At 38.7% G+C, this 144,179-nt stretch overlaps 2 protein-coding genes across 3 annotated transcripts; both read left to right on the forward strand.

The window, feature by feature from the left end:
* The first annotated feature begins 5,322 nt into the window (after positions 1-5,322).
* CYP2C111 (cytochrome P450 family 2 subfamily C member 111) lies at positions 5,323-75,568 on the forward strand. 2 transcript variants are annotated; one of them, XM_001502179.6, is made up of 11 exons: positions 5,323-5,457; positions 38,385-38,630; positions 45,799-45,987; positions 47,185-47,347; positions 47,529-47,678; positions 53,918-54,078; positions 55,255-55,431; positions 61,620-61,761; positions 64,316-64,503; positions 70,947-71,088; positions 72,797-75,568. In XM_001502179.6, the coding sequence occupies exons 2-11, from the start codon at positions 38,526-38,528 to the stop codon at positions 72,976-72,978; spliced, it is 1,599 nt and encodes a 532-aa protein (XP_001502229.4). In that variant the 5' UTR covers positions 5,323-5,457; positions 38,385-38,525; the 3' UTR covers positions 72,979-75,568. The 2 variants fall into 2 exon arrangements, with proteins under 2 accessions (XP_001502229.4, XP_070080344.1); XM_070224243.1 differs by lacking the exons at positions 5,323-5,457; positions 38,385-38,630 and having other exon boundaries at positions 45,799-46,013.
* A 13,708-nt stretch (positions 75,569-89,276) lies between these two features.
* On the forward strand, positions 89,277-117,313 carry LOC100071061 (cytochrome P450 2C19). The gene is made up of 9 exons (XM_001500745.3): positions 89,277-89,684; positions 91,142-91,304; positions 91,466-91,615; positions 95,881-96,041; positions 97,215-97,391; positions 105,686-105,827; positions 108,669-108,856; positions 115,006-115,147; positions 116,844-117,313. The coding sequence occupies exons 1-9, from the start codon at positions 89,517-89,519 to the stop codon at positions 117,023-117,025; spliced, it is 1,473 nt and encodes a 490-aa protein (XP_001500795.1). The 5' UTR covers positions 89,277-89,516; the 3' UTR covers positions 117,026-117,313.
* The last annotated feature ends 26,866 nt before the right edge of the window (positions 117,314-144,179 follow it).

Consider the following 144,179-nt stretch of genomic DNA (forward strand, 5'->3'; position numbering starts at 1 on the left):
ATCTAAACCTGTTTCTTTATCTCCAAAATTGAGGTGGACATACCAACCTTCTGTGGCCACTGTAAGCATTAGAGGTCATGCATGTGAGATATCTGGCACAGGGTCAGTTGCAATAAATGTCAGCTGTTTTTGGCTATTTCTCTAAGGGCATAGGCTCACTCACCCAGCCATTGGCAATCTTCTCTGTGGCTGTAGCAGGCAAGGACTTAAGAGCTGGGATAGAAAGGCAGGTCGAGTTGTTTGTCATCCTAGTAGTGAGCCCGTAGCCCTTTCAACTTCAGTGGGTCTACGTAATTCAGCTGTGAGCTTTTTTAAACCCTTAGCACAAAATCGGGATATAAGAACAAAATTAGGGGTATGGGTGCTAGGAGAGGATTCAGGATTTGATCTTAATTACTTTCAGAGTTGTATCCTGACCATGGAAATCTTGAGTTTTATACAGGGTTTTCTATGACAAGAGAGGCCCTGCCTCGTTCAGGTCTATCACTGTGTTTTGTGACATGTTTGGGGCCTGTGAGTTGGTGACAGGCTATTGGGGCCAGGGTTCCCATGGGAGAGGCTGGGTCCGAATGAGAATCAAGTGGCCCTGCATTCAGGAAACAATCAGAATGTCTCACATTCTGTGCCCTCTCAGGAAGACAAATCCAAATGGTTCATTTCCTCTTTCTCCAGTCGGAGAGTGACAGGGATCTAATACTAAAGGATTCAGTCTCAGGCTTCTGGCCAGCCATTTCATTTCCTCTGACTCCATTTCACTCACTTCATTCTTTCTAGACATAGAACATAACTCTCTTAGGTCAACTGCCCTAAGCCTCTACTCCCTGAGGTCTTAAATATCTGATTTGGTTTGCTACCTCGAATCCAGAAGAATTCCCCTTTGCCGTTAATTGTAAATGCAAATGGTGGAAATAACAATTTAACATGAGTCAGAGATGGCCTGATAAAATCATATGCATTAGGCAGACAAGATGGTGCTCAGGGAAGAGGCTGGGCTGTGTAGGTAGTGGGAGAGGGTATCTGCGCATAACAAATGAGGCGGGCAGGGCAGTGTGCCTAAGTGCAGAGAGCTGTCTCAACAGCAGGTGTGGCCTGACTCTGGCGGCAGAGCCTATAATGCACACCACACACCTTGTTGCCTTAAGAGCAAGAGTTAAGAAAAACAGCTCTTGCTGGCTTGCAAGTGAGCAGTGAGAACAAAAAGCAGAGGGACCCATTGACCAACTCTAAGACTGTCCCGTGAACAAGTGCTCATGTGTAAGAGATGGTCTCCTTCTCAGAACAAAGCTCTGTGTTTTCACAGCAGAAATCCAGAAGGAAGTCTCTAGGTAAACAGGAGTTGGGGCAGACTGGTACAATCAACTCCTCCCATCTAGAATTCTCCTGCAGAAAGTGCTCTCTGAGGGGTTGTAACATCTAAAGTGTGTGCACCCCAGATTCCTCTCACCCAAAGCAAGTAGGTTTCTGTCCTCTGAGGAAGGGCGTGCCAGATAATCCCTGTGGAAAGGGAACTGCAGAGGAGCACAGAGATGGAGCTTCATTCCCAAGGCAGAGCAGGTGGGGGCTGAGAACAAACACACCGGGCATCCTGTGTTTAGAGCTGAGCTGAGGTCCCTCCACGTCCAGCTCTTGACATCTGAGGCTCAGGCTCCAGAGAAAGGTTAGAGATCCATAGCTGAACTCTCCTTCCTCTGCTCCACAAGGGTTAAGCATTTAGTTCCAGGTCACAACTGGGAAAGTGCTCCCGAGATACATACCACCTTGCCATGACTGACTCAGGGCAAAGAGTCTGTGAAAGCCATCAAAACCAGGAGAGGGTTTCTCTTTCCCCTAAGGTCGTTAACAAAGGGAGCACTGTTGCCAGAGGATATAATAGCAAATGTCAATTAGTCCTGGAAGCACATCTCACTTTACTAAACCTGATGCCTTCTGGAAGCCACCATAACCCTCCCCCCAACAATGGCGTGTAGACAACACTCAGCATAACTGTCAGTCCAGCCTGTTTCCCCAAAACACTAACTGGCCTTCCTTGGCTCCTCCGACTCACTCCTATGTATTGCACAGGTATTGTTGGCCTCTCCCTACTTGATTTCCCATGGCATCTGTTTGTTGTTTTTTTTTTTTTTTTGAGAAAGATTAGCCCTGAACTAACATCTGCTGCCAATCCTCTTTTTTTTTGCTGAGGAAGACTGGCTCTGAGCTGACATCTGTGCCCATCTTAAAAATATGTTGGACACCTACCACAGCATGGCTTGACAAGTGGTGGTAGGTCCACATCCAGGATCCAAACCGGTGAATTCCGGGCCACTGAAGTAGAATGTGTGAACTTAACTTCTGCACCACTGGGCCAGCCCCTGTTTGTTGGTATTAAATCTTGTTTTTCATGGAAACGTGGCACGTAGGTAGGCAGAGATTACTTCCTGCTTCCTGGACTTCCACGCGTCTACCCTAACCGTGCTAGTTCAGCTCTGAGCCTTCTTTTTCTTGCTCACACGAAGCTGTCAGTTTGGTTAACAGCATGTCTAGGCAGATAATTCTTATCCATTAACACAGCATTTGCAGACACACCCTGTGTTGTCCTCAGATTGGGGGACTGGTAACTTTTTGGAGGGGTGTATGGCTGCCAAACAACAGACGTTTGTAAAAAGAGGTCCCATTGTTTACTTTATGCCCAGGTCCACAGTGAGCGAGGAGCAGGCACAGGACAGTTCTGTGAAATCAGTGTCTTCGTTAGTTGCCATGAGATGGAGGCAGCCATGAGAGGACTTTCTCCAAAGGACTGTGGCATCCTTTGGATAATACTCAAGCTCTCTCCAACACTCACGAGAATGGGGACCTCAGGGCAGGAAATGGACTTCTGTGCTTCAGCCTCAACTCTGTAAGCACCCATTCTAATGCTGTTGGTGGAAGGCCAATGTTATTTTATAGATTACTTGGGATGCTGGTTAGGGAAATCCTTTGGAGGTGAGCCGGTCTGTATTCTGAAGTGTCAGTGTGAGCTCAGTTCGGGGAAAATACAGTCTCAAAACTACTTGGCCTCCCTCTCTAAGTCTCTCCACAGCAGGCTCTCCTGGTGACGCCAGGTCTTGACATCTATATTGGACTGACTGCTGTGTGGCATTTTCCCAACTCTGTTCTGCTGGCTGCTGACCATCACTGTGGGATGGGTTTGAGGAGTTGTCCAGGGGCCTCCATGGCCCTTCCTGGGCCACTTTGTGACGGTCTCATGCTGGGTTTACAGAAACCACACAGTAGTAGATGAAGGAACCTGCTACGTGAGGCCCCGGTGGTCCTCCCAGGTCAGGACTATATAGCTACAGCTGCTGCTTCCTGGGAACTCACAGCTCTGTGGGATTTCAGTCTGGCAGTGGTGTTGACAAGAGCAGGGTGGTGCTCAGGGACCCCTACAGGGTCTTATCAAACCCATACTTTTTATAGTGTAACTGTAACTTACAATAACTTATCATGTAACTTTACTAAGTGGAAAATGGGTGTGAAACAGGCATCATGTCCTTCACACCTTAACTGACTCCTAGAAATGACCTCATAAAACATCCTGTCACCAACTGATCGAATAGAAATTCATATCACATAAGAACAACTGTATATTTGAGAGGTATGTCCCTGAATTGACACGGATAGGATGCATCGCCAGTGAGCTGTGTGTCTCGCAGCCCCCTCTGAAATCAATATGCGCTCATCCCTAGCACCATTTACCTACTTTACTCCACTGCTCCTGACCCAGCAACTGGCCTGGCTCGCTTTTCTTTGTCTTATAGCTTCTGTTTATTCATGACTCATGACTTTGGTCTGCCTGGGTATCTCTTTTAGATGATTCTTCCTGTCTCAGAACTTCTGCTTATTGCTTTCTCTGTGTGTCTTTACATATTTAACTTCTGCTATCAACTCCCAAATGCCCTCCCTCTCTCTCTCTCTCTCTCCTCTGTCTATCTCTTAAGTTCAAATGATCCCAGAGAGAGAATCTCACTGGATCAGTTAGCCATCATCATTCCTCTTGGCCATCTCTAGCTTACAGACTGTCAGCCAATTTAAGATTTGCTGTTAACTATTCTCACATCAGGTACTTATTTTTTATTTAATTGCTATTGGTCAAAATAGTGGGGCTTATTTGGAGTGATATTTGCTGAAGTAGCCCCTTAGAAGGGTGTTACGGTTATGCCAGGCTTTCTCAGTTTTGGTGTGACCAATATACTAATTCCTTCCTTCAACAGGCTGACTTAAAACCTTATTAACATGCTTTTAGCACAGTACACACTTCACTGGAAATTGATGCAATCAAAGTGCCCTTAGCAAGGATTGTTATATGAGACAATGGCCAAGACAGTCATAGTCTACTGGGACTTAAATAAATTAATAGAGCAGAGAATGTGAACCATGGGAAACCAGTGGAGGGCAGGTGGTTAAATCATATTTGTAACACAACTGTTCTGGTTATCATCGTTACCTAACAAATCATTCCAAAAGTCAGTGGCATCAAGCAACAACCATTTTATAACACTCACAGATTCAGTGGGGCATGAATCTGGATACGACACAGTGGACATGGCTTGTGTCTGCTCTACAAGATCTGGGGCCTCATCTGGGACTGACTAGAACAGCCAGGGACAGGAATCATCTGGAGAATTCTTCATGCAAGTGACTAGTGCCTGGGCTGGGATGACTGAAAGTTTGGGCTCAGCTGGAACCGTCAACCAGAGCACCTACACTTGGCCTCTCTACATGGCTCAGAATTCCAAGAGTAACCTTGTGAGCAAGGAGAAAGTCCCATGACCTAGCATGACTTAACCTTGGAAGTCACATAACATCACTCCACCATACTCCATTGGTCAAAGCAGGTGCAAGTCCACCCAGATTCATGGGGAGGGGACATAACCCCCATTTCTCAATGGGAAAAATGTTAAGGGATTGGTGGCCCTGTCTTAAAAAGGCCACACCAAGGATCAATTTTCTGTTTCTCTTAAGGATCACCTCACTCTGGTATGCTTGGGATAGAGAGGTTTTCTCAATTCAGCTCCTACAATGTCCACAGCCAGCTGCTTCTGCATAAAGTGTGTCTTTTCCAGCTCAACTGAAGGCCATTATTCCCCTTGCTGAGGATCTTGGTGTTACATAATGGATTGTGGTTTCAATGTTGCAATTCTGCTACCTCCACAAGGATCTCCATGGAGAGGGCAGGAAACAGAGAGAGGCCTCCATTTCTCACTTCCCTTGACAAAAGCAGAACCACATTTGTGAGGATTCATCATATTTTGTGAAAAATTGAGAACCAAAAGGAATAAAAATATGTCAAGAAATGCAGACCTCAGGCTCCAAACAGACCAAGGCCTCTGGAAAGTACTGCCTGCATTCTCTCTGTGGTGGGAAACATGCCTGTTTGTGTGGCTGTCACCCCAGAGGGTAGGAGATGTTCCAGCTAAAAAAATGGCCTTCTCTGTCTGAGTAAGTCTACTGTTTTCAGGCACTAACAGCTTGTTTTCTGTAAAAAAAAATCTTGCTTTTGACCTTTCAAGATATGTAAGATTGTGCAGGATATCTCTATTTGCTTGTGGCACGTCTGCTTTGCCTCTGCAGAGGCAAGATGTTGTGGGGGAATAGAATTGGCAACCCCACAGTGTGTCTCTTTGGCTTGATTATTTTTAAGAACAAAAGACTCTGAAAGAAACTTTAACCTTCTCCCTAAGTGCTTAAAAAATTTTAAGATAAAAGTTCTCTCCCCAGAACATGCCATTACCATAGATAACCCTGGGGATCAGTAGACTGTGAGGGTCCCTGCTAAGCCCATTCTTATCAAAATTCCGATTATCAAACATTTGCTTTTCCATTTCCATGTCAATTGCTCTCCTCCCCTTTGAAGTCCCAAACCACTACCCTCAACACCCTCCTTTATCTTTAGATGAAGATGATATCTAAGCTGGCCGCTCGGCCATTTTGGTGAGTTGCTCAGTTTTCCTGTCTCCTGTGTATACATATTATAGAGGTTTGTTTGATTTTCTCCTGTTATTCTGTCTCATGTCAATTTAATTCGTAGACCATCCAAAAGAACCCAGAGGGTAAAGGATTCGTCTTCCTCCCCTACAATGCTGTGTTTGTTCTGGCTTTTATAGTCTCTGATTGATTACTCTTCACAAACACCACAAGGGAGCAGGAGTTTGTAAGCATGACCTGGCAAGTTCATGTTTATTGAGCTCACCTGAGTGTGTGGCACTTTTTCTCGCCTGATATTCTTTCCTTCACATGGTGTGGGGGTGGCTGTTTTTACCAAATGTGTTTTGGTGGCCCACTCATATTTAGTAGTATCATGGAAATCACTAATTTTGGCCATTGATGAGGGGTCAGCAAGCCGAAGAGTTGAAAGAAAGATGTCTTGGACTTTCAAGGTCTGGCAGTAGCACTGTTTTATTTAGAGAATAGTGTGGAATAGCATGGGGACAGGACCCATGGGCAGTCAGAGCTGCTGCTGCTGCTGCTGACATGAGGACAGGACCCACGGGCAGTCAGAGCTGCTGCTGCTGCTGGCATGGGGACAGGACCCATGGGCAGTCAGAGCTGCTGCGTGGGGACAGGACCCATGGGCAGGAGGAGCTGCAGCTGCAAACATGGGTTGAGAGTAGGGCTAAATTTAAGGCATAGGTATGTGAGTTATCTCTCTACAAGACAAAGGAAAGAATATGTAAAAAAAAAGTCGTTAAAATGGTATCAGTGCAGGTGGGGTCTGGTTATTGGGTGGTCCTATAACTCTAGATAAGAATCAGACCAGATTAAGTCAGGATGTCCTATGCTTCCCAGAGGATGTTGGTGGTGGGGGGATTCAGCTACCTGTTACCAGACAAGCACAATAAACAAGACTTAAGTCCTTGCCTTCCCCATTAAGAGTTTCTAGAGGGGCCAGCTCTGTGGCCGAGGGTTAAGTTCATTCGCTCCGCTGCGGCAGCCCAGGGTTTGGATCCTGGGCGCGGACATGGCACCGCTCATCAGGCCATGTTGAGGCAGCATCCCACATCCCACAACTAGAAGGACCTGCAACTAAGATACACAACTATGTACAGGGGGAGTTGGGGGAGATAAAGGAGAAAAAAAAAGAAAAAAAAAAAAAGATTGGCAACAGTCGTTAGCCCAGGTGCCAATCAAAAAAAAAGTTTCTAGAGATAAGGTCATCCCCACTTCCTCCTGGTGCAGAGAGGGAGACACCCCCTACAGGTGGAGACTTCCTTCACAAATGCAAATGTCTCTCATCAAAGAGCAAGCAAATTCCACTCCTCAGAGCCTCCTTCTCATCTGCAGTTTTTAAAAGTAACCAGCCTAAAATAATTCTCATCAGCCACGACCCTTAAAAAAGAAATAAAATTGACATCACAAACTACTACATCTTCTAAACCATTTTCTGTGCCATATACTCTGACAGTGTCTACTTTATTCTGTTGTATTTTTTAAAAAATTCTGGTGGTGACCACTAAATTTATTTCATGACTCACTAAGGAGTTGAAACTTGTAGTTTAAAAAACACTAGGATATCACAACTAATTTCAAAGGACTAATGGTATTTTGGATTAGGAAATGCTTCTAACCTACTGAAAGTAATGGTGTAAGTCTAAATTCATTGGTGTTAAGAATTACCCATGCTACCTGTGGTAGACAGACTTCTAAGATAGCCCCTGATGTAGATCAAGGCTGCCCCAGGGAGAAAAGCCCAAGGTGTCCTGGCCTACATACAGATCTATATCACCCTCCAGGAAGCATGGGATGTCTTGTCCTGATCTGATCTGATTCTTATCCAAAGTTGTAGGACCACCCAATAACCAGACCCCACCTGCACTGATACCATTGTAATGACTTTTTTTACATAATCTTTCCTTTGTCTTGTAAAGAAATAACTCACATCCCTATGCCTTATAAATTTAGCCCTACCTTCAAGCCATGTTTGCAGCTCTTCACTGCCGGTGGGTCCTGTCCCCAGGCCTGTAGCTCTTCACTGCCCATGGGTCCTGTCCCCATGCTATCCCATGCTGATAAAGGAACACTGCTACCAGAGCTTGAGAGTTCAAGAAATCTTTCTTTCAACTCCTCAGCTTACCGAGCCCACATCAGCCCCCAATGACTACTGCTTCCTGGTAGCCACATCCTTGTCTAGGCCCTTCCTCTTGAATATAGTCTGGGCCACTGACTTGCTACTAATTACTAGAATTAGTAATATAGTAAAAGTGATGGGATGCCATTTTTGTTATTGGTTTACAAAAGACTGTGACTATCATCTTGCTCACACTCACCCTCTTGCCACCACTCTCCTTCTGGCTCTTCACGTGCTTTCTCTAACCAATTAAGCTGGAGAGACCCATGCAGCAAGGCGCCAAGGTGTCTTGCAGGTCATCCCCCAGTTGAGCCTTTAGATAAGATCACAGTCCCAATCAACACCTTGATTGTAACCTTGTGTGAGACCCAGCTAAACCATGCCTGGATTACAGGAACTGTGAGATAATGAATAGTCTTTTTTAAGCAGCTAAGTTTCAGGGCAATTTGTTATGCAACAATAGATAACTAATACGTTATCTCTTAATAAAACACAAGAATGGAGTTTGCACTCTTGGCTTTGAGACAGTGTCCCTTTGCCTTCACGTACGCAACAACAACAACAAAAACATCTTTACTTGGGTATCTGTCTTTACTTGGAAATATAGCAGTAGCCTAGTCATTGACAAAGAAGCTTTTCCGGCCTATTTCTGAAAGTCAGTGACTAAAGATTCCTGCAGCACAAAGAAGATGAAGATTTTAGAGTCATGGTAATTTTAGTGTTAAGCATGATTTTTTTTAATCACAAAAGCACTCTGGATGGGACTATTTGGAGAAAGACAATGTTAAATTGCTTGATTTGACAAAATAGGGTTTTCTGAACCATGTGGGTTAAGACATTTATAAATAACACAATTGTTCAGAGTTGCATCACATATATACTCCTAAATGCAGGAATGTTGCAGGGTTCAGTTCTTGGACATCTCTTTCCCACCTACATTCACTACCTGAATGAATCAGCCAGTATCATGGGTCTAAATATCATCCAACTGCTGATTAAACCTAAAAATATGTCTCAAGTCTAGACTATTTCCTTGAATTCCAGATTTGTCTCTCCAACTGCCTACTCAACATCTCCATTTGGAGGTCTAGTAAGCATCTCACACTTAACACATCAATCTTCAAATCCTCACACACACACACACACACACACACCCTTTCCTATCTTAAAAAGTGACAATTTCATCTTTTGATCCTCATGCCAAAAAATCTTGGAGTTATTCTTGACTCCTCTCTTTCTTTCACCACTTGCATCTAATCTATTAGTAAGTCCCATTAGTTCTTCCTTTAAAATAATCCAGGGTCTGGCTGCTTCTCAGACCTCTGGTCCAAGTCTTTACTATCCTTCTGAATTGGTCTTCCTGCTTCTGCCTTTGCTCCCATACAGCCCATTCCTAACACAGCATCTGGGGGAAACTTATTAAAGCAAAAGTCAAATCCTGTCACCCCTGCTCACAACATAGCAATGGCTCTATCTCACTTAAAAAAGGCCCATGATGCCAGATTTAAACTGTGCCCTTCTCTTCCTCTCTGATTTTGTTGCCAGTCTGCCTTCTCCCTCGCTCCACTCATACTGGCCTCTTCTTTGCATGTTTCCATGACTGCTGCAAATGCTTTTTTCTTCAGATATCCACATGGATAACTCATTCAGTTCTTTCAGGTCTTTGCTCAAATACTAGTAGTGATTCCTTGACCACATTTTTGTAAATTGTAGTCACCTGTCCCATGCACCCAGAAAACTCTATCCCTCTTACCCATTGTATTTTTCTCCATTTCATTTCCACCTGCCGTAGCATACACTTTACCCTGAAACACCATACACATATATTTATTGTCTGTTTCCCAACATACCATATGAGCTACCTGAGGGCAGGCATTTTTGTCTGTATCCTCAGTGCCTAGAACAGTACTTGGTTCAGACCAGACATCACTAGCTATTTGCTGAATGAATGGATGAAGCTCTTTTTCTCACCAGGCATTCTTTGCTTTTCCATCCACATTAGAGGTATTCATTTGGTCATCCCTGAGCACCCAAAGCTCAAGGGAACCCAGTACAGAGACTGGTCATAGAGAAGAGGGACACATTTTGTCTTTAGCTGCGAATCACAATTGTGTGAGGTCTGATTTCCTTTAGGTATAGCCTTATTTCTTTCAGCTTAGACCTTACACACTGATGATAATTTAAGCAACTACGGGAAAGAAAAACATCTGGGGCCTTGATGGTCTGAAAGAATCAGAATAATATTGAAGTCAATGGAGCTCTAGTCTATGATTAATAAGAGCAATATTTCTGCATGCAAGAGGCATGAATATGCATGTTAGAGGAGAATTAGTCAAAATAAGGAATAATAAACCCTTGAGAAATGGATTTTAGAACATTTTTCAGATCTGACTCACCTTTAGACTTTGAAAAATCTCATGATACCCATCATTAGCATGTAGTGACTGTCTTAAAATATGTATGTGCCTTTTTCCCTAGACAAGACTTTGTAAATAATACTAGATTGATTTATATCCAAAGACCCACCCAAATAATGGAAAGAAATGCTGTAGAGAGAGGCCAGAAGCCTGAGACACTGCAGCCTGCATTCTTTTCTGAAGGCTTCACACTTTAGGGGAGGAATAAAAATCCACTTACTGAATCAAGATGGGGCAGCAATCAGAACTTTGAATTTCTTGGCATTTCCTAGTTTGAGGCTTAACCTTCTGAATACTTGAACATTATTACATGTGGTTTCTTAAAAGAGCCTCAAACAAAGAAAATCACTTAAGGAATGTCCTAAAAGACATATCATTTAGAGGAACTATGCTTCAGTCCTTCCAGACCTGAGTATACCTTTAAAGAGAGTTTCTCATGAATTGCTGGAATTTTCAATTGCACGAAAGACAATAATCCTGTGAACTCAAATTTCTCCTAACTCATGGTATCCAAACTACCCCAAAAGTTTCTTACCAATAATTCTCTTAAATGCATAATTTCAAAGCAAAAATAAGCTTTGAAAATATGCAAGCAGACCTCATTTACCATGGAGCCTGAGAGAAAGTAAGCAGGGACCAGTGGGTGTTGAGAAAGATGTTTTAATGAAAGAGGCCCGTGAGAGTGCAGTATCTCATTTATTTAACCAGTTGGAAAGGGGCTAATTTGGGTGTTTAGAAATGTATGGGTTCTCTTTTCAGTGATCATTCTTAGTAACATTGACATCTAATATTTATTGAGTACTTTTTATGTGTTAGGCAAAGAGCTTTAAATGGATTACTTCACTAATTCTTACAGCAGCTCTACGAGACAGAGACTGTTATCATTCCTAATTTACATGAGGAAAACTAGGGGGTAGTAAGGTTAAGTACTTTGACCAAGTTAGTCTACTTTGTAATTGTAGAGCCAGTCCCTACTCTGGTCTATATGACTGGAGTCCCTGCTCTTAAACAGGCAGCTGCTTGAGTCCAAACACGCCCCATTCAGCCCACCACCTTCCCTAGTCAGCCAAGGTAATTGCATTGAGGTACTAATGGCACTTCTGCAGCCGCGTCCCTCCCAGGAGGGTCTGGATGGAACCAATCAAGGTTCTACTGTCTGGAAATCTTCTGTGGCCCATCTCCAAATGCATCCATTTGCCTGTGCCTTTAGCCTAATGCCACCAAACGAACAGAATGGTGTTGTTCTTCCTTAAGTGGCCAGCAGACGGCTTTAATAAGTGGGGGTGGATCCAACCCTGTCAGATGCCTATATCATTTTGGAATCATGTTTCCAAGGATGAGATTAGATTCTTAAAGATTTATTCTAATACTTTGCATTTCCAAAGCATAGTCTTGTTGTTTCATATGTCTTTCTACTTACCAAGAAGTCATTCCTTTTCCATCTTCTTTATGTCCCAAAAGGATTATTGGCTGACTCAAGGGTTTAGAATAGTCATGGAAGGCCAGGTGGGTAGGGGCTGGCTGGTTTCCTGGCACAATGTCTCAAGGCATTGGCTATGGCTCTATTTATGACCCATAAATAGTTCTCTCTTGGAGGAGAGAGACCAGTGGTTGCAAACCTATCTGTGTGGGTATCTGTGTGTTGGGGTAGGAGGGGATAGTATTGATATATACTCTAGTTGTTAAACCTACAGTTATTTTTAAGGGAGAAAGAATTCATAAAGCATAGGCTTGCACACAAACATTACTGTGAACAGTAAGTCAGTTAAACATTGAATACCTGCTGTGTGCCAGACACTGTGCAAGATGATAGGGACAAAATTGTAAGCAGACTCAGGTTCTGGCTTCCTGGGGTTTCCAGTCTACTGGGGGGAAATAAACAATGAAGGAAGACTGTAATTGTGCTTGTGCTCTGAAGGAGAGCTACCTAGTGTGATGTGAGCATCAATAGGGGAATTGAACATGGTCATGGAGGTCAGGGAGTGTCCTGATATTAATCAATTCTAGTATTATTTATAAACAGTCTGAGCTGAGATATGAAGGAAGAGGAGACATGAACTAGGCTAAGGAATAGGACATCCCTGGACCAGACTCCAAAGTGGGTCAGGGTCACGTGATGGTGTGGCATGAATCCCTGACTGCAAGGAGACAGGAGGAAAGGAAAGAGTGGCTTCTGCCTCTGGGGTGCTCTCTGGGCCACAGCCTCTCCAGAGCTGTCATTCACGTGGATTTCCTCTCCCCTCTGAGGTCATGGCCACTCTGAGTGGTAGTTAAGAGCAGCCACCAGGAGCCCAACAATTTAACAAAACCAATTCCTACTTCAGAAAATCAGCTACTTGAAGTTTCAAACCTGTACCCCTACTCTTCTATAGTTTTCATTTATTCCTGAGTGTCTCTTCCGCCCAGCTATGGGAAATACATCCGCTAAAAAGTCCAGGTCCCCAGGTGAAGATCTGCAGCAGGAGAAGCAGCAGCCAGGCCCCAGTTTGCTCTTGCCGTCTCATTCCAGACTGCATCCCCACTGCAGGTAGGACCGAGGCCATTGACACCGCCAGGAGGCACTCACATAATTCTCTATGGTGGTGGACTGCCTTGACATGGCAGTTGGCAAAAGTACTTCTCCCTTCAAGAAATTTTCCATCCAGATGAGGTAGAAGGAACAACCCCTAGAAGCAAAATGTTGGTAAGTGAGAAAATGCAGTTCTTCCTCCTCGTCTACCCTGGTGGGTCACTGCCACTGTCTGGGGGCCAACGTTTCCACCCCTCAGTCAGTGACGGCAGCACACCCTCTCCTCATTCACAAGGCCAGAGAGGCACAAGGATTAAAGGCCTGGCTGACAAATGCAATGGGATTAGGAGCTTCCTTCTTTGAGCACTTAACATCCCATCTGGTTTTATCTCCCAACGATGAGCCTTAATTGCAACTCAGAAGTAAAGGCTGCCATCCACAGGCTTCTACTTATGGTTCCTTGCATCTCAGAGACACTGACTGACTGATTGTGTATGCACTTGGATCCCATATCAGATGAGGAAGGGCATATACACCATGTGACTGAGCCAGCCCCATGCTGACCATCTTTCTCCTCATCCTCTTTTAGGCAGAGGGACCAACTTTCAAGCAGAGCCAGCCCTTACAGACATGAAAGTGTGGGGCACATAGGCCCAGCAGGCCAGTGCAGTCCCTAGGAGGGGCATGGGAAATGACAAAGACATGACACAACCCCTCAACTTCCAGAAGAGAAAAAAAGAAACAACTTGCAAATGATGTCATAAAGGAACAATACACAAAAACATCAAGGTCAAATAGGAAAGAAGACCATTACTGTAGCCTTGTGATTTGTGACCCACTCCCTCAGCCAGTGGGGTGCTGTGGTGCTGGGACATAGGGAAGGTCCATAGTGCTGCCAGCTATGGGTAGTATCTCCCCTCTGGGGCTTCCAGAGAGGACTACATGCCCTCTTCCTCTGCACAGATTCCTGCCTTCAGACTCAAGCTCTCTAATGTCCACTTCTATCTCCCTTGTTTTTGGCAGAAGCCCCCGGGCCTCTTTCTTCTTGCATAACAAGTTCCAAATCCCCCTGACAAAACCAATCTCTGCCTGTGAAGGCCATCTCTGAAGACTTCCTGATTCCAGTGGTCTGGAAATCACACAGTGTGACTAGACTTAGGCACTCTCCCCTGGCAGCCTCAGGCCCCCGGGGTCTCCCTCAGCTGGGCTGAGTCCCTTCATTGCTTGAAGCTTCTCCATCAGTGAGGGCAACTGGGCTGCGGCTGCGCTCAGGATGGAGGAACAAGCTTTCTGGGCTGCTACATTGCCTGAGATGAGGATCTACTTCACTGGTTTTCAACTCAGGCTGCACTTTAGAATCACCAGGGGAGCTTTTAAAAGCTACCATTGCCTGCGCCCAGCCCAGCCCTTTGAAACCAGAATATGTGGAGCCACAACAGGGAAAGATAGTTTTAAACGCTCTCCGGGTGATTCTAATGTGCATCCAGTGTTGGGGACCAGTGATTTACCCCCTCCTAGTCCACACCCTCTTCCCTAAATCTGTTAGGACACAGGAGTTGACCTTCTTACTCATCCAGTCTCTGGCTTCAGATAATAAAATACGTAATAAATTTACCAGTGTGAATCCCAGCCAGGAGAGATAGAAAGGTGGGAAAGGAGAAAGACTTATGCTCCCACAAGCTTCACTCTCTCTTGACCAGACTTGCTTAACTGAGAGATTCACTCCTGTAGGAGTTTTTTTTTTTTTTTTTTTTTTAATTCTGGAAATATCCAACGTTTACAGCATGCCCTCCAAACTCAAACATTCAGTTCTTCCTGCAAACCCTTTGAAAATCATTCTTCTTAAAAAATCAAGGTCACTTCACTTGGACTAGCTTCTTATCCCATGACCCATCTAGAATGGCAGGTGCTTAACAATTCAGGAGACTGGGCACCAGCTGTGATTTGTAAGATGACATCAGGCTTCTCCAACCTCGTGCACACCTGGCCCTTTGCTTGGATCCAACAGGCTTCCCAAGGAGACATCCAGTCCAGCCAAATGGAGGGGCAGCTCCAGGACCTGCAGGTGGTTCTTACTCTGACCTCTGTTATGATGTCTCTGGGAGCATCTCCAATCTAGCCCGCTCGGGGTGGTAATGGATCCTTGTTTTAAATAGTATACGAAGCACAGTAAGAAACGAATTCCATTTAGGTAATGGAAAGAATCAAATTGGCTGAAACTCAGATCAAAGCTCATTAAACTTGCTCTGACTCTTAGACAACCACAGATAACATCAGAGAAATGTTGACTTTTTTTTTCTCCTTTTTGACCCCACCCCCACACCCAGACCTCTTTGTTGAGACAAATGCTCACATGAAATAAGATCATGTTGTATTTTAAATGGAGAAATTAGATTCTGGTTGGGTTTTACAAGTCCCCCCAAATCTCTTGAATGAACCCAATTTATTTGGTCACACATTTTCAGGGTGAGCTCATGTGAAATCACAACAAACTTCATCTTGAATTCTGTAATCTGCTCATTCTCCAGAGCATCTGCTTCAAATATCGTTTGGCATTTTCATTCTCGAGCAATGCTGGTGCCAGGTCATAGCAATTATGGGCAAATGTCAGTCTCCAAGTCTGCTGTTGTGGGTTAAATGTACATGGTTTAAAGCATACAGCAAGGTGCCTGCTCTGTCCCTAGGGGTGGGGACCCACAAGCAGGGGCATGTTCAGCCGCAGAGAAGGAGACACTACCTGACAGGGTGTGACACTGGAGACATCTGCCAGCTAAAATGCTGGAAGAGCTACAGTCCCTTTGGGCCAGTGGCCAATGCACCCACTACTGGCAAGTGTCCTCACTCAAACCTTTGTCAGAAAGGACCGGTTTCAGAATGTAAGAGTGGAGCTTGCATTAGATTGCTTTGGGCTGCCTTAATAAAGTGCCACAGACTGGCTGGCTTAGATGACAGAAATGTCCTGCCTGACAGTGCTAGAGGCCAGAAGTCTCAGATCTAGGTATTGGCAGGGTTGTTTCCTTCTGAGGGTAATGAGGAAGGGTCTGTGCAGGCCTCCCTCCTTGGTTTGTGGATGGCCATCTTCTCCCTGTCTCTTCACATCAGCTTTCCTCTGTGGGTATCTGTCTCTGTGTCCAAATTTCCCTTTTTTATAAGGACACCAGTCATTGGATTTAGGGCCTACCCTCGTAACCTCATTTTAACTTGATTACCTCTATAAAGACTGTCTCCAAATAGGGTCACATTCTAACATACCGGGATTAAGGCTACAGTGTATATTTTTTGGGAAGGGACACAATTCAACCCATAACAGAACACAAAAACGGAATCCAGTAATAACAGGTAACATTCATTGAGAATTTATGCTATCAATTCGACATTGCTTCAAGTGCTTTACATTGATAAACTAATTGATTTAATTCTCACAACCCTATAAAGTCAGTACCTTCATTATTCAAATCTTAGAATTGAAGAAATTGAGTCACGGCCAAGTTAAGTAACTTGCCCAAGGTCACACTGCTAGTAAGAGCTGGGCCAGGACTCAGAAACAGGTAGCCTGATTCCAGAGTGGATTCTGTCAATAACCTTGATATTTGATATTGGTGGCAACAAGGAGCAGTGCCTCACAGACTTCCAGCGATGGGGAACTTAACTGACCAAAGGCTCAGCTGCTGCCCTCTGAAATCCATCGCCATATTTGCACCGAGGCCACACTTCACACAGGCAGCTCCTGGCTAGTGCCCGAACAATGACACCATACCAAGGCAGCCCATTCTGGGAGTTGTGGGACTCCTGTGGCAGCCACTGATGGGCTTATGGATTCCCTCACAGCCAGCTCCAAAGTTTCTCACACTGCAGGGCAATCTGGGATGCTTCTGCTCTGCCCTCTCTCCCTGCATCACAGTCCAAGGGTGGTGGGAGCTCCCAGCTCTCTCCAGCTCCCTCATTTTCTTGTAGAGGTGTTTTGCCTCATAAATCCTGGCATGTTTAATCACGTGTTGGTCCTGAACTAACACAGTATTTAATTCAAAAGTTTCAGAAAATATATAGGTTTAATTCTGTCTGGTTCAAATTGATTTAGTTCACTAGTTTTTTAGAAACTAACACTAAAATAAATGTATTTTTCACTAGATATAGTTAGTGATTCTGTAAGATGCATTTTTGTTTTGCATTTAGGAAATTTGTGTAGCTTAGGCCAGTTCTAATGCTGTTTCTGTCCTTGTCCTTGCTCAGACACACAGATCTCCCAGAGCCCAGTACACCTAGGCCCTCAGCAATGGGGGGACGGACAATGGACAGATGGCCTGCCTGCAGGGATGAAAGTCTGCTTCTCCCCTGGTATTCTCTACACTGAGTTTGGCTGGAGAAGGGAGGTGAAGGCAGACCAGGTTGACGATGGGATCCTGTTGTAAGAGCATTACCTGGACACTTGCCCCTTCATGAGAACCAAGCACTCTCCCAATGTGTCTGGTTCAGCACCTGGGGGGATGGGAGAGGCTCTCATGGGATTCAGGAGATCAGATACCTTGTGAAGGCAGGAATGCTGGTCTCTGGTAATGGCTTACCCTGGGTGGTTATGTTAGTAAAATAAACCCCTTTCCTCTTTTCCTTTACCAGTTGAATCACTCACCTTGGTACTAACTCCCTCAGGCTAGGTCAGGGCCTTTCGTCCCAGCCTTAGCTCTACTGCTAGTTAGCTATCTAGTGGGCTTTTAACTTCTTTCGGCCTCAGCCTCCCCTTTGATAGTTAAACTGAACTGAATTCCACAATGAGGGGTTGGGATGAATGATCTCTAAGGTCCTTCTCTATGCTAATATTCTCTGAAATGCCCATCTTGGAACGAACACTGATCAGCCCAGACAAATTTAACATGACTGCTGATAGTCCTAGTGATTATTCTGCAGAAATTTTGCAAGTAAGTATATTTCTTGATTTATGGAGTAGGTGCTGCCTAGCAGGCTTAGAAATAGAGCAAATGTTGGTAAAGCAGATGATATTTTCCAGTTGACTTTTATGATAACCAGAGCTCTGTTTTCACGGAAAAAATCCATCAGTATGCTGAGTCGCAAACATTTGGGAAGAAGGCTGATGGTTATTTCCAATTGCATAGAAAGCAGCATTCATCCATCCCACAGATGCTCATGGAAAGACTGCCATGTGCCCACAGCATCCTAGGAGCAAGGGACCCAGCAGTGAGCAATGCAGACACACATATCTGCTCTCACAGAGCACACATCTTGGGATGGGGAGCCAGGCAGTAATAAAAAATAGAGAAAGTGTAGAGTATGTCAAATGATGATATGCTATGGAGAAACTGAAGCAGGGAAGAGAGAGGAAGAGCTGAGGTGGAGGTGGGGATGGACAGGGACAGCTTCTCTGAGTAGGTGACATTCAAACAGGCCCTGATGAAGGGAGGAGACATCCACATGGACACTGGGGATGCATTCCAAGGAAGAGATAGCAGCCAGTGCAAAGGCCCTGAGACAAAAGTCTGGGATGGTCAAGAAACAGTATAAAGCCAGTGGGCAGAACTGGGGTTAGCAGAGGGAAGAGCAGTGGGACAGAGGTCAAAGGCAGCTGGACACCAGGCTCTGCAGACCTCACAGGGCCAGCCACCATCTGCCTTCCCTTCCTTCCTCAAGTTATCTCTGCTGCTGGCCCTTCCCATGAACAAACATCCATAGCCCAGATTCCTAGAGGCCCAGCTCTAGGACCTTCTCTGATGTCTCTGGCCACAGCCATTGCTGAAGTCCCTTGCTGATATCGACAGCACTCCTTACTTCCTAGGTCTTCTGGTGCCACCGTGTTGAGTCCCATCATTTCCTGTGTGTGTCTTTACTTCTGTCTAGATTCTTCCTGTGTCAGGGTAAACCATAGTGGGCCTTTCCCTGTATTTCCTACAACAGTTGGTGCAGTGTTAAGCATCAGCTAATGCAGAGAGGATACTTGTAACATGGAAACTCTGACTTGACATTTCGAGCTTCAAGAATGTTATTAGCTCTTTTTCCTTTTGTCTGACTCTGAGAGAAAATGCTTTACAGGGATTGCTTAATCTTGTCTATTAATCAATATTCTTACTTTAAATATAATGATCTAATTTAAGAAATAGCTCAGCCACAAATTCCAATATTACAGAGGTTCGAAGTTTGCTACATTTGCTCTGCTTTATCGAGTTATCATTGGAAAATAGAGCAAATTTTTTCAAATAATCCTCAATTTTCTGTATGCTAGAATACAAAATAGATTTTTTTTTACCCTGAAAGTAACTCTCAAACCATAAGAATATAATATTCTACAATTCTTAGATACTGACTCTTAGCTCAGTGCAAGAGTGGGCAGCTTTCCTGAGACGGAGGCCACGCTCTGTCCTTAGACCTCTCTGTGATCCTCCTGAAGATGGGCCTCTCGCCTTGTTCATCCATGGTCCCCAGTGTCCAGAGACCTGGTAAGGGCCCAATAAATGCCACTCTTTAAGTTACTATTATCATCCCTGTTATACAGATAAGAAAGTTATAATTCAAGGTTGTAATTTTATGAAGGTCACACTGAGAATTAATGGCAGATTCAAGGCTGGGACCAATTTTTTTTCTGACAAAGCTGTTATGAACCCATGTTCACGGATTAATTGTTAGCACTCAGCACTTTGGAATACAGAATAGGACACAAAACGTTGTATCTAAGCAACATGACTCTCTATTTTGCACTTAGTAAATTCGTACATAACTCTGACGGAACAAATGGGGCAGCTTCTTAGATCCCTGGCAGGTGGAGAAAGATGTGGGGATCCTGAGTAGAGACGCAGAAGGAGGATCCCAGATCCAAGCCGGTCCTTGGAGAGCACAGTGATGTCAGTTAAAGAAGGTGCCTGGGAGGAGAACAGCGACAGGGGCACTTGCTATTTTTTTCTGTGGTCAAAAAAGTTGCCACTTTTTTCCTGAGTCCCATAATTTATAAGTATTTGGATGAATCCTGTTAGATGGTGGGATAAAATCTGGATACAAATCAGGCCTTGAGGTAGAGACATAAGTGATTTCTACTGACTGGCCACTAGGTGAGTATGATACTGTCTGGTCAGGAGCCAGGAGAAGAGATAAGTGGGAAGAAATGTTCCAGAAACTATCATCCATGGGATAGCCTAGGCCTGGGAAAGAGGCTCTGCAGCCTGGTCTCTGCAGATGGGTGGGTGAGTGATCTAAGCAGGGCTTCGTTCTCTCCAGGAATGGTGAGCAGGAAGAGTAGGGGGTTTAAGGTCAGGGTGGTGGTTTCAGCCTGCCCCATCCAGCTCCCACCCTCACAAGCCAATGCCTTATCTTTGGCTATGTCCCCTTGGGGAGACATAAGAGAAGCCACAGAGTCTGGAGAGCTTGGTTCTAGCCCAACTCAGATGCTCCTTTTACAGCCTTGGGCAAGATTTCTTTTTCTCTTGTCTTCCATTTTGTAGAAGGAGGTTGCTTAACAAATGATCACTAAGATTTTTCAGTTGAACACTCTACGATTCCATGATGTTCTTCCCTTGGATCACAAGAATTTGCTGAAGATGAAGTCCGATGGAGAGGAATAAGAAAGGATGGGTAATTTTGGAAAAGCTGGGGTGGGAGGCAAGGAGTGGGGCTTTACATAATTTTGGCATCTCCCTGTTGCAGCAGGTGTCTCATCAGGTAATTTCTTTGGCATCTCTTCCTTTAGATCTAGTTCCAGTGGGGAAAAAAAGACAGGGAAGTGGTCCATGCCATGTTGGGAAAAATGAAGCCCTCTTCCGTTTTTTGCCGTGACAAATTGAAATGGCAAGCAATAGGCTATATTGGAGTATATGAGGAAGCCATTTGGTATAAACCTAATTCAGCCTGACTTTGTTTTTCCAAAAGGGCCTGACTGTGACTGTTGAGCATGCATTGTATATCTGCTTTAAAACATTTCCTATGGCAGGAACAAAGGTCCTTGAGATAAAGGTGCAACTTCCCCCTACATTGGCATTTCCTTAGGGATAAGCATCTTTCCTTAGCCTAGGAACTGATTGCTACGCTCACCTTTGACCACCCAGCTCACCTGTGACCACCCAGCTCCAGAGAGCAGACCTGCCACCCTGCTGTGTTCACCGAGACAGCAGACCTACCTACTGTTTCCATCAATCGCTGTGCCAACAGAGCAGTCTCCCTGCTATTGTAAAAGGGACATTTCAATCCTATGTGAAACATCCTCTCTGGGGGTATATAACCACTCTGTACACCCCACTTCTTTGGTGCCCTTTCTTCCTTTGGGAAGAAAGGCCCTGGGCCATGGTCCTCAGATTTCAGCTCAGAATAAATTCTCCCAAATTTTCATTTATAGATTGGTTATGGATTATTTTTGTCGACAGCCACTAATTAAAACCTACATCTGGGTAACGTTTAGCTGTTCTTCCCAGCTGACTCAAGCCTCCAGCCCACATTTCCTGGCTCAGCCTAAAGTTTCCCAGTCTGTCACCCCCATTTTATGGATGAATGATCCCAATACTCAGACAGCTGACATTATCTTGCCCAAGCTTACAAATAGTGCCAATTATTTTACCCAGAAACCACAAGCAAACGTGAGCAATCCAGAATGATCAAAAAGCAAACATAGTGGGATGTCATGGCACCCTCCTTAAATAGCCTTTTTGAAACCTCTTCAGCTTATAAATAGTGACTAATTTAACTCCATGAAAGTAAATTGGCTCTGGGTCAGATCATTTGTGTCTGCTTGCGGGAAGACGAATTGCTTAACAGATCCAGCCAAATATCATAGCCTAAATATTGGCCCTAGTAGAACTGTTGAGCTGAAGTTTTCAGAGCACAATTCATAACATTCCTCCCCTCTGCTTCTCTCACTGTGTGTAACGTGCTCTTTTCCTCTTTCTTAAACTCCAGACGGGAGCTCCCAGAGCGACTTCACCCTCTTTGACACATGCAGTTTTCTGATTTATGGGAATCATGAAAGATTATCCTACTGTATCTGAATGAAGGTCCTCACTGTGAAAACTCCACAGAGACCACAGACATGGACACTGCAGCAGCCAGGCCTCCTGCCTTTGAAAAGAGCCACTCAGCACGCCTCCAGCAGCTTGGGTGTGCCTTGGACTCAGGGGGCCTGTTTTTGCTAGGAAGTTTTTACAGATTAGGGAGCTTTCCTGGGCTCTGTGTAAAGGCTGCCTGTAGACATTTGTTTAGTCTGTGTATGGTAAAGATTTACAGACTCTTAGAGTTGAGCCCTGGGAACGGAGCAGAGAGAGCCCAGGGGACAAAGAAGCAGACACTGTTGGCAGCCCAGTCACTGCCAAGACTATGACTTTACTAGCTTACCTGGAGCTGTCTGGACTCTAAGTAGTTCACACAAGAGATGCCCGAGCCAGACCTAGTCTGCATCCCCAATTTGATCGTGGCTAAGTTGTGGTGAATAAGGGTCTGGGCAGAGATCTAACAAGTGTGGATGGGCATGGGATGTGTTTCTCTGTTTCCTTGGATGAAATGTCTGGTACTTACCGCTGACTTCTGCCTTACGGAGGGAGCTAGGGGAAAAGAACTTCCTTCCCGGGCTTCCGTTGTTGTCTGGGCCTGGAGAACAGCAGGAAAGTAAGAAAGCAGTATGCGATAGTGGTTCAGAGCTCACACTGAGTCTGGCAAGATACGTGCTCCATCCCATGTCCACCATGGCTTAATGAGCTTTTGTGGTCACAGGCAATGAACAATCTTGGCTTTCTAAGGGCTGGAGCCTAGATCCAAGTTGAACAAGAGAACTTAATTGTTCTTTTTACTAAACTAACAGAACTTTGGCTCTTCCAGGTGGTCCAGGAGAGCCCACAAAGTAGAATGGAGAAGAAGGTTCTCAGGAGAGTGAAGCTTTAGGATAGGGTGGGTAAGCTTAAAATTAGGATGACTCACTTGAAGTTTCTTGTTAAGTGTTTGACTTTTTTCTCCACCTTGAACATTTGCCTGCATTGTAAGTCTCTTGTTCACCCCCAGAATTTTAGTACATATCTGCTTTCCAGGATGTCTTATTGAATGATGTCTTGAGGGATGAAGGAAGAGTAGCGATGTCCAGAGTTGGCAGAAGTGGTACTGAGTAAGGACAGCAACTGCAGGAGCTAAGGATGACGCCTGGGAGCTAGGAGACAGTGGGGAACCAGGTCATGGTTTGAACTATCTCAGGACTGAATGCAATGTTGTCTGCCTTCTAGAAAGAATACTAGAGAAAAGAAAGAAGGGGTGTGAGGTGGGTCTGGGCTGCCCAGAGTATGTTAGATGGGGGAATAGCCATTTCATTTGAATGCTGGGGATGTGACTTCAGAAGACTTGGGAGTTATCTAGAAGACAGACACTTGGGTTACATTATTAGTGTATGACCTAGTGAGTTGGTATCCTTAGAGCTTTCTTCCTCAGATGCTGGGCAAAGGGTTACGGAACTTCCTTGAATCTCCTTAATGCCTGCTTGGGTAAGGACAAGGGCCCCTGACATACATGTATAGCCTGGTCAAGGTCTTCAGGGGCAGTCATGCTGTCAGAGTCCATTGTGAGCTACCACCAGCCACCCCCTCCTCAGCCTCCTCCAGCTACTCAACCACCATCGTCTCTTCCTCCAGCCACTGTGGCTAAACATGGTTCCAGAACATGTTAAGTGGAACCAACCCTGAATGGATATAAGCAGGCTGTGTTGCATCCTAGAAAACCACTGTTCCACATCCTAATCCAGCTCCCAAGCTTGTCCCAGGGCATTTTGAAGCTCCAACCATTTCCTACTCGATGTCTGTGCTTTCTGAGCCAAAGCACAAAATGGACCGAGGGAAAGGTATATGAGGCCAAAATCATAAGATCCCATGGGGAAAGCTTGCCTCTTCCCCCCGTCTATGTAATTCTGAACTCTTCACTTGAGAAGAGAAGAAAAGTCCAGCACCTGGGACCTCAGAATGCTCCTCAGGTTCTATTCAGAGTCCTCCTTGGGAGGTTGGGATGGTCAGAGACTTCTAGGGTAATGGACCTTCTGTACACTTGTCCTCTGGTCCTCACAAAAGAGGTCAGCAGTGGTGAATAAAGGCCAGGTGGTCCCAGGAGCTAGTTACATCGTTCTACATTCCTGTGGCCTAGAGCTGCTCCTGGAACATAGGATAATCACCCAGAGGAAGGGTGTGTGCAGTCACCAGGAGATAGAATCAAGGGCAGCGGGGACAATTGAGTTGGGTCCAGTCTGAATGATTATTATACAGGACCCACCTCTCAGGAGCACCAGGCCACTTGCTTGAGTTGAAATGGATAACAAGCCTATAAGCTGCAGACTCGTTTAAGGTGTAGGCCAGCAATCGCAAAGGCTTCCCCTCTCCTTCTTTCTGCTGTCTTTTAACACGTCAAAAACTACCACCGTTCCCTGGAGAAACAAAGCAGCTTATCCACAGAGCTCAGCTCACCTGGTTGACACCCAAATTGGCAACTGTGTAAATTTACTTGAAATCGTTTGTTTTCTCTTTCCTGATTTTTCTATAGGGGTAGTGTTACAACAGGACTGTTCAACATAGAGTCACCCCTTTAAAATGGCTCCAGAGAAGAGCCAGCTTTTTCATTTTAATAATTACTTGATGGCAGCTTAAAAGGGATGTGTCTCCTAGCAAAAAATCTGTGATGAGAGATCAGCACCAGCAGAGCCCTGTTGCATGACACTCTGGGCTCCAATCACCCTGCTAATGTATTGAAATGTGCACAAAATATGACACAAAATAGGTTGTCAGCTGGGGTATAACCATCTTTTTGTGGTAGGCAATAAATTTTATTTGCAAAGTTTGTAGATGTAGCCAAAGTTCCCCCCAAATTATCTTCACTTCTCTCACATTGAACACTTATCTATCAGCACAATCTGTAGTCTTCGCCTTCAAAGCAGTCCCAGTCCCTGTCACCCTCAGGCTGACTTTTTTGAAAGCCTTCCTGCCTCCAGCCTTGCTCAGCTTTCAGTAGATTCTCCAACAGGAGCCACAATAAACTTCAGACCATGTCATTCTTCTGTTCAAAACCCACTAACAACTTCTCATCTCACTCAGAATAAAATCCGAAGTCCTTAGCTGGGCCCACATGCCCAGCTAACTCTCCAACCTTCTCTCTTACTGCTCTTCCATTTTTGATTCTGCTCTGGCCTCATTAGCTTCATTACTAGTCCTTGAATATAAACAAGTTTGGACCCTAGAGTGCCTGTGCTTGCAGTTAGAATGCTTTCCTCTCACAACTGGCTCCCTTATTTCCTTATGGTCTCTGATAAAATGTCATTTTGTCATCGAGGCCTTTGACACGTTTAATCACTCCTTCTACATCCTGCCCTGCTTTACTTTTCTTTATATTATTGATTATCATTTGACATATTGACTATGAATTTGTTCATTTGTTTATTCTCAGCTTTTCCATGTGGGCAGGGACTTTCTTCTATTCACTACAGTACCCCAGTGCAGTAAACAATTCCTGGCACAGAGCTGGAGCTCACTACATATGTATCGGATGGATGAATGAATTCCTGAGTTTGAATGCTCTGTATCATCAACTGGCAACAACGCCCAGTGAGGCTGTAAGTGATGAATGGGATGCCAATAAGAAGAAATTATCTAGACGGTCAAGGGTTTCTAGAGAATAAGCAAAAGTAAGTGAAGCATCATTAAAAAATTAAGGAAAAAGAAAATAAGCAAAAAGAGACCCAGGATCTTGTTTACCCACCACTGCACCAAAGCCAGGCCCGATTTTTTCTTTCAGTTGCCGAAATCTGGTTCTTGTCGCAAACCAATGTAGACATCTATTTTGATACACATATTATATGTCTCTTGGTGTGCAGAGTACTCACATCACTTACCAGAGTTACTGAAATTACGGAAGGCTTGTGAAATGCTTCCTGCCACACAGGAAAAGAGGTGAAAATGCTGACATTTGGCTCTTAGCCAATTTTATAAAAGTTTAGAGTTTTCAACTTTTTTCTCCTCCTGGGTGTGGTGGCTCTCTCTTATCAAACTTCTATTCTCTTAGCAGCCATGAAGATATGTCTGTGTATCTAGCAATATTTTAATACTCACCTATATTCTGATGTGTATAAAACTCTACATTTTGGCTCAGCTATTACAAGAATTAAAAAGGCTTTCCTTGCCCTGTTAATTGTCTGTCTTCCGTATTTCACTTTACTGAGCGCTGGTGAACTAGGGATAGGCTAGGGGGGAAACTGACTCATTTGATATACACACCATGGGACCTCACCATGTGCCAAGCACAGGTTCAGCCCTGGGGCATCTGGTCATGCTCTTTCTGCCTCCACCATCCACCTGCCCTGTGACTTTGGGCAAGTCTCAGCCTCTCTAAGCCTCACTGCCCACTCTGCAACCACCTTCTCCCCTGAACTGTTGCAAGAGCCTTCTGACTGCTCTCCCAGTTTCCCCAGCCATCAATGGAGACCGACTAGTCCCTTCCTCTTGGAGTTGTGAAGGTTAGAGGAGATGGTCCATGAAGGTATTCTAACATGGTGCTGGCACAGAAGTCCTGTGAGGTCTGATTGGCGGTTATTGTCACCTGTATTGTGATTATCACTCACGCTCTGATGAGCCTCTTCTATCGGGAGTTGACAGAGCTTTCCCCCAAGTCTAGTTCTTTTCCAGATTCTATCTTTGATTTAAGTGACTCACTTTGGCTAGGGAAGTCGTCAGTCTGAACTGCATATTAGGCACATCTTTAGATGGTGCTGGTACCGATTACAGGCATGGCAGGAATGTTGTGGAAATACGTCCCAGTGTCCTGCAGTTGCCCTGTAATACACAAACCCAGCTTTTGTTGTTACTGGGTTTAAAACATCTTTATTTCCAAATTGTCTTACAAATACTGTCATGAAGTCAGATAAACAGAAATAAACACCTGCTTCTTAAATCCGTATCTCGGCTTCAGCCCCCCAAAGCAGCCTCAAGGTCCTGCAGCAGACTTTGTCTCAGCCCTCAGGAGTAAGTGTGTGTGTGATTAATGCTAGGGAGGAAAAGACTTAGTAAACAAATTTTATCTTTCAGGAGGAGCTTCATTTCAGTTGTGCTAGTTTGGCCTTAGACCATCATCCCAATCTCACCACCAGCATTTCCAGGATGCCAGACAAAGTTTTAGGTAGTTCCTTCAGCAAGGGCCATCTTAAAATACCCACCCTGATCCCTTAGATGTGAAAAAGTTTACAAGACTGGAGCTGCCTGAGGATGTGACTCTAATCCTCACCTTCCCGGTAAAGTGGGAAGGAAGTATGTCTGCATCTGTTCTTTCCTCTGTTGAGCACCCATGACATACAAAGTACAGACGGGTTTGCTCCGCCATTGGGTGCCCTACATGAACAAGGCTTTTGCTCCTGGGATCTGAGCCTCAGGGCTTCCAAGTGGTCACTGTACTCATGGCTTACATTCCTTTGCTATCTGCACTCCAGTGCTGTTGTGCACACGTTTGCTCTCTGGCAGACACTTCCAGTATTCTTCTGTTTGCAGTAGGAACTGTGTTCAGAAGGAAAATGCCCTTGTTAGCACAGAAGAAGAGGCTGTAATTTTTCCAGAAAAAACTTTTGTTCATCTTCAGATGAAGTTGTAGGTAATTAGGACCATACACTCATCGCTAAACTAAGTTGACTATAGTTTGCAGAAGTAAGCTGTTTATGAAGAATAACGCAGGTTTGCCTCATGTGTACAGAGAGTATCAATGGGGGATAAAGTTGTGCCATTTCTGTGTGCTGTTGGGCTATCCTAAGACTTCAGGTCCACAGTATTCATCTTAACCACTTTTGATAAAATAATTTTAAAGATTTATCTCATATTTCTTGCCATTTTAAATCTAGCAAGTGAACATATTTCAACCTCTTCTTGATGATTCAGAGGCATCACCATGAGTGTGGATAATTTTGCTGTGCTTTGGGTAAACGATGACATCAGGGCCTATTGAGTTATGAGCTGCACTGGGAAAATTCCCAGGTAAATGTCTGGGGGTCTTAGATTTATTGAGCTCTAACAGTTTTTCTAATTCTTCCCTTTACTTGTTACTGTCCTACTGTATTTGTCTCTAGAAACCATCCCTCACTCTCATCCATTTACGCAAGGACTATTTTTGAGCATTCACTATGCCCTAGGCTAGCTTCCACATGCAGAGGGGACAGTTCAGTTGAGGCCACAGTGGGCAAGGGCCTGCCTGCACGGAGCAGACCTGCTGGAAGGATAGATGGACGATAAACAAGGTTACAATTACACAAGTTAATTCTAATTTGCATTGATCTGGGAGAGTGAATAATCACACTTGGGAGAGTTATGCATAAATAAAGGATAAATAGGATTCCAGAACATGGCATGTTCATAGTCCATTTCTGTTTACTTCTGAGTAATTCCCAAGCAAGGAAATTGTTGGCTTCATGGTTCTCTGATAAAGTGGAGCATCTGTATTGCCACAGAATAGTAAGCATAATACTGAAAATGCTCAGTGTCACTCAAACTAGGTTTCAAATATTCTGCCAAACAACATTTTGCCTGCAACTAAAAATTAAGGACAACATGGCAACTGAGAGTTTAGATTCCAAATTCTCATCTCCAGGCCTAATTTGCCTTCATCCCCAGATCTGTGTGTCTAACTGCCCAGTACCCCTCTCCATGTCCTGCCCCTCACCATCACCTCTACCCCATACTCTCTTCCTCTAGTCTTCCCCATCTTGGCAAATAGTGCTATAATCTTCCAAAAATCAAGAAATTATTCTCAAGTCTCTCCTTTCTTCATACCCTGCTGCCTACCCTACATCGAATTCATCAACTTAGCCTGGGGATTTTTATCTCAAATTTAAATCAGATCATGACTCTCCTCTCCCATGCCTGAAATCTATCAGTGCCTTGTTTTGCTCTTAGAGAAAAATCAAAGCTCCCAACAGGGCTTCTAAGCATCATTGGATCCATGTCCATTTTACAGTTTCTATTTCTTCTCTTACCACACTGCCCATCTCTGGCCATGCTTTGACCACATTGGCCTTCTTTCTATTCATCGTCACTCATGTCTTGGGCTAACACACTGTATCTCCTAAGCTCCACTGCTCTGCCCCGACCAGCGAAATGGCTGGTTCCTTGTTATCACTGAGGTCTTAACTTTAATGACCTTATAGGGGCCTTCTATGCCAGGCCTTCCCACACTTTAATGTGCATAGTCACTAGGATGCAGATTCTGATTCTGGAGGTCTGGGCGAGGGCCTGAAATTCTACATCTACAACAAGCTCTCAAGTGATGCCAACGCTGCCAATCTGTGGATCACACTGAATCCTAATAGGCAACCAATAAATATTTGTTGTTGAACATGCTTTCCCAGTTCTCAGGGGTATGAAAGAGCCAAGACTCTAGCTTTGGGTGAGAGCAAGCTAGCTAGCATTGGAAGGTATTTCTGATTCAAGCATTAAAGTTTGATGAGACCTTTATGAGGCCTTTATCCTTTATCAAAATTCCCAAAGAAGAATAATATGGTCTATTTGGGATGACTGATGACAAAATCAGTTACTGTTTTCAAGTAGAGTTCTGTTTGTTTTTAAAATTCTCCTGATTTAAAGTTTAGATCATTCCTTGTCAAATATAGCATTGGATGGAACCGAGAGGAACAAAGGCTTCCCACTCAATGCTTTGTTCACTGTAGATACCTTCCCCATAAACACAACAAGCACCCTACTCTCAGAATAGGGCCATTATTCCAGTGAGAGTTCAGACACTGCACACGTGAGATTGTTCTTGAGCTTTCTGTTTTATAAGTTTACCTGACAAACTAAACACAGATCACAGCTGGTGATACAGCCTTCTTTACAAGTGAAACAGAGACCATGCCTTCATCTTATGGGGTATCTTTGCAACATTGTCACAATCAACCAGTTGACCAGCAAAGGCTTGCTATGTGCCTACTATAAGCAAGACATGGCCACTCTCTTTTGAGGTTATTACAATTTAGTTGAAAGACACAGATATACATAGAAAGTTGATAATACAAAGCAATATAGAATTAATAAGTTACTGTTTTGAAGGCAAGGACCTGGATCTTCTGAAATCCTAAGGATCTTTCTAAGTCCATAACATGCCACTGTGTTCAGCACTAAATGAATGATACAAACCAGTGCATGTCAAACTTTCAGGTGCAAAAGAATGCCCTTGTTAAAATATAAATTCATATTCAGTGGGCCTGAGTGGAGCCCTAGAACTTGCATTTCTAACAGGCTCCCAGGTGATGGCAATGCTGGTGGTATGAGGACAACACTTTTTGTTGCAAAAAGATAGAAAAGTGTTACTCCAATGGGGTCACCAAATTCCCAGGCACCTCCCCAAACCTACTGAATCTGAATTCATGGGGATAGAGCTCAAGAACAGTGTTTTAACACTCTCCAGGTAATTCTTATGCATTCTAAAGGTTGAGAAGTACTGGTTCAGACATTAAGTGCTAGGGGTTAGATATGTGGAATTTAAGACATATGCCCTCTCCCCAGCAATTTGCTCCCAGGGTAATATCAGGCCTCAGACTTTTTAGAGACTGTCGGTTCAGTACCAGTGGCCTGGTTTGGCTTTTCTAACATAAGCAGGCCAAAGGCTGGCCAGGAGCTCCAGCTAGATACTGACCACCGTAACATGTTAGGCACAGACAGGATCAGACCCGGGAATAGTGGCCAGAAAGGAGCTGTGATTTAGCTAGATTGATGACTATTCTTATTGTAATATTTCTGAGGAACAGAGATTATAACGGGTTTAGCAGATGTGGACATCCTGTTGTCAGAGTCTCTCTGCCTAAAATGGAACTGTAATCATTCAACATATTTCCCCATCCTCTGGCCTGAGACTGAGTTGTCACAGCCTCCCAGACATTGCTCCAGGTGCCCCAGATGGTACTAGCTGACATACCCCAAGCTTGCCATTATGAACACATGCAAACCACATAAGGGCAACTAGCTTCTGGAGACCAAATGCAAGGCGCTGCCCCCTCCCTCAAGGTCCCTAGGACACTGCTGGGAGGAAGAGACGTAAGTGGGACCTCAGGTGCTGGAAGGTTTTGGGAAAATGAAGATTCATGGGAAACTCTTAGGGAGAGGGAGTTAGGCAAACGTTGGGAAATTCCTCTAACGATGAGTTAATGTGAGAGCAAAATATATTCAAGTTCTGGTACTTTCTTTTCCGCTTTTAATTTCAACATTTTTTGTTTCGTCTAAAAGGCATTGTTTTGGAATTAGGGTAGAACCATGAACTTTTCATTCTAGCAGGGAATTAAAACAATGATTTAATTTATTTATTTATTTTGCAATGGTAAAATGATTTTGTCCAGCCAGTAAAAATAAAACAAAGGCAGATGCTAACTTGGAATCGACAGACTCTTTGGGTAACTTTCTTTGATCTAATTGATTTCACAAATCTAACAAACTCATTAATCAAGATTCATAACTGGCCCTGACTGTGGATGTTGAGCACACCTGAAACCAGTTCTGTGAGATTAACAAGGAGCATGTCTGCACCGGGTCAAAATGATCCTGACTCTTTGAATTAAAGAGAGGCCCTTTCCATTGTCCCCAGATTCCAAACTCAAATAAACAAGCAAAAACAAGAGTCAGGAGAGTCAGAGAGCCCCAGGCTCCCCTTCCAGTCACTGGCTTGCTATGAATTCTACTGTAGAGCTTCAGTTTAAAGTTCTGAGTTCCATTAAGTTACAAATAGCCCTAGAACGGCTAACACCTTTAAATGTTAGGAAGATGGGAGAAATCACAAGCACCCAGGAGGCCAATAGGGTACCATGACAGAACAATAGGGCTTGAGACAAACCTAGTTTTTCTATTCCAGACTGTGGCTAGGAAGGTGTATGACCTTAAGAAAGTTACTTAATGCCTTTTAGGAATGAAACTTCTTCTCTGACAGATCATGATAATACCTACCCTTCATCTTATCCTGCTCTTGAGGCTACAGAGAGAATTGAATGAAATAATAGGTTTGAAAGTATTTTGAAAAGCTGGAACTCTTTTACAAATATGAGTTATTATTTTCTAAGGTAATTTCCTTGTCCTGTGCAAAGTAGAGCTGACCTTTTGAGAAAGATCAAGTACCAACAGTAAATTGGAAGTGAACTGATGCTTTCAAGAGGAAGAGTGTTGTCTGTAAACAGTGCATGCATTCTTGGGAAATCTTATCTCCCTTAAGATACAATAAGACACAGTGGATAAACTGCCAGACGGTAATCCAGGAACCAGAGTGACTCTGTCTTTGCAGTAACAGGTGCTTAAGCTAGAAAACGCTTTATGGCAAGTCACAGTAGCCCACACCAGCCCACTGATAGCCTTGAGTTATTTTGGTTTGTCTGGATCTTGGCTTTTATGGGATCTTAACTGTCTTCTTTTCCAGAACTTCACTGTGTGCAAAAAGCTTTTGTTTTAAATGGTTTATTGAATTATTTCAGGTATCAGAATCAGAGGGAAACAGCCCTGGGAATGATAATGATTAGAAAGAAAAGTCTTTGAACGTGCTATCCATTGATCCCCAGGACTTGTGAAGATGGATTTATTAGACTCCAAATTTCCCCAGTTAGGTCATGGATTATCTGGACAATCAGAGGACAAGAAACACATCTAACAGAAAGATGTTTCCACCTGGAAGAATGGCTCAGTTCCAGCCAGACACCTTGTAGATTTGTTAATTGGGTTTGTTCTTGCAATTAAGGCAAATCAGCATATATGCTAGTGTCAGGGAAGTGGGAGAATTCCACCCCGGCTTTTCCTTAAGGTTCTTATGGCTGGTTAATTAATCAAAGAGGCAGGTTAGCAAGAGAAAATCAAACAAAATTTAATAGCATGTATACATGGGAGAAACCCAGAGGAAACTGAGTAACTCAGCCATCTGGCTGAGGCCAGCTGTTTAAGTATCTTCAGCTATAGACAAGGAGGACAATGGGGATAGTGATTTGGGGCTTCAAAGGGGAGGAAGGCAATTTACATAGAGATGGAATGCAAATGTTTGTTAAACAGGTTTTGCTAGGCCCATAACATGGGTTTGTTGGTGTCCTTTTATCACACCTATTTTACATCATATTACCGCTATCATATGGTATGAGCTCCTTCCTGGAACAGGCCATCTATGTTAAAGTCTTTTAGGCAGTTTGGCGGAAGGAAGGTCGGATGCTTTTCCCGAGTCTTTTGAGCCTTTATTATCTTCAGCTGGAAATAGTCCGCATACCAGAGTGGCACATCTTGGGGTGGCCTGCCCTGAAGCCCATCACTAGTTTAGTGGTTTCAGGCACTGCAAAACTGGAATTCTGCTCAAGGAAAGGTTAGCCAAGAAATAAAAGCACTTTCTCAAGAGGTTTAGTCCCTCTGGACTGGAAGACAATTTACATGTTAAGCAGAGTCAGAAAGGAAAGTGAAAGTTCTGTATGTCTAAATTACACTGCCTAGGATGGGAGATTCAGATGCAATGTATTTAAGTATTTCCACAAACCAAAGAGGTGTGGCGTTAGGTAGCTCTTTGGGAAAAGTACATGCATACAGAGTTGTGTGGCCACAGATCCAGCACAAGTCCCACCTGAACACTGTAGTCACATAAAGATCTTCAAAGATAAATCATAAAAGTGTCCTACTTTTTAGAAGATGGTGCTACTGGCACTGCCATTAGCGAGTGCAGATGTACCTAAAAGACCCCTGAAGTGAAGAGTTCTTCCCACACTGGACGTGTGAAGACTGTTCTTCACTTTGCAGCTGCTGCTGTTACTGTATGGCCAGTTCAGCTGGAGGAATTAAAGTGTGCCTGGGGTTGCGGGCCACTCAGGAGGAGTCACCTGCCCTGGAAAGCCTGACAGGACCTGGGTAAGGTCCAGAAGACAGGAGGCATGCAGTGAACAGCTAGGGTCTGCTGCATAGACTGGGGACGGGAAACTCAGAAGGTTATGGGGCTAAATGCAATGCACAATTCCTGATTGGACCCTGGAACAGAAAAAGGGCATCAGTGGAAGAAATGGTGAAATCTGTATAAAGTCAGCAGTCTCATTAATAGTCTTACACCAATGTTAGCTTCTTAGTTGTGATGAAGGCATCATGGTTATGGGAGACGTTAACACTATGAGAGCTGAGTGAAGAGTCTATGGGAAATCTCTGAACCATCCTTATAATTTTTCTATAAATCTAAAATTACTGTAAAATATATAGATAGATAGATAGATAGATAGATATAGATATAGATATAGATATATATAAAAAGTCTGTGGAGGCTGGATGTAACATAGAGGAATGAAATGGGCCAGGTTGGGACAGTCACAAACTGGTCAGCCTTTGTCTTGTCTAGAGAATACCCACTGTTAACCTCTAGCCAATTATTGCCACCTGGAAACGCAGGCCCCAGGTTATAGATTTTCTGAGTTTTCAAGAGAATCCAGAAATCTGTGAGTGTGTGTGTGACTGCAATTTTAAAACAATGGCTCAAAAGTTTTAAAAACATGTTAAGGACAAAGAAAACAGAACTGCTCCTGAGGATAAGTGGCCCATGTGTATGACATCTCTTCTGGGCACCACAGGAGTGAGTGTACAAGACGATGATCCCAGAAGCTTTAAAAATGCATGTTCCAAGGTCCCAACTTAGAGGTTCTGATTAGGTAGATTTAGGGTCAAAGCCAGAATCCTGCATTTTCATTAAAAATAAAACGTATCCCAGGATTTTGACACAGGAAGTTCATAGATTCCACTCTGAGAAACATTCCCTTTGAGGAATGAAATTCCTTTTCCCTTAGCTTCTTCACTCCCTTTAATTCAACTTCTTCTTTCTCTCATCATCAGTGATACAACTCCAAGGCCAGGGTTAAAATATAGGTCCAGAACATCACTGTCTGGTTTGGTCACTACCAGCTGCACCTGGTCAGTGAGCAGCTGGAGTGTAGGGCCTGGGTGGAAAATACACACAGGTTTTCAAAGACTTACGACATGTTTAAAACATAAAATATCTTACTAATAAACATTTAATATTGATTAAATGGTGAAATGGTAATATTTTAGTTATATTGGGTTAAGCAAAATATTTTAAAATTAATTTCATCTGCTACTAGGAAACAATTACATATGGGGCTCATGATTGTGATTCCCACTACATCTCTATTGGACGGCACTGGTGTGGGGAACCGGGTGAAGAGAGTTGTTCTCCCCTCAGGCTTTAGTGTATAGGGGCAGAAGGAGTGCTTAGTGTTTTATATGTGCCCGGTTCTGCCCAAATCGCCAGGACCAGGGATTTCACATTTGGGGACAGGGCTCTGGGCAAACACACACTGTTTATGTCTCAGCATCCTCCCTAGAGAGAGAACAGTAGGTAGCTGGCTGAGATTTAGGGCCCTTGGGTCCTGGCCATCTCTGCCTCTGCCACCAGAGGCATGACTAACAGCCATTTACATAATTAATATATCACAGAAGGGTGGGACAAATGTAGTTCATTGTAGGTACCATTTCCAAGAGACACAAGGAAAGCTACCAATTCTGCTAGGTATTAAAGTGGGCACAGATTAAGGCAATGCCCCTACTCTAATTTCATATTAAGAAATAGTGTTTTCAGAAGACATCTATAAAGAGGTTTTTAGAAACTTTTTTGGCTGATGTTAGAGTAAGAGTCATTCAATGAAGAAAAGTTAACAAACATGGACTCTGAGAGAGGATAGAAATTCCACCACAAAAATGACAAAGTAGGATTACAAGATCTCTTTGGTGCATCTCAAACTCTATTTTCCATCTCATTCATTCATCAGATGTCCAAATGTATTATGTCAACATTTCCTATTCTTAATTCTTTAAAAAACACCTATGTGCTTCAAGAGAAATTTTATCTATGTGTTTCTGATTCATTTATATTTAACTAATCAAAATGCCATTTTGTAAGAGGAAGTTGATGTCCAAAAAGACTCTTGATCCCCTTAATAATCCTGTTTCCTTTCAACTTGAAGCTACTGTCATGTCTATACAGGAACCTGGATTCAAGTCTAAAGTCAGAATCCACGCAGTTCAAGTTGTTTTACAACTTGGCAAGGTGAATTTTACTGATTCAGTTTTAAAGAGCTGTCCCAGGATCTACACCTACGTGCTCATCCCTTTGAGGATCCTTTTCTTGGTCTCACCTGCCTGGGTCGTGTGTATGGATCTTTGCTGGTGTGTTTTTATTGTGTCATCAGCAAACAGAGACAGTTTTACTTCTTTCTTTCCTATTTGCATACCATTTATTTATTTTTCTTGCCAAACTGCTCTGACTAGACTTGTAGTACTGTGTTGAATAAAAGTGCCTATTGTGAGCATTCTTGTCTTATTCCTGATCTTAGGGGAAAAGCTTTCAGCTTTTCACCATTGAGTATCATGTTAGCTGAGGGCTTGTCATATATGGCCTTTATTATGTTGAGATATGCTTCCTGTACACCAACTTTGTTGAGAGTTTTTATCATGAATGAATGTTGTATTTTGTTAAATGCTTCTTCTACATCTATCAAGATGATCATTTGGTTTTTTCCTCCAATTTCTTAATGTGGTATATCACATCAATTGATTGGCGGGTGTTGAAACTTTCTTAGATCTCTGAAGCAAATCTGGCTTGATCATCATATATGATTCTTTCAATATATTGTTGAATTCAGTTTGATAATATTTTGTTGAGGATTTGTGAATCTATGTTCTTCAAGGATGTTGGCCTGTAATTTTCTTTTCTTGCAATGTCCTTGTCTGTTTTTGGTATCAGGGTAATGCTGGCCTCATAAAATGAGTTTGGAAGTGTTCGCTCCTCTTGTCTTTTATGGAAGAGTTTGAGAAGGATTGATATTAGTTCTTCATTAAATGTTTGGTAGAATTTACCAATGAAGGCTTCTGGTCCAGGACTTTTGTTTGTTGGGAGGTTTTTGGGTTTTTTTATTCCTCTGTCTTAGAGACAATCATCCCAGTAAACTACCTAATTTTAAAAATAGCAAGAATTACAACCACTTTGGATAACTTTTTAACAATGGCTATGAAAAATATTTTCTTATTTTATGACTCATTAGTTCCACTCCTACTTATATACTTAAGGATTTTATGTATATGCCTACTAATAGATATGTACAAGAATGTTTACAAAAGCTTTATTCCTCATTGTCCAGATTGAAAACAACTCAATTGCCCATCTACAGTAGAATGGATGCATAAATTGTAGTACACTCATACAATTGATTATGCATCAACAAAAAGAGCAATTGTTACTTCATGCAAATGTGGATGAAACTCACAGTCGTAATGATGAACAAAATAAACCAACACAAAGAGTGGATCTCATCTGTATGATTCCACTTATAAGAAATTAAAGAAGAGACAAAACTAATATATAGTGATAGAATTCAGAAACAGTGGTTTTCTATAGGAACTATGATAACAAAGGGGCACAGTGGATCCTTCTAGTATGTCTGGAATGATCTAGGAAGAGATTATACATCACACTGAGTTATACACTTGTATCTTTCATGTTTTTTATATCTCAATTTAAAAAGACAGCAATAGTAGAACGGGCTAGTATGTGGAAGTGAGAATTCTTTGTCATCAAAGAATCAAAAAAAATCTCTGTTCACGTTAAAGAAAAATCAATAAACAATTTACATATTTTAAGTTGTTAGGAAAAGCACATATAAAAATATTTCAATATTGATTCTTTATGTCTGTTATTGTTTTACAGATACACATATCTGTTGAGGTTAGCTTTGATCTTTTGGTAAAATATGAGAAAATATGTTATAAAAAATGAATTTAAGTTTTGGTTAGCTGAAACAACATGCAGAAAGCAATGATCCCAGAGCAGGAGATGAAAGAAAGAAAAAAATTAAAAACTGATGATTAATTGGATGAATTATTTGAACTTATGTTTTCTGAAACTGGTATAATCTCGACGGTGAGCATAGGATGTGACCACAAAGATATATTTAGGATGTTGCATAGAAAAAGGGTTTTACTAATTAACTCACCGAATGATGTTTGCTTCAATTTAGTGGGGTCCTTAGTCTCAGGTGAAATTCATTGTCTGTTAGTGAATACTCACAGTCTTCAAGAGCCTAGGGAAGGGCAAAGCCACCTTTGCTAGAAAAACAACTTTCTGTGGCAAAGCTTTCCAGGTCCAAATGCTGTCCTTTTGTCTCAAGGGATCAGTGGAGCAGCAGTTCTGGTGCTCACATGATTCTGGACATTTTATTGGACAGCACTACAGCAGATTTTGATCCTTGATGTTTTCCCATGGAGATAGTAGGAGCTTGCTTGTGGTTAGTTTTCTGAAGCCCCTTTAAACTCTGACCTGCATTAACACAATGAGTCTTCTCAATGCTTATGTTATGTTGTACCTATTTTTATAAGATTCTTATAAAAAGCCAGTACCAACTTTTTTTTTTTTTCAGGAAGATCAGCCCTGAGCTCACATCGGCTACCAATCCTCCTCCTTTTGCTGAGGAAGACTGGCCCTGAGCTCACATCCGTGCCCATCTTCCTCTACTCTACATGCAGGACGCCTACCACAGCATGGACAGCCAAGCGGTACCATGTCCACACCCGGGATCCGAACGGGCAAACCCCAGGCTGCCGAAGCTGAACGTGTGCACTTAACCGCTGCACCACAGGGCCTGTCCCCCGTACCAACGTTTTATGTGAGCTCCTTTATTTTCTTTTTTTAATTTTTATTTTTTTAATTGAGGTAGAATTGACATACAACATTATATTGGTTTCAGGTATACAACATAATAATTCCATGCTTGTCTATATTGCAAAATTATCACCACAGTAAGTGTAGTTAACAACTGTCATCACACATTGTGACAATTTTTTTCTTGTGATGAGAACTTAGCAACTTGCAAATATGAAATATAGCATAATTAACTATACTCACCATGCCATATATTGGGAGATTTTTGATTATTGATTCAGTCTTCTTACTACTAGTAATCAGTCTGTTCAGATTTTGTACTTCTTCATGATTCAGTCTGGTAGGTTGCATGTTTCTAGGAATGTATTAATTACTTCTGGATTCTCCAATTTGTTGGTATATAACTGTTCATAGTAGTCTCTTATGATCCTTTGTATTTCTGTCGTATCAGTTGTAACATTTCCTCTTTCGTTTCTGGTTTTGTTTGAGTCCTCTTCTTTTTCCTGGACATTTAGCTAAAAATGTGTCCATTTATTTAGCTTTTCAAAACACAGCTCTTAATTTCATTAATCTTTTCGGTTGTCGTTTACTCTCTATTTTATTCATTTTCACTCTGGTCTTTGTTATTTCTTTCCTTCTACTAACTTTGGGTTTAGTTACTTCTTTTTCTAGTTCCTCAATGTGTAAATTTATATTGTTTATTTGAGATACTCTTGTTTAATTAGTTGTTCATCACTATGAACTTCTGTCAGAACTACTTTTTCTGCATCTCATAAGTTTTGTGCCACACACCCAGTGATACATTCAAAAGAATGACTGCAGCCTAAATTCCACATACCAGAGAAGATTCCAGTCTCTGCGTGTGATATGAATATATAATTACCTATACACCAGACAGAAAGCAAAGAACTATATTAGAATGACATTATTAATAAACTAACACAACTATGAGTATTATTATAAAGATGAGAAAATAGATCTCATCAAACTTCATTTTCTCCAAGGTGACATAGCCGTCTTATGTAAAACTGCACTTGGGTTGTTGTAAGTGGCTTCTTTCTCGTATTATACTCATTCTCTTTATTTCAGGTGTCTGACTTAAGCCTGACTACCTTAGAAATAGACTTTTGTTCCTTGTCTTTTTAATTATATCTTTCTAATTTTATCCATGATTATGAATATACGTTGGGACCTACAATATTGATAATAGTCTAAGATAAACAAGTGATGAGAATGAACTTGATCTGCATTCAAGATATTTTTTTATTTCTCTCAACTTCTTCTCTGACCCATTGGTTGTTCAGTAACATGTTATTTAATCTCCACATAGTTTTGAATTTTCCAATTTTGTTCTTGTAATTTATTTCTAGTTTTAAGCCATTTGGCTTGATATAATTTCATCCCTGTTAAATATACAAGATTAATTTTGTGGCATAAAATATGATCTATCCTGTAGAATGTTCCATGTGTGCATGGAAGAATATGTATTCTGCCGCTTTTGGTGGAATGCTCTGTAAATATCTAAGTCTGTCTGGTCTAACGTGACAAGTCCAAAATTTCTTTAATGATTTTCTGTCTGGATGACCTATCCATTGAGGAAAGTGGGGTATTGAAGTCCCTCCCAATATTATATTGCTGTCTAATTCTCCCTTTAGATCTGTTAATATTTTCTTTCTATATTTAAGTGTTCCTATATTGGGCGCATCATCTTTTTCCTTTCTGTTCCTCTAACTGGCTAATTTCAAGTATCTCACCTTTAAGTTTGCTGATTCTTTTTTCTGCATGATTGAGTCTGCCTTGAAGCTCTCTATTGCAATTTTCAGTTCAGTCATTGTATTCTTCAATTCCAAGATTTCTGTTTGGTTCTTTTTGATGATATCTATTTCTTCATTAAACTTCTTATTTTGTTCATGTATCATTTTCCTGATTTTGTTTAGTGGTCTTTGCGTGTTCTCGTGCATTTCACTGAGATTATTTTAAATGATTATTTTGAATTTTTTTTCAGACAATTCATCAATCTCGGTTTTGATTGGTTATTGGAGTTTTATTAGCTTCCTTTGATAGTGTTATGTTTGCCTAATTCTTCATGATCTGTGTAGCCTTGTGTTTCTGTCTGAGCATTTGAGTAACAAACATGTATTCTAATCTTTCCTGGTTTCACCAGGAAAAGATCTTCTTCTATTTGGTCCCTAGGCTGATGGGGTTTCCTCTGTGATCTCAGGTGAATGGGGTTGGAGCTACTTATTGTGGTTACAGCTGAGTCTGCACTGGGGTCTGTGATTTATTACCAGGTGCTTACGGGGGTGTGTATCCTGCTTGATCTCTGGGCATATGGGACTGCCTCCAAGAGCTTTTTCAGTGGTACTGCTGTTGGGGAAAAGGTCTGCTTCAGGGTGCACTGTTGATGGTTTGTTCCTAAAGCATGGGAGGGCGAGGTTCCTCCAGGATCACTTAGTGGATGGTGCTGGAGGTAGGACCATTGCTAATGGGGCTGTAGGTGAGTCCACAGAGGAATGGAGGTGTTTTAAGATCTGTTGTCAGGACCATGGTTGGCAAGTCTGCCACCTGGTTGAAGGTCTACCTTCTCAAAATGGCTCTCTTCTGTCTTGGGCTCCACTGGGGGTTTGCAACCTCCTTCCTAGATCCTAAACTCCTACAAAGGCAGTTTCATCCATGAATTGCTGCCAAATTATTGTTTCTGTGTGGGTATGTGAGTGGTAAATTTTCTATTCTACCATCTTGCTGATGTCTGGTGATAACTTTTTATTTTTTTTTAATTTTTATTTTTTTCAGATGTACATCATATTTCAAATTCTGTATACATTACATCATGTTCACCACCCGAACACTAATTATAGTGCATCCCCTCACATGTGCCCCTAATCACCCCTTTTGCCCTTCCCCCTCCCTCCTTCCCCAACAGTAACCACCAGTCCAATCTCCAATGCTACGTGTTTTTTGTTGTTGTTGTTGTTTCTATCTTCTGCTTATGAGTGAGATCATATGGTATTTGACTTTCTCCCTCTGACTTATTTCACTCAGCATAATACCCTCAAGGTCCATCCATGTTGTCACAAATGTCCGGATTTCGTCATTTCTTATGGCTGAGTAGTAGGTGATAACTTTTTAAATACAACACGAAAGTCACCATGCATAAAAAAAAAAGAATTGATAAATTACACTTCATTAAAACTAAAAATTTCTGCTCTGTGAAAGACACTGTCAAGAGATTGAAAAGACAAGCCACAGATTGAGACAAATATTTGCAAAAGACATATCAGATAAGAACTGTTATCCAACATACACAAAGAGCTCTTAAAACTCAATGATATGAAAATGAACAACTCAATTGAAAAATGGGCAAAAAGTCTGAGAGACACCTTACCAATGAAGATATACAGATGGCAAATACGCACGTGAAAGGATGTTCAACATGATACATCATTAGGAATTGTAAATTAATTAAAAATAAGATGACTGAAATTTAAAATGCTGACAACACCAAATATTGGCAAGATGTGGAACAGAAAGAATTCTCATTCATTGCTGGTGAGACTGCAAAATGGTGCAACTGGTTTGAAAGACAGTTTGGCAGTTTCTTTAAAAAACTAAACACAGTTTTACTGTACAATTCAGCAGTTACACTCCTTGGTATTAAATAAGTGAGTTGAAAACTTGTGTCACACAAAAACCTGCACATGAATGTTTTTGCAGCTTCATCCATAATGAACAAAGCTTGGAAGTGACCAAGATATCCCTCAATAGGTGAATGGATGAATAAACCATGGTACAATTATACAATGGAATCTTATACAGTACTAAAAAGAAATGAGCTCTTTAGTCCTGAAAAGACATGGAGGAACCTTTAATGAATATGACTAAGTGAAAGAAGCCAAACTGAAAAGACCATATATTTTAGGATTGCAAGTATACGACATTCAGGAAAAGGCAAACTATAGAGATAGTAAGTGTTTCAGTGATTGCCAAGCATTTGAGCGAGGAAGGAATGAATAGGTGGAGCATAGAGGATGCGATTTTTAAGACAGTGAAATTATTCTGTATAATACTATAAGGATGGATACATGTCAGTACACCTTTTTCAGAACCCATGGAAAGTATAACACAAAAAGTGAACTCTAACTTAGACTGTCATCTTTCATTGAAAATGATGTGTTGATGATGGATGGTTGATCAATTGTAACAAATGTGCCACTCCAGTATGGGATGTTGATGGTGGGAAAGCCTATGTGTGAGTGTGGGAAGGAGTATGTGTGAACTCTTTGCACTTTCTGCTTAATTTTGCCATGAACCTAAGAGTTCTCTAAAAAGTAAAGTCTATTAATTAAAAAAGATAACAGTCTAGTTCACAACTCAAGCCAAGACAAAGTTTGCTTTACTCTGTGACTTTGGAGAGCTTCACACTGATGCTCTCCTGTCCATCCATTTGGTCAGCAATGGGAAATCTCTTCAATGAGAGAATCACTGAACTGTGAATGTGGAAACCTGAATTCTAAGATAAGGTCTAGAACGGATGTATTGGTGACACGTCACTGAATTAAAATTGCTCATTCCTAAAAATAAAGATTAGATTAGTTGACCTCAGAGATATTGTCTATCTCCAAATTATCTATGACTCTTTCATGCTGTTAAAAAAAGGGCCAGGGAGGACCCTCAGTAGAGTGAAGGAGAAGCAGGGCAGAGATACTTTCCCTCTAGGAATAAAAAGATTACTCTAAAGAAAGCAAATGAGCTTATTTTATCTAAAATAAGCTAGTGAATGTCTCTCAGAGTTTAAACCTGAGTCAAGCAGCAAATTACTGCTTCTCTTTGTCCTAGATAAACGGTTCATTGAGACCCGGACTGATTTACATTCTCAAGGTTACCAAACCAAACTTTTCTGAAACCCATTTTTTTTGTTGTTGTTGTTGAGAAAGATTTGCCCTGAGCTATCATCTGTGCTAATCTTCTTCTATTTTTGTATGTGTGTCGCCACCACAGCATGGCTGACAAATGGTATAGGTCCACGCCTGGGATCTGAACCCATGAACCCAGGCTGCCAAGGCAAAGTGTGCCTAACTCAACCACTAGACCATAGGGCCAGCCCCCTGACTCCCATTGTAATCAACAGTTGCTGTAATCATTAACTAAATTAATATTTATGTTTAACATCACTTTTTAGAGTGAATCACAAAATACTGAATCATAGTACACACTCAGTAAATGTTGGTCAACTTACTTGAACTCAGCGTTTTGCTTGGAGATAGCATGCAGGGCTTGAGGGATGTGGGGCCTGAGCTCTACCGCCTGCCGTCTGTGTGTCCTTGGCCAAAGTGCTGAAACTCCAAGACCAGCTTCCTCATCATTAAAATGGGAATAATTCTATCTTAGGCAAATATAATTTAGAGAACCAAAAGGGTTATTATGGGTGTCAAAATTCTCTAATTGTTAGTCTCCTTGTAAACATAAGAACTAAAACATTTTGTAACTGAGGTCTTGACGCATCTTACTTTTTCCCTTCCTAAAAGAGTTTAGAAATAACTGCACTAATCAATTTAGAACAAATACAATGACATCTTTAAAGAACATGCCTTTGTTCAAGCTTTCCCATTAGTTGTCTACTAACATGTATCATTCCAGTGATATTTAGATCCTCACAACCACTAAATGTTATCTCCTGTCAGGTCTGCATGTTGTGCTGGTTCTGTACTATGGGTCTGTTTAATGAAGTCCCTGCCTTTCATCCTTCACTGAAGCCACACCTGTTTTTCTGTCTGCAATCTCCATCTGCATACTATACTTCATTTCATTATTTCTGACAAGGACAGTCCAGAAAGAGCACAGAATAAGCTGTGTCTAGAGGCGACAGAGACGGGGGAAGCCATAGTTTCTGAAGCCCTCCCCCACTAAATTCTCTGAGATTGACTCTTCCCTCAGTTACACTGAGCAAGTTTCACCTCTGCAGTGATAGAGAGAGGAATAGAGTGGAGAACCTATGGCCCTTTTATCCTTGGAGTCAAATAAGGAACATCTAATTTAATGTGAAGCCTGTTATCTTGTGAACAGGGTCAATGGGGTGTAAAATCAGAATAATAATTTGGAGGGTTTTTTTTTGTTTTTCTGAAATTGTTCTTGAGGCAGAGTAGTGTAAGCTACAGTGCACCACAATGGGCATCAGAAGATCTCAGTTCTAATCTCGGTCCTGCCACCTATGAGCTGTATGATGCCAGAGTCTCCATTTATCCATTTTAAAAGTAAAAGATAACAAACTCTATTCTCCTGTGAGTTTTAGCAGGTTTAATGGTAAAGATGTGTATGTTTACTTAGCACTTTACTTGATGTATATATGGTTATGCAAGATGTGATTTATGGTAGCTGTTTTATGTTTAGGTGGCTATGTTATTACAGTACACTAAAATATTTAAAAGGCTTCCATTTTCAAGGAGAAAGTACGTTGGTGTTTGATAAAACATTGCAAGATAAACTTTGTTTTATAATTAAAAAATAGAATCTACTGATTTCCCATAAAGTCACAAATTCCCAACTGATCATTCTGAGACTCCAGAATGTTGAACAATATCTTGGACAAAAATGTTTACTTCAATGGTTCTTTATCTTGGCTTCAGTTGAAACCTCCTGAGGATTTTTGTTTGTTTGTTTGTTTTTATTTATCAATTTTAAAGATTGTCACCTGAGCTAACATCTGTTGTGAATCTTTGTTTTTTTCCTTCTTCTTCTTCCCAAAGCCCCCTAGTACGTAGTTGTATATTCTAGTTGTAGATCCTTCTGGGTGTGCTATATGGGATGCCGCCTCAGCATGGCTTGATGAGCAGTGCCATGTCCATGCCCAAGATCCAAACCTGCCAAACCCTGGGCTGCTCAAGCACAGCACTTCAATTTAACTACTTAGCCACAGGGCCAGCCTGTTTGTTTTTTAATTACCACTTCCTGGCCCTATCCCAGACGAACTAAACCAGAATCCCGAGGTTAAGGGATTAGAAAGAAGAGGAAGGCTAAAGATCACTTTATTTTTGTCTTTGTCAGTTTGCCAAAATTCCATTCAGAAGGGATTAGAGTTGATTCAGCTGATTAATTGGTCACTTTACACATCAGTCAAAGAGTCACATGTTAAATTAGCAGGAAGTGTTTTAAAGCTTTCGATTTCACCCTCACAGTTTTCTGAGCAAGAAGAGACAATGGATCTGATTGTGGTGCTGGTGCTCTCTCTCTCCTGTTTGCTCCTCCTTTCACTCTGGAAACAGAGCTCCAGGAAAGGGAAGCTCCCACCTGGTCCCTCTCCTCTCCCTGTTATTGGAAATATCCTGCAGATAGACGTTAAGGACATCAGCAAAACCTTAATCAATGTAAGTATCTTTTGTGTCTTGCAAAGGTAAGTAAATTAATCTTTACTTTTCAATAAAATATATTTCTGATGGCAAATGATTAAAATAGATCATTATACAGAAAATACTCACTGTGCATTTCAATGTTTTCCTTGCTTTTTTTAGTTTGTCAATGTCACATAGTTGTATGAAGTAATGCATTTTGGAAGAAGAGACACATTTAAGTCATATAAGATAGGAACAAAATAATAAAGTGGCAAAAGTCTGGAGTGCTGCTGCTCTTATTTGTTTCATAATCATTTGCTGTGATTTTCTGCCTGAAGGCAAAAAAGATTAGAGATTTTATTCACGAAGTTATCTTCTTTATGAGCTATGAATTTTGTTCAGATTAGTTGTGAAAATTAGACTTCTCTAAAGAAGGAAATTATGTCTAATTTCAAGAAATAGCTAAGGGCTCAGAACCAGCAAAATTGAGTGAAAGAAATAATCATTCAGAATCCATTGGGTAGCAATAGAATCGTTTTGGATTCTGCACACAGCTGCTGTCTATACCCTATGAATGCTTCAGGAGAAAAGAAATTGTTCTTCCATGAGATGATGTATGTTCTGGCACTGCCTCTGTGACGGCTTGCTCTCCTTCTGTGTTAGTAATCCCACTTGTTTCAAACTGAATTAGGTGTTAGAATCATCTGGGCTCATTTTTTAAAATATAGATTTGTAATATTCATTACAGGGCTACTAAATCAGAATTCTTCCCATGGGAAGAGTTCCACAGGTGATCCTGAAGTAATCAACTGCATGTTGTTCCAAAGGTGGGAGGGAGGCATTGGGGACTGATAAATTGCTTGAGCATCAGATGTTGACAAAACATAAGTTCAAATTTGGTTCTTCTATTTATTAGCAATGTACACTGCAAAAGAATTTGTATTTCTCTTACTTCAGTTTCTTTCTTTGTGAAACAGGGCAAATAAACTTGCCGAATGTGTTGATGTGAGGATTATGTAGTCTGTATACCAATTGCCCAGATCATGGCACAGCATAGGTCTTCCATATGTGGCAGCTGTAATAATCAACATGCTTAGGAATAAAATTCACAAATATTTAAAGCTGTGATGATAGAATAAACATATAGAATATATGATGATAATATCATGTATAAAATATAGACCAATTTGTGACATCTTTTGCTAATATTTACATTATCTTTCCATTTCCCAGCTCTCGAAAGTTTATGGCCCTGTGTTCACCCTATATTTTGGCATGAAGCCCACTGTGGTGCTGCATGGATATGAAGCAGTGAAGGAAGCCCTGATTGATCTGGGAGAGGAGTTTTCTGGAAGAGGCACTTTCCCAGTGGCTGAAAGAGCTAATAGAAAATATGGTAGGTGTGTGTATGGTTGTGTGCAAGTTCAGCACTGGTAAAAGGGATGAGAAGATAGAAAAGACTTTACAGACTTAAACATCTCCTCATCTGAGCTTGTCCCATCCAGGAGGCTGCCAAGTGTCAGCACCCTCTTCCTTGGCAAGAACCTCCCTTCCCATTTCTGTTTCTCCTCTGATAGGAATAGTACTCAGCAACGGGAAGAGATGGAAGGAGATGCGGCGCTTTTCCCTCATGACCCTGAGGAATTTTGGGTTGGGAAAGAGGAGCATTGAAGACTGTGTTCAAGAGGAAGCCCGCTGCCTTGTGGAGGAATTGAGAAAAACCAATGGTGAGTGATTCTATACTCTGTGACTCTGACCATAAACTACTCTCTTTAATCATGTCTTTGAAAGTATTTCAGGGGCGGCAAAATAGTTCATTATGGGTTGTGGCTACCAGCCCTCAGGCGGAAGAGGGACCTTTTGTGTATGTCTGCTTGTTGAGTGCGTACACCAATGATTGTGCATACAGTGTGGGTATAAAAGGTCATTTAATCCTATTCTGTCCCAATTTGTTCTTTTATTTCCAAAGCATTATATCGTAAAAGTAGAAGGTTTTGAGTCTCATCGTTTAAAAGTTAAAGAGCATTTTCTTTCCCGTAGCATAATTGTGGGTTACCTATTCCAGAACATCTCACCAGAGAACACTTGTGAAAAGTGAATAACCATTCACACCCTTATGTTGCTGAACCAACTGACACATGTTCTCATTTAATTGGATTGTATTTGCAGGGTCATCCTCCCTGTCAAGTCTGAGGGTTTTCCAATGTCCCTGCCTACAGTTTCCACCAGTAATTATGCTATATATGGTCTATAATTTAATACATAGTTTTAATTGTTTTGGCATATCTTTATGCAATTCTCATCAATTATAATTTTCCTGTAAACAAAGCATGATTTAAAAACTATCAACTTGAATTATTTTGTATTACCCAATACTTACCATATTGAGTTACATATTTTATGAATATGTATGCTACAGCAAAATTCTGCAAAATGCAAGAATACCAACAAGCATAAGGATTTATTTAACTAGACTTCAACTATTTTTAATCCCTCTCTCTAACTATAATTGGCTCTGTTCCCAGTTTTGCTTATTTTTCCCCATCTTATTGGGTTTTGGATTAAAATTAATTGGTAATTATTTACCTTTCAGTGCCAGCTCTACTAACCTATGAAGTGCTTTTCACAATTGACTCTGATTTTCTGCTTGGATTCCAAATTTCCCTGTTTTAAAATTTATCTGTGAAATGAAGTGAAAGGAAAGGCTGCAAATCAGATTTTACCTGTGAATCTCTCTCCCTCACACACACATCTTCTAGGTGTTTTAAATAACCCTCCACCTCCTTAGCTAAAATAAAACCTTTTTTGAAAGTTCAGAACCCTGGAATGTTTGAAAGAGCCTGTCATAGAAACAGAAAACTCAGTAGGTTTCCTGTTATTCAATGCCCTATTGTTTCTTCACATCATTTGTGATTCAAGTCCTCTTTAATTCAATCTGTAGAAGTGAATTCGGGAGCTTTTTACATATGAAGTTTTTTGACCATATGATTACAATTTCATTTTATTAATCTCCACCAAAAAGAAGACCTTTCCTCTACTTTAATTTCTTTACCTATAAAATGATAGAATTGACGAAATGACGGTCAAATTTTAAAATGTATTAAAATATACTATTCTGTTGATGAATATGCAGAATAATATCCCAGAGGTCCAACAGGGCAGTTTTGCCAAAATAAATTAAATTTGGGGACTGATTGGAGATGATGGACTCTACTTCCTAATATAGAAATTATTTTTGTGTTCTGCACATGAATTAAAGAAATAAAAGGGCTCCATTTATCGATTCAAGCTCTTTTGTTTGCCTTACCTGAGATTCAGTTTGAAATAAAAATATCTCATATTACTTTTATTTTAGACAAATAGATCTACTTTGTTATTATTTTTTAACTATTTTATTTGGCCTTATTGGTTTATAACATTGTATAAATTTCAGGTATATGTTATTATATTTCAATTTCTGTGTAGGCTGCAAAGTGTTCACCACCAATAGTCTAGCTGCTATCTATCACCACATATACCTGCCCCTTTACCCCTTTCACCCTCCCTTCACCCCTTTTCCCTCTGTTAACCACTAATCTGTCCTCCTTATCTATGTGTTTGCTTGTTTATCTTTCACATACGAGTGAAATCATATGGTGTTTGTCTTTCTCTGTCTGATTTATTCTGCTTAGCATAATGTCCTCCAGGTCCATCCATGTTGTCGTAAATGGCACAATTTGGTCTTTTTTCATTCCTGAGTAGTATTCCATTGTTTATATACACCACATCTTCTTTATCCATTCATCCATCGATGGTCACTTGAGTTGCTTCCACACCTTGGCTATTGTGAATGATGCTACAATGAACAGAGGGATGCATAAATCTCTTTGAGTTGTCGATTTCATATTCTTTGGATAAATACCCAGTAGTGGGATAGCTGGATCATATGGCATTTCTATTTTTAATTTTTTGAGAAATCTCCATACTGTTTTCCATAGTGGCTGCACAAGTTTGCATTCCCATGAGCAGTATGAGGCTTCCCTTTTCTCCACATCCTCTCCACCACTTGTTATTTCTTGTCTTTTTAATAATAGCTATTCTGACAGGTGTGATGTGATAGCTTATTGTGGTTTTGATTTGCTTTTCCCTAATAATTAGTGATGTTGAACACCTTTTCATGTGCCTGTTGGCCATCTGTATATATATATAGATACATATTTTTTTAAGAATTTTATGTACTTTATTCAGCGTGCTTTGACCATACAAAACATATCTGCATTTTATAAAGTTCTTTTAAGGAAAGCAAATATAATGATGCAAGAAACTATATGTTTTTAATATACTCAATAAAAGTATTGAAAATTTCCCATTTGTTTCACATCATATCCATTCTGGTAATTACTAATGATCAAATAATGCTATGATGTAAAATATTTACTCAAATTATTCCTTAATAGTGAAATTGTGTTGTTTTCCATGACCATTCTTTTTTTTTTTTGATTAAGGAATTTTATTTTATTTTTAATTTGGCTGACTTCTTTTTATTGAGGTAACATTGGTTTATAACATTATATAAATTTCTAGTGTGCATGATTATATTTCAATTTCTGTGTAGACTACATCATTTTCGACACCCAAAACTAATTATCATCCATGACTATACACATGTGCCTTGTCAGCCATTTTGCCCTCTGCCCTTCCCCCTTTCTCTCTGGTAACAACCAATCTAATTTCTGTATCTATGTGTTTGTTTGTTGTTGTTGTTATATTCTACTTATGATCGAGATCATACAGTATTTGATTTTCTCCATCTGATTTATTTCACTTCACCTAATACCCTCAGGGTCCATTCATGTTGTTGCAAATGGCTTCTTTTTTTATAGCTCAGTAATATATCATTGTTTGTGTGTATATATATATGTATATATATGTACCCTACATCTGCTTATCCTCCATTCATCCTTTGATGGGCACTAGGGTTGTTTCTAGTTCTTGGCTGTTGTGAAAAATGAGGCAATGGACATAGGGATGCATATACGTTTACACATTCATGTTTTGTATATCTTCTTTGGAAAAATGTCTGTTCATATCCTTTGCCATTTTTTGATTGGGTTGTTCATTTTTGTTGTTGTTGGGTTGTATGAGTTCTTTATAGATTTTGGAAATTAAGCCCTTGTCACATATATGATTTGCACATATTTTCTCCCAGTTACTGTGGTGTCTTTTTAATTTTGTTGATGGTTTCCTTTGCTGTGCAGGAGATTTTTAATCTGATGCTGTCCCATCTGTTTATTTTTTCTTTTGTTTCCCTTGACTAAGTAGATGTGGCATTCAAACAGATATCCTAAGCCTGATGTCAAAGAGTGTACTGTCTATATTTTCTTCTAGGAGTTTTATGGTTTCACGTCTGACATTCAAGTCTTTAATTCATTTTGAGTTAATTTTTGTATATGGTGTAAGATAATGGTCTACTTTCATTCTTTTGCACATGCCCATCCAGTTTTCCCAACACCATTGCCTTTCTCCATTGGATGTTCATGGCTCTTATGTTGAAGATTAGCTGTCCATAGATGTGTGGTTTTATTTCTGGACTTTCAGTTCTGTTCCACTGATCTCTCTGTCTGTTTTTGTACCAGTACCATATTGTTTTGATCCCTATAGCTGTAGTATAATTTGAATTTAGGGAGTGTGATACCTCCAACTTTGTTCTTTATTCTCAGGATTGCTTTGGATATTCAGGGTCTTTTTTGTTCCATATAAATTTTAAGATTCTTTGTTTTATTTCCGTGAAGAATGTCATTGGGATTCTGATTGTGATTGCAATGAATCTGTAGATTGCTTTACGTAATATGGATATTTTAATTATGTTTATTCTTCCAATCCATGAGCATGGAATATCTTTCCATTTCTTTATGTCTTCTTGGATTTCATTTAATAATGTCTTATAGTCTTCAGTGTGTAGGACTTTCACCTCCGTGGTTAAATTTATTCCTAGGTATTTTATTCTTTTTGTTGCAATTATAAATGGGATTGTATTCTTGATTTCTCTTTCTATTAGTTTGTTATTAGTGTATATAAATGCAGCTGATATATATGTTGATTTTGTACCCTGAAATTTTACTCTATTTGTTCATTATTTCTAATACTTTTTTGGTGGATTCTTCAGGATTTTCTATATATAAAATCATGTCATCTGCAAATTGTGACAGTTTTACTTCTTCCTTTCCCACCTGGATCCTTTTTTTTTTCTTGCCTAATCTCTCTGGTTGCAACTTCCAGTACTATGTTGAATGAGAGTGGATAGAGTGGGTATCCTTATCTTGTTCCTGTTCTCAGGGAACTAGCTTTCAGTTTTTCATCTTTGAGCATGATGTTGGCTGTGGGTTTGACATCTATAGCCATTATTATGTTGAGATTCCTTCCTTCTATACCCATTTTATTAAGAGTTTTTATCATAAATGGATGTTGGATCTTGTGAAATGCTTTCTCTGCATCTGTCGAGACGATGATGTGATTTTAACTCTTCATTTGGTTAATGTGGCTTATCACATTGATTAATGTGCAGATGTTGAACCATCCCAGCTGGTTCAACATCTGGAATAAATCCCACATGATCATGCTGTATGATCCTTTTAATGTATTGTTGTTTTTGATTTGCTAATATTTTGTTGAGGATTTTTATATCTATGTTCATCAGTGATTTTTGCCTGTAATTTTATTTGAGTGTATTGTCCTTGTCAGGTTTTGGTATCAGGGTAATGTGGGCCTCTTAGAATGAGTTAGGAAGCTTCTCCTCCTCTTCAGTCTTTTGGAAGAGTTTGAGAGGTATAGTATTAAGTCTTCTTTGAACGTTTGGTAGATTTCACCTGCAAAGATGTCTGGCCCAGGGATTTTGTTCTCTGGGAAGTTTTTGCTTACTGTTTCGATCTCTTTGCTTGTGATTGGTCTATTCAGATTCTCTATTTCTTCTTGATTCAGTTTTGGGAGGTTGTGTGACTTTAAGAATTTATCCATTTCATCTAGATTATCCACTTTGTTGGTGTATAGCTTTTCATAGTATTTTCTTATAATCCTTAGTATTTCTTGGGTGTCCATTGTAATTTCTCCTCTCTCATTTCTGATTTTCTTTATTTCATTCTTCTCTCTTTTTTTCTTAGTGAGTCTGACTAAGGGTTTGTCAGGGTTTTTTTTATCTTCTCAAGAAGATATCACTACCTCTTTTAGTTTCCTTGAGCCTTTTTGTTGTTTTTTTTTTTATCTCTATTTCATTTATTTCAGCTCTGATTTTTAATCTTCCCCTCCTTCTTCTGACTTTGGGCTTTGTTTGTTCTTTTTCTAGGTTTTTTAGGTATAGTGTAAGATTGTTTATTTGCGATTTTTCTTGTTTCTTGAGATTATTATTGTTTATATATGTTAGGTTTTTTTCCTAGAAAGCATTTATACACTCTCCTTTTTTACACTTGTTCCTTCAAATACACGAATTCACCCATAATCTCTATCTCTTTAATCTTCCCTTATACTATTTTACAAATAGTTCTTTCAATTATTCATTGAATATAAAAAGTTAGAAATCTCTAATGATTTTTCCCTATATCAGTCCTTAATTGTTTACAGACTTTGAAGATAGAAGTGATTCTGCACTGATAAATTGTTCAGTGTTTTAAAAAGTGGCCTCTTTAAATGTGGTCTATATATATCCCTCCAAAATAGGAGGTATCTTGGGTTAGAATGGTATAAAAACAAGATGATGGATGTGAATAAAGTATGGGAAAAACTATTGTTAAACTAGCCAGGATATAATGGTCAACTCTAGTTTATTGTAAAAGTGATATCTTAATTTTATGTGTGGTGAATTTTTACTATTGAGGTAATATCTAGGTAGATATTGCTTTAAAGTTCCTAAAATTACTTTTCTCTGTTATCTCAAAGACAAATACTTTTATATGTATATTTTAATGTTATTTTTTAAATGTTTCCAATTCTTCAGCCTCACCTTGCAATCCCACTTTTATCTTGGGCTGCGCTCCCTGCAATGTGATCTGCTCCATTATTTTCCAGAATCGTTTTGATTATACAGATCAGAATTTCCTTAACTTGTTGGAACTATTGAATGAAAATGTCAAGATTCTGAGCTCTCCATGGGTGCAGGTAAGACCAAGATTCTTTCTTTCTGAGAAACCATTGATACTCTTTTCTCTGACAAGTCCAAAATTCTATATGGACCAAACTGTGAAGATAATGTTTGAATACCACAGTCCTGCTCATTGCTTAGTGGCATGGAGTAAAATTCTGGAAAAGATGCCCAAGACCTTTATTTTTTACACAAGAAAATGAGTGCCCAAATACCGATCTTGAATTCAGGTCCATTTGCTCCCTGTCCAGTGGTTTTTCCGCTAAATTTCAAAGCCCATTTTCCATAAATGATGTAGGTGTCCAAAAAGTATAGCATTAGCATTCAACGGACATCCAAACCCTTGCTGAAAAGCTTCCATTACCCACTAGGATTGCCCTCCAATCAACACTTAGAGACATCCTCATCACATCGCTTGGCAGAAATATGCTCATTTAGGATATCAAGGAGGCGGAATGTTTGGGAGCACAGATGCTGCCAAGAAACTTTGAACAGAGAGGGAATGTCAGATGCCTCAGTTCGGATCCTAGCTGACAAGATAACTGCATTAGAAATGAAAAAATGATTGGGTTTTATTGTGTGTGAACCCTAAATAAACACAATTTCACCTTATGCTGGCCTGGCATGCCTGTATTATGCCTGAAAGATAATTGTGTGATCTTAGAGAAGTTACTTAACTGATCTTGTGCACAGTTATTTTCTCCATAAAATGCTCACTCAGATATCATGGTATTTTCAAGACCTTCTCCATTCTAAAGTATTGATTCTGTTTGTGAGACTGCTTGAGGCAAGTGAGAAACAGCAGACAGTAGCCTATGTTCTCTATCAGGTTACTCAAACTCCCTCAACCTCTGTTCCCATCTACAAAATGTGAATCATAGCAATTCATGCCACTTTATATTTCCAGGCTGGAGGAAAGAATTGATGTAAAAGATGAGAAATTTGATATAAATATGTTTTTTATTTTTTAAAATGATGTATGAATATAGGAAATGATTATCATCTTTATGCTCTGGACATGGTTCTCTCCCTGAAATCTTTGTAAGTATAGAGAATTACTTTATATGTACAGTGAAAGGTACACACCATATTTTTTCATTTTTGTAATAACAATTTCTAACTTGTATTTGCATATGACATACATGTCATCATTAAGTGTTTTTTATTTAAAAAGTATTTTTTTTCTCTTTCAGGTCTGCAATACTTTCCCTATTTTTATGGATTATTTCCCAGGAAGTCATAATGATTTACTTAAAAATTTTGCTTATATAAAAAATTATCTTTTGGAGAAAGTAAAAGAACACCAAGAATCTCTAGACATTAACAATCCTCGGGACTTCATTGATCATTTCCTGATCAAAATGGAACAGGTAAAATGTTAACACAGCTCAATTATTTTATTCCTTGTACATTTTGTGGTTCATTAATTAATGCTGTAGTTACGAGGGATGTTTACATGGTCAGGCAAGAAATGCTTCAGAAGCACTGCACTAAGCATCAGAGAAAATTTAAAATTGAATTGTTAAATGACTAGAATACATAGACCCTGTTCTTAGGTGCTAATAATATACTTGAGGAAGGACAGGATGCACAACTCAGGTGAAACGGATACGATTACAAAAAGTTACAAAATACAAAATGTTGAGCTGTAAAATGAAGATGGAAATGATCATTTGCACTCAGTATATGGAAGAGGGAGAAGGAAAGACTTGACCAAGGTGGGCTTCCTGAATATTCTGAGGTTTGAGTAGATCTTGAAATGTTTTCAATGAGGGACAAAGTAGGGAATTGCAGGTGGGTTGAATGGTGTATGCAGAAGTTCAGATGTGTGTGTTAGCAAAAAGATTAGGTAGATGAAAAAGGGAAGCCTAACTGAGTGTAATCGGAAATGAATTTGGATAGATAAAGAGTTCAAAGTTGATGTTGTCAAGTAATGTGTAAACATGAATTCTGGCATGGATAATTTTGATTTTTTCAGGAAGAAGTATGAGTCAAAACAAGAATGGAATTCAGACAATTATTAGGAAAAATTATCCTGTAGAGAGATCTGTATGATGAGAATGGAGCTCAAGGACTGTCTCAAGGAGATTTTTCATCTCTTTAAACTTAGACTTGTTGGCAGTCTAGGCCGTAGAAGTGCAGAGGAATCTGAAATAAAATCAAGTTTGTCCATCTTATATTCTCAGAGATCTAAGAAGAGAATCAACTAGGCTGTGCCACAGAAGTCAAAGCAGAAGCAACATTTTAGAAAAAATATGGAACAGATAATATTAGGAAATAAAGAATGCTACTCCTGGGAAGTGCTTGGATTTGATTAGACTTTATGTCAGAGGAGTTCTATAGAGAGTAGTTTTAGTAGAGAGGGAAGGATTGGAGCCAAATTACAGGGGCTTGTGTAGGAAATTTCAGGGATGAGACCAAATGTCCCATATGGGAAGTTCAGACAAAAAAGGGAATATTTGAATGGTGAATTTAAATAGTGATAGGATCAAGTTGAAAAACTGAGTAAAAAAGGTGATATAGATACCATGAAGACCCTTGTGTTGGCACAAGGTCTCGTTTATGTCTGGTGAAGTAGACTCCAGAATAATCTGAAGAAAGCTAACTTTAGAGAAGAAAACTCTTTCCCCTGAGGCCACTATTATTTTATTCAACCACTTTGTAGCACTGGGAAGATATGAAAAATCAATTATTAGCGCAAGATGTGAAGCAAGTCAAAAATGCTGAAGGGGGTGATATTCAAAGAATTACTCCTAGAATTTGAGCTAGACGTGCAAATCATATGTTCTAGATGTAAGAAAGTGGGAAGATGAAACGATTTGAAGAAACTGAAAGAAGGAAAAAGCAAACTACTTTTCCTGTGCCTTCTCTTCTGTTAGAGCAATGATTCTTATTCTTTTTGGAGTCCTGTCAATTTGAGAATCTGATTAAATGTTTGGACACTTTACGAGAATAATGCACCTACATGAGTTCACCATATTTTATACACAATTATTGAGGTTTCCTTGATGCTGTGAAGCCTCTTCATTAATCTCAGGTCAGGGAGAGCTCCAAGAACTCTGATCTCTCTATTTCAAGTGGTTATTTCCTGAATACTATTTTTTAAACAATATTGTTTCTCTGGCCTCACAATGTAATTAAGGTCCTGATTAATTTATTTTGGTAACAGCTATATTAAGTTATCATTCACATGTCATTGCACTTGCCAACTTGAAGTGCACAATTTAATGTTTTTTAGTATTTTCACAGAGTTCTGAAACCATCATCACAATCAATTTCATCACGTTTTCATCACTCTCAAAAGAAACTCCATACTCTTTAGCAGTCATTCCCCATTTTTTTCCCACACATACCAGCCCTGTGCAACCACTAATCTACTTTCTGTCTCTGTATATCTACCTATTCTGCATATTTTATGTAAGTTGAATTTACAATCTGTGGACTTTTGTGACTGGCTTTTTTCACAAAGCGTAACTGAAAGCATCACTTTCACTTAGCATGTTTCCAAGGTTTATTATCATTGTAGCTTGTATCAGAACTTCATTCCTTTTTTGGATGAATAATATTCCATTGTATGTGTATATGAGATTTTATTTCTTCATTCATGAATTGATGACATGTCAATTTTTCCATTTTTTGGCTATTATGAATAATGCTTCTATAAGCATTTGTGTCCAAGTTTTTGTATGGATGTCTGTTTTTATTTCTCTTGGATATCTATCTAGGAGTGGAAATGCTGGGTCATATTGTAACTCTATTTTAACCTTTTGAGGAACTGTGGCTGTATCAAAAATCTAAATGGAAAAGGCAAAACTGTAAAACTCCGAGAAGAAAACACAGACAAAATGCAGCTGTACCATTTAACATTCAAATTAGCAGTGTATGAGTTCCAATTTCTCCATATCCACATCAAGACTTGTTAATATCTATAGTTTTTATTATAGCAATCCTAATGGGTGTGACATTGTCTTTCACTGTAATTTTGATTTGCATTTTCCAGATGGTTGATTCTGTCGAGCATCTTTTCATGGTTTTATTAGCCATTCACATGTATCCTTTAGAGTCATGTCTCTTCAGATTATTTGCCCATTTGTTCTCAGGTTATTTGTTTTTATTTATTATTGAGTTGTAAGGTTTCTTATGTATTCTAGATAGAAATCCCTTATCCGATATTTTACCAATATTTTATCCATTCTGTGGATTATCTTTTTATTTCTCGATTTTGTCATTTGAAGAAGAATTTTGTAATTTTGATGAAGTGCACTTTATCTGTTTTTTCTTTTGTTGCTTGTGCTTTTGGTGTCATATTGAAGAAAAATTACCTAATACAAGGTCACAAAGATTTATGCCTATGTTTCCTTCTAACAGTATTATAGTTTTAGCTGTGTCATGTAGGTCTACAGTCTACTTTAAATTGATTATGTATATGGGAGGTGGTTCAAGATGGCAGCATAGGAAGATCTTGAGCTCACCTCTTCCCACAGACAGCAAATCTACAACTACATTTGGAATAACTCCCTCTGAAAGGGACCTGAAGATTGGATGAACAGAGCCTCCACAAAAAATGATAAAAGGGCAGCATCAAGACAAGTAAAAGAGGCAGAGTCATGGGCTCACCAAAGAAGAACCACACCACAGACACAGCAATCCACACTGGGGAGAGATCTCAAAGGTATGAAATGTTTCCCCGAGGAGCAAGGGATTTGAGCTCCACATCACTCACCACAACCTTTAGATCCTGCGCAAGAGAGACAAGCCCCCCAAACATGGGCTTTGAAAATCAGTGGGGATTATGCCTAGAAAGAGTATTATACTATAGGAAATGGAAAACGTGCTCTTAAAGTGATTGTGTGCAGATTTGTAACGGAACTCAATTGGCTCGTCTCTTGGTGACTGTGGAGCCAAAAAGCAGAACCAAAGCTGAAGTGGGTGAAGAAAAAACAGGTTTATTGCTTGCACAAGCAATGGAGAACACTGGGGATAGCTGCCAAAGCAGGGCCCCATGCAACTCCCCCCCCCCCCACCCCCGACCACCACTGAGTTTAGTGCAGTTGGAAATTTTATACACCAGAGTGCAGAGGATATGTTATAAGTGTGTAACATCTGAGCCAAATCAGGCTGTGTGTGCAGGCCATTACATAACAAATTCAATGCAACATGCTTTTTAGAGCTGGAGAAATTTGCAGGGGTTCTGCTGCAACCATGTCAGTTTTGCTGTAGGATGGCAAAATCTGCAAAAATGAGGACACCATCTTCTGAAATAGCACATTTTGTTTCCTCCTTGTCTGGAAAATATTTGGCAGATTATGTTTAGTTATGGATCAGATTTTCAGTAACCCTTTCCTTGCCTGGTTTCTGGTCACAGATTCACTCAACCCAGAAACCAGCACAAAAACACTAGTTTGAAAAATGCATAGAACATGGGTAAAAGAGACTCATTTATTGACTTTAAAGCATTAGCCAGAGAGTCACAAATGAGTCAAGACTCCCTCCGGGGACTGATACACTAACAGGAGCCATTTTTGTGATCTCAGTCTACCTTGCTAATACCAGCATTGGTAGGTGCCATTTTTGAATTCTCCCACTAAACTCTAGTGCCTGTGGGTGCACCCCACTGAAAACCCACCAGCCAAATTACTTCAGCAGTCATGGGCATGTCTCCCAGACAGACAAGGAGCCACTCATGCCTGCCAATGTGTCACAGCACTCACAGACACACTGAGCAGACAGCCATGGACTAGCCCCATCAACCAATGTGGCAAAGCAGTCACAGATGCACCTAGTAGCAGACCTTGGGCCAGCCCCACCCAACAATGTGCTGCAGCAGGTGTGGATGCAATTGGAAGTTGGACCAGGGGCCTGCCTCACCTACAAATGCACCAAAGTGATTGTGACTGCAACCTACAGCAGGCTGAAATCCAGCCCTGACCACCAACATTCCACATTTATGGCCTGGTTGCAACAGGAGGGCTCACGCACCCCACAGTAGGGATGCTTCTTGAGTGCCTGGCTCAGGTAGCCAGGGAAGACTGCTCTTCTGGGTCCCACAGGAAATCTCCTCTATAATGTCACTCCTTCAAGACTGGGAGAGGTAGCTGATTTAGGTAATACATAGAAACAAACAGAGATTTAGGTAAAATGAGGAGACAGAAAAATATGAGCAAAATGAAAGAACAAGATAAAATATCAGAAAAAGAACTAAATACAATGGAGATAAGCAATCTACCTAACATAGAGTTCAAAGTAATGGTCATAAGAATGCTCACTGAACTCAGGAGAAGAATGGTTGAACACAGTGAGAGCTTCAACAAAAAGACAGAAAATTTAATAAAAAATCGTTCAGAACTGAAAAATATAAGAACTGAAATGAAAATTTATCAACTTCTTTCTCATCAAGCACTCCCCTGGATGCTGTAAGTGTTCAGCTAGACTGCAGAGTCCCAAAATAGTTGCTTCGGAGAGTTCATACCAGGTCAATAGTTGTTTCTGTGGAGGTAGTCATTCCTGGAACTTCCTAATCTGCCATCTTTGTGGCATTACTCTAGTACTGTCACCTTAATAATATTGAGTGTTTTGATTCATGACATGGAATTTGTTTGTTTTCATTCAGGTCTTCTTTGATTTCTTTCAGCATTACTTTATATAGTGTAGCTTAACGTTGATTGGATATGTGCATGTAGCCACTAAATATTCAAATTCACATCAACAGATAAAATATTAATATTGGTTTATGAGTACCCTGCTCTTCTTACTGAGTTTAAAGTAATTTTAATTTGACAAGCTTAGAAACCTGTGAAAAACCAATGCTAAAGTGGGAGATGACTGTCCATGTCTAGGAAGTACACCTGTTGAGAGGGTTAAGTCTGTCTTAATTTTGTTGCCTACGTAATATTAGACATGCCACAGGTCACTTGTTCCTGTTAAAGAAAGAGAATTGAATACTCTTGGTTTAGGTTTATTGTATCTTCTATGATATGGCCCTAATTTACCCATTTCTCTCAATTAAAATCATGTTTGCTTACGAATAAGAGAAAACCCAATTAACAATGTCTTAAGCAAATAGTTCATTGATTTATCTTACATACAATGAGTCTTATGGTGGGCCAGTCTAGGGTTAGTACAGTAGCTCTGAAACATCGCAGACTCAGCCACCTTCCATTTTCCTTCATCATACTTAGTATATAGGCCTACATCTGCATGCTTAAATACTGCTGTCGGCCTCCTCTCAACTTTCACATCGGCATTTTGAGTAAGAAGAAGGAAAGAAAAGTGGCATCAAAAAGCTTTTGTTTAATCCCATTTGCAAAAAATATATTGCACGGCCCACCTAACTGCAAAAATAATGGAATTTTTAGGCAAGCAAGGAGTAAGGGAGTAGGAAATGAAGATTGGGTCCACTATTCTGCAATCTACCATACCATACAGTACTTTTTCTAATACTGCAATGTTCAGTTTCGATGATGGCTTTACTTTATAGCAATCTAAGTTATTTTGTATTCGTTGTAATTAAATATGTGGCAAACTAATTTGTCAAATAATTGCACTAAATCATTCCTAGGAAAAGGACAATCAACAGTCTGAATTTACTATTGAAAATTTGATAATTTCTGCATTTGATTTATTTTCTGCTGGATCAGAGACAACGAGCACCACCTTGAGATATGCAATCCTGCTTCTGATAAAGTACCCAGAGGTCACAGGTATGACTACACATGATGAACAGCAAGAATAGAAATCTGGCAAGACACTGTAGTGTACTGCATCTTATTTCTTTTAGAGAAGCTACATTATTGAAATTTCTGTGCCACTAGTTGTAATTTGTCCAAACTTAATGAGGGGATAAAAATGAGACAACTTTGCAAAACAGAGGTTGATGACTGAGAGAAGTGAAGGACGGTGTGGGTAGTAGAAAAGCAAAAAATATTTGGTTCAGTGTCTGGATTCCATTGGGAGGTGATTTGTATCGGGCAACAGCTATCATGAATTGGCCTAACATTGCATATTGGTTTTCTTTAGAAGAGGCCACTTTGAATGGTAGATATGTTCGTGCAGAAATCTTTCCTCATTCTGAAAATACAGTGTTCTAATGCTGGGGTAGGGAAGATGGAAACTCTTTTTATAGAAGCATAAGTGGAAATTCTAGAAATTTAGTGAGGTAGCCTAGGAAAATTTCTACAGCCTGAGAAGTATTCTAAAGGTTAAATCATAAGAAAGATGTTGTTATTTAGGCAGAAGACATGCCTAAGGCAATTTTATTATTCCAGAAGTCTGTTTCCAGGAAACTGGATTCACAAAAATAGGACTTTGGGGGAGTAAATAATTTTATCTTTTACGAACATTTTATTTTACAAATCTATCTCAAAGAAGTTCCAGTTGTGCATAGCAGATTAGAAGTATACACTACCTTTTCTTGTGTCAGGATCTCATTAAAATGATTATTAAGTAATTACAAATGAGAATTAATTAGTCCTTTGAAGTTGGAGAAGAGTACAGGAAGCAGCCAAGAAGCGGTCAACAAATTTCTGAAACACAGAGAGCAGAAAGGAGGGTGATAATTGCCTCAGCAGAGAGAATGAAGTTGTAACTTAAATGTCAGAAGAAGATTTATCAACGTGGAAAGGCTAATTTGTGTCCCCCAAATCCCCACAATTGTCACTATTTGGAAGTACCAAGTGTCTAATAAGTTAGGGGAGAATGAGGCAGAAGACAGGAGGCACCCTCTGCAACGTCTACAGGTTTGTACAATTGTCCAGTTTCTCTCTACAGATTTTTCGAGAAGGTAACTGTTTTCCTCTCACAAGAAAGAGAGGTTTTCCAAAGGAAAGACCTACATATTCCACTATCGAGACAGAATATTCTCTCCAAGTGTCCAGCAGAGTAAATGAAATACAAGCACACAACCCAAGATACAGGGTCATGAAATTTCAGAACACCAGGGTAAAGTCAAAATCATAAACCCTTCAGAGATAAATCAAGTCATATGTATAAAAGATTAGGAATCGGAATGGTATCAGAATTCTCAAGATCAACTATCATCTTGTGTATTAATAGAAAAATGATATTTTCAGATGTTCATATTTACCAAAAGTCTTTTCTTCCTCTCTCCACTTTCTCAGAAAGATCCTGGAGGATATACTCCATCCAAATATTTGAAACCAAGTCAGACATGGTCATGGGCTACAGAAATCAGAAGACCTCCTGTAGGAGAATGAAATTTCAGGGAGGGTACTTGGGCCCAGGTCTGCGAAACAACCAGCTTAGATTGTGCTAAGTAGATAAGGCAGATATGAGGGAAGTTAGGAAAAATGAGAAGTGATTGATCGTCTGAGGTTTGAGCATTTGGAAAATTATTACTAGGAGTTTGAAACATCTGCCTGAACATTTGAAAATAGTTCTAAATAGGCAACTAGAAATTTAAGAATTGTATAAATTGTTCAAAAATAAGTTTAAAATATGCAAAAAGAAAAATAATCATGGTTATCTTACCAGTGAACAATACTTATGTGATTGTAATGATGTAAATAATATGTATTGATATAATCAAAATATACAGGTGAAAGTGGAGTTAAGGGAAGTGTGTGTGTGTGTGTGTGTATCTCTTCATGAGTATTTTGTATGGAGTGGAGATAGAGATGTAAATCCCCATCTCTCCTACCAGGACTTCATTAAATATTGCCTAAAATTGGGTAAATGAATAAATAGAAACAGAAATAGTCATTATTTAGAAATATATATTTAATTTCAGAAGAAACTGTAAGAATGATTCAGAGGCTGCATCTAGGGACTGTGAAGTTGAAACGGATACCATTGCAAGTTGCATACATACACATGCAAACACACACACAAAGACTTACATCCATATAGATCCATTACTAGAATTTAATTTTTAAACATCGTGTATTACTTTGAAATAAATTAATATTTATTCCTGTTTTTCTTTCTGCAGAGACAATAATTTCTTGAGTTAACAATGTGATAACCTCATATTTTGAAAAATTTCATCATTTCTATTTGTATTAATTATCCTTAATGATGCTGTATAGGTATGTATAGATATATCTAATGCCTAGTGTGTAGGAGAGTTATATGTATCTACAGTAGAATAATTCTCTAAGTCTTGGTGTACTTCTGGGTATATAACTTACATTTATAATGATGTTGGGACATCTTCATAATTCTTAATATAACCCCAAATTGCTGTGGCAAATGTGCTGTTTTACTTCTTTTCCATCTGTCTTACTTGTGTCTTATCAGTGAAAGTCCAGGAAGAGATTGACCGTGTGATTGGCAGACACCGAAGCCCCTGCATGCAGGACAGGAGCCACATGCCCTACACGGATGCTGTGGTGCACGAGATCCAGAGATACATTGACATCATCCCCACCAACGTGCCTCATGCAGTGACACAAGATATTAAGTTCAGAAATTACCTCATCCCTAAGGTAAGATTTGTTTCTTGTTTATATTGACCTCAACACTCTTGAAGTTCCCATATTCGCAATATGGTTCCAGTCTTCTACCAATACAACATGGGAGAAATGCAAAAATCATACATTTGGCAGCTTGAAGTACTTTGGTTTGTATCCAATTTGGGCTATAAAGCTTTATAAGAGGTCTTGATAGCTGACAGGGTAAGCCTTCCCCATTTCTTCTGCTTCTTCAAGATTTATTGACTACTCATAGCTGTTCACATTTCCAAATAAATTTTAGTATCAGTTTGTTAGTTTCCCAAAACGTTCTTCTGGGCTCTTATCAGGGTGACATTAAGTCTACAGATCATTTTGAAAAGAATTGGCATCTTGAAAAGAATTCATGTGTTGAATCTTTGAATTCATGAATATGGCATTATTTCCAAATTATTTGAGCTTTATTTTTTTCAATAATGTTTTCTTTCAGTTCAATGGCTTGCACATCTTTTGTTAGTTTTTTCCTAGGAATTAATATTTTTGATGCAATTATCAATTGTATAATTTAAAAAATGCCTCTCCGTTTCTTTCCATCTGGTATACGGAAATATAATCAATTTCATTATTTTGATGACCTTTTAAGTAGGAACTTTGCTAAATTACTAATAATTGCTAATAATTTGTGTGTAGATTCATTTGCAGTTACAATGTACACAATTCTGTTGTGTGGGTTAATGTTTATTTTGTTTCTTTTTTATTGAAGTGTAATTGATATGCAACATTATATTAGTTTCAAGTGTACGACATGATGATTCAACATTTGTTACACTGTAAAATCATCACCAAGATAAGTCTAGTTACCATCCGTCACCATACAAAGTTAACAAAAATTTATTTTTCTTGTGATGAGAAATTTTAAGATTTACTCTCTTAGCAACTTTCAAATATGCAATACAATATTATTGACATAGTCACCACACTGTACATTATATCCTCATGGCTTATTTATTCACCCACCTGCCAACGCCCCTCCCCTCTGGCAATCATCAACCTGTGCTCTGTATCTATGAGTTTTATTTGTTCATTTGTTTTATTTCTTATTTACCAGTACTGATTATTTTAATTTTTCTTTATTGCATTATTGCATTGGCTAGAATTTCCAGAATAGTGTTCAAAAGAGTGGTGCAGGGCTGACCCCTTGGCCTACTGGTTAAGTTTGGTGTGCTTCACCTCAGTGGCCCAAGTTTGGATCCCAGGCATGGACCTCCACAACTCTTCAGTGGCCATGCTGTGGTGATGACCCACTTACAAAAAAGTAGAGGAAAATTGGTAACAGATGTTAGCTCAGGGAAAATCTTCCTCAGCAAAAAAAAAAAAGAGAGAGAGAGAGAGGGAGAGTGATTTTAGTGGACCTCCTTGTTTCATTTTTGATCTCCAGGAGGTGATAAAAGTTTAACATTGCACTATTGATAATGAGGTGTTATATACATTTTGGTAGATAGTCTTTATAGATTAGAGGAGTTTGAGGTATTATATACATTTTGGTAGATAGTCTTTATAGATTAGAGGAGTTCACTTTCTCTTATTTTTGTATGTCATATTTCGTCATGAATGTGTATACAATTCTATCAGGTGGATTCCCTGGATCTATTGGTAGTCATATATTTTGGCCTCTCTTTCTCCGCTAGATATACATACTGTAAGTATAAGCACACGCCTGAATTGGTTTTGCTATATTTTGTTCTGGGCTTTTATTCTTATATTCGTAAGATAGATTGGTCTGCAATTTTTCTTTCTCAAAATTTTCTTGTCATATTTCTGATATCAAGGTAATGCTGGCCTCACAAAATGAGGTGGGAAATGTTCCCTAGTTTGAGTCTATTTTATTGCCTTCTCCTCCCACTCTTCTTGCTCAGTCCACTCAGTAGTTTCTTTGGAATTCCAAATAAATTTTAGTTAAATAAAAGATATTATATATGAAAAAATGGAGCATTTCAGAGATGTTTATCTTCCTCTAGAAAGAGTTCTTCTGTCCTCGACTAGGCAGTCAGAATAATGTAATGCTTCCTGCTCTCATTCAGAGTTGGAAATGAAGACAGTGTAAAATTGACTGTAGGTGTCAGCTGACCTCTCTGAGATTCTCTCATCTCTGGAATCTTGAGAAAAGTTTTTGTTTTAGGAGATTTCCAACGCTTTCTAACATATGGTTTTTATATTTATCCAGATTTTATAGTTGCTATGCTGCAAGCTACTTCATTCCACTTGAAACCAACACATATGACTAATAAAATAAGAAATAATATAACCAAAAATTCTATTTCCATGAGAGAAAAAGAACTGTAAACTTGGTAAGGTTGCAATCAATATCGCCATCTTCTGGGGAAGAGGGAATTGAGGACTTTACCAAGAAGTAGTGGGGCTTGCCCTGATGATCACAGATCAGATGCAAAGGTTAGGACTTCAAGTCCACTGTTTTTTCAACAAAAACAAGCTACCAGTCAAAGGTTTTTCTTTTTTAATTTTGAGGCACGAAGGTAATATTAATAAAAGTTGTTTCTCCTCCTATTACTAATTAAATGGGAAATAGGCTAAAGAATCAGATGGGGATTGCCAGTCTCTCCAGTCTACTACATCAGATTTGGGGACCTGATTGAGGGGAGCATTGCATCTGCTGAGCACACCCATCAATTTTTCTGCGAGGCAGATCACAGTGTGCCAGTGGCTTTTGAGTCTAGACAGCCCAGAGCCCAAGGGAATGGCCTATTCACTTCTGCATGGAACAGCCCAGTATAGAAATATGCAGCACTGAGTGGCTGGTTCCACCTATCCTCTTACTAATCAGATAAATGATTTCTTCTACCATGGAATAGAGCCATTGAGCTAGGTGGAAACAGTGGTCTAAGATAGGAGTTGGCAAACATGTTCTGTAGTGGGCTCGATAGTAAATATTGGGGCAACGGGTCTCTGTCGCCACTACTTAACTCTGCCATTGTAATACAAAAGCAGTCATAGATCGTGCATAAATGAAATAAGATTGTGTGTTCCAATATTTATGGACAGTGATATTTAAATTTCTTGTAATTTTTACCTGTCACAAGTATTATTCCTCTTTTGATTTTTTTTCAATTTTAAAATTCTTAGTTAATGGGCTGTATAAAAACAAGTGGCAGGCTGAGTTTGCCTGGGCTATGGTTTGCTGACAACTAATCTAAGACAGTCTTGTCCAAAAGAACTTTCTACAGTGATGGAAATGATCTATATGTGTGCTGTCCAATACAGTAGCCACTAGCCACATATGCCTACTGAGTGCCTGTAATGTGATTAACGCAACTAAGGAGCTACATTTTTAAATTACATTTGCTTTTAATAATTAATTCAATTTAAATATAAAGAACCATGTGTGGCATGTGGCTACCGTGTTGTATAGCGTGAATCTAAAATTCTTTTCCTAATAGAGAATTAGAAATCCCTCATTCTTAACTTTGCAATACTGAAAGTCTGGAAAATATAAATAAACTGTAAGTTTGGTGCAGTTTCACAGGGTGGTCAAAACCTCGCTTGGCCTGAAGTGAACCATATATATTCTTACTTATCCTACTTTGTGTGCATATTTATGTTTTGCTAAAAAGTATATTAATGTGTTTGATTATATGGGATTCCTCTACAATCTTTTGGGAGTTTCATAAATTCTACAGAGTATACATCATGATCCTTTCTAAAATGTCAAACAATCCCAAAAATGGAAATACATTAGGATCCAATGATTTCATTTATACGATTGTGTACTTATACCTCAAGGGAAGACAAATGTTCAAATTTAATGGACTGAAGCAGAAGGTAAAATTGTCTGCCTATAGAGAATTTTGTGTTAGCTGATAAAACATCCTTTTGAGAGAGGATGACTTCCTCTGAGTTGTAGAAAGGCTATTTGTATTTCATGCGCCCAGATTATGTCCCTTTCATGTTTTGAAGTTCTTATTTCCCAGCCAGGAAAATCGTGATCAGAATCATTGTTATTTTTGCATATACATGTAGTTCATTCCCTTTTATTGCTGGGTAGTGTTCTATTATGTAGAATACCACAAATTGATGATCCATTCACCAGTGGTGGATATTTTAGTTGTTTCCAGTTTTTGGCTATTTGAATAAAAGTGCTATGAACATTTGCATACAGATATTTGTATGGACATATATTTTCATTTCTATTCAATAAATTCCTAAATATTGGGATTGTCACGTGTTTAACTTGATACAAAACTGACAAACTGTTTTCTAATGTGGTTGTGGCATTTTGCATTCCCACCAGCAATACATCAGAGTTCCATTTGCTCAGCGTACTCTCCATCACTTGCCATGGTTAGTCTTTTTAAATTTTGGCTCCTATAGTGGTTGTGTAGTGATATCACATTTGTTTTAACATCTATTTCCTTGATGAGTAAAAATATATGGCTTCTTTTCTTGTCCTTATTGGCCATCATGTATCTTCTTTGTTAAAGACTCTGCTCAAATTGTATGCCTACTTTCTGTGACCTTTTTTTTATTATTAAATCGTTGTATCCCTTTATATATTCTGAATATGAGTCCTTTATCAGATATGTGCTTCACAATGTTTACTCCCAGTCTGTGGCTTGTCCTTCTGATAGTTTCTTACGATCATCTTTCAAAGAACAGTAGTTTTTAATTTTAATGGAGTCCAATTTATCACTTATTTCTTTTATTATTTGTGCTTTTCTGTCCTGTCTAAAAAATATTTGCTAGCACAAGTTCCCAAACACTTATTCATATCATTTTCTAAAAGTTTTATAGTTTTAGCTCATACATTTAGATCAGTGATCCATTTCAAGTTAATTTTAACTACAGTGTGAGGTGATGATCATGCATCATTTCTTGTTTATAATGAATGCCGAATTATTCCAGGACTATTTATTCAAAGTATATCTAGTTTTGTATCTTAAAGAAACATTTTTACATATGAATTGTGTAAAAACATACAAGGGGAAACTTTTAAAATCAAAATTATAGACTTTATATATGATAAAATTAAGAGGAAGAAATTTCCCTCAACTTTATATTTAAATTTTTTAAAAATCTCAATAACATTTCAAAACATATGTATACATATATGTGTTATATATATGGAAATATATACATATCTACTTTTATATCTAAATATCTATGTATCACATTTAACACCTCAATACTTCAGTATGTATCTTCTAAAAACAAGGACTTTCTTCTACATAACAATAAAACCATTCACATTCAAGGAATTATCATTGGTATAATAATGTTATCTAATATACAGCCTATACTTAAAATTTCCTAGTATTTTAAAAAGTATCCTTTATAGTTTTTTTCTTTTGAAATCTAGTTTTCAATCAAGAAAGAAGCATAAAATTTAATTTTCTTATCCTTTTAGTTTCCTGTAATCAAGAATGGTTCTCTTTCCTTTATTTGTTACTGTCCTTTCAATACAATGACATTTTTGAAGAGTCCAGGCCAGTTGTCATATATAATGTTCATCAGTCTAGTTCTGTGTGATTGTCTTCTAGAGATTATATTGTAGTTACTATTTTGTCAGGAAAACTACATAGTTAGTGTGTGTGTCTCATTGAATTACATTGAGGAGGCAGGGGCCAACCAATAATATCACTTATCTCATTACTGTTGATGCCATGTTCCCCACTTAATAGAATGGTGTCTGCCAGATCTCTCCATTGCAGAGGTTCTGTTTTTCATATGTAATTAATAAAAATCTGCAGCATGGTATTTTAAGACCTTGTGAATATCCAGCTTCTCAAATGATTCACTCAACAGTTTCAGCATTAATTGAAGACCTTTACTGTTGCAATGTGACAATTTTTCTAATTTATCACTCCTTCTACCTTTTCTTTTTCCTTTTTTCCCTGGGATTCACCTTTAAAGAAGAGCTCCTCCACATTTTTAAATGAAGAGAAATAAATTTCATGTCAGTAATAAACACTCAATAGTTTTTTCTGTGCTTGTTGTCATTATTCCAGAAGAGAATTTCTAATTAGATCAGACCTCTATTTTAAAACTCCCTGTGAATAGAAACTCTGGACATTTCAAGAGCCTAAAGAGACAGCCACCTTAGACCATAACTCACATATAAGATGTGTGAAAACTGAAATGATGACATAGCAGCAGAGGGGTACATATGCCAGTGTCTAAATGTGATGATAAGGAAGAGAAGTGGGGTTCAGAAAGCAGGGCATTCAAGTACCCAAGTACTCAGTACTTGAAATGTAATAGGAGGCTACTTTTGTAAGATCACTGCCACGGGCCTTAAAATCGGGACTATTTATTGCTTGGCATGTCTGCCTGGAAATGTCATTCCTCTTTTTTGGACCTGAATCTCCTCATCTATATATCATAAGATTGGACTAAGTATTTTCTAGCATTTCTTCCAGCTCCATAACTTCTTTATAACTCAGTTTATCCTCATCTGTTCATTTCAGGGCACAACCATATTAACATCTCTGACTTCTGTGCTGCATGATGATAAAGAATTCCCCAACCCAAGGGTGTTTGACCCTGGCCACTTTCTAGATGAGAGTGGCAACTTTAAGAAGAGCGACTACTTCATGGCTTTCTCAGCAGGTAATGTGTCCTTTGGTACTTCAGGGGACAGGTTACCTTCACAGGATCTGTTAAACTTGCAGTGTCTGCTCTCATAGATGGGTTCATAGAATTTCTTTTTGTACATGATCAAGAACACCAGTTCCCAATGCCCATACGCTTCACACCTCATGATACTTCTCATTATTGGCCCAGATTAGTGGGATTTAAAGAGCTGAACTACTTCTTCCAAAGTAAGAAAGCTAGAGAATGGTTTGATTGAGTTCTACCTCAAGGCACATCACTTTACCACACAGAACTTTTTATAGCAGGTTAACTTCATCTAGACTGTCCTTATCTGCCCTAAGGAAGGTATCTAACTCCACAACTTTGAGTATGTTCTATGTGGCGCCTCTACCCCTAGGTTGAGCTCTGGGGATACAAGTATCCACAAACACAGAATGGTCACCCAGAGGGCTCACACCCCAGTAAGTGAAGCAGATGAATAAACAGATAATTATAATCCAGTATGACTAGTGCTGTGAGAGAGGGAAGGACAGGCTGTTTGAGGGGCGAGGAGAGGAAGAAGTTGCCTCCTTCCTACTCTCTCATAGCACACACAAAGTGAGACATAAAATGGATTATGTGATTCCCTTCTTCTAATAGAAGAATGAAATTTGAGCTGCCTCATAAAAGGCACAGAAAAAGATAAGAAGAAAGGCAGGACATTTTAACAGAGGTAATGGACCATGGAAGCAAGACATTTGCTCTAGTTCAAGGATTTCCGAGTGTCCTCCCAGTAACTGTGGGTCAGGGAAACCTTGGGAATGTGACAGACTACCCTTTAATGATTCCAAGACACCTTAATCTCCTTATAATTAAGATCTCCCCTTTTGGTTATTGGGGCCTCTATACCTGAACTGTGTGCTGAGTTTCTGGTCAAAGTATTGCCACAAGCCAGATTCATTCTTTGGCTTTTGATGCCTGCTTTTTGGATCTGGCATTGTACATATTATGATGACAAGGACTAAGGCCTCCTTTTGAGAACTCACATTTTAGCAGGCTAGAAAAATGGAGAATTATGATTCAAGGTGGTCTGTGCTTCATTGGAAGCATGAATATGATACTGAGGAAACCTAGAGAGTGAGAATCTACTGCCTGAAGGGATCACAAAGATTGTAAGGAGGAAATGAAATTTGACCTAGATTCTAAGAGAAGTATAAGTAAAGTGCATCTCAGCCAAAATCAACAATATCAAATAAATCTTGAAACTGCACGTTATGGTGAAGATTAATCAAGTGTAGATGTAGCTAGAACTGAGAGTAAAAAATGTGAAGAATGCAAGGAAGATCATGGAATATCAGACTGGGAACAGGTAACACAAGCAAACATGGGTGTGTTTCTAGAAAGAGATTGATGGAAACCCAAAATGTCAAAATAGCAGTTATAAAGTAGGAATACTTAATGAAATGCTTGGCATAGAGCTGATACTCAGTAAAAATTTGTTGCATGAAGAATGCCTTTTAAAAGAAGGTTATTAAGGTGGATAATGTGTGAGTCCATCTTTTGTCCATCTGTCTATCTAACCATCATTCCAGCTATCTTGCCTTCCGTCCATCCATCCGTCCATCCATCCATCCATCCATGTCAACCATTCCTCAAATGGTTACTATGTATTCTTTATTCTTTTTGTGCCAATCAGAAGCATACTGTCCAAGGAGTATTTACGTTCCGTGTTTGTTATTTTCAGGAAAACGAATTTGTGTGGGAGAGGGCCTTGCCCGCATGGAACTATTTTTATTCCTGACGAACATTTTACAGAAATTTACCCTGAAATCTGTGGTTGATCCAAAGGACATCGACATCACTCCAGTTGCCAATGGGTTTGCTTCTGTGCCACCTTCTTACCAGCTCCATTTCATTCCTGTCTGAAGAAGGGCAGATGATCTGGCTACTGATGTGCTATCATTTGCAACTCCCCCTCGTTTGGGCTATTGTTCACCTCCTTCCCACTTCATCCCTTTCCCAGGAATGTCTCCTCTTTCCATTACCCCTTTATCTCAACATTCAGTGAACATCCAACCTCCATTAAGGAGAATTTCCTTATTTTCACAGCATAAATATACGCCTCCTTTTCTTCATAATGTGTAAATTGTATCAACCACCACATACATTAATACTTTCTGAGTTATTACTATGTTATCAGTATTAAACGGCAAAAACAATTTTAGCCAGCTTTATGGATATTTATTTGCATATAATAATGTCTAAGTTTAAGATGCTCAACATGAAGATTTGATATATGTATATGTTGCAAATAGTTTAACACACTAAGTTTGGTTAACATATCTATCACCTCACATGGTTACCTTTTTTTTGTGGTGAAAGTGTTTAAGATCTACTATCAGCAACTTTCAAGAATACGGTGCAGTATGGTTGACTATAGCTACTTTGCTATACATTAGACCCCCGGAAGTTATGCATCTTACAACTTGAAGTTTGTACCCTTTGACCAATATCTCCCCATTTCCTCCACCTCCGGTCCCTGGCAACTACCAGTCTAATTTCTGTTTCTGTGAGTTTGGGTTGTTTTTTAGATTCCACATTTAAGTGTGAACGTATACGATTTGTCTTTATCTGATTAATTTAACTTAGCATGATGCCTTTAGGGTTCATCCACGTGGTTGCAAATGGCAGGATTCCCTTCTCTTTTATGGCTGAACAACATCCCATTGTACGTACATGCCACGTTTTCTTTATTCATCTATCCATGTATGGACATCGATAGATGATGTCCTTAGGTTGGTTTCTTGTCTTGACCATTGTGAATACTACTGCAATGACATTGGTGTGCAGATATCTCTTCCAGATAGTGATTTCACTTCCTTTGGATATAATCCCAGAGGTGAAATTGCTGAATCATATGGTAGTTCTCTTTTTTGGAGGAGCCTCCATTCTGTTTTCAGAAATGGTTGTACCAATTGACATTCCCACTAACAGTATACAAGAGTTCTCTTTTCTCTACAACCTCGCCAGCACTTGTTATCTCTTTTCTTTTTGATAATAGCCACTCTAACTGGTGCGAGGAGATTTCTTATTGAGAATTTCATTTATATTTCCCTGATGATCAGTGATATTGAGCACCTTTTCATAGACGTGTTTGCCATTGTATGGCTTCATTAGAAAAATGTCTATTCAGGTCCTTTGCCCATTTTTAATCAGATTACAGTGGTCCCCTCATATCCATGAGGGATATTTTCCAAGACCCCCAGTGGATGCCTAAAACTGCATATGGTACTGAATCCTATATATACTTTGTTTTTCTCTATACATGCCTATGATAAAGTTTAATTTATAAATTAGGCACAGTAAGAGATTAACAACAGCAATTAATAATAAAATAGAACAATTATAATAGTATACTATAATAAAAGTTATGTGAATGTGGTTTCTATCTCAAAATATCTTATTACACAAATTTAATGTCTTTTTCATTGTAACTAAGCACTTATCGCACATTGTGGCTGTGATCTATGCAGTTTGAGGTACTAGAGCAAAACTAAGACAAATTTCTTTTTCCTTCTTCATAATTTCATGGATGGAAGATTCATTCTCACCATAGATCTTAGCAACCTGAGCATACACAGTTTTTTCTTTCCTTAAGTTGAGAACTTTCACCTTTTCACTTAGAGAAAGTAATTTATGGCTTCTCTTTGGCATATCCAAATTGCCAAATTCACACTACTCTTGTGCTTTGGTGCCATTATTTAGTAAAATAAGAGTTCATAAGATTACAAGCACTGCAATATCACAACAATCAACATGAAAACCAAGACAGCTATTAATTGAATAATGGGCAGGTTGTGTATACAGAGTGGATACACTGGGCAAAGGGATGATTTACACGTCAGGTGAGACAGTGCGAGATGGCACAAGACTTCATCACGCTACTCAGAATGGTGTACAATTTAAAATTTATGATTTTTTTATTTCTGGAATTTTCCCCTTAATATTTTTGGACTGCAATTGATCACAGGTAACTGAAACCAGAGAAAGTGAAACTGTGGATAAGGGGGGGACTACTGTATTTGTTTTATTGCTATTGAGTTGTATGACTTCCTGATATATTTTGCATATTAACCTCATCAGATATATGGTTTGCAAATATTTTCTCCCATTTCATAGGTTGCCTTTTCATTTTGTGAATCATTTTCTTTGTTGTGAAGAATCTTTTTAATTTGATTTATTACTGTTGGGAAAGGTCATCAAGAAGATGTAACCTCCAGTTTGGCCCATGAGTTGGACCCAGGCAATTGGAGGCTCCTCTCCCTGAGAAGTCCCAATAGTTTGTACAGCAGGCAGGAGTGGCGATTGTCTGGGTCTGAGGCAAAGTGTCCTTTCCTTAGAGTTCCCCGACTGATTGTGGTGTGGATGTTGTAAGTACCAATGTGTTGTTCCCCTTTATCCCTGCTCCTCATTCTGTTTCCTTTTATCAATAAACTTTGATTGCTTAAACAACCAAGTAGACTTGGCGGTACCTGTCATTCCTTGCCCTTTGCAGCTGCAGACAACATCCTACTACAAACTAGAAATGCTCTCTCATTTCCACAAGAATATGCAAAAATTCAATTGAAAGAACATAACAGCAAAAGGGGATACTTATAAGTTTATCATCTTGATGGGAAAGTGAAGGGTTTTCAAGAATATGACCACTCAACTAGAGTTTTTAAAAAGACCTTAAACTTGGTTCCAAAGAAACGAGCTGAATTTTCAGTGGCATCAGCACTTTTAGACAATACTGCAATTTATTTATGAATAACTGTGCACCCCAAGCAGCTCCCTTAATTTTCTGAAAAGCAAGTGCTGGTGTTGGGCTACAAACTGAGCAGAATGGCCTCGAAGTCCATGATTAGTGCCCTGGACTGACATTATTGACCTGTGAGGCTTGGTCATTAATTTGTTCTGTAACCTGAAGGGAATAAATTCACCTTTTTGTGTCTCAATCTCCTCATTTATAAAGCAAAAGGACTAGATAAGGGTTTTCTTTTTCCAAGCTTCATGACCTTCTTTATAATCCAGTTTATCTGCTTCCCTTTGTATCAGGACACAGCCATAAAAACTTCTCTGACTTCTGTCCAGCACGATGACAAAGAAAGAGTTTCCCAACCCTAAGCACTGTGATCCTGGCCACCTTCTGGATGAAAGTGGCAACTTTAAGAAGAGTGACTACTTTATGGCTTTTTTGGCAGGCAAGCAAGCTTGATTTTTGTCTGTACATCAAGTGTCAAGTGTGATGAGGAAGAGCTTTGCATGGAGGCTACTCTGGGCTGAAAAATAGTCATGTGTATGAGGCCAGAGGCACCACTCCGGAAGTCCAGGTTATTTCTCAATGTATTGGAGGATGCACTCATTGTTTGCCCCATAACCCATCAATGAGATTCCTGAGAGCTCCTCCCCAAAGTCCAATTCTACAAAGACTTTTTTCACCTGCCCTGAGAAGCCAGTTCAATCAATAAACTTCACTGAGGGCCTTATATGTAGCAGCCCCACGCTCAGATCCAGGGATACAAATGTGAATCAGGAACAGATGTTCTCTCTAGGAGAGAGGAAGGCAAATTGACAGGCACTGTGACCCTTGAGTGACAAATGCTCTTTAAGGAGCTGCTGTAGGAGCCCAGAGAGAGGAGCTCCTGACTCTTGCCTTTTGGGTGGCAGAGGCAGAGGGCAGAGTAGTTCGAGGGTAAGGTAAATTTTCATGCAGGAAGTAGCATTTGCGTATGTCCCATCAATTTGTCAGGGTCCTGGAACAAAACAGATGGTACACTCAAAAAAAGCTTAATTAAAGAGAGTTTAATGAAGAGACTGTTTTCAGAGGTTTGGGCAGGACTAAGGCAAGTAAGAAGGTGCGGTGAAGTACTCAGGGACTAGCATCAGCAGGAAGACCCCGATGGGAAGTGGCGAGGGAAGGAGGGTGTTACTGGAATTATGGTAACCCAAATAGACCTTTAGCAAAGAGAGAATGGATGCCTCAACAGCAGACGCATCTATAGGTAGAGGAATACAGCCAGTGCCTAAACTGTGGTCTGGCAGGGAGGGATTGAGGGAATAAATACTCTGACTTTTTCAATGTCTAATCCTCTGAATTTATTCAGACCGCAAAAGGGAACTACCTTCTGGGTTTATGCAGTCCATAGAAATCAGCTTCCTGAACACAGAGGAGGCTTGGAAGACAAATAAACACAGAATAGATCTGGAAGGAGGGACAAATGAAGAATATTCAGCACACTCCAAGGGAGAAGCAGGGGGAAGAGTAGAAGGTGAAGGGCCTTTCCTACCAAAGTAACTGAAACAGGGACAAAAATAGGAGATTTGCCCCTGATTGAATAACTAAGAAAATAGGTATCAAGCAAGCCTTGGTATTGTGGCCACAGGATCATGTGCAGTGTCTAGAGATGATCTCAAAGCAAGACACGGCTGTACTCCTGCTGGCCTTTCTCCCTGTATTTTGGGCCCACTATTGCAGAATGAGCCCGCTCCAAATTTCTATTCATTTCACAGGGTTTGCAGGTCTGCTTTTGTCCTGACATTGTGAGAATCACTGCAAGATCTAAGGCCTTACCTTAAGAGTTTATACTCTAGTCTGTGAGACAGATGAACAATTATAATTTCATGTGAAATATGCTGTATTAGAAGCATTAATAAATGTTGCGGAGAACAGACAAGGGAGTGAATTGTATACCTTGAGCACGTCAAGGAAGTTTGTGTAGAATAAATGACATCTGAACTGGATTTAGAAGCGTGTGGAGAATATCAGCAGGCAGAGCAGAGGGGGAGACTATTTCAGTCGAGGAATGACTGGAATCTCAGATAACATTTGGAATTGTTGGTCTGTTTGGGGAGTAGTGAATAGTTCATAATGCTTGTGGCTAGCTTGTGATTTTTGTTTTATACTTGGCAATGGTAAGCTCTTCAAATTTTTTTGAAGTAAGGCCATGACAAGAATAAGATTATCCCTTAGATTCCAGATAAAGAGAAATAAATCTGCTGTTGAGCCTTAGGACATAGAAGGAAAAGTACAGGGTGTGTCTCATGTCAATTGGGATAGATGAGTGAGTGTGTGTGTGTGCGCGCGCGTGTAGAAAGATGTCACTTGCAAGCCTCAGCAAAGCGACTCCAATATGACTGTACACAAAAGATTTTTTCATACAGCATGCACCCAGAAATATGTGCTGAGGAAATGAAGGAAACCAGGTTGAGTGTAGATGGAAGAAGCCATAGGTTAGTTTTTATTAGCATTTTTATTTGTTTATTCATTCCATATTTATTTAAGCCTCCCTTTGTGCTAACTCAGAAACAGAATTAAATGAATATTTACGGGGGATCTTGTCAAGACGGTAGTGCAAGCGGACTCTGAACTCATCTCCTCCCACAAACACAACCAGGTTACAACTATTTTTGGAAAAATTACCTTGGAGAGAAAAATGAAAACTGGATAAAAAGAATCCCCACAACAAGGGACAGTCCTGACTAAGGAGGAAGAGGCAGAAATTCCTGCTACAGAGGAAAAAAAGCCACCTTTGGGAGCAGGGGAGCTTCTCAGCTGGCCAGGTGGGAGCCACCCTAAGGTATGCAGCCCTCCCTAGAGGAGTGAGGTCCAGAGCAGGGGCCAATACTGCTATAAGCATCCTTCAGACTCAGCCCAGCTGAGACAGGGGTCTTACTGTCTGGCTTTACTGGCTATTAACTGCAGCGAGGATACCCCCAGAAAAGCTAGCAGCTGAAAGCCAAAAAGACCAGGGTCTGAAAGGGCCCATGCACAAACTCACTCATTGCAGCAACCTAAAATCACCAGAGAGGCTGACAGTCCTTTGGTGAAATGAGACTCACCTGGTGGGTTCTGGGGGCATCTTGGTGAGAGGAAGGACCTCTCCAGAGACTGAGACATTGTTGGAGGCCATTGTTCTGAACTGGTCCAGGTGTGCTGACACAGACCCTGGAGGGTGCCTTTGAGGTTAATCCCTTGGCCTGTTAGCCCAGGGGTCTGTCACGCCCACTAGAGCACAGATGTAATATCCAGTTCAGCCAGGGCAGGTAACCCACCCTAGGGACAGGACCCACCTAACAGGAAGCCCTCAGGCTACTTTTCAGCCTGCATCGACTGGGTGCCTTGATCCTCTACAGGCAGCAAGGGTGTCTGCCTCTGTGGGGCAGGGCCTGTGTGAGGACCAGGTGAACTGTGGGGGCATTGGTGGAGAGGTGGAGGCCTCTGCAGTGTGGCATTGGGGTATGCTCCAGGGGGTTGAGAAGTGTGCACGGACCAGGACTGTGTTGACAGCCTGTGTGGTCCTGGGGGCGAGGGGGTAAGGCTTATCAGCGGCAGAAGACCTGTGTGTGCTTCACAAATAGCCATAAAAGGATCAGCCCCACCTTCCAAAGCCTGAAACAATTGAGTGCTCCCATGCCTAGGGCCATCCCCACTCAGCTGCACTCCTAAGAGAACTGACAACAGCCTTATTATAAGCCTGAGGCCCACCACAAATGTAAGCCCCTGAGCCTAGCAACCAGCTACACTGGGTACCAACACAATTAAGAGGAAAACTGCAATAGGAGTGTGCTGATAGACATTGTAACCAACAGTGCTGAGGCTCCCCAAACCGGATTTACAAACAGCTGGCCAGGGAAGGAAAGACTAGACTCCCTGGGTTCCTGCAGTGGGAGCAACCCTGCCACAGCAGAAGGACACAAGTAGCCCACAAAGAGGTCACTCCTGGATCTGCTGGACTGGTGACAAGACGGAAGCACACTGCTAGCACAAAAACAGACACACAGATCAATGAAGTAGAATCGGGAGCCCAGAAACAAACTCACACATTATGGACAGCTAATATTCGACAAGGGAGCCAAGAGCATACGACGGAGAAAGGAGAGTCTCTTCAATAAATGGTTTTGGGAAAACTGGGCAGCCACATGCAAAAGAATGAAAGCAGACCATTCCCTTACACCATGCACAAAAATCAGCTCAAAATGGATTAAAGACTTGAATGTAAGACCTGAAACCATGAAACTTCTAGAGGAAAACATAGGCCGTACACTCTTTGACATCAGTCTTGGCAGCATATTTTCAAGTACCATATTTGACTAGGCAAGGGAAACAAAAGAAAAATGAACAAATGGGACTAAATTAAACTAAAAAGCTTCTGCACAGCAAATGAAACCATCAACAAAATGAAAAAAACAATCTAACAATTGGAAGAAGATATTTGCAAACCATATATAAGATAAGGGGTTAATATCCAAAATATACAAAGAACTCATACTGTTCAACAACAACAAAACCAACAATCCAGTTAAAAAATGGGCAAAAGATCTGAACAGAGATTTCTCAGAAAATTAAGGCTAGATCTACCATATGATCCAGCTATCCCACTGCTGGGTATTTATCCAAAGAACTTGGAAACGCAAAGGCATAAAGATACTTGCACCCCTATGTTCATTACAGCATTATACACAATAGCCAAGACTTGGAAGCAACCTAGGTGCTCATTAAGGGACGAATGGATAAAGAAGATGTGGCATTTATACACCATGGAATACTACTCAGCCATAAGAAATGATGAAATCCGCCCATTTGTGACAACATGGATGGACCTTGAGGGTATTATGCTGAGTGAAATAAGTCAGAGGGAGAAAGTCAAATACCGTGTGATCTCACTCATAAGTAGAAGATAATTATGTGTGTGATATATATGTTTGTATATGTATGTTTGTTTAGGTGTATGTATGTGTATGTATATACAGGTGGGGAGAAAACAGGGAAGGATCATTCCAGCAAGAGGGAATAACATGAGATAAAACTTGAATTTGCTAGTCTGTCTAAGGATGTCCTTCCTCTTTCCTCATTGTGAGTAAACACACACACACACACATGTGAACACATACCTGCACACAGAAATACAGACATATTATGGCAAAAAAGAGGGGAAGATAGTGTATATGTATGGTTATAGTTGAAAACATACATACAGAAACAAATGTGTGTTTCGTGTGTATATGTGTATATATAAACATATATACATATTTGCATATATTTATATGTAATACACTTGTTTTATATACATATATAAAATATGCTACAATTTGGCGGTGATATTTATTTTATATAATAACATATCATAGATAGTTTTACAAGCAGTATGAATAAATATATCTCATAATACCCTGTTGCATGGCTATAGCAATTTTTTAAATTATTTCCCTATTCAAAGATATTTAGGTTATTTCTGAACTTCTGTTAATATAAAAATGCTACAGAGTACATATATCTTCCATTATTTCTGTACTACTTCTTCAGGATAGTTTCCTAGATATGAAGTGGCTGCACATATATGTACACTTTTATTTTTCATAGATACTGAAGTTTAACTCAATTATGTGTCTGCTTACTTCTCTATCATGACTGTAATCAAACATTATTTGATCAAAAATTTGTATATGCAGAAGACTGACTTCTTTGACAGATTTAGTAATTTTTAGTTACCTTTATGAATTTTTCAAGAAGGAAATTCTATCATCAGCAAAGGATGTTTCATTGCAACGGTCAGAAATTTCCAGAAACAACATCTATGTCTATGTCTCTCTCTCTCTCTGTCTTACTCATCACACACAAACATACACGCACATATGTACATTTATATTTGTTTGGCAGCATGGAAAAGTGATAAAAATTGTGGGGACAAGATAACAGAGGGTTTGGGGAATCCATATAGGGAAGCCTGATATTTGATGTGATTTTACCCTTGAGGTGATTGATGATTTGAAATCAGGAGCTGAGAGGCTGAAAGGCTGACTGTAAAATGTCATTTACGAGCTTTAGAACCTGAAAAGAATTTTTGGCAGATTTTCGAGGCTAGAAGGAAAAAAAATGCAGTTCAGAGCTTGCCAAATGAGAAAGACCAAGTAAACACACTGACTTCAGTTGAAGCCTGAAGATTGCAATGAAGATCTACAATAGAGGATTAAGAATAAGCCTAAAGTTGAAGAGTTCTTGTTAAGACTAGAGTCCTGCTTTAAATAATTTTAATCGCTGATTGCATTACACTGATCCATGCCTAAACATTTTCTGTTGCTGGAGGCATAGTTTTCGCTGGAGAAAGGTAATGTCCTCCAGAGCCTCAAATTATCATTGCATTATTTGATGTACAATGTGTGGCACACAATTAAAAAAAATAGCTGACAAAACATGTGAACTTCTCAATAAATATACAAAAATTGGTAAAGTTCTATACTTGGTTATGATAAACACTCTTGGCAAAAACCCATTAAAAAAATGTGGCTTTCTTATTCTGCAAAAGGACATCTCCAATATCCTAGACAACGTTTACGTTAAGGGTTAAATACAGAATTCTTTCCCCATAAGTTTTTAAAAAGTAAAGATATCCCCTTGCCTGAAGGATGTCAGCAAAATGGTGTGGAGTGATGACTCCTAAAAATTCTCTCTGATGTAAAACAATGATCACACAGCCAAAAATTATCAGATCAACATTTTCAGAATTCTGGACATTAACCAAAGGCTTGCACTGATCTGCAAAGTGTTTATTCAAGAAAAATGGATAAATCTCGCTAAGAACAGTGAGCTTTGTGGCGTTTTAACTTTTTATCTCCCTTACCCTAAGGTAGCTTGGAAAGCTACAGCACATAAGCTTGGTGAAAAGCAGTAGCCTAAAAGCCACTGGAGGTGACAGAATGGAGTTGAAGCTTCTTCAAAGCCCACTTCCAAAGAATTGTCATTGTTTGACCTGTCTTGTGGTTCCATGGAAGAGCTAACTTGCAGGATTTCCTTTATTTAATCTGACCATGAACTTGCCCAGTACAAACAGCCTCTTCCCCAGGGTCACTTGTTGAAAACAACTAGAGGCCAATTTTCAGGAGTGTGGGTGCCTGAAGCTGTGGATAACAGTTGGGGAAAACAATAGACCAAAACGCTTTAAAAAAAAAAGCTGGAGATTGAGTTGTTCATAGGAGTCTTAGAAAAACTATGACATATTCGTGAGACATTAGAAGTCCACGCATGCTCAGGAAAGACCTGAGAAGACCCTAAGCTCTCGCCTCTGGCTAACCTTGGGGTTCTGTGTAAGAGGAAGTGAAGAAGGCTATGGCAGAATTAGCAACTGCCTGGATGAATGTTGAAGGCATCCTCTGACACAATGCACAGAGCCTTTTGCAAAGACTAGGAGATTGATTGATTCTAGATTACTAAGGAAATATCTGTCCAACTATTAGATGAGCACTAAGCTATATACCAGAGGCTTTAGTGGGTGCACGTGACAAAGAATAGAAATTTGATAGAATTAGCTCAGAATAGTCACAAAAGAGAAATAAACAAAGTAAACTGCTAAAAATGTTCTATTTAAGTCTTGAGGGTGTAAATGTGTGGCTGAATAGAAGTACACTGCTGGTGGTAAAGAAGCACAGCCATTGGAAGTGATTACAAGGTTAATACAAAAATGAGTTGCATTTATTTATGCTAATAAAAAATAGTTAGATGATTATATTGTTAAAAGAACCATTTATGCTAACATAACCCCCTGCCTCAAACATCTAGGAGTAAATATAATGTATGATGTGCAACACCTCAAAATTGCAAACTACATAACATTTCTGGGAGAAATGAAAGAATATCCAAATACATGGAGAGTTATATCACGTTCTTAAATAGAAAATAATCAGTACTGTTAAGGTGTCAGTTCTCTCAACATGCACTGTAGATTCAAAGAATTCTCAATCAACTTCTTACCAGAATTTCTGTGGGAATTGACCAATTTATTCTGAAATTGTGTGGAAATGCAAAGAAGCTATTATAATCAAGCCAATACTAAAGAAGAAGTAACAGGATGGAAGACTTACATACCAGATATCAAGACTTACTTTAAAGCTATAATAATTAAGACAATGTGATATTGGCATAAGGATAGCAACTTGGAATAGACTAGAATAGAGTTTAGAAACAGAGTAACACCTATATGATCACGTGAGAGTACTACTTAATTTAGCAGAAAAAGGATAATTTCAATAATTGATGCTGGATAAATGGATATTCAGTTGGAAGAAAATGCAACTTTTCCCCTACAAGTTATTTGCAAACAGTAATTTGAGATGGATCGTAGAAGTGTGAAAAATAAAACTGTATAGCCTCTAGTGTAAAACGTAAGAGCAAGTTTTTATGATATGGAGCTCTGCAAAGAATTAAAATTTTACAGAGGGCTATTTTCTGTGTTAATGGATATGGTGTATATATACTGGCAGGGTTGTTGGATACTACAGGGGGTATAAAGTTGGTGTTTTTGTGTGACATGAATATATAATTATCTATGCACCAGACAGAAAGCAAAGAACTGTATTACAATGGCATTATTAATAAAGTAACACAACTCTGAATATTATTATAAAGATGAGAAAATAGATTTCATGAAACTTCATTTTCTCCAAAGTAACATAGCTCTCTTATGCAAAATATCGCTTAGGATCTTGTAAATGACTTCTTCCTCTTATTATACTCATTCTCTTTATTTCACGTGCCTAATTTAGACTTATATACTTTAGAATTAGACTTTTCTTCCTAGTCCTTCTAATGGTTTTATTTTTCTAATTTTATCCATGATTATGAATATACTTTAGGACCTAAAATATTGAGACTAATCTAAGATAAATGAGAATGAACTTGATCTGCATTCACGATATTTTTTGATTTCTCTTTAACTTCTATGACCCATTGGTTGTTCAGTAGCATGTTATTTAATCTCCACATACTTTTGAATTTTCCAGTTTTGTTCATGTAATTGATTTCTAGTTTTACCATTTGGCTTGATATAATTTCAATCCTCTTAAATATATGAGATTTACTTTGTGGCCTAATATGTGATCTATCCTGTAGAATGTTCCGTGTGTGCTTGAGAAAAACATTTTTTCTGCTGCTTTTCATGGAATGTCCTGTAAAAGTCTGTTAAGTCCTTCTGGTTTAACATGTCATTTAAGTCCAAAGTGTCTGTATTGATTTTATGTCCAGATGATCTATCCATTGAGGAAATTGAAGTCTCTACTAATATTGTATTGCTGTCTATTTCTCTCTTTACATTTGTTAATATCGGCTTTATATATTTAGGAGCTCCTATGTTGGTTGTATCGTCGTCGTTTTTTTTTTCTTATTGTTCCTCTAACTGGCTAATTTCAAGTGTCTCACCTTTAAGTTTGCTGATTCTTTTTTCTGCAGGATCAAATCTGCCTCAAATCTCTCTGTTCCAATTTTCAGTTCAGTCATTGTATTCTTCAACTCCAGGACTTCTGTTTGGTTCTTTTTGATGATATATATTTCCTTATTAAACTTCCTATTTTGTTCATGTATTGTTTTTCTGATTTTGTTTAGTTGTCTATGTGTGATCTCTTGCATTTCATTGAGATTATTTAAAATGATTATTTTCAATGTTTTATGGACAATTCATCAATCTACATTTGTTTTGATTGGTTATTGGAGCTTTATTACTTTCCTTTGATAGTGTTATGTTCACATGATTCTTCATGATCTGTGTAGCTTGGTGTTTGTATCTATGCATTTGAGTAAGAAACATGTGTTCTAATCCTTACATATTGGTTTCAATAGGTAAAGATCTTCTTCTATTTGGTCCCTTGGCTAATGGGATTGCCTCTGTGATCTCAGGTGAATGGGACTGGAGCAACTTATTGTGGTTACTGCTGCCTCTGCATTGGGGTCTGTAGTTTGTTACCAGATACGTAGGGGAACATGCATCCTATGGGTCCCTGAGCATATGGGACTGACTCCAGCAGCTTGGTCAGTAGGGCTGGTGTTGGGCCAAAGGTCTGCGTCAGGGTCCATTGTTGATGGCATATCTGTTATCACATGCAAGGACATGTGTGGCTCCTGTTGGTTCCCTGGAAGGGATCTTACTTAGTCACTAGGTGGGATCCCTTGGCAGGACTATTCCCCAGACTGTGACTGAGAGGGAAAGGAAATGAGTTACAGGTCCGCTTTAAGACCTCCCACTGTGGTCTTAAAGACAAACCACTAGATTGAGGTAGGCGGGCCAACCTCTAGGAGCACAGATGGGTGTGTCTCTTGCCTAATCCCTAGTTGGGCAGGACAGCTCCAGCACCACGACTGAAATGGGCTGGAGATGCATCATAGCCTACTTCAGCGTCCACAGCTGGGACGAAGGTTGGATGGCCTGTTACCTAAAGCGTGGGTTGGAAGGGTTCAACCAGGGTCGCTTGGTAGACAATGCTGGAAGTACGACCATTGCTAATGGGGCTGTAGCTGAGTCCACAGCGCAGTGGAGCTGTTTTCAGACCTGTTATTATGACCATGGTTGGCAAGCCTGCCACTTGGTTCAGATCTACCTTCTCAAAATTTCCCTCTTTGGTCTTAGGTTCCACAGGGGTTTTGCGACCTCCTTCTGGATGCTAAAGCTCCTACAAAGGCACTTTTGCCCATGGATAGCTGCCAAATTATTGTTTCTGTGTGGAGATATGAGTGGTAAATCTTCTATTCTACCATCTTGCTGACGTCTGATGATAACTTTTTACATACAACACAAAAGTCACCATGCATGAAAAAAGAATGAATTGATAAATTGTGCTACATTAAAATTAAAAATTTCTTCTCTGTGAAAGACACTGTCAAGAGAATGAAAAGGCAAGCCACAGACTGAGAGAAAATATGTACAAAAGACATATCAGATAAGAACTGTTATCCAAAATATACAAAGATCTCTTAAGACTCAACAATAAGAAAATGAACAACCCAATTGAAAAATGGGCAAAAATCTGACAGATACCTTACCAAAAAAGATATACAGATGTGGCAAATATGCATATGAAAGGATGTTCAACATATTACATCATTAGGAATTGTAAATTAATCAAAAATGAGGTGGCTAAAATTTAAAATGCTGACAACACAAAATATTGGCAAGATGTGGAACAGAAAGAATTCTCATTCATTGCTGGTGGGACTGAAAAATGGTACAACTGGTTTGAAAGACAGTTTGGCAGTTTCTTTAAAAAACTAAACACAGTTTTACTGTACCATCCAGCAGTCACACTCCTTGGTATTAAACAAATGAGTTGAAAACTTATGTCACACAAAAACCTGCACATTAATTTTTTTTGCAGCTTCATCCAAAATGGACAAAGCTTGGAAGCAGCCAAGATATCCCTCAGTAGGTGAATGGATAAATAAACCACGGTACAATTATACAATGGAATCTTATACAATATTAAAAAGAAATGAGCTCTTTAGTCCTGAAAAGACATGAAAGAAACTTTATTGTATATTACCAAGTCAAAGAAGTCAAACTGAAAAGACCATATATTATAGGATTGTAAGTATAGGACATTCAGGAAAAGGCAAAATTGTAGAGACAGTAAAGGGATCAGTGGTTGCCAAGAATTTAAAGGAGGGTGGATTGAACAGGTGGAGCACAATGGATATGATTTTTAAGGCAATGAAATTATGCCTAAAATAAGATTGTGAATATCTCGTAGAGTTTGGGTCTATGTGAGTCAAGCAGCAAACTACTGCTTCTCTTCATCCTGGATAAAAGTTTCATCGAGACCTGGACTCACTCAACTTCTAAAGGTTACAAAACTAAACTTTTGAACCCCATTTTAATCAACAGTTGCTGTAATTATTAACTAAATTAATATTTGTTTTTGACATGACTTTTTAGAGTGAATCACGGAATATTGAATCAAAGTACACAGTCAGTGTGGGGAACTTGCTTGAACTCAGTATTTTGCTTGGAGGTGGCATGCATGACTCAGGGCATGTGGGGTCTGAGCTACCTGCAGTCTATGTGTCCTTGGCCACAGTGCTGGAACTCCAAGCCAGCTTCCTCATCATTAAAATGAGAATAATTTCACCTTAGACAAAGATAGTTTAGAGAACCAAAGGGGATATGATGGGTGTGAAAATTCTCTAATTGTCCGTCTCCCTGTAAAAATGAAAACTAAAACATTTTGTAACTGAGGTCTTGACAAATCTTAATTTTTCCCTTCCTAAAAGAGCTTAGATATAGCTGCACTAATCAATTTGGAACAAATACAATGATATCTTTATAGAACATGTCTATGTACAAACACGACCATTAGTTACCTACTAATGTATATCGTTCCGTGATATTTAGATCCTCATGACCACTAAAGGTCGTCTCCTGTCAGGTCTGAACGTTGTGGTGGTTCTGTGCTGTGGGTCTGTTGAATGAACTCTCTGCCTCCTATCCTCCACTGACTCCACACCTATTGTTCTGTTTATAATCTCCATCTGCATATGGTACTTCATTTCAATATTTCTGACAAGGACAGGCCAAAAAACACAGAAGAGCCTGTGTCTGGATGCTACTGGGAAATGGAGGAAGCCATAGTCTCTCAAGTCCTTCCCCACTAAATTCTCTGAGACTGACTCCTCCCTAAGTTACACTGAGCAAGTTTCACCTGTGCAGTGATAGAGAGAGTAACAGAGTGGAGAATCTATGGCTCTTTTATCCTTGGAGTCAAATAAGGGCAATTTATTTAATGTGAAGTCTGTTATTTTGTGAACAGGATCAAGGGGTATAAATTCAGAGTAATTAGTATTTTGGAGGCTTTCTTTTGTTTTTCGAAATTGTTCTTCAGGCAGCGTGTGGCGTAAGCCATAGTGTGCCACAATGAGCATGAGAAGGTCTCAGTTCTAGTCTCAGTCCTGCCACCTGTGATATGTGAGATCCCAGAGTCTCCCTTTACCCATTTTAAAAACAAAAGATAATAAACTCTTCTCCTGGGATTTGGGGGGGAGCTTAATGATAAAAGATGTGTATATTTACTCAACTATTTACTTGATATATGTATGGTTATTCAAGATGTGAGTTTTTCTAGCTATTTTATGTCGAGGCGGCTATAATGTTAGTACAGTACATTAAAATAATTAAAAGTCTTCCATTTTCAAGGATAAAGTGTCTTAGTTTTGGTAAATCATTACAAGATAAACACTTTTTATCTATAGGAAACAGAATGCACTGATTTCCCCTAAAGTCGTAAATTCCCAACTGATCATCAGTCTGAGAATCTAGAATGTTGAGCAATATTTTGGATCAAATCATTTACTTCAGTGGTTCTTTATCCTGGCTGCGTTTGAGGCCTAAGGATTTTTGTTTGTTTGTTTTTAATTAACACTTCCTAGCCCTATCTCTGACCAGCTAACCCAGAATCTTGAGGATAGTGGATAGGAAAGAAGAAGAGCAAGGCCAAACGACACTTTATTTCTATCTCTATCAGTGGACCAAAAGTCCACTCAGAAGGGAGATGAGTTGACTTAGCTTATTGATTGGTAACTTTATACATCAAAGAGGCACATGTTGAATCAACAGGGAGTGTTATAAAAACTTTGGATTTCAGGGTCACAGTAGTCTAAGTAGGAAGACACAATGCATCTGGTTGTGGTCCTGGGGCTCTGTCTCTCCTGTTTGCTTCTCCTTTCACTCTGGAAACAGAGATCCAGGAAAGGGAAGCTTCCACCTGGCCCCACTCCTCTCCCTATTATTGGAAATATCCTGCAGCTAGATGTTAAGGACATCAGCAAATCCTTCATCAATGTAAGTATGTTTTATGCTCCTTCTGTGGCTTGCAAAGGGTAAGTAAATTAATCTTTACTTTTAAGTAAAGTGTACTCCTGGTGGCAAATGATTAAAATAGATCATTGCATGGAAAATACTCACTACTTTTTTTTTTTAAAGATTGACACTTGAGCTAACAACTGTTGTCAGTTTTCCTCTTTTTTTCCTCTCCCCAAAGCCCCCCATTATATAGTTGTATATTCTAGTTGTGAGTGCCTCTGGTTGTGCTATGTGGGACGCTGCCTCAGCATGGCTTAATGAGCAGTGCCATGTCCGCACCCGGGATCCAAACCAGCAAAAACCCATGCCACCAAAGCAGAGGGTGCGAACTTAACCACTTGGCCATGGACCGGCCCCTCACTGTACATTTTAATGTTTCCATGCTTTTTCTAGTTTGTCATTGTTAGATAGTAGAATGATGTAATGCATTTTTGGAAAAGAGAAATATTTAAGTCATCCTGGGATAGGGTCAAAATAATAAAGTGGCAAAAGTCTGGAGTGTTGCTGCTCTAATTGTTTTATAACCATTTGCTGTAATTTTTTGCCTGAAGGAAAAAAGATTAGAAATTTCATTCAAGAAGTTACCTTCTTTGTGAGCTATAGAATTTGTTCAGATTAGTCGTGAAAAGTAAACTTCTCTGAAGAAGCAAATTATGTCTAATGTCAAGAAATAGCTATGGGAGGAGGATCAGCATAATTGAGTGAAAGAAATGATTATTCAGGATCCATTGGGTGTTAACAAGAGTCCTTTTGGATTCTGCACAAAGCTGCTGTCTATACCCTATGAATGATGCAGGGTAGAAGAAATTGTTCTTCCATGAGATGCTACATGTTCATGCATTGCCTCTGTGATACTTGATCTCCTTCTGTGTTATCAATACTGGTGGTTTCAAACTGGAGGAGGTTTTAGAATCATCTGGACTCATTTTACAAAACAGATTTTTATTACTCATTACAGAGCTACTAAATCAGAATTTCCAAGAGAAGAGTTCCACAGGTGATCCTGGAGCAATCAACCTCATATTGTTCCAAAGGTGGGAGGCATTGAGGACTGATAAATTGCTCAAGCATGAGATGCTGGCAAAACATACATTCAAATCTGGGTCTTCTATTTATTAGCCATGGTACACTGCAAAAGAATTTGTAGTTCTCTGACTTCAGTTTATTTATTGGTAAAATAGAGCAAATAAACTTTGCTGAATGTGTTGATGTGAAGATTAAATGTAATCTGTGCACCAATTGCCCAAGTCATTGCATGGCACTTCATGGGCATCTACAGGTGGCAGCTATAATAATCTTCATATTTAATAAAATTCAGAAATATTTAAAGCTGATGACAGAATAAAAATATAAAATAAAGGACGATAATATCAGTTGAATCATGCACAAAATGTGACTTCTTTTGCTAATGTTTGCATTATCTTTCCATTTCCCAGCTCTCAAAAGTTTATGGCCCTGTGTTCACTCTGTATTTGGGCTTGGAGCCCACTGTGGTGCTGCATGGATATAAAGCAGTGAAGGAAGCCCTGATTGATCTGGGAGAGGAGTTTTCTGGAAGAGGCAGTTTCCCACTGGCTGAAAGAGCTAATAAAGGACATGGTAGGTGTGTGTGTGCATGTTCAGCATTGGCTGGGGAGGATGGAAAATATGAATTTAGGGATCTCTTCAGCAGAGCTTGGCTCATCCATGAAGCTGCGAGGTGTCAGCTTCCTCTTCCCTGGCAAGAACCTCCCTTAGAGTTTCTGTTTCCCCTCTGTTAGGAATACTGTTCAGCAATGGGAAGAGATGGAAGGAGATCCGGCGCTTTTCCCTCATGACCCTGAGGAATTTCGGGATGGGAAAGAGGAGCATTGAAGATCGTGTTCAACAGGAAGCCTGCTGTCTTGTGGAGGAGTTGAGGAAAACAAGTGGTGAGTGGTTCTATACTCTGTAAGTCTGACTTTAACAGACAGAACTCCTCTAATAATGTCCTTGAAAATATTTCAGGGGCAGACAAATCTTTCCTTAAGGGAGTGGCTACCAGCCCTCAGGTGAAGGAGGGAGAGTGTGAAGCAGAGAGCTAAGGGAGTTTTTACATGTGTCTGCTTGCTGTGTGTGTACACTCATGATTGTGCATACAATGTGGGCATAAAAGGTCATTTAATCCTATTCTGTCCCAGCTTTGTTTATTTTCAAATCATTATACTGTAAAAGTGGAAAGTTTTGAGTCTATTTTTTTTTTAATTTAAAGAGCATTGTTTTCCCCATAGCGTAATTTGGGTTAACTATTCCAGAAGATCTCACCAAGAAGCTCTTGTCAAGTGTGAATAACCTTTCACACCCTTATGTTGCTTAACTAACTGGCTTGTTCTCTCAATTAATGGACTGTATTTGTTTGTTCATTCTCACTGTTCAGTCTGAGGGGTTTTTCCAATGTCCCTGCTTAGTTTCCACCAGTAATGATGCTATATGTGGCTTATAATTTAATATATAGTTTTAATTGCTTTGGCATATCTTTGTAATTTTCACATAAACAAAGCATGATTTTAAAACCATCAGCATGAATTATTTCCTATTAGCCACTATTTACTATATTGAGTTACATATTTTGTGAATATACATACTATAGCATAATTCTGCAAAATAAACAAATATCAAGTTGTATAATGATTTATTTAACTAGACATCAACTAATATTAATCCTTCTCCCTAAGTCTAATTGGCTCTGTTTTCAGTTTTGCTCATTCCGCCCCCCCATCTTTATTGGAATTTTGATTAGAATTAAATGGTAACTATTTACCTCCCACTACCAGCTCTAGTAACCTGTGAAGTGCTTTTCATGATGATTTTGATTTTCTGCTTGGCTTCCAAAGTGACCTGTATTAAAATTTATCTCCCAAATGAAGTAAAAGGAAAGACTGTACATTCAATTTTACCTGTGAATCTCTCTCTCACACACACATCTTCTAGGTGTTTCAAATTGTTCTTCCCTTCCTTGGCTAAAGTGAAATTTTTTTTGAAAGGTTAGAACCCTGGAATGTGTAAAGGAGCCTGGTGTAGAGCAGATAACTCAACAGCTTTCCTGTTATTCAATGCCCTTTTGTTTCTTCACATCGTCTCTGATTCAAGTCACCTCTCATTAAATCTATAGAAGTGCCTTTGGGAGCTTTTTATATATAAAGTTTACTGATCATTTGATTACCATTCCATTTTGCATATCTCCACCAAAAAGAACACTTTTCTTCTCATTTCTTTACCTATAAAATGATAGAATTGACAAAATGATGATCGAGTTTTAAAATTTATTAAAATATACTATTCTGTTGATGACTTTACAGAATAATATCCCAGAGGTCCATAAGAGGGCCATTTTGCCCAAATAAATTAAATTTGGGGACTAATTGGAGACGGTGGATTCTATTTCCTAATGTAGAAAATTATTTTTGTTTTCTATGTATGAAATGAAGAAATAAAGGACTCCATTTATCAGTTTAAACTTTTTTGTTTGCCTTACCTGGGATTCAGTTTGAAATGGAAATTTCTCATTTTACTTTGGCGTATAGAAGCTTTTTAGTTTGATCTAGTCCCATTAGTTTATTTTTGTTTTTGTTGCCTTTTATTTGATGTCAAATACAAAACTTATTGCCAAAACTAATGTCAAGGAGCTTATCTCCTACCTTTTAGCTCTCCCGTTTAAGTCTTTAATCCATTTTGAGTTGATTTTTGGGTGTGGTGTAAGATAGTGGTCTGATTTCATTCCTCCACGAGGCTGCCCAGTTTTCCCAGAACCATATATTAAAGAGATTCTCCTTTCACCACTGTATATTCTTGGCTCCCTTGTCATAAATTATTGACCATATGTATGTCATGTTGTTTTGATTACTGTAGCTTTGTAGTATATTTTGAAGTCGTGGAGTGTGATACCTCCAATTTTGTTCTTTTTCCTCAGGATTGCTTTGGCTATCGGGGTCTTTTGTTGTTCTATACAAATTTTAAGATTCTTTGTTCTGTTTCCGTGAAGAATGTCATCAGGATTCTGATTGGGATTCCATTGAATCTGTAGATAGTTTTAAGTAAAATGGACATTTTAGCTATGTTTATTCTTCCAATCCATGAGCATGGAACATCTTTCCGTTTCTTTGTCTTCTTCAATTTCTTTCAACAATAACCTATAGCTTTCAGTGTATAGGCCTTTCACTTCCATGGTTAAATTTATTCCTAGGTATTTTATTCTTTCTTTTTGTGATTGTAAGTGGAATTGTATTCTTGATTTCTCTTTCTGCTAGTTCGCTGTTCGTGTGTAGAAGTGCAACTTATTTTTGTATGTTGATTTTGTACTCTGCAACTCTACTGTATTTGTTGATTATTTCTGATAGTATTTTGGTGGATTCTTCAGCGTTTTCTATGTATAGAATCATGTCATCTGCAAATAGTGGCAATTTTACTTCCTCCTTTCCAACTTGGATCCTTTTTATTTATTTTTTATTCCATAATTGCTCTGGCTACACCTTCCAGTACTATGTTGAATAAGAGTGGATAAAGTAGGCATCCATGTCTCATTCCTGTTCTCAGAGGATTAGCTTTCAGTTTTTCACTGTTGAGTGTGATGTTAGCTGTGAGTTTGTTATATAAGGCCATTATTATTTTGAGGTGCCTTACTTCTATACCCATTTTATTAAGAACTTTTACCATAGATGAATGTTGTATCTTGTAGAATGCTTTCTCTGCATCTATTGAGATTATCATGTGATTTTTATTCTTTATTCTGTTAAAGTAGTATATCACATTGTTTGATTTGTGGATGTTGAACCATCTCTGCATCCCAGGAATAAATCCCACTTGACCGTGGTGTATGTACCTATTAATGTGTTGTTGTATTCGATTTGTTAATATTTGTTGAGGAGTTTTGCATCTATGTTCATCAGTGATGGTGGCCTGTAATTTTTTTGTTTGTGTTGTCCTTGTCTTGTTTTGGTATCAGGGTAATGTTGGCCTCATAGAAGGAGTTAGGAATCTTCCTCTCCTCTTCAATTTTTTGGAAGAGTTTGAAAAGGATAGATATTAAGTCATCTTTGAAAGTTTGGTAGAATTCCCTGGAGAAGCCATCTGGTCCTGGACTTTTGCTTTGGGGATAGTTTTTGATTACTGTTTCAATCTCTTTGCTTGCAATTGGTCCATTCAGATTCTCTATTTCTTTTTGATTCAATTTTGGAACAATGTATAATTTTAAGAATTTATACATTTTATCTGTGTTATCCAGTTTGTTGGCATATAGCTTGTCATAGTATTCTCATAATCCTTTGTATTTCTGTAATGTCTGTTGTAATTTGTCCTCTTTTATTGCTGATTTTCTTTATTTGAGTCTTCTCTCTTTCTTCATAGTGAGTCTGGGTAAGGGTCTGTCAATTTTGTTTATTTTCTCAAAGAACCAGCTCTTGATTTCATTGATCCTTTTAATTGATTTTCAGTTAATATTTCATGTATCTCTGCTCTGATTTTTATTATTTCCTTCTTTATCCTGACTTTGGGTTTTGTTTGTTCTTCTTTTTCTAGTTCTTTTAGGTAGGGTATATGACTGTTTATTTGAGATTTTTCTTGTTTCTTGAGGGTACTCTTGTTCATATATGTTAGATTTTTTTCCAAGAAATCCTCAGTGCATTCTCCTTTTTTACATTTGTTCCTTCAAATACAGAAATTCACCCATAATCTCTGTCTCTTTAGTCTTTCCTTCTACTGTTTTACAAACAGTTCTTTCAAGTATTCACTAAATACAAAAAGTTTGAAGTTACTAACAATTTTTCTTCCTATATCAGTCCTTGATTGCTTATAGCCTTTTAAGATAGAAGTGATTCTGTGTGGATAAATTATTCAGTGTTTTCAAAAGTGACCTCTTTAAGTGTGCACTATATCCCTCCAAAATAAGAGGTACCCTGGTTTAGAATGGTTTAAAAATAAGTGGTGTATGTGAATAGAGTATTAGGAAAACCATTATTAAACTAGCTGGGATGTAATGGTTAACTCAAGTTTAGCGTAAAAGTCATATGTTGATTTTATGCATTACAAATTTTCCCTGTTAAGGGAATAGCTAGGTAAATTTTGCTTTAAAGTTTCTAAAATTATTTTCTCTGGTATCTCAAAGATAAACACTTTTATATGTATATTCTAATGTTATTTTTAAATGTTTCCAATTGTTTAGCCTCACCTTGCAATCCCACTTTTATCCTGGGCTGTGCTCCCTGCAATGTGATCTGCTCCGTTATTTTCCACAATCGTTTTGATTATACAGATCAGAATGTTCTTAACTTGTTGGAATTATTCAACGAAAATGTCAATATTCTGAGCTCCCCATGGGCGCAGGTGAGACAAAATCCTTTCTGAGTATCCATTGATATTCTTTTCTCTGACAAGCCTAATATTCTATAGGGACCATACTGTCAAGTGAGTGTTTGAATACCAGAGTCCTGCTCAGAGTTTAGTGTCATGGAGTAAACTTCTGGGAAAGATGGCCAAGCTCCTTATTTTACACACAAGAAAATGAATGCCCAAATACAGATCTTGAATTCAAGTCCATTTGCTCCTTGTCCAGTGGTTTTTCCACTAAACTTCAAAGCCCAGTTTCCATAAATTATTTTGATCACTATCCAAAATTTATGGCCATAGCACTCAGGGATATCCAAGCTCTTGTTGAAAGGCTTCCATTATCCACAAGGATTGCCCTCCAATCAACACTTAGAGACTTCCTCATCACATTACTTGGCAGAAATATCCTAATTTAGGATATAAAGGAGGGAGAATGTTTGGGAGCACAGTGGCTGCCAGAAACTCTGAACAGAGAGGGAATGTCAGATGTTTCAGTTGGGATCCTAGCTGGCAGGATATCTGGGTTAGGAAAAACAAAATGATTGGGTTTTGTGGTGTATGAACCCTAAACAAGCACAATTTCACCCTATGCTGAGCTGGATTGTCTTGTATTCAGTCTCAAAGATAACTGTGTGATCTCAGAGAAGTCACTTAATTGCTCTTGTGCATAGTTATTTTATCCATAAAATGCTCTGTTGGATTTCTAGGTATTTTCAAGACTCTCTCCATTCTAAAGTACTGATTCTGTTTGTAAGGCTCTTGATGTAAATGAGAAATAGCAGAGACTAGCTTATGCTCTTTATTAAGTTACTCAAACTCTCTTAACCTCTACTCTCATCTACAAAATGTGAATCAGCAATTCATGCCACCTTATATTTCCAGGTTGTCGGAAAGAATTGATGTAAAAAGTGAATGATTTTATATAATTGTGATTTTTATTTTTAAAAATTATATATGAGTATAGGAAATGATTGTCATCTTTATCCTCTGGTCATAGTTCTTTTTCTGAAAACTTTGTAAGCATAGAGAACTACTATATATGTGCAGTGAAAATTTCCCCCTCAAGGTAGAAATCATATTTTATTCATTTTTATAGTAACAATTTCTAACCAGGACTTGGTGTATATATACATTAAATGTTTTTTATTTAATAATTCTTTTCTTTTTTAGGTCTGTAATAATTTCCCTGCTGTTATTGATTATATCCCAGGGAGGCATAAAAAATTACTTAAAAATGTTGCTGACATAAAAAGTTATCTTTTGGAGAAAATAAAAGAACACCAAGAATCTCTAGACATTAACAATCCTCGGGACTTCATTGATTGTTTCCTGATCAAAATGGAACAGGTAAATGTTAACAATAGCTCAATTATTTGATTGCTTGTGCATTTTGTGGTTCATTGATTAACTCTGTAGCTACCAGGGATGTTTAAATGGTCAGACAAAAAAATGCTTGACAAGCACTTTATGTATTTATTATATGCATGGATCTGCACTAAGCATCGCAGAAAATTTAAAATTAAATTATTAAATGACTAGAATACATGGACCCTGTTCTTAGGCGTAAATAATATGCTTGAGGAAGGACAGAGTATACAACTCAGGTGAAATAGATACAATTACAAAAAAGTTACAAAATATTAAGACAAAATGAAGACGGAAATAATCATTTCTAGTCAGCAGCATATGGAAGAATGAGAAGGAAAGGCTTGACCAATGTTGGCTTCCGGCATGTTCTGAGGTTTGAGTAGGTCTTTAAATATTTTCAGTGAAGGACAGGATAGGGAATTTCTAATGTATTGAATGGTGTATGCAGAAGTTCAGAGGTGTGTATTGGCAAAAAGATTAAGTAAATGGAAAAGGGAAGCCTTAATTGAGTGTAACTGAAAATGACTTTGGATAAAGAGTTGTAGGTTGGTGTTTGTCAAGTAATGTGTAAGCATGAACGCTGGCATGGAAAATTTGGATTTGATAAGGAAGAAATATAAGCCAAAACAAGAATGGAATTCATATAATAGTTAGGAAAATTATCCTGTGCATCCTGTAGAGGGCTCTGTATGATGAGAATGGAGCTCAAGGACTAGCTTGGAGATTTTTCATTTCTTCAGACCTAGACTTAATGGCAATCTGGGCCATAGAAGTGCAGAGGAATCTTGAGTGAAATCAAAGTTGCCCATCTTGTCATATTCTCAGCCATCTAAGAAGAGAATCAATTAGGCTTTGCCGTGGAAGTCAAAGCAAAAGCAACATTTTAGAAGAAGTGGATCAGACAAAATTGAGAAATAAAGAATTCTGTCCCTGGGAAGGTCACTGAATTTGATTAGACTTTGTGTCAGAGGAGTTCTATAGAGAGTGGCTTTAGTATAGAGGGAAGGATGGGAGCCTAATTACAAGGGCTTATGTAGGAAATTTCAGGATGAGATGAAATGCCCCATAGGAGAAGTTCAACTAAGGTGGCAAAGATTTGAGTGATGAATTTAAATAGCGATAGGGTTAAATTGAAAAACTGGATCAAAAGGGTTATAGATACCATGAAGACACCTTGTTCTCACTGATGTGAGGTGAGATAGATTCAAAAGTAATTTGGGGGCCAGCCCTGTGGCCGAGTGGTTAAGTTCGCGTGCTCTGCTGCAGGCGGCCCAGTGTTTCGTCAGTTCGAATCCTGGGCACGGACATGGCACCACTCATTAAGCCACACTGAGGCAACGTCCCACGTGCCACAACTAGAAGGACCCACAACTAAGAATATACAACTATGTACCAGGGGGCTTTGGGGAGAAAAAGGAAAAAACTAAAATCTTTTAAAACAAAAAAAACAAAAAACAAACAAAGAACAATGAAAGTAATTTGGAAAGAGCTAATTTTAGAGAATAAAATTCTTTCCCCTGAGGCCATCCCAATTTTATTCAACTACTTTGTAACACTGTAAAGATATGAAAAACCAGTTATTAGGGCAAGATGTGAAGTGAGTCAGAGATGCTGAAGGAGATGATATTCAGAGAATTACCCACAGAATTTGATCTAGACCTTCAAATCATGTGTTCTAGATGTAATAAAATGAGAAGATGAAATGATTTGAAGAAACTAGAATAGGGAAAAAGCAAATTATTTTTATTCTCTGCCTTCTATTCTTTTAGAGTAATGATTCTTATTCTTTTTTGTGTCCTGTTAATTTGAGAATCTGTTTAAATGTGTGGACACTTTTCCAGAAGAATGCACCTACATGAGTTCACCTTATTTTGTACACAATTATTGGGGTTTCCTTGATGCTGTGAAGCCTCCTCATTAATCTCAGGTCAGGGAGAGCTCTAAGATCTCTGGTATTTCTATTTCAAGTGGTTATTTCCTAAATACCATATTTTAAAACAATATTGTTTCTCTGGCTTCACAATGTATCTAAGGTCCAGATTAATTTATTATTTGTAACAGCTTTGTTGAGATATCATTCACATATTCTACCACTTGCCCACTTGAAGTGCACAATTTAATGGTTTTTAGTAATTTCAGAGTTCTGAAACCATCATCACCATCAATTTCAGAAGACTTTCATCACTTTAAAAGGAAACCCCATACTCTTTAGCAGACAGCCCCCATTTTTCCCCAAACATCCCAGCCCTAGGAAACGACTAATCTACTTTCTGTCCCTGTAGATCTGCCTATTCTGCATATTTTATATAAGTCAAATTCACAAATTTATGTAAGTCAAAATTACAACATGTAGTCTTTTATGACTGGCTTCTTTCACTTAGCACAGCAGAGAGCACTGCTTTCACTTAGCATGTTTCCGAAGTTTATCATCATTGTAGCATGTGTCAGGACTTCATTCCTTTTTATGGATCAATAATATTCCATTGTGTGGGTATACCACACCCTATTTATTCATTCATTCATTGATGGACATTTCACTTTTTTCATTTATTGGCTCTGATGAATAATGCTTCTATAAACATTTGTGTACAAAGTGTTTTGTGGACATATGTTTTTATTTCTCTTGGATATACACTTACGAGTGGAAATGCTGGGTCAAATGGTAACTCTGTGTTTAACTTTTTGAGGAATTGTGGCTCAATCAAAAATCAAAATGGAAAAGCTAAAACTATAAAACTTTTAGAAGAAAACACAGGCAAAAAAGCAGTTGCACAATTTTATATTCCCACTATGTGTACGAGGGCACTGATTTTTCTATATTCACATCAACAATTGTTATCATATGTAGTTTTGATTACAGCAATCCTAATGGGTGAAATGTCCTTTCATTGTAGTTTCGATTTGCATTTTTTTGATCGTTAATGATGTTGAGTATCTTTTCATGGTTTTATTAGCCATTTACATACATCCTTTAGAGTCACATCTCTTCAGATTATTTGCCCATTTTTCCCAGGTTATTTGTTTTTATTTATTATTGAAGTGTAAGGGTTCTTATGTATTCTACATAGAAATCCGTTATCAGATATTTTGCAAATATTTTATACCATTCTATAGGTTATCTTTTTATTTCATGATGTTGTCATTGGAACCAGAGTTTTTGTAAATTCTGATGAAGTCCACTTTATCTGCTTTTTCTTTGGTTGCTTGCGCTTTTTGTAGGATGTGAAGAAGAATTACATAATACAAGCTCACAAAGATTTATGCTTATATTTTCTTTGAGCAGTATTATAGTTTTAGCTTTGTCATTTAGACCTACAATCCATTTTAAAATATGTATATGGGAAGAAGTTCAAGATGGTAGCATAGGAAGATCTTGAACTCACCTTCTTCCACAGACACCAAATCTACAACTACATTTGGAATAATTCCCTCTGAAGGAGACCTGAAGATTGGATGAACAAAACCTCCAAAACTAATGATAAAAGGACAGCATCAAGTCAAGAAAAAAAGGCAGAGTCATGGGCTCACCAAAGAAAAACCACACCACAGCCACAACAATCCACAATCAGGGGAGATCTCAAAGGTATGAAACGTTTCCCTGAGGATTAAAGGGATTTGAGCTCCGCATCAGTCACCACAACCTTTAGATCCTGCACAGGAAAGACAAGCCCCCCAAACACTGGGCTTTGAAAATCAAGGAGAATTATGTCCAGGAAAATTATAAAACTATATGGAATGCAAAACCTGCTCTTAAAGTGCTTGGTGTAGATTAACTTAACATGGAAACCAGCACAAATACACCAGTTTGAAAAATGCATAGAACACAGATAAAACAAACTCATTTACTGACTTTAAATCATCAGCCAGAGAGGCACAAAACCACCAAGACCCTTCTGGGACTGAGACACTAACAGGAGCCATTTTTGCAATCTCAGTCTACCTTGATAATATTGGCATTGATGGGTACCATTTTGGAATTCTTTCTCTAATCTGCTAGTCCCAGTGGGTGCACCTCACTGAAAACCGCACTGACCAAATCACTCCTGCAGTCATGGACATGCCTCTCAAACAGTAAAGTGGCCAATCCTGCCCACCAATGTGTTGCAACAGTTGCTGATGCACGTAGCAGACTGCCATGGAATAGCCCCGTCAACAATTGTGTCAAAGCAGTAACAGATGTACCTAGCAGCAAGCCTGGGACTGGCCCTACCCACCAATGTGCTGCAGCAGATGTGGATGCAACCAGAAGCTGAGCCATGGGCCTGACTCAACTCCCAATGCGCCGTAGTTGTCATGATTGCACTCTGCAGCAGGCTGAGAGAAAGCCCCTCCCACAAACATGTCATAGTTGGAGCCAAGTTGCAACAGGATGGCTTACACAGCCCGCATAAGGGATATCCCTTGAGTGCCTTGCTCAGGTGGCCAGGGAAGGCTGCACTTCTGGGTCCCACAAGAAGTCTCCTATGTAAGGACACTCCTTCAAGACTAGGAGAGTTAGCTGATTTAGGTAAAATATTGAAACAAACACAGAAAATTAGGCAAAATGAGGAGTCTGAGGAATATGTCCCAAATGAAAGGCAAGACAAAATATCAGAAAAAGCACTAAATAAAATGGAGATAAGCAATCTACCTGACAAAGAGTTCAAAGTAATGGTCATAAGAATGCTCACTGAACTTGGGAGAAGAATGAGTGAACACAGTGAGAGCTTCAACAAGGAGGGAAAAAATATAGGAAAGAAGCAATTGAAGCTGAAAACTACAATAACTGAAAAGAAAAATACACTAGATGGAATCAAGAGTAGGCAGAATGATACAAAAGAATGGGTCAGCAACCTCAAAGACAAGGTAATGGAAATCACCCAATCAGAACAACAAAGAGAAAAAAGAATTAAGAAAAATAAGAATAGTCTAAGGGACTTTGGGTCCCCGTGGAGTTTTTTACTCTCAGACTAACCCACGCTAAGCCTCCAGCAATTCATTATTGTGGTTTAGCTTTTCCTACCCTGGTACCGCTTCCTGCAGAAGTTTCTCCTCATGGGTTTCTGCTCTGCTAAATCATGATTCTCTGTATCTACTTGTCTGTCTCTCCAATTTTGGAAGCAGTGGTTTTCCCTATGACTTCACTTATCTGATGGATCTAAGAAGTGTTATTCATTTTTTAGTTTGTTCAGTTTTTATTTCTGTTAGGATTGAGTGGAAATTTCTAAGCTCCTTACATGCCAGGACAGAATGTGGAAATTTATTCCTCTTTTTGATAATCCTTTGACTTGATAAGTCAGTTTTCTGTTGCTGCTTTAAATATGCTATCCCACTGTCTTCTGGCCTCCGCTGTTTCTGATGAAAAAATCAGCTCTTGCATTTTTTTTTTATGATCCTTTGTACATGATGAGTAAATTTCTCTTTCTGTTTTCAAGATAGTCTCTTTGGGTTTCTTCTGGTTTTTTGTTTTTGTTTTTTTAGTAAGGAGGATTGTCCCTGAACTAACATCTGTGCCAATCTTCCTTCATTTTTATATATGGGATGCCACCTCAGCATTGTCTGATAAGTAGTGTGTAAGTCTGCGCCCAGGTTCCAAATCATCAAACCACCAGGCCAGCCCCTGTTGTTTGGGGGTTTTTTTGAATTAAAATCTGTCTTGTGTGGGTCTCTTTAAGTTTATTCTGCTGGGATTTCATTGAGATTCTTGAACATGTAGATTCATGCTGGTCATCAAGTTTGAGAAGTGTTCAGCCATTATTTCTTCAAATATTTTTTTCTGCCCCTCTCTATCTCTTCTGCTTCTGTGACTCCCATAATGTGTATGTTGGTATGTCTCACGGTGTCCCTTAGTCCCTGTTCATTTCTTTCATTCTTTTTTCTTTATGCTACTGCAACTAGGTAATTCCAGTTTTACTGTCTTTACTGTACAGTTTGTTGTTTCTTTCTTCTACCTATTCCAATCTGTTGTTGAACTGTTCCAGTGAATTTTTAAAATTTTTTCAGCTATTGTATGTTTTAGCTCCAGAATTTATATTTTTTAATATTTTCTCTCTCTTTATTGATATATTATACTTGTTTATTACTGTTATCCTAGTGTCTTTTAGTTCCTTCTCCATGGTTTCTTTCAGCTCTTTGAGCATACTTAGGAAATTTAATTTTAAAGTTTTTATCTACTGAGTCTGATGTACAGGCTTCCTAAGGGATGATTTCTGTTAATTTATTTTTTTTTCCAGTTAATGGGCCATACTTTCCTATTTCTTTGAATGCTTTGTAATACTTTGGGGACTGAGCATTTTAAATATTGTCATGTGGTAACTTTGGAAATGAGATTCTTTCTGCTTGTAGATATTGCTTTTATTACTTAAGGAGGTCTTCAGTAATCTATTTATTTAGTGATATTTCCAAACAACTTTTCTAATCTTCTGAGGTCACTGAAGTCTCTGTTCTCTGATCTCCACAGTCAGTCAGTGACCTGACAGAGATTTCCTTAAATCCAATAAGAATTGGAAAAAAAAAAAAAAACATTCTATCCATTTAAATCACCTTGCCAATGCAAGTGGAAAAGCTCATGCAACCTCTGGGAATGTATACAATGTCCAGCCTCTGTGCTAGCCATTCATGATCAAAAGCAAGCAATCAACACACAACCCTGATTTTTGTAGGACAAGGTCCCCATTGCCCACCCTATGACTAACAATCTGCGACAGGTATGAGGACCACTGTCCTTGTGGATGCCTGCAGGGAGCTAGTGTGTAGAGAATGGTAGTTGATATATCAGACACAGAAATTTATCAACTTCTTTCTGATAAATCACTCCCCTGGATTCTGTAAGTGTTCAGCTAGACTCCAGAGTCCCAAAATTGTTGTTTCAGACAGTTCATACCAAGTCAATAGTTGTTTCTATGGAGGGAGTGATTCCTGGAACTTCCTATTCTGCCATCTTTGTGGTATTACTCTAATAATGCCATTTAATAATATTGTGTGTGATTCATGACATGGAATTTGTTTCTATTTATTTAGCACTTCTTCAATTTTTTTCTACATTGATTTATATAGTGTAGTGTAATTTTAATTGGATATGTACACATAGCCACTAAATATCCAAATTCACATCAACATATAAAATATTAATATTGGTTTATGAGTACTCTGCTCTTCTTACTGACTTTAAACTAATTTTGATTTGACAAGCTTAGAAAACTGTGGAAAACCAATCTTAGTAAGGGCGGTGACTGTCCATGTCTAGGAAGTACACCTGTTTAAAGAGTTAAATATGTCTTAATGGTGCTGATTGCATAATATTAGACATGCCACAGGTCACCTGGAGATTACAAGAGGACCATTAAATTAATGCTGGCCTAGGGTTTGGTTAGAATATATATATATTCCCTCTCTCTCTCTCTCTCTTTCAATATCTCAAATGTCTATCTATCCATCTATCTACCTACCTATATATCTATATATAGAGAGAGAGACAGAATATCTAGAATATAATAGTAGCCAGCCCCATCTTGTCTTCGTGAATCCATTCTCTTTCTCTGCAATCTGCCCTAGGATGTGCTGCCATATTAGCTTTTGCACAACTTCACTTCATAATGACTCTGTAGGTAATAGTGAGTCCAACTAAATTATTTAACAGAGAAGACAATTGCATACTCTTGTTTTAGGCTTATTACATCTTCCATGATATGGCCTTAATTTACCCATTTCTCAATTAAGATTATATTTATTTACAAATAAGAGAAAATCCAATTAGCAATGTTTTAAACAAATAATTTGTTGATTTATGTTATATACAAGTAGTCTCCTGGTGAGCCATTCTAGGGTTAGTACAGTAGCCCTGAATTATCGCAAGGTCAGGCACCTTCCATTTTCCTTCACCGTATTTTGTATACAGACCTTCACCTTCATGCTTGAATACTGCTGTCCCAAGATGATGTGTGCCTGACCTCCACTTTCACATCTGTGTTTTGAGTAAGAAGAATGAAATATAAGTGGCACTAACTGGCTTTTGCTTATATCTCATTCACAAAAAGATATGTTGCAAAGCCAACCTAACTGAAAAAATGATAGTGAATGGAATTTTTAGGCAAGCAAGGTTTAAGAGGATAAGAAATGAAGATTGGTTCAACTATTCTGCAGTCAGCCTTAGCATGCAGTAGCTTTTTCTAATACTGCACAATTCAGTTTGTAGGATGGTTTAGCTTTATAACAGTCTAAGTTATTTTGTATTCATTACATTCAAATATGTTGGTAAACCAACTTACCAAATAATTGCTCTAAATCATTCCTAGGAAAAGTACAACCAATACTCTGAATTTACTGTTGAAAATTTGGTAACTACTGCATTTGATTTATTTGCTGCTGGGACAGAGACAACGAGCACCACCTTGAGATATGGACTCCTGCTTCTGTTAAAGCATCCAGAGGTCACAGGTATGACTACACATGACGAAAAGGGTGAATTTCAGAATACAAATCTAGCAAGACACTGTCACTCTCCTGCAACTTATTTTTCTTAGAGAAGCTTCATTATTGAAATTTCTGTGTCACTAGTTATAATTTGTCCAAACTTAATGAAGGGATAATACTAAGACAACCTTGCACAACAGGGGTTGATGATGGAGAGAAGTGAAGTACAGTGTTGGTAGTAAGAAAGTAATAAAGTTTTGGTGTAGTGTCTGGATTCCACTGGGAAGTGATTTGTGTCAGGCAACAGCCATCAAGAATTGATCTAAGATTGAATATTCATTTCCTTAAGAAACGACCACTTTGAAGAGTAGGTAGGTTCTTGCTGAAATCTTTCCTCATTCTGAAAATACAGTGTTCTAGTGCTGGGGTAGGGAAGATGGAAACTCTTCTTATAGAAGCATAAGTGGAAATTCTAGAAACTTAATTAGGCAGCCTCGGAAAATTTCTACAGTGTGAGAAGTATTCTAAAAAGTTATATTCATAAGAAAGGTGTTGCTATTTAGACAGAAGACATGCCTAAAAGAATTTTATCATTCCAGAAGTCTATTTCCAGGAAACTGGGTTTGCCAAAATAAAAATTGGGGGGGGGGGTAAATAATTTTGTCTTTTATGAACAATTTTACTTTACAAATTACCTCAGAAGAGTTCCAGATGTACAAAGCAGAATAGAAGCATACATTATCTTTTCTTGTGTCAGAGTCTCATTGAAATTATCATAAACTAATTACAAATGAGAAGTAATCAGTCCTTTGAAGTCGGAGAAGAGAAGTATAGGAGGCACCCAGGATGTCTTCAACAAATTTCTGAAACACAGAGAGCAGAAGGGAGGGTGATAATTACCTCAACAGAGAAGATGAAGTTGTAGCCTGAAGGTCAGAAGAAGATTCACCAACATGGAAAAGCTAACCTGTGTCCCTAAAATCCCCACAATTCTCACTAGTTGGAAGTACCAAGTGTCTAATAAAGTTAGGGGAGAATGAGGCAGAAGACAGGAGGCTTCCCTCCTCAATTTGTACAGGTTTGTACAATTGTACAGATTCTCTCTACAATTATTTGAGCAGGTAACTGTTTTCCTCTCACAGGAAAGAGAGAGTTTCTAAATCAAAGACCTACATATTCCACCATCAAGATAGAACATTCTCTTCAAGTGTCCAGCAGAGTAAATGAAATAAAAGCATGCACTTCAAGAGACAGGGTCATGAAATTTCAGAACATCAGGGATAAGTTAAAATCATAAAACTTTCAGAGATAATTCTGGTCATAGATATAAGAGATTAGGAATCAGAAGGGTATCAGAATTCTCAAGAGCAACTATCATCTTATGCATTAATAGAAAAAGGATATTTTCAGATGTGCATATTTACCAACAGTTTTACTTCCTCTTTCCACCTTCTTAGAAAGATACTGGAGGATATGCTCCATCCAAACATTTGACACCAAGTCAAACTTGGTCATGGGCTCCAGGAATCAGAAGACCTCCTGTAGAGGGATGGAAGTTTCAGGGAGGGTACTTGGGCCCAGGCCTGGGAAACAACCGGTTTGGATTGTACTAAGTAGATGAAGAAGGTGTGAGGGAAGTTAAGAAAAATAAAGAGAAGAAATTGATAATCTGAGGTTTGAGCATTTTGAAAATTATTACTAGGAGTTTAAAACATCTACCTGAACATTTGGAAGTAATTCTGAATTGCCAACTAGAAATTTAGGAACTGATATAAATTGTTCAAACATAAGTTTTAAAGCATGTAAAATTAAAAATAATTATGGTTATCCTACCAGTGAACAATATTTATGGTTATAATGGTATAAACAGTGCTTATTGATATAATCAAAGTTATGATCAAAATATATAGGTGAAAGTGAAGTGAAGGGAAGTGCCTGTGTATGTGTGTGTGTCTGTTCATGTGTATTTTGAATGGAGTGGAAGCAGAGATATAAATTCTCATCACTCATACCAGGACTTCCTTAAATATTGCCTAAAATTGGATAAATGAATAAATAGAAACAGAAGTAGAATCATTATTTAGAAATATAAATATACATTTCAGAATAAACAGCAAGAATGATTCAAAGAGGCTGCCCTGGGGAGTGGGAGGTTGAAGAGGATACCATCGCAATTTGCATATACATATGTGCAAACACACACACAAAGACTTACATACATGTAGATCCACTTGTAGAATTTAATTTTTAAAACATCATTATTTTTTTTGAGGAAGATTAGCCCTGAGCTAACATCTGCTGCCAATCCACCTCTCTTATTTTGCTGAGGAAGACTGGCCCTGAGCTAACATCCATGCCCACATTCCTCTATTTTATATGCAGGATGCCTGTCACAGCAGGGCTTGACAAGTAGTGCCTAGGTCCGCCCCCAGGATCCAAACCAGCGAACCTCACGCTGCCAAAGCAGAACGTGCGAACTTAACTGCTGAGCCACTAGCCTGGCCCCAAAATCATCAAATATTACTTTTGACATAAATTTACATTTATTCTTGTTTTCCTCTATGCAGTGAAGAAACAACGATTTCTTCAGTTAATATGGTAACTGTTTATAGTTTGAAAAGTTTCATTTCTATTTGTGTAAATTATCTTATATGGTAATAGATAAGTATAGACAGATATATCGAATGCCTAGCTTGTAGTAGAGTGGTATGTATCTATATTATAGCAATTCTCTAAGTTATGGGCATATAATTTATGTTTATAATGATGTTGGGACATCTTTATAATTCTTAATGTAACCTTGAATTGTTGTGACAAATGTGCCATTTTACTTCTTTTTCATCAGTCTTACTTATATCTTATCAGCTAAAGTCCATGAAGAGATTGACCGTGTGATTGGCAGAGACCGAAGCCCCTGCATGCAGGACAAGAGCCACATGCCCTACACTGATGCTGTGGTGCATGAGATACAGAGATACATTAACCTCGTCCCCAACAACCTTCCTCATGCAGTGACATGTGATATTAAGTTCAGAAACTACCTCATCCCTAAGGTAAGATTTGTTTCTCTTATAGTGACCTCAGCACCCCTGAAGTTTCCATATTCACAACATGGTTCCACTCTTCTATCAACACAAGATGAGAGAAATGCAAAAATCATACTTTTGGTAGCTTGAAGGAATTGTATCTTACCCAATTTGTGTTATAAAGCTTTATAGCAGGTCTTGATAGCTGACAGTCTAAGTCTTCTGAATTTCTTTTGCTTCTTCAAAATTGTTTTGGCTACTCTTACCTGTTTACATTTTCAAATAAATTTTAGTATTGGTTTGTTAATATCCCAAAACACTCCCTTGGGATTTTGTCAGGGTGAGATTATATCTACAGATCATTTTGAAAAGAGCTGGTATCTCGAAAAGAATTGACGTGTTGAATCTTTGAATTCATGAATATGGCATATGCTTCTAATTTATTTGAGCTTTCTTTGTTTTTTTCAATAATGTTTTCTTTTCAGTGCAATGGCTTGCACATCTTTGGTTAGTTTTTGCCCAGGAATTAATATTTTTGATGCTGTTCTAAGTTGTATAATTTTAAAAATAACTTTTCCATTTCTTTGTATTTGGTATATGAAAATATAATTAATTTTATTATTTTGATGACCTTTTTTGTAGCAAACTTACTAAATTTACTAATCGTTGCTAATAATTTGTGTGTAGATTCATTGAACGTTTCAATGTACACAATCTTGCTGAATGGGTTAATGTTTTTTTAGTTTCTGTTTTTATTGAGGTATAATGACATACAACATTGTATTAGTTTCAGGTATACAAAATGATTATTCAACATTTGTATACACAGTAAAATGATCACTACGATAAGTCTAGTTATCTGTCACCATACAAAGTTAGCAGAAATGTTTTTTCTTGTGACAAGAACTTTAAAGATATACTTTCTTAGCAACTTTCAAATATGCAATACAATATTACTGACTATAGTCATCATGCTGTGCATTATATCTCCCTGACTTATTTTATAACTGGAAGTTTGTCCCTCTTTCACCCATTTCACCCACATCCCTCCCCTTTGGCAAAGACCAATCTGTCCTCTGTATCTATGAGTTTCATTTGTTCATTAGTTTTGTTTACTTTGTATTTTCTAGTACTCAAGATTTTAAGTTCTCTTCATTGCATCATTGCATTGACTAGAATTTCTAGGATAGTGTTCAAAAAAGTGGTGGTAGAGGACCTCCCTGTTTCATTTTCTATCCCCAGGAGGTGATGGGGGTTTAACATTGCACAACGGATAGTCATGTATTATTTACACTTTGGTAGATATTCTTTATAGATTAGGGAAATTTGCCTTCTCTTATTTTGACATGAAAGTGTGTACAATTTTGTCAGAGGATTTTCTGCATCTATTGATGTTGTCATATATTTTGGCCTCCTTTTCTCCACTAAATATACATATGTTAAATATAAGCACACAGCTGGATATGAGTTGCTATTTGGTCTGGACTTTCATGTTTATAGTCATAAGAGAGATTGGCCTGCAATTTTCTTTCTCAAAATTTTCTTGTCAGATTTCTGATATCAAGGTAAAGTTGGCCTCATAAAATGAGGTGGGAATTGTTACCTAGTTTGAGTCTATTTTATTACCGTCTCCTCCAACTCTTGTTTTTCTGGCCGCATAGTTGCTCTTTGGAATGCCTAGTAAGTTTGGGATACTACATATGAAAAATTGGAGTGTTTCAGAGAGCTTATCTTCTCCTAGAAAGAGTTCTTCTCTCCTCCACTAGGCAGTCAGAATGATGTAATGCTTCCTACTCTCATTCAGAACTGGAAATGAAGACAGTCTAAAATTGACTGTAGGCGTCAGGTGACCTCTCTGAGATTCTCTCATCTCTGGAATTTTGAGAAAAGTTTTTGTTTTAACAACTTTGCAATACCTTCCAACACATAGTTTTTATGTTTATTCAGATTTTATACTTGCTATGCTGCAAGCTACCCCATTCCACTTGAACCCAACACATATTACTAATAAAATAAAAATAGTATAACTAAAAATTATGTTTCCATGAGGGAAAAAGAATTATAAGTTTGATAAGGTTGCAATTACTATCACCATCTTCTGAAGAAGAGTCAATTGAGGACTTTATCAAGAAGTAATGGAGCTTGCCCTGAGATCACAGATCTGATGCAAAGGTTAGGACTTCAAGTCTACTTTTCTTTTTTAACAAAAAACACTAAGGCAAAGGCTTTTATTTTCTAATATTGGGGCATGAGGGTAATATTAATAAGACTTGTTTGTCCTCCTATTGCTAACTAAGTGGGAAATGGACTAAGGAATCAGATAGAGATTGCCAGTCTCCCCCATCTACTACATCAGATTTGAGGACATGCTTGAGGGGAGCATTGCACCTGCTGAGCACGCTCATCAATTTCTCTGCATGGCAGACCACATTGTGCCTGGTGGCTTTTGAGTCTAGACAACCCACAACCCAAGGGAATGGGCCATTCCCTTCTGCATGGAACAGCCCAGTATAGAAATATGCAACAGTGAGTGGCTGATTCTATCTACCCTCTTTCTAGTCAGATCAATAATTTCTTCTATCACAGGATGGAGCGATTAAGCTAGGTGGAGATAATGGTCTAAGACAGGAGTTGGCAAACATTTTCTGTAATGGGCCATATAGTAAATATTGGGGCAATGGGTCTCTGTCACCACTACTTAAGTCTGCCATTGTAACACAAAAGCAGTCATAGACCATACATAAATGAAATAAGATTGTGTGTTCCAATATTTATGACGGTGATACTTAAATTTCTTGTAATTTTTACCTGTCACAAAATATTATTCCTCTTTTTATTTTTTTCAATTTTAATATTCTTAGCTAGTGGGCTTTCCAAAACAGGTGACAGGCTAGATTTTCATGGGCTGTGGTTTGCTGACAACTAGTCTAAGACAGCCCTATCCAATAGAACTTTCTGCAGTGATGGAAATGTTCCATATTTGTGCTGTCCAATGCAGTAGCCACTAGCCACATATGCCTATTGAGTGCCTGTAATATGATTAATGCAACTAAGGAGTAAATTTTTAATTTTACTTACTTTTAATTAATTCAACTTAAATATAAAAAACCAAGTGTGGCATGTAGCTACTGTGTTGGCTAGCCTGGATCTAAAAGTTTTTTCCTAATGTGGGGTTAGAAATCCTTCATCCTCACTTTTGCAATACTGAAAGTCCTGAAAATACAAGTAAAATGTAAATCTGGTGCAGTTTCACTGAGTGGTAAAACCCTGACTTGAATTGAAATGAACCATACACATTTTTATTTATCCCCATTTGCAAATATTTTTATTTTGCTGAAAATATATCAACATGTCTAATTATATGGTATTACTCTATAGTCTTTTGGGAGTGTCATAAATTCTATAGTGTACACATCATAATCCTTTCTAGAATGTCAGACAATTCCAAAAATGGAAATACATTACGATCCAGCAGATTCATTTATGAGATTGTGTATTCATACCTCAAAGAAGAACAATGTTCAATTTTAATGAGTTGAAGTGGAAAAGTAGGAAGAGGGTAAAATTTTTTGCTTAGAGATAATTTTGTGATGGCTGATAAAACAGTCTTTTGGGCAAGGATGACTTCCTCTGAGTTTTAGACTGGCCATTTGTATTTCATGTGCCCAGATTATGTCTCTTTCATGTTTTTAAGTTCTTATTTCCCAGCCAGGAAAATGCATGATCAGAATCATTGTTATTTTTGCATGTAACAGTAGTTGATTCTCTTTTATTGCTGAGTTGTATTCTGTCATGTGGAATACCACAAACTGATGATCCATTCAACAGTAGTGGACATTTTAGCTGTTTCCAGCTTTTGGCTATTTTAATAAAAGTGGTATGAACATTCTCATACAGTTATTTGTATGGACACATATTTTCATTTCTATTCAGTAAATGCGTAAAGAGTGGGATTGTCACATAAGTGTTTAAATTTATACAAAACTGATGAACTGTTTTCTAATGTGGTTGTACCATTTTGCATTCTACCAGCAATGCATGAGAGTTCCATTTGCTCAATGTATTCACCATGGTTAGTCTTTTTGAATTTTAGCTACTATTCAACTTGTGTAATGATGTCACATTTTCTTTTAACATCCATTTCCTTGATGAGTAATAATGCACAGCTACTTTTCATGTCCTTATTGGCCATCATGTATCTTCTTTTTTAAAGTGCCTGCTCAAATTATGTGCCTATTTTCTACGACATTGTTTGCTTTTTGTCGTTGAATTGTTGTAGCTCTTTATATATTCTGAATGAGTCCTTTATCAGATATATGCTTTACAATATTTACTCACAGTGTGTGGCTTCTTCTTCTTTTAGTTTCTTAAGATCATCTTTCAAAGACTAGAAGTTATTAATTTTAATGTGCAATTTATCAATCATTTCTTTTATTATTTCTGCTTTGGTGGCCTATTTAAAAAATATTTGCCAGCACAAATTCCCAAACACTTACTCATATCATTTTCTAGAAGTTTTATACTTTTAACTCAACTTTAAATCAGTGATCCATTCCAAGTCAATTTTTATTTATAGTGTGAGGTAATGGTAACGCATCATTTCAATTTTTAATGAATATCCAATAGTTCCATCAACATTTGTTGAGAATATATCTACTTTTGTATCTTCAAGAAACATTTTTACACATTAATTATGTAAAAGCATGTAAGGGGAAACTTCTAAAATCAAAATGATAGACTTTTTTCTCTGATAAATTCAGAGGATGGAATTTCCCCCAACTTTATATTTAAAAAAATTTAAATCTAAATAACATTATTTATATATTTATATATGTATTATATATGAAGGTATATATATATATAAAACTACATTTATATCTAAATATCTACCTACTACATTTAACACCTCAATACTTCAGTATGTGTCTTCTAAAAACAAGGGCTTTCTCCTAAATAACAATATGATTCACATTCAAAGAATTATCATTGATATAATATTATCTAATATATAGCCTATGTTTAAATTTTCGTAGTTTTTTAAAAATATCCTCTATAGTTTCTTCTTTTGTAGTCTAGTTTTCAATCAAGAAAGAAGTATATAATTTTATTTTCTTATCCCTTTATTTCCTGTAATCAAGAATGGTTCTCTTTCCTCTGTTTGTTACTTCCCTTTCATGACAATGACATTTTTGAAGAGTCTAGGCCAGTTGTCATATAAAATGTTCATCAGTCTAGTTCTGTGTGATTGTCTTCTAAAGATTATATTCCAGTTACAATTTTGGCAAGAAAACTACATAGTTGGTGTGTATGTACCGTTGAATTCTATTAAGGATGCAGGGGCTATAATGTCACTTATCCCATTATTGTTGACGCCATGTTCATCACTTAATAGAATGGCATCTGCCAGATCGCTCCATTGCAGAGGTTCTGTTTTCATGTATAACTAATAAAAATCTACCACATTTTATTTTAAGACTTTGAATATCCAGCTTCCCAAGTCATTCACCTAATAGTTTTAGCATTAATTGAAGATCTTCATTTTTGAAAAATGATAATTTTTCTAATTTATTATCTCATCTATCTTTTCTTTTCTTCTTCTTTTTTTTTTTTTTTTTGCTGGGATTCATCTGTAAAGAAGAGCTCCTCCACATTTTTAAATGAAGAAAAACAAATTTCATGTCAATAGCTGTTACTGTGCTTGTTGTTATTATCCCAGAAGAGATAATTTCTAATTAGATCAGACTTCTATTTTAAATCTATCTATAAACAGATAGTCTGGACATTTTGAGAGCCCAAAGAGACATCCACTTTAAGCCATATTTCACATATAAGATGTGTGAAAATTGAAATAATGAAATAGGCTGGCAGGTGGGGACATACTCTGGTGTCCAAATGTCATGATAAGGAAGAGAGATAGGGTTCAGAAGGCTTGACAATCAAATCCCTGAGTACTTAGGACTTCAAATGTAATTGGAAGCTACTTTAGCAGGGTCACTGCCACTGACCTTAAAATTATACCTGTTTATTACTTGTTATGTCTGCCTGGAAATGTCATTGCTCTTTTTTGGACCCGATTCTCCTCATCTATAGATCATAAGAGTGTACTAAGTAATTTCCAACATTTCTTCCAGCTCCATGACTTCTTTATAACTCAGTTTTTCATCTGTTCATTCCAGGGCACAACCATATTAACATCCCTGACTTCTGTGCTGCATGATGATAAAGAATTCCCCAACCCTGAAGTGTTTGACCCTGGCCACTTCCTGGACAAGAGTGGCAACTTTAAGAAGAGTGACTACTTCATGGCTTTCTCAGCAGGTAATAAAATTTTATTTCCTTCGGTACATCAAGGGACAGATTACCTTCACAGAACCTGTTAAATTTGCAGTGTCTACTGTTGGGTTCATGGAAGTTCTGTTTGTACATGATCAGGAGCTCCACTCCTATGTCCATGCACTTTCCCACCTCATGATATTTCTCATTATTAGCCCACATTTGTGGGATTTAAAGAGCTGACCTAGTTCTTCCAAAGTAAGAAAGCTAGAGAATGATTTGATTGAGTTCTGCCTCAAGATACATCACTGTAACATCCAGAACTCTTTCTAGAAGCTTAACCTCATCTAGACTGTCCTCATCTGCCCTAAGGAGAGTATCTATTTCCATAACTTTGAGTATCTTCTATGCGGTGCCTCTCTCCCCTAGGTTGAGATCTGGGGATACAACTATCCACGAGCACAGAATGGGCACCCAAAGAGCTCACACCAGAGTTAGTGAAACAGATGAACAAACAGATAATTATAATCCAGTATGACTAGGGTTGTGAGAGAGGGAAGGACAAGCTGTTTGTCAGGGAAGGGTGGGGAGAGGAAGAAGCTGCCTCCTTCCTGTTCTCTTATACCACATACAAAGTGAGGCATAAAATGCAGTAAGTGACATTGTAAGAGAATAAAGGAAATTTGATTTGCCCCATTAAAAGGCACAGAAAAAGGAAAGAAGAGAGGCAGGACATTTCAACAGAGGTAATGGACCATAGACACAGGATATTTGCTGTAGTTCAAGGATGTCAGAGCCTCCTGCCAGTAACTGCAGGTCAAGGAAACCTTGGGAATATGACAAACTACCTTTTAATGATTCCCTGGCACCTTGACCTTCCTACCATCAAGGTCTCCCTTTTGGATATTGGGGCCTCTGCACCTGAACTGTGTGCTGAGCTTCTGGTCATGGTACTGCCCACATTCATTCTTTGACTTTTGATGCCTGCTTTTGGATCTAGCATTGTGCATACTTAGATGACAAGGACTGACTGAGTCCTCCTTTCAAGAACTCATATTTTCAAGGATAGAAAAATAGAGAATTATGATTTAAGGTGATCTATGTTTCATTGGAACCATGAATATGATGCTTAGAAACCCCAGAGAGAGTGAGAATCTACTGTCTAAAGGGATCACAAAGATTGTAAGTAAGAATTGACATTTGACCTAGTTTCTAAAAGAAGTGTAATTAAAGCACATCTTAGCCAAGGGGAACAATATCAGATAAGCCTTTAAACTGCATGATATATTGAAGATTAATGAAGTGCAGGTATAGCTAGAACTGAGAATAAAAATTGTGAGGAATGCAAGGAAGATCATAGAACATCAGACTTAGAACAAGGAACACAAGAAACATGGGTGCGTTACTAGGAAAAGATTGATGGAAACCCAAAATGCCAAAATAGCAGTTATAAAGTGGAATACTTAGTGAAACACTTGACATAGAGCTGATACTCAGAAAAGACTTTTTGCATGAAGGCTACCTGCTAAGAGAAGATGTTAGGGTGGATAACATGTGAGTCCATCTTTTGTCCGTCTGTATATCTAACAATCATTCCAGCATTCCTGCCTTCCGTCCATCCATCATGCATCCATCCAAACAATCATTCCTCAAAGAAATACTGTGTATTCTTTATTCTTTTTGTGCCAATCAGTAACATACTGTCCAAGGAGTGTCTGTGTTCTGTGTTTTTTATTTTCAGGAAAACGAATGTGTGCAGGAGAGGGGCTGGCCCGCATGGAGCTGTTTTTATTCCTGACCACCATTTTACAGAAATTTACCCTGAAATCTGTGGTTGATCCAAAGGACATCGACACCACTCCGGTTGCCAATGGATTTACTTCTGTGCCACCTTCTTATCAGCTCCATTTCATTCCTCTCTGAAGATGGGCAGACCATCTGGTTGCTGATATGCTGCCATCTGCAACTCCCCCTCCTTTGTGTTCATCTCCTTCCTGCTTCATCCTTTTCCCAGGAATGCTTTCTCTTTCCTCTCCTCTTTCCATTACCCCATTCCCTCAATATTCAGTGAAGATCCAGCCTCCATTAAGTAGAGTTTCCTGATTTCACGGCATAGTACATGCCTCCTATTCTTCATACTGTGTAACACTTGTATTGGCAACTGCATACATTAATACTAGATTATCCATATTAAACAGCAAAATAATTTTAGCCAGCTTTATGGAAATTTATTTGACATATAACATTGTGTAATTTTAGGTGTACAACATGATGATTTGATATATGTATATATTGCAAACAGTTTACCACAATAAGATTGGTTAACATATCTATCACCTCACATAGTTACCTTTTTTTTGTGATGAGAATGTCTAAGATCTACTATCAGCAACTGTCAAGTATACGATACAGTATTGTTAACTATAGTTACTCTGCTATACACTAGATCCCCAGAATTTGTGCGTCTCACAACTTGAAGTCTGTACCCTTTGACCAACATCTCTTCATTTCCTCCACCTCTAATCCCTGGCAGAGGATTTGTCTTTCTTGGTCTGACTTATTTAACTCAGCATAATGCCCTCAGGGTTCATCCATGTGGTTGCAAATGGCAGAATTTCCTTCTCTTTTACGGCTGAATAATATCCTATTGTATAGATATGTACGACATTTTCTTTATCTGTTCTTAGCAACCTCAGCATACCATTGTTTTTCTTTCCTTAAGTCAAAAACTTTCACCTTTTTACTTAAAGGAAGCACTTTACAGCTACTTTTTGGCATATATGAATTGCCAGCATCACTACTCTTGTGCTTTGAGGCCATTATTCATCAAAACAAGGGTTACTTGAACACAAGCACTGCAATACCACAACAGTCAATCTGATAACCAAGACAGCTCTTAATCGAATAATCGGCGGGCCGTGTATACAGAGTGGTTACACTGGAAAAAGGGATGATTTACATGCCAGGTGAGATGGAGTGAGATGGCACAAGACTTCATCAAGCTACTCAGAACAGTGCATAATTTAAAAGTTATGAATTATTTCTGGAATTTGCCATTTAATATTATTGGACTGCAATTTTCACAGGTATCTGAAACTACATAAAGTCAAATCATGGATAAGGAGAGGACTACTGATTTGTTTTATTGCTATTAAGTTGTGTAACCTCCTTATATATTTTGGATATTAACCTCTTATCACATTTATGGTTTGCAAATATTTTCTCCCCTTTCATAGGCTTCCTTTTCATTTTGTGAATCATTTGTTTGCTGTGCAGAATCTTCTCAATTTGATTAAGCACTTTGGGAAGAATCATCAAGTCATTATTGCCAGTTGGCCTGTGAGGTGGACCTAGGCAATTTGAGGCTCCTTTCTCCATCCCCTGTCCTTGAAATGCGTCCTTTGCTTGCTGCCCAAGGACACAGCCTTGAGATAATAATGTGGTATCGAGACCATCTGGACTAGGTACATGACTGAACCCAGTCAAGGCCTTTCTATATAAACGTTTAAGATTTAGAGAACAGGTGCAGAAAATTACTCATCTTGTGGCCATCCTAGACAAGCCTCATAAGTAAGTTCCCTTGCTTATTAAACCTGCCACCCAGAATCACAAACTGTTTGCCTTTTTCTTCAGTCTCTCCTTGCCCTCCATATGCAGAGGCCAGTTTCAGATTACATCCAGGAAGCTTCCAGGCAGGTTGTGTACCAGTAAGTCCCATTTGTTTATTTTTGCTTTTGTTGCTGGTGCTTTTTGTGTCATATCCAAAAAGTCATTGCCAAGACCAATATCAGGGAGTTTTCTCTCTATGTTTTCTTCTAGGAGTTTCATGGTTTCAGGTCCTACATTTAAGTCTTTAGTCCACTTTTAATTAATTTTTGTGAGTGGTATAAAACAGAGGTCTTTCATTGTGGTGTCCTTATCTGTCTTTGGTACCAGGGTAATCTTACCCTTGTAAAATGAATTTGGGAGTGATTCTTACTTTTCAATTTTTTGGAAGATTTTGAGAAGGAGTGACATCAATTATGTCTTCAAAGTTTTGGTAGAATTCACCAGTGAAACCATCTGGACCTGTGCTTTTTGTTGTTGTTGTTGGGCGGTTTTGACTGTTGCTTCAATCTCCTTAGTCATTATTGCTCTGTTCAGAATTTCTATTTCTTCATGATTCAGTCTTGGTATGTTGTGTATTTCTAAGAATTTATCCATTTCTTCTAGGTTACCCAATTTGTTGGTGTGTATCATAGTAGTCTTTTATGATCCTTTGTATTTCTGTAGTATCATTATTATTTCTCTCTTTATTCCTTTATGCTTGAATTCTATCCCTTTTTTTCATGGTTAGTCTATCTAAAAGTTTATCAGCTTTGTTTATCTTTTCCAAAACTAACTCTTAGTTTCATTGATTTTTTTCCATTGTTTTTCTGGTCTTCATTTTTTATGCCCAAATCTTTATTATTTTCTTCCTTCTGCTAACTGTGGGCTTAGTTTATTCTATTTTTTCCTGAGGTTCTTGTGGTATAAAATTAGCTTATTTATTTGAGATCTTTCTTTTTTCTTAATGTAGACATTTATTGTTTAAACTTCTCTGTTAGGAGTGCTTCTGCTGCATCCCATAAGTTTTGCTATATTGTGTTTTCGTTTTCACTTTTCTTGAGGTATTTTATGACTTCCCTTTTGATTTCTTCCTTGACCTATTAGTTGTTCAGGAATGTGTTGTTTAATTTTCACAATTAGAGAATTTTCCTGTTTTCCTCTGGTTATTGATTTCTAATTTCACAACATTGTGGTCACATTTGATATGTTTTCAACACTTTAATTCCTTTCTCTTATCTTTTGTGTATGTACTATAGGCTTTCTTTGGAGTTACCATGAAGCTTACATAAACATCTCTTAGTTATAACAGTCCATTTTAAGCTGATAAGAACTTATTTTCAATGGAACACAAAAGTTCTGTGCTTTTACTTCTTTTCTCCTCACACTGTTTGCTACTGATGTCACACTATGCATCTTTTTATATCGTACTTTCATTTGTAAATTATTGTAGCTAGAGTTATTTTTAATACTATTGTCTTTAAAATTTTATATCAGAGATAAAAGTGATTTACACACCACCAACAGTATGAGGGTATTTTTAATTTAATTATATATTTACCTTTACCAGTGAGAGCCATACTTTTATATGTTTTCATGTTGTTACATAGCATGTTTTCATTTCAACTTGAAGAGTTCCCTTTAGCATTTCATGTAAGGCATATGTAGAGTTAATGAACTCCCTTAGCTTTTGTTTCTCTTGGAACATCTTTATCTCTCCTTAATTCTACAGGATAGTTTTGCTGGGAATAGTCTTGTTGCTTGGCAAGTTTTTCTCTCTGCATGTTGAATATATTTTCCCACTCAATCCTGGCCTGCAACATTTCTGCAGGGAAACACATTGATGTCATGATGGGTGTTCCTTGCATGTCATGTGTTGTTTTTCTCTTGCTTCTTTTAAAATCCTTTCTCTAGTTCTGACTTTTAACATTTTGACTATAATGTGTCTTGGGGAAATAGTCTGCCTGGAGTGCTTTGAGCTTCCATATCTGGATGTCCATATCTATCCCATGAATTGGAAAGCTTTAAGGCATTATTTCTTTAAATAAACTTTTTGCCCATTTCTCTCTCTCTTTTCTCTCTCTGGGACTCCCATAATGAGTATATTAGTTGTTTTAATGGTGTCCTGTAATTTGTATAGCCTTTTTTTCACTCTTTTTCATTCGATTTTCTTTTTCTCCTCTTACTGGCTAAGTTCAAATAACTTGTCTTCACGTTCACTGATTCTTTCGTCTGCATGACTGAGTCTCCTGTTGAAGGTCTATATTGAATTTTTCAATTCCAGTCTTTACAGTCTGGTTTCAGCAGGTAAATATCTTCTCTTGCTGGTTCTTCATACTTATGGAATTATCTCTGGAATCACAGTTGTATGGGTCAGATCTGGATATGAGCCTGTTTCTGGGTATGCAGTGGATTCTGTAGTTGATGAGCTTATTACCAGGGGCTCAGGCAGGCATTGATTCTGTCTAGTCCCTAGGTGGATTGAACCACATCCAGGACCTTGTTCAGTTTGGTGGTGATGTAACAAGGGTCTGCTTTAGGGTCCACAGTCTGATCTTCTGACAGTAGGTTTCTTACTGGGTGCATAGCTAGGTGTGTGTCCTGCCAAGTCATCAGGAGAGGTTCTACCATGTCCCTGGGTGGGTCATTAGGTTGTTCCCTGGGTGGGAAGGACTGGCCTAGACTGTAGCAGTAAGAGGCTAAAATTGAGTCTCAGGGCTGTTTTAGGGTCTACAGACGAGAATAAAATATGTAGATGTGTTTCTGGAGGCATGGATGGGCATGTCTCCCTCCAGGTCCCTGGGAAGGTTGGACTGCTCCTTCACCGTGGCTGGAGCTTGGAAAACTTACTATAGGGCCCTTCCAGGATCTCTAGGGGGAAGAAATGGAAGTATCTCCTGCTGAGTCCCTGGGAAGACTGCACTACTCTCTTACCATAGCTGGGGGACTGGCGTAGATTATAGGGCCATTTTAGCATCTTTGTGAGCACAGACATGCATTCTTCTGCTGGATCCCAATGCTTGAAGGAGTAGGCTGAGAGGGGCTAGAGCTCATTTACAGAGCACTTTCATAACCTACAGTCAGACTGAGTTTGATAATCTTAACTCTAGGGTCTTCCAGTTTGGAGCCAAGATGGGCAAAATTTGTCCATGGGCCACTTTAGGGCTCAGAGCCAGGACGAAGTTCTGTGTGACTATCACTTAAGGCATAGGTACACATGACTGTTGCCAGACCCTTTGGCATATGGGGATGGTGACAAAATCAAGGACAAATAAGGATTTAGTCAAGTTCTTAAGTTTTAGAGCTGTTTCTGGATCTGTAGCTGTGACCATGGTCAGGCAGTCAGCCTCCTGCGTGTGGAACTGCCTTCTCAAAATGGCTCTCCTCAGTCTTGGATTCCACCAGGGTTTCACAATCTCCTAGCTGGATCACAAACTTAACACAAAGGCACTTTTTTTCTGTGAATGGCTGCCAAATTATTCTTGCTGAGAGGAGATATGACCAGAGGACCTCTTATCCCATCATCTTACTGATATTGCTCTTCACAATTTCATTAATATATGCCAATCCACAGTCATTTCTCCTCTGCACGTTCTAAAGAAAAAGTGTTATAATTTTCTGGTTTGGCTCTCAGACTTTCTCTCTTTTGTATATAACGCAGGTTAAAAAATTAAAGGACGTAGAATCCAAAGAGGCCATGCTGGTCCTAATAATGATAAGCACAGAAATAGGATAAAAGAGATGAGGGCAGAAAAGCTTTCTTGGTTGAGTGTCATGTAGAGTCACTCATGGCTTGGATGTGAAAGTGAGAGAAATTGTGTACAGGTGTTTCTCCAATCTGTACACAAATGAGATAAGTAATTGCAAAGAACGAACATTAAGTGTTAGAAATCATGGCCCTGTTTTTCTGTTACATAAAATTAACACAAAACAAAAATTCGAAATATTATTTTTTTCCTTTTTTACATTTAAAAAAATTAAATTTGTATACATTGAAGGTGTACAACATGATGTTTTGATAAAAATATACATCATCATATTTAGAGAATATATCTATGTATAGATGTTGATATGTCCCTATACATATATGTATATAAGTATATATACATAAATAATATATATCATGAACACAAACACACACATACACAAGGGATTAAAAGTGGTTCTGTATAAAATTGGGCTCATATAACACATATTATTCTACAACTTGCTGTTTTTCTTCTAAAAACTATTTCTAGAAAACCTCCAAGATAATAGAAACTTTGGCAAATGATTCAACAGACAGCTGATAGAAGAGGAAATGGAAAAGGATATTAAACACGTGGAAACAGATTAAAAACACAAAAATGCAAATAAAAACCACATTGCATACCTTAAACAGTCTTGATTAGCAAATGAAAATATGCTAATTAAGTGACAGCAAAGGTCTGGTCAAGCACACAGTCTTGTACATTGATATAATGTCACATTCTCAATGAAGCCTACCTAAGTGTCTTCTTTCTATAATCTCTCCTCCATCACAGTCTTCCCAATTGTTCTATTTCTTATTCCCTTACATTGGTTTTGGCACTTTGCATGTTTTATTTTACTTAAACTTTATCATAAGTCTATGAAGTAGATAGTATTTTTATTAATCTTGGTTATTGCCTTAACAAATTACCACAAACTTATTGGCTTAAGATGATGAAAATTTATCATCTTACATTTCTGGAGTTCAAAAGTCAAATATCACTTTCACTGGACTAAAACCAAGTTGTCAGTAAAGCTAGTTCCTTCTGGAAGCTCTAGGAGAGAATCCATCCCTTTTTCAGCTTGTAGGCCAGTATTCCTTGGCTGATGACTCCTTCTGTGCATCACTCCTTCCTCTTGTTTCAGTTATCACATCTCTGACTATTGATTCTTATCCTCTTATGTCTCTCTTATAAGGGCCATTGTGATTACATTGAGCCCACTTGGATAACACAGGATGATCTGCCCATGTCATGATCCTTAATGTAACCACATCTGCAGTGTCTATTTCATTATGTAGAGTAACGTGTTCAGAAGTTCCAAGGATTAGGATGTAGACATCTTTGTCAGGGGGAGTGAGGTTTTGATTCGTCCCACCACACTATTATTATTCTCATTTTACCACCAAACTACTGAGGAGATGCTCTGTTACCTATCCTGTTTCTTGTTCCAGGTCACAAAGATTTAAGTGGCAGACTCAGGAGATGAACCAGAGCAGTCTTACTAGAATGTAGAGGTTGCTAGCCATTTTGCTATTAACTTTTATGGTCTTTATTATTATTTATTTTCCTCTACTACAATACATATTCCATGGTCTTCTCTAGTAGCCGGGCACAGGTTTAGTCCCTGGTGGAAGTTAGCTAAATGATCTCTGTGATCTGGGATAGACCAACTGACCCTAGTGTCTGCAGGGGCCACTATGTAAAAACTTCATCCTGCCAAGGATCTGTGCTTGTGGCAATCCTGTGAAAAGGCTGAAAAGTTTCATGGCAGAATCCACTGATGAGACACCATGTCTTACTGTCCCTAGATATTAGTGCAACATAGTGGAAGGAGCACTGATAGTTCAGGTGTTCTTAGCTGTTGCTTTCAGGCAACCAAACAAAGACTTTATCTACAGAGAGACAAGGGACTTTCCAGTAGCAATTCAGCACGAGTTATAGCAAAATATAGCACTCTCAACAAGTTTCAACCTGCTGTAAGAAGATACAAGTGCTGGAGTGCCTGATACCTTGGGTATGCCCACTCCTGTGCTAAGGAACATTATGCGCACTGTAGTAAACATCATTGAAAAATTCTTAGCATTCAGAGCAAGAACAGTTGATGTCTCCTTTTGCAAGAAAGATCTAGGCTGTGAAAGATGAAACCAATTCCGTCAAAACACAAGTAGAAGCTAAGATGCAATTTAAACTATTATGGGCAACTGAACAAAGGCTCAGGGTCTCCACAGTGAGCTCTGGAGCCTGAATGAAGAGTGAATTCAATTTTCTGAAGGTGACAGGCTCAACTCAAACTCCTGGCATCTTTCTTTTGGTAAAAAGAACACAGGTAATAACACGGAATCAGGAGATGGAGAGACTGTTAATGACCTGCAGGTAGCATCCAAGAGAACACAGAGTTCTAGCTCTCTGCTAGAGGAGAAAAGGAGTTTACACACATGGAAGTGGGTAAGAGGAATAGCTTGACTGTCAGCATCACTACTTCCTCAAGGTGCACAGATTAGGGCTAAATGAGATGGCCCATGATTTCTCCCACAGGGAAAGGTAGAGAGGGTGAGGGAATGCCCAACTTCCACAGTTGTGGAAGATGCTGAGAAAGAGACTCATTTTTCTCTTGCATCACCCAGACTATTAAACTTGGATCTCTATAACTAGGAGGGTGGACCAGATAGGGCATATGAGATCCCAAGAAAGCATTAAGAGGATGTAGTTCCTGTTGATTGCATTCTGAATTCCAACAAGAAGCTTGTCCAAGAGCTTGGGGAAACCTCTCTGACAGATCCTCCCAACTGGCCCAAAGGCCCATCTAGTATGATGCATACCAAAAGCACACCTTTCCCACTCTGTGGTTTGCTCCCTGTTCATGTTCTCCAGGCTGGCAGTGAGACTGAGATTTTGTAGAAGGCTTAATAGCATGTACAGAAATCAGGCCAGTGTCTGTGGGAAAAGGAGAAATCATAAACTTGACTTCTTTTGCCATCTTCAGGGAAACAAAAGAATTACTAACAACAGCCAGCCTGGTGCATTTTAGAGTTGAGAGAAGAAATATAAGCTTAAGAATTTTGACATAAGAAGCAGCAACAAGCATGGAGTGGCTGTATCTAAACCAGGTCTGAGAAAGCCTCAGAATCTTAGCAGGACTGACAAGAGATGTTTCTACCCAGAAGGCAGTTTGTACAAATTAGAGGAGATAAATGATACTTTAGATGCAAAAACAGCAATGCAAAACTCCAAAACACGTGAAAAATCAAAGAAACACGATATCAAAAAAAATAACAATAATCTTCCACTAACCAAACTCAAAGAAATGGAGATCTATGATTTACCCAATAAAGAATTCCAAATAGCTGTTTTAAGGAAATGCAGTGAGCTACAATAAAACACATAAAATCAATTCAACAGCACCAGGAAATCAATACAGGATCAAAATGAGAAATTAAACAAAAAGATAGAAGTCTTTTTTGAAAGGCAAAGAGAAATTTTGAGGCTGAAAAATTCAATGAGTGAATGAAAAGTTCAATAGAGAACATCAATAGCAGAATAGACAAACAGGAAAAACATATTGCTATAAAGGATAGGAACATTGAAATAATCCCGTCACAGGAAAAAAATAGAAAAAAGAATGAATAAACCATACATGATCTATGGGACACCATAAAAAAAAATTATGTCATTAGAATGCCAGAAAGAAAAGAGAGGAAGAAGGATGTAGAAAGTTTATTTAAGGAAATAGTGGTCAAAAGCTTTCCATAACTGGGCAGAGATTTGGACATCCAAGATCATGAAGATAACAAATCACCCCATTTTTCAATCCAAACTATCTTCTCCAAGACACAATATAATAAAACTATCACAAATCAAAGCAAAGAGAAAATCGTAAAGGCAGCAAGGGAACAAAGTATTGTAACCTACCAAAAAAAAAAAAAAAACCAATTAGGTTATCAGCAAATTTCTCAGCAGGAACTTTACATGCCAGGAGAGAATGAGATGATACTTTCATACTGCTGAGAGAGAAAAATTGCCACAAGAATACTCTATCCAACAAAGTATTTTTCAGAAATAAAGGAGAAATAAAGGTGTTCCCAGACAAACAAAAGCTGAGGGAATCATCAACACTAGATCTGCCTTACAAGAAAGACTGAAAGGAGTTCTTCAAGCTGAAAGGAAATGATGCTAACAATTAACATGAAAACATATGAAAATATATAACACACTAATAAATACAAATATATAATCAAATTTGGAAAAATCTAATACTGTAATATGGTAGTGTGTTAACCACTTAACTATAATATAAAGGCTAAAGGGCAAGATATCCAAATAACTATAGCTTCTGTAATTTGTTAATGACTATACAATATAAAAAGAGGCAAATAGTGACATTAAAGTAAAGTTGTTACGTTATCAGCATAAAAAGACTGTTACATCTATAAGAGGTTTTACGTAAGTTTCATGGTAACCACAAAGCTAAAACCTATTATATTTATAATATATAAATTCACTTCAACACTCCACTTTCAGCAATGGATAGATCATCTAGACTGAAAATTACAGGGAAACATGGGCCCTGAACAATACTTTTTTTGTTGGTGAAGAAGATTGTCCCTGAGCTAAAATCCTTGGCAATCTTCTTCTATTTTGTATGTGGTATGCCAGCACAGCAAGGCTTGATGAGTGATGTGAGGTCTGTGCCTGGGATCCAAACCTGAGAACCAATGGAACCCGAAGCAGAGCATGCAAGCTTAACCACTATGCCACTGGGCCGGCCCCTTGAACATGCTTTAGACTAAATGGACCTAAGAGAAACATAAGACATTCCATCCAACAGCAGTAGAATATACATTTTTCTCAAGCATGCACAGAATATTTGCAGGATAGATCATATGATAGGTGACAAAATGAGTCAGTCAATTTAAGAAGATCAAAATCATAGCAAGTATCTTTTCTGAACACAATGGCATGAAACTAGAAATCATCAAGAGGAATCCTGAAAAATCTACAAACAGTTGGAAATTAAGCATCATACTTCCAAACAGCCAATGAGGCAAAGAAGAAATCAAAAAGAAAATTTAAAAAATACCTGAAAGAAAACGAAAATGGAAATGCCACATACCAAAAGCTATGTGGTACTGCAAAAGCAATTCTAAGAAGAAAGTTTCTAGAGAAAATTCATATATTAAGAAATAATAGAGGTCTCAAACAACCTAACTTTGCACCTCAGGAACTAGAAAAAGAACAAACTCAGATCAAAGTTAGCAGAAGGAAGGAGAAAACAAAGATCAGGGTAGAAAAAAAATCAACTGGAGAAAAGAAAAACAATAGAAAAAATCGATGAAATGGAGAATGATTTTTTTGGAAAGATCAACAAAATTGACAAACCTTTAGCTAGACTAAGAAAAAAAAAGACAAAAAATAAAATCAGAAATGAAAGAGGAGATATTACAACTGACATAACATAAATACATAGGATCATAAGAGACTACTATAAACAATTATAGATAAACAATTATATGCCAACAATTTGGATAACCTAGAAGAAATGGATAAATTCCTAAAATCATACAATGTGCCAAGACCAAATCAGGAAGAGATTGAACATATGAACAGACCATAAATGGGTAAGGAGGTTAAATCAATGCAATGTATGTGCCTGAGATGAACCTATTGATTGCTGAGGCATCCATCTCAAGATCCACCTATCTAGAATAAACATATCGCCAGCTGTATGACACAGCCACTAGTAAAACAACCGAATAAGGAACTAGATCCCCCACACTCATGAATTTCTCTTTTCAGAAAACCCTGGGCAACTTAGATAATTGACCATTTGGGTGACCCTGCCTCCAGTCTCCCACAACCTGTTTTTCGCTCTTATGTTTCAAATTAGCCAATAATGAGTGACCCTTAAAAACCCCAGACACCATGCCCTTGCACTCCAATAAAGGCAGGGCCCCAGGTCCTGGCTTTCTTTCTCTCTTTCTCTGCCTGCAACATTGTTGTGTGACCCTCAAGTATGCCATGTACCTTCCAGTACCTGTGAGTAATAAGTCTTGTTCCTCAAACTTCCCTAGTGGTTTTTGCTGAAGTGCATCCTGCAATAAGAGGATGAAACAGAAGGGTTGGTCTGGCCACAACATTGGCCTGGTGGGGTAAATGTCTATGGGGCTCACTACAAGTTATATGGGCCCAGGCAAGTGCTTCAGGCATTCTTAACTGAGAGCATCTCTATCAATAAGCTGGGATCAACACAAAAATCAGTAATCAAAAACTTCCCAACAAAGAAAAGCCCATGACCAGATGACTTCAGTGGTGAATTCTGCTAAATATTTAAAGAAGAATTAATGCCAATCCTTCTCAAACTCTTCCAAAAAGTGAAGAGGAGGGAACACTCTTAAACTCATTTTATGTTTGAGATTCTTGCCCTGATGCCAAAATCAGATGAGGACACTATGAAAAGAAAACTACACGTCGATATTCCTTATGAATACAGATGCAAAATTCTGAATGAAGTACGAGCAAAACAAATTCAACAGCTGATTAAAAGGATCATTCTCCATGATCAAGGAGGGTTTATCCTTGGGATGCAAGGATGGCTCAACATGCAAATTAATAAGTGTTATGCACCACATTAATAGAGTGAATGATAAAAATTATATGATCATCTCAATAGATGCAGAAAATGCATTTGACAAAATTCAACATTCTGTTATGATAAAAACTCTCAACAAATTGAGTCTAGAGTAAACATACCTCAACACAATAAAGGCCATATATGACAATTCCACAGTTAACCTCATACTCAATGGTGAAAGGTTGAAAGAGTTTCCTCTAATATCAAAAACAAGACAAAGGTATCCATTCTAACAACTCTTACTGAACACATTACAAGTAATACCAGCTAGAATAATCGGGCAATATAGAGAAATGAAAGGCACCTTAATTGGAAAGGAAGAAGTAAAATTGTCTTTATTTGCAAATGATATAATCTTACTTACAGAAAATCGTAAAAGCTCAACAAAAAAATTGTTAGGTATGATTGACAAATTCAGTAAAGTCGCAGGATATAAATCCTACACACAGAAATCAGTTGAATTTCTAGACATTAACAATAAAATATATGAAAAAGAAATAAAGAAAAGAATCATTCACAATAAGATGAAAAACAATAAGATACTTAAGAATAAATTTAACCAAGGAAGTATAAAATCTATACATTGAAATGCATAATGGATTGATGAAAGTAACTGAAGAGGACACAAACAGAGGGAAAGATATCGGATGTTCATGGATCAGAATGAATGAATATTTTTAAAGCATCCATACTACTCAAAGCCATCTATAGATTCCACACCATCTCTCTCAAATTTCTAATGATATTTTCCACAGAAGTAGAAAAAAGAATTCTAAAATTTGTACAGAACTACAAAAGTTCCCAAATAGCCAAAGAAAGCTTGAGAAAGGAAGAACAAATCTGGAGATATCACACTTCCTGATTTCAAACTATATTACAAATCTATAGTAATCAAAACAGTATGGTACTGGCATAAAACAGACACATAGTGCAATGAAATGAAATCAAGAGCCCAGAAATAACCCCATGTATATATACTCATTTAGTATTTGACAAGGGGGTCAAAAATACTCAATGGGGCAAGGATACTTTCCTCAATAAATAGAGTTAATAAAATTGAATATTCACATACATAAAAATGAAATTGGACTCCCATCATACATCACTTGCAAAAATTAGCTCAGAATGAATTAAAGACTTAAATGTAAGACCTGATGTTGTAAAATCCCTAGAGAAAACATAGAGAAAATACTCCTTGACATTGGTCTTGGTAACTATTTGTTAGATATGATGCTAAAGGCACAAGCAATGAAAGAAGAAATAAATAAGTGAGACTACATCAAAATAAAAAGCTTTTGCACAACAAAAGAGGGAATCAAAAAAATGAAAAGGCAGTCTATAGAATGGGAGAAAATATTTGCACAACACATATTTGATAAGGGCTTCATATCCAGAATATATAAAGAATTAATACAACTCAATAACAAAAATGAGCAGAGGGAGAGTGATGTCAGCATCGTGTCAGAATGAGCTCTTCCCTTAGTTTCTCTCCTCTAAGATATAATGAAAAAGACACTCATAAATCAACAGAAGACATACACACAACACAACAGATGTCTGAGAGATCCATGCAGCCATACATCTGAAAGTGGGGGTGCTGGAACCCCTAGGAGATGATGGAAGGAAGTAGGAAGATCTCCTCTCCCTTTCCAGAGGCAGCGAACTATACCTGGAACCTATACAGTGGCCAGTGTGCAACTCTGAGAGGAGAAGGAGGAGAAGGCAGCCCTCTGCAGGAGAGCTTTTGCTCTAGGAGTTGCCTCCCACCTGCAGGAAAGATCCACACTGAGGTGGCAAAGTAACAGCAGGGTCTCCCTTACCAAGCAAAGCAGCCCAGACATGCAGCCAATGAGTACAGAGCAGGAGTATGGGCAGCAGCTCAGCCAGTCAGCCCGGGCAGGGAATTCCCACCAGAGACCCTGTGCCTATGTGTATAAAGCACAGTGGCCAGACACAAAGAGCTCTATCAGCACAGCCTCCAAATCATGGACACAACTGCCAGATGTCATAGTGGGCTCAGAAAACACAGCTTCTGCCCTCACCCCAGTGCTGGCAGGTGGAATCTGCCACCAAATACTACCACTATGAGACGGTAAAGGTCCACCCCACCAAACAGCATGCAGAAACATATTAACACACCAGATAGAAAGAAATGACAAGCACCCAGAAACCAATCCTGAAGTCATAGAAATCTACAATCTAAAGGACAGCAAATTCAAATAATTATCATAAGGAAACTCAATGAGATACAAGAAAACTCAGCAAGACAGTTACACGAACTGAGGAATAAAATTAATGAGCTGAGGGAATTCTTCACAAAAGAGATTGAAACTATAAGAAAATCAGAAACGTTGGAGACAAAGAATGCAATGAATGAGATAAAAAATATCTGGAATCCTTAAAAAACAGAACTGATATTATGGAGGGCAGAATTGGTAACTTAGAGGACATAAATATAGAAATGCTTCAGGTGGAGGAAGAGAGAGAACAAAGACTAAAAAGAAATGAAGAAGTTATCTGAGAAATATCTGACTCAATTAGGAAATGCAATATATTCCTTGGGGAAGAGGGAGCGAGAAAGGAGCAGAGAGCTTGTTCAAAGAAATAATAGTGGAGGACTTCCCAAACCTGGGGAAGGGTCTAAAATAACACTTAAATGAAGCTAATAGAACTCCTAATTGCATCAATACAAAAAGACATTGTCCAAGGCATATATTAGTAAAACTGGGAAAAGTCAATGACAAAGAAATAATATTAAGGGCAGCAAGGCAGAAGATAATAATCTACAAAAGAACCCCTATCAGACTTTCAGTGGATTTCTCAACAGAAACCTTACTGGATAGGAGAGAGTGGAATGACATATTCAAAATACCAAAGTACAAAAACTTTCAACCAAGAATACTCTATGAAGCAAAACCATCCTTCAGATGTGATGAAGAAATAAAAAATTTCCCAGATAAACAAAAGCAGAGGAAGTTGATCACTGCAAGACTTCTCTACAAGAAATGATCAAGAAGGCCCTCCTACTTGAAAAAGAAAAAAGAAATGGTTTACAAAGCCTGGAGCAAGGAGATACATAGACAAACGTAGAAAAGTGTAGCTCTCTATCAGAACAGGTTAGCAAACACTTAATTTGAGCATTAAAGATAAAGGGAAGGACATCATCAAAAATAATTATAATCATTTCGTTTTAATCACAAACTCACAATGCAAAACGGACTAAGTTGTGACAACAATGACTTAAACGGGAAAGAGGTAAGGGATGGAACCTGCTTAGACTAACGAGATATGAGGCTATCAGAAAATTGACTATCTCATCTATGAAGTCTTTTATACAAACCTCATGGTAACAACTAAACAAAAAATCAGAAGAGAGACACAAATGATACATAAAGATAAAACTGAGAAAACCATCATAGAGAATCACCAAACTGAATTGGCAGTCAGAAATGCACTGGAAAAGAAACAAGGGAAATAGAGAGAATTGGAAAACAAGCAATAAAAATGGCAGTATTAAGCCCTCATGTATCAATAATCACTCTAAATGTAAACATATTGAATTCTCCAATCAAAAGACAGAGAGTGGCTAGATGGATTAAAAAACAAGACTCAACAAGATGCTGCCGCCAGAAAACATGTCTCAACTCTAAAGACAAACACAGGCTCAGAATGAAGGGATAGAAGATGACACTCCAAGCTAATGGCAAACAAAAGAAAGCAGATGTTGCCATACCTATATCAGACAAAGTAGACTTCAAGATAAAAAAGTCAATGAGAGACAAAGACAGGCAGTATATGATAAAAGGGACACTCCACCAAGAGGACATAACATTTATAAATGTGCAACTAACACAGGAACACCAAAGTACATAAAACAACTATTAACAGAACTAAAAGGAAACATTAACGGTGACAGGATAACAGTAGAACACTTCAACACCCCACTTTCATCAATGGATAGATCATCCAAACAGAAAGTCAACAAGGGAATAGTGAAATTAAGTGAAAAAACAGAACAAATGGATTTAATGGATATATATAGAACTCTCCATCAAAAAATAGCAGAATACCCATCCTTCTCAAGTGCACATGGAACATTCTCAAAGATAGACCACATGCTCTGAAACAAGGCAAGCCACAATAAATTTAGGAAGATTGAAATCATATCAATCAACTTTTCCAAACATAATGCTATGAAACTGTAATCAACTACAAGAAAAAAGCAGGGAAAGTGACAAATAAGTGGAAACCAAACAACATACTACTGAACAACCAATGGATCAATGAAGAAATTAAAGGAGAAATCAAAAAATATCTGGAGACAAATGAAAATGAAAATACATCATACCAACTTATATGGAATACAGAAAAAGCAGTCCTAAGAGGGAAATTCATAGCAATACAGGATCACCTTAAGAAACAAGGAAAGTCTCAAATAAGCAATCTTAAACTACACCTAACAGAAGTAGAAAAAGAAGAACGAAGTCAAAAGTCAGCAGAAAGAGGAAAATAAGAAAAACCACAGCAGAAATTAATGAAATAGCCCAAAGAAAACAGTAGAAAGAATCAACAGCTAAGAGCTTGTTACTGAGAATATAGACAAAACTGAAAAACTCCTTAGCCAGACTCACTAAGAAAAGAGAGAGAAAGCTCAAATAAACAAAATTAGAAACAAAAGAGGAGAAATTCCAAAGGATACCACAGAAATACTAAAGATATAAGAGAATACTGTGAAAAACTCTATGCCAACAAATTGGACAATCTAGAAGAAATAGATAAATTCTTAGACTCACAGAACCTCCCAAAACTGAATCAAGAGGTAATAGAGAATCTGAATAGACCAATCACAAGTAAAGAGATTGAAACACTAATCAAAAAACAAAAGCCCAGGACCAGATGGCTTCTCTGGAGAATTCTACCAAACATTCAAAGAAGATTTAACACCTATTCTTCTCAAACCATTCCAAAAATATTGAAGACAGAACACTTCCTAACTCATTTTACCAGGCCAACATCACCCTGTTCCAAGGCCAGATAGGGCAACATAAAGAAGGAAAATTATAGGGCAATATTGGTGGTGAACATAGATGCAAAAATCCTCAACAAAATATTGACAAACTGAATACAGCAATGCATTAAAAGGATCATGAAACATGATCAAGTGGGGTTTATGCCATGGACTCAGGGATGGTTCAACATCCACAAATCAATGAATGTGACACCACATTAACAAAGTGAGGAATAAAAACAACATAACAATCTCAATAGATGAGATGACCTATTGCAGAAAAAGCATTTGACAAGATTCAACATCAATCTATGATAAAAACTCTCAATAAAATGGGATAGAAGAAAACTACCTCAACATAGTAAAGGCCATATATGACAAACCCATAACCAACATCATAATCAATGGGGAAAAACTCAAAGCAATCCCTCTGAGAGCAGGAACAAGGCAAGGGTGCCCACTCTCACCACTCTTGTTTAACATAGTACTGGAGGGTTTGGCCAGAGCAATTAGGCAAGAAAAAGAAATAAAAGTTATCCAAATTGACAAGAAAGAAGTGAAACTCTCACTGTTTGCAAATGGTATGATCCTAAATATAGAAAACCCTAAAGAATCCATTGGAAAACTGCTTGAAGTAATCAACAACTACAGAAAAGTGGCAGGGTACAAAATCAACTTACAAAAATAAGTCACATTTACATACTCTCATAACAAACTAACAGAAAGAATATTCAAGAATACACTCCCATTTACGATTGCAACAAAAAATCTAGAAATAAATTTAACCAAGGAGGTGAAAGACCTATCCAATGAAAACTATCACCCATTATTGGAAGAAATAGATGATGACATAAAGAAATGGAAAGATATTCCATGAAGATGGATTGGTAGAATAAACACAGTTAAAATATCCATATTCCCTAAAACAATCTACAGATTAAATGCAATCCTAGTCAGAATCCCAGTGACATTCTTCACAGAAACAGAACAAAGAATTCTAAAATTTGTATGAGGCAACAGAAGAACCTGAATAGCCAAAGCAGTCCTAAGAAAAAAAGAACAAAGCTGGAGGCATCACAATCCCTGGCTTCAAAATATACTACAAAGCTATTGTAGTCAAAACAACATGGTACTGGTACAAAAACAGACACAGGTCAATGGAACAGAACTGAAAGCCCAGAAATAAAACTATACATCTACAAATAGCTGATCTTCGACAAAGGAGCAAGGAACATAAAATGGAGAAAGGAAAGTCTATCCCATAAAAGATGTTGGGAAAACTAGACAGCCACATGCAAAGGAATGAAAGTAGACAATTTATTTTGCCATACACAAAAGTTAACCCAAAATGGGTTAAAGACAAGATGTGAAACCATAAAACTCCTAGAAGAAAATATAGGCTGTACACTCTGACATCAGTCTTAGAAGGATATTTTCAAATACCATGTCTACTCGGGCAAGAGAAACAAAAGAAAAAATAAACAAATGGGACTTCATCAGACTAAGGAGCTTCTGCAAGGCAAAGGAAATCAGGAGCAAAACAAAAAGACAACCCAGCAACAGGGAGAAAATATTTGCAAATCATATATCCAATAAGGTGTTAATCTCCAAAATATGCAAAGAATTCACACAACTCAACAACAAAAAAACAAGCAACCCAATCAAAAAGTAGGCAGACAATATGAACAGCCATTTTTCCAAAGTATATATACACATGGCCAATAGACACATGAAAAGCTGTTCAACATCACTAATCATTAGGGAAATGCAAATCAAAACTGCAATGAGATGCCACCTTACACCTGTTAGAATGGCTATAATTACCAAGACAAAAAAATCAAGTGTTGGAAAGAATGTGGGAAGAAAGGAAGCCTCATACACCACTGGTGGGAATGCAAACTGATGCAGCCACTATGGAAAACACTATGGAGATTTCTGAAAAAATTAAAAATAGTAATATCATATGACCCAGCTATCCCACTACTGGGAATTTATCCAAAGAACTTGAAATCAACAATTCAAAGAGACTTAGGAACCCCTATGTTCATTGCAACGTTATTCACAATAGCCAAGACATGGAAGCAACCCAAAAGCCCATCAACTGATGACTGTATAAAGAAGATGTGGTGTATATATACACAATGGAATACTACTCGGCCACAAAAAAGACAAAATTGTCCCATTTGAAGCAACATGCATGGACATTGAGGATATTATGTTAATCGAAATGTCAGAGAAAGACAAGCACCACATGATTTCACTCATATGTGGAAGATAAACAAAGACATGGACAAGAACAACAGATTAGCACTTACCAAAGGGGGATGAGTTTGGGGAGTGGGCATAAGGGGTAAAGGGGCACATTTAAATGGCAACTGACAAATAATAATGTACAACTGAAATGTCACAACTTTATAAACTATCATGACTTCAATAAAATAATTTTTTAAATGGGCAGAAGAATTGAGTAGATATTTCTTTTCAAAAGAAGACATAAAAACAACCATAGCTACATGAAAAGATGCTCAACATCCATAATCATTAGGGAAAGGCAAATCAAATCTACAATGAGATATCACCTCACACTTGATAGAACGGCTATCATCCAAAAAGCAAGAGATAAGTGTTGGCAAGGATGTGGAGGAAAGGGAATGCTTGTGCACTGTTGGTGGGAATGTAAATTGGTGCGGCCACTATGGAGAACATTATGGATCTCCCTCAAAAAACTAAAAATAGAACTACCATATTATCCAGCACTTAACTTCTGGGTTTATACGCAAAATAAATGAAAACAGGATATTGTAGAGATACCTACACTCTTATGTTTATTGCAGTCTTATTCACAACAGGCAGAATCTGGAAACAACCTAAGTGTCCAGCAGTGGAAGAATGGGTTAAGAAGGTGTGATATATGTTTAGTTGTCTAGAAAGTTCTGAAGCTAATGGCCTATGAACTGTGAAAATTAAGAGCTGGAGACCTACAAAAAGTGATTCAAAGATCTTGAGGGCAAGTGGAAAGAATGATTTAATCTTCCCTGAGACAAATTTTGTCCCTGGAAATAAAATCTCATGATCATTGCTTGAATGGTAAGGTGTCTGAAGGAATTCTCATGATTTCCAGTCAGAAGGTTGCAGACTGAAAATAATCACATAAATAACAATTAATCTTGAGCTTCCAACTGGATCCTCAGGCACTTAATGATTAAGGGGGAGCATTTGTCAGTGAGCATTGTTCCCTTGTCTATCTGTAGAGCGTGTTGCTTCCTCTGGACAGGAGGGTTCCCTGCCTCTCTGCTCAGACACTCCCCTTAGCTGCCAAGATCTTTCTCCTCCTCCATCCCTCACCCACATTTCCCATGGATCTAAAAGGAGAGTTCCTGGCTAGAGGATGTGATCTATTCCTCAGTTCCCTAAGAAGCCTGGGTACAGCTGTCTCAGCCTGTGTCCTGACCAAGGGGTCCTTGTCCTCCTTTTCGTTCTTCAGGCCTGTGTTTTTCCTTGGAGACTCCCTCCAGAAAATGGCAGTGAGGCACCTCCTAAGTTCACAAAGTGAACCTAGTCATCAAAATCCCGCAGTAAACCAAGCACCTTAAATCAGTAGATATCTACATCTTCAAAAATATTAGCGAAAGATAGTTATTTACTTTTTGTTAAAATTCTTTTGGGGCTGGCCTGGTGGTGCAGCTTTTAAGTTGCACGTTCCACTTTAGTGGCCCAGGGTTAGCCAGTTTGGATCTTGGGTGCAGACATGGCATGGCTTGACAAGCTATGCTGTGGCAGGCGTCCCACATATAAACGAGAGGAAGATGGGCATGGACGTTAGCTCAGGGCCAGTCTTCCTCAGCAAAAAGAGGAGGATTGGCAGCAGATGTTAGCTCAGGACTAATCTTTCTCAAAAAAAGGACAAAAAATAGGAAAAATTGTTTTTGTGTGAGCTATTTTCCTCTTTCTCACTTTGTGTCTTGATAGTATTGTTACCAAGCAATGGACTTGTTCTGCTTGCCATGAGACTAACCAATAAGTCAGGAGGCAAGTCAGTGGAATAGAAAGGGTTTATTCATGATAGCAAGCAAAAACAGAAGATGGTGTACCAGCATCCTCAAAACCCATCTTCCCAGAACAAAGACTACAGGCAAGTTATATAGGGGAGAGCATGTGCAGGCATGCATCAAACTATTTTTGGAATGCAGTTTGTTCAGACATCTGGTCTCCAGGTGGGCCGTCAAGGTCTGGTCTAACTTCCCAATAATCTTCTGTTTTTCCTCCCCTGTGATCAATGTTCCTGTTTTCAAGAGCCTGAACGTGCATCAGAGACCTGTTCAATGCCCTATATACTGATTTAGTTTAAAGATAATAAGAACAAAAGCTTTAACATATATAGTAAAGATTACTGCTTACATGAGTGGCACCAAGAATTCCCTGCTGTCAGTTGTAACCCAGCAGAATCGTATGTTGGTAATGGGATCAGGGTAGTCATTGTCTGTCTTGCTACTTCCTGCTGAGTGGAGTCAGTGTAGGGGGACCATCAAATAAAACAGAGACACTTGTGTCTCAAAGTGGGTTGGAGGCCCTTTGTGACTTCAGAGAGGGAGTTGTTGAGTCATTGATACAGTTTAGAGAGTAGTTTAGAAACACATTTGATTCCCAATTTAATTATAAGGAATAATATTAAACTGATTACTAGGAAAACTAGTCCTCCTTTAATTAAGCCTATTAACACAGATTTAATTTTATTAGATATCCAGTAGAACAGATTAGTAAACTAGTCTCCGAATCCTGGCAAGAATGGGGTTTGATGGTCCAGCATCCATTGGAGCCAAGTAGCCTATTCTCTGATTTTAATACTGGTTTCCACTTGGGAGGATATGTTGATGTTTGAAAAGCAGGGTGTATCAGCAATTACACAATTATCCCCCTGTTAGGCCAAGCAATCTTATTATCTAACAGCATTTTCGCCAGGTAATCAAGAAACTTTTGTAAGTTAGCAAGAGATTTAGCAGTTTTGTTAGCTATGAGAGTATAGGACAGATTTCGAACATGTTGATGGGCTACAACCAAAGAAGTATGCATCTCCATCTGGTATTCCTCCAGGGAGATCTCCTTCTAGTAGAGAAAATAACTTTAAAGAACTAGTCCAGTGTTTAGTTTCTTCTGCAGGGTGTAGAGTAAAAGTAGTTATTAAGGTGCACAATAAACACTGTGCTGAATCAGTGGGATTCCATAAGCAATTACATGCCCAAGATACTCCATCATTACTGGATATGAATATATATCCCTCAGGTGGGCAATACATATGGTGGTTAGTTTCACTAATCCAAATGCCTGCATTTTCTCCCCAAGTATTGACTGGATAATCTAATAAATCATCTGTTGCAGGTACTATGACAGGTTCCTGACTGCAAAAGGGCAGAGTTTTTCCCAGTATTGGGTCATGATGTAACTAGTTTTGTTTGCGTCTGTTTTCGCTGGGATAGAAAAGCATGGGGGAGTACGTGTCACCTCTGGAGAGAATCATGCAAGCCTAGGAGGGTACACAACTCTTGGGTTTTCATTAGTATCATGCCTCCAGACAGAGGTGAGTCCTGACAGATCGTATGTAGGGCACACTAATGGATCTCCAGGATCATGCACCAACTGAGGCTTGGGATGACAAACCCAGCAATTGGTTACTTTGGTAGCAGTGGATAAGGTCTCGGTTATTCTAACTAAGGCATTATCTTGCCAGGCTAGACTCATCATCAGGAAAAGGGTGTAGCTCCATAATCTAAACGTTTCTTTTAAAGACATATTTTAAATTTTCTAAGGGTTCAATTTTCCAATCAGTGTTAGTGACAAAAGGGTTACTTTCCAATGAGGTGGGTGACAGCTTAATTTGGGAATCATGTACCCACGGTTTGACTCTAGCCAATTTAACAACAATTTCTGTTGTCAGCGCTTAACAGACAGTTGGTCCTTTGGTCCTTGTTCCCTCCACCTCTTTAAAATCAATGATCTCCGGGTTTGAAAGAGTGCACCGCTGTGTCTGGAGCGTGTTTTAATCTGGAAAAATCATACTCATGTACCGTCACTAGTACAGAATTAAGTGACTTTAAATATGATTTTATTAGCACATCTTGTAAAACAGTAGGGAATACAGAGGGCATGGTGGAAACAAGGAATGGCCAACCATGTAAAATCTCATAAGGGCTTAACCCAAGCCCACTTCAAGGAGTGACCCAGACCTGGAGCAGGGCAAAAGGCAGTACTTTGTCCTGTGTCAAGTGTGTTTCCTGGCACATTTTGGCTATGGTATTCTTAGGGTGTGGTTCATTTTCTCATTTTTGTCCAGTGGATTGAGGTCTCCAAGCAGTATGATGGTTCCCTTGTATCTTGAGAATCCGGGACACCTGTTGTGTAATCTTAGATATGAGGCCTGGCCAATTGTCACTCTGTGGGGTATTCAGAAGTCCCAACCTAGGTATAATGTCTTTTAATAGAGTCCAGACTACATCGGAGACCTTTTCTGTCCAGGTTGGGAAGGTCTCAACCCATCCTGAAAAGGTATAAACAAAGACAAGGAGGTATTTGAAATTTCCAGAAACCCATGGCATTTGAGTAAAGTCCAGTAGTCAATCTTTAATTGGCCATCAGCCCTAGCATTCGACTCCCCATAGGGTCCAGTGCTGATACCAGTTTTGGGTTACTCTAGGCACAAACATGGCAGATCTTTATTACCTGCTCAATGGTCTTTTGTAAGTATGGCAATCAGATATCTTTTGGTCTACCGTACAGTGGCATCCTGCCTGTAATGAGTGCTTTCATGTAGGTGCCTGAGGATGTGGTATAATAATTTTTCAGGGATCAAAATTTGTCCTTGCTTGTTATATTTCTACCTTGAAGGGTGTTTTGAGAGCAATCCCCACTCTTCAACTCATTCCATGTCCTTGGGGGAATAAATAGGTTTGTATTCTGATATGTCAACTTTGGGAAGTAAAGAGGCAAGAAAAGTCACAATGTCTACCCTGGCTGCCCATTTTGCCACCTGGTCTGCCAGCCTGTTTCCTTTTGCTAAAGGGGCTTCCCCCTTTTGATGTCCAGGGAAGTGTACAACAGCTACATTGGAAAGCGAGTGGATTGCTTCAAGTAACCATAAAATTTCTGACATGTATTTAATGTCCTTGTTGTCTGTAGTAAGGAGCCCCCTCCCCTTCCAGATGGCACCATAGGTATTTACTACTGTAAAGGAGTACGGGGAGTCTTTAAAGACATTTGTCTTTTTTTTTTTTTTTTTAAAGATTTTATTTTTTCCTTTTTCTCCCCAAAGCCCCCCGGTACATAGTTGTGTATTCTTCGTTGTGGGTCCTTCTAGTTGTGGCATGTGGGACGCTGCCTCAGCGTGGTCTGATGAGCAGTGCCATGTCCGCGCCCAGGATTCGAACTAACGAAGCACTGGCCGCCTGTAGCGGAGCGTGCGAACTTAACCACTCGGCCACGGGGCCAGCCCCCAAAGACATTTGTCTTTTGATAATAGAAGTGCCCTAGTTAAAGCAATCAGTTTCGCCCTTTGGGCAGAAATGCTAGGTGACAAGGCTTGAGCTACCAGTTTTCTGTTATGTCACTATGGTACATCCTGCTTTGCCACTTGCCTTGATCCATAAAGCTGATTCCTTCAATGAAAAGCTCTGTGCCAGCATCCACCAGGGATAGGTCACTCAAGACAGAGTAGCTAGCATAAACCATATTCATCACCTGTAGACAATCAGGTTCCAGTGGTTGTGCTGTCTCATTAGGCATCAGGGTAGCAGTATTTAAAGGAATGGTCACCTGTAACCTCACATTTGGGTTATCCAGGAGGGTGTTTTGAAATTTTCCCCTCCCTCCAGCTGTCAATCAGTGGTTCAAGCAAGGTAAGTACATGATGTGGTGCATGCGTGGTGGTGATTTGGCCAATGGTAAATTTTTCAGCTTCCTGGAGAATATCACAGTTAGTCGCCACTGCCCAGAGGTGAGGTGGCCATGCCTTAGCAATCTGTTTCAGTTGCTTTGAAAAACATGCCACTGACCTGGAGGTATTTCCCAAGCGTTGTGTTACTACTGCTACGATGATGCCTTGTCTCTCATGTATATGGGGGCTAAATGGATTTTCAAGGTCAGGAAGGCCCAAAGCAGGGGCTGATATCAGCTTAGCCTTTATATCATCAAAAGCCAATTGGCATTCCTTGGTCCATTCTAAAGGTTCTGAATCCAGCCCTTTTATAGCCTCATACAAGGGTTCAATAATTAAGGCATAATCTGGAAGTTAAATGCGGCAAAAACCTGCCATGCCCAAAAAAACCCTTCAATTGATGCCAGGTCTTCTGGGAAGACAGACATGCTATAGCCCTATTCAATCTGGCCGTAACTTTCTTTGTCCTTTAGAAATTATAAGACCTGAATACATCAACTTTTGTTAACATATTTGGGCATTTTTTAAAGAAACATTGTATCTACAGTCTGACAAAAAATTAATGGTTTTTATGGTATTCTGTAGGTAAAATTTGTAAGTGGGGCTTGCAAGAGAGGTCACCAACATATTGTAGCAAAAGTCAATTATCTAATTTGAGCCCTCTTCAGTCTTTTGCTAATAATTCCCCAAATATAGTGGGGGAATTTTTAAAACCTTGAAGGAGTGCAGTCCAACAATATTGTTGTGTGCTCTGAGTGTCTGGGTCTTGCCATTTAAAGGCAAACAGTAGCTGGGCTCCTTTAGCCAGAGGAACACAGAAAAAGGCATCCTTCAGATCCAGGAGAGTAAAGCATTCATAATGCCCTGGTACGTTAGTTAATAAAGTATATGGGTTGGGCACTACTGGGTGCAGGTCCTGCACGATCTCATTGATGGCCCGCAAGTCCTGAACAAGCCTACACTCATCAGAGTTAGGCTTGTTTACTGACAGTATAGGAGTATTATAAGGCAACTGGCATAGCCAAATATGTCCTGCCAGTAAAAATCTTTTTAAAATGGGTTGTATTCCCTTCTGGGCCTCCTGCTTTAATAGATACTGTTTGAGATTAAGTTTGGCCTTCACGTGCTTGAGAGGACTTTCCACTGGCACTGTGTTCTTGGCCTTTCCAGGGTGCCTGTCTGCCCACACTTCAGGCCTCACCTGGTCGTAGAGGTCAGGAGGCAACAGTTCAGTGTCTGATTCTCAGAGGGCCAACAAGGACATCTGCAATCTCAAAGAATGTTCTGGGGGGACTTGAATGTCCAGTTGACCAGGAGAAAAAGTAATTTGAGCATTTAATTTATACAACAGATCTCATTCCAAAAGAGGTATTGAACACTCAGTCATATATAAGAAACTGTGTTTGAGAATTTGACTTCCTAAAATTCTAAAGGCTATAGAAAGCACAATTTGTCACTTCAATGGATATCCTGTGGGAATATTACAATAGGGTGACTCAAAATCTCTGGAGACCCTGGGTCCCGTCAGTCCTCATCTGAACAGTTGCCTCTCGGCCATCTGGGAAGCCCCTGAGTCAGGCTTCTTTCCTTTTCTCCTTTTAGGTTATTCATTTTTCCAGTGTCCTTCTTCCTTGCAACAAGCACATTGGTTTTTCCTTAAGGGCCGCCTATTGTGACAGCCCACAGCATTCTGCTCTCTTCTAGTCTCCAAACTCATGACCATGAGCAGAGTAGCGCTTCTCTTTCCATCTTCCTGCTTGGTCCTCCATTCCTGGTTGTTATATACTTTAAAGGCAATATCAACCAATTTGGAAGGGTTCATTCCTAAGGACCCATCTAATTTTTGTAGTTTTCTTAGAAGATCAGAAACACTTTGCTCAAAAAAAGCCATATTAACCAAGTGGAGGTTCTCAGGGGCCTCCAGACCAGCCTCTGTGTATCACTGGTATGCCTGATAGATTCTTTCTAGAAATTCAGAAATGACTTCATCTGGCTTTTGTTGAATTCCCTGGACATTGAGTCTTTTTGGTTTGGGAACCCTGTTTCTCAAACCTGCTAGAATACACCTTTTATAGTGTTCCAGCCTAATCCTCCTGGCTGTGTCATTTGGATTCCAAGTGGGCTCAGCAATAGGCACTGCTGCGTTAGCATCTGGAGTGCCATTAGGATCTGCTAGGTAGAGGCTATGGGCTTCTTCGTGG

Source organism: Equus caballus, chromosome 1 (assembly GCF_041296265.1).
Source record: "Equus caballus isolate H_3958 breed thoroughbred chromosome 1, TB-T2T, whole genome shotgun sequence".
NCBI lineage: Eukaryota > Metazoa > Chordata > Mammalia > Perissodactyla > Equidae > Equus > Equus caballus.

Excerpts from the sequence above, each read along its gene's own strand:
- CYP2C111 (XM_001502179.6), top strand. The coding sequence starts at position 38,526 with ATGTCCACACCCGGGATCCGAACGGGCAAACCCCAGGCTGCCGAAGCT. Across the intron at positions 54,079-55,254 it reads TGAGCTCTCCATGGGTGCAG|GTCTGCAATACTTTCCCTAT; the intron begins GTAAGACCAAGA and ends TTTCTCTTTCAG. Across the intron at positions 61,762-64,315 it reads AAAGTACCCAGAGGTCACAG|TGAAAGTCCAGGAAGAGATT; the intron begins GTATGACTACAC and ends GTGTCTTATCAG.
- LOC100071061 (XM_001500745.3), top strand. The coding sequence starts at position 89,517 with ATGCATCTGGTTGTGGTCCTGGGGCTCTGTCTCTCCTGTTTGCTTCTC. Across the intron at positions 97,392-105,685 it reads TCCTGATCAAAATGGAACAG|GAAAAGTACAACCAATACTC; the intron begins GTAAATGTTAAC and ends AATCATTCCTAG. Across the intron at positions 115,148-116,843 it reads CTTCATGGCTTTCTCAGCAG|GAAAACGAATGTGTGCAGGA; the intron begins GTAATAAAATTT and ends TTTTATTTTCAG.